We start from the raw sequence: 117,470 nt of genomic DNA on the forward strand, positions 1-117,470 counted from the left end.
ATATACATAATATTGCAGACGTTTTAATAAATCATCCTGAGTTGTACACAAGTTCAACAAACCTTTGAATATATATATAGTTGGAAATTTCCAATACAATTCGGGCAAATAAACTTTACGTAGTTCAATATAATGTTTTCAGATGATCACGAAATGATATTCATCTTCAACAGACATGTTGCAAACAGGACACATATGTGAACATGATTCAATAGACTGCCATCTTCCCTTGTTCTGTCGTAAAGGTAAAACATTACATCAAGTTGAAGAAAATATTACACCCTAGTACTTATAACTGTTAACTGTGGGCAGGGGGATGTCTTTGTACGTCCATTTCTCCTTGGCAGATAGGGTGCCTCCCCTTCTGAAAGCAACTACGTTTGATTTTTGTATGTTAACAGTTAGTCCCCATGTATCTGGAAAAAAACCCAAGGATGTTAAGCTGGGTCTGAAAACCCGCAATAGATTCAGAGACAAGGATGACGTCATCTGCAATTAAAAGTAACCAAATTTCATAAATATCTGGAAATGATTGTATGCCATGTTTACCATCAACTTTTGATAGTTCTCCTATAAAAAGAGAAATTAGCAAAGGGCTAAGTATGCAACTTTGGCGTACACCATTTGGGCAGTCAAAGAAATCGGTATATGAGGAAGTTTGTCTAACACAAGATTTAACAGAAGAGTAATGGCTGATAACATTTTTCCACCCAGGCCATTACATTGCAAACAGTACCATAGTTTATTTCTTTTTACATAGTCGAAGTCTTTCTTAAAGTCTATAAATGCAACATAACACTGTTCTATAATAGAGTGCAAACTAAAAATATGATCGGTGGTGTAATACCCAGATCCGAAACCTGCCTGCGGCTTTGGTATTTTGTCCTTTAGTTCTGCCCAAGCGGAAAGTCTGTTATTTAGAACACCCGTATATATATCTTACTTATAATACTTAATAATGAAATGCCCCTGTAGTTGTCTGGAATCGTCTTATCTCCCTTCTTATGTAGCGATACAATGATAGACTAGGTCCAAACTGAAGGAAAGTTATCAGAGTTGTAGATCTTATTAAATAGGCAAATAAAAATGGCATAAAACTGTCTGATGTACTTTTTAACATTTCAATCAAACTCTCATCTATACCCGCAGCATTTCCATTTTGTATATGATAAAGAGACTCATCAATTTCTTCCTCTGTAATGGGCGATTCTAGGATAATAGAATCAATTTCATCTAAAGGCGAGTCTTCAATATTAATCTGATTATCCTTTAGGTTTAAACTGTCGGAATGAAGAATCTCACTGAAATATGTAAACCAGATATTCTGAATGATAGTGTTAAAATGACTGGGCACTGTGGATATACCCCTAAGTACCCTCCAAAATCTAGCAGGGTTATTTGTTATTTATTTGAACGTATCTGCCTTTTTCATTTGATAAGCTTGTTTTGTCTGCCTACAAATGTGCTTATATTTATTTCAACACAATAAAGTCGCCTATTTTGAACAGATTTGCTTTTCCGAAAATGTCTTGAAGTCTCGCGAGTTCGATACTTTGCTCGCTGACAGTGACTATAAAAAAGCCACTAGAGGCTCCTGTACATTTACGCTTTCTCATACATTCGGCTGCTTTTAAAACAACCTGAACAAATGATTCGAGAGCGCAATCAATGCTTATATCCACGAGCTGTGTTGCTGCTAACAAAGATGATTGGGAGGCACAGTAGATATTTTCAATATAGACATTAGCTAGAGTTGGATTCCAGGTGTATTTGTAATTATCACTATACATATATCTGAATGTTGCGGATCATACATTTTCAGTGGCTTTTCTTGATGTATAGGAGAATTTCTAATGGCATAGGATCCGATTCAGCCATGTCGTTTACATGCAATGACTCCACTAGCTGAAAATTCTAAACCAATTAATTTCAATTCCAGTTAAATATTTTTCACATGCCAATATCTTTTATAGTTTGACTTGTGTCACTGGGTAATGGAAGTTTATTGTGCCGCACTTGCTATGTACATCTAGTATACTATAGTCTCTGTTTAAATTCAATAACAAATCCACAAAGATTCGAACCATTTTGTTCAATCCACATGTTACTTACTTACTTATTACTTTGGAGATGGACGTGCGCTTTCCGACTGATGCGTATTTCGCACACGGGCCCGGCCAGGCCATTTGGTGTGTTTCCGAAAGGGGCGAATGTGGTGTGAGCAACCTAAGAGGGGGCTTTAGGGGTTGCTTATATAGAATTTGGGAATTTTGAGATTTGGAATAGATGCCGATGGGGTTGGGGAGGAGAACTAAGGGAGCTGGGTATGGTGGATGTTTGTTTGTTTATGTGATTTTGATTTGGTAGATTATTGTGTTTTTAGATGCGTTTTATTAGTTCCATTTTTATTAAGAATACGCCTAAGGCCTTGAAGTTTTCTAGTTTATTTTATGGGATTAGTATTGCTTCTAGAGTGAGAGCCTTGTTTAGATTGAGGGTGGTTTGTAATGCGGTTCGATGTGTTAGGTAGTGTGTGCAGTGGATGAGTGCGTGTTCTGGGGTTTCTAGTTGTTCGCAGTGCGGGCAGTTACCTGTTGTGTGTTTTTTTAAATATTTTTAGGTGGTTATTTAGGTTGGTGTGTCCTGTTTGGAGTTTAGTGATTACTCTGTCGATTTTTTTTGATGGATGGAGAATTTGTGGTTTGGTAAGCGGTTTCCTGAGTACTTTTTTGATTTGGTTATTTGAGTTTAGGTATAGGTTATGCCATTTTTTCGTGATGTTTTGCTTGTTTACACGTTTAATTTCTGATTTTGAGATGGGTAAGTTTAAGCTTATTTCTGGGATTTTGAGGGATAGTTTAGCTGCTTTATCGGCGTTTTCATTACCGTATATTCATACGTGGGCGGGGATCCATAAGAATGTTATTTGTTTGCCTGCATTAGGATATTTTTTGTGGTTTTTGGATTTTTGATTTTGGAGGGCTGAGGCAATGCCCATTAGTTCTGCCGTGAATATTGATTAGTTGTTTGGGAGTCGGAAGGATTGTGTGGTTTTAGCTGGTTGTGTGGTATGGACTGCGAAACCTGTGTGTTTGGAGATTGGATCTGAAGATCCGTCCGTGTGAATGTGACACGAATTTGGCCAATTTTCGTGTATGTATGCTAGTGTGGTGGTTTTAGCTATGTTTGGGTCGGTTTGCTTATTTATTTGGCTAGCTAGTGTTGTGTCTATTTTGGGTATTTTAAGTTTAGGGATGAAGATATTTGATTGTTTGCAGTTTTTTAATTTGGTGTTCATTGAGGTAGTTTGTTATTCTTTGGGGTATTGGGTAAGTAAGGCGTGTTTACGAGCTAGAGCATGGTTATTGGGGCTGATGTTTTGGTTTATTAAGTTTTGGATGAGAGGGTTTGATTGGGGCGCGGCCTAGAAATTTAAGCTTAGCTGTTCCCTGCGTAGACTTAGTGGCATTTCTCCTGTTAAGGCCTGAAGTGAAGTGTAGGAGGTGGCATGTTGGGTGCGTGTTATTAGTTTGAGAGCCTTACATTGTATTGAGTCAAGTTTTTTAGATAGAGAGTTGTTTAGGGTGTTGTATATGGCGCAGCCGTAGTCTAGTTTTGATCTAATAAGTGATATGTAGAGAGAGGAGGGTATCTTTGGAGGCTCCCCAGTTAGAGCCAGTTAGGCATCCTCGGGTGTTTAGGTCTTTACTGCATTTAGTTGTTAGGTTTTGGATGTGGGCATCCCAGGAGAGATGTTCATCGAAAATAAGTCCTAAGAATTTGGTTTGTTTTTTAAATTTGATTGTTTGGTTGTTTAGCTGGAGGATTGGGGAGGCGGGTTTCATGTTTCTATGTTTGAATACTATTCCTGTTGTTTTTTCTGAGTTAAGGGAGAAGCCCCATTTGTCAGCCCATTGTTGTATTTTATTTAGAGATTTTTGGAGTAAATTTTGGGCCATTTTAATGCATTTAGTGCGGATCCAGAGGGCTCCATCATCCGCGAATTTTAATGTGAATTTTAGTTTAGGGGATAGGCCCTCGAATAGATCATTTATCATTATAATTATTGAAGAGGGTGGGGCTGAGGATACTGCCCTGGGGAGTGCCATTTTCTAGGGGACACTGGTCCGATAGCGTTTGGTCTATACCCACGGTTATTTAACGATTGTTTAGGAAGTCCTGGACGTAGTTTATTATCTGACCTTTGAGTCCTATTTTTTAAAGTTTTTGAATTAGCCCGTCGGGCCATACCATGTCGAAAGCTTTAGAGAAGTCTAAGAAGATGCCTGTGGTATATTGTTTATTTAGTTGTCCTGTCTTAATATCTTGCTCTAGTCGGGCGAGGTTATCTAGGGTTGAGCGGCCAAGAGTGAAACCGCTTTGATCTGGGTTTATGATGTTATTTTGGGTTAGGTAGTGTTGTAATCTATTTTTAGCCATTGATTCCATTACTTTGCATAAGTTTGAAGTTAGGGATATTGGTCTATATGAGTTAGCTTGATTAGCTGGTTTATTAGCTTTAGGGATTGGTATGACTAGGGCCTGTTTCCAGGGAGTAGGAACCTGTCCGTTTAGGTAGATGACATTGTATAGTTTGAGTAGTGCCTGGAGTAGTTTGGGGGGGAGTTTTATAATTATTTGGTAAGAAGTTAGGTCTAATCCTGGGGCTGTGCCCTTTTTCCTGTTTTAGATTACGTAGAGGCGCTCCTCCATTGTGTAGAGTTGGTTTATTTCTACTTGTTATTGTTTGGTTCTTTTGTGGGTTTTTTTCTGTTTTAAGTTTATCTTGGAATTTTGGGCTGAAGTTGTTGTTACTGCTAACGGCCGAAAAGTGGTTGGCGAGATTATTTGCTTTTTGGGCGGGGTTGGTTGAGTGGTTAATGTTAGGGGGTTTTTTTTATGTCGTTTTAAGCCTCTAATGGCGTGGATTTTGTGCCAGACCGTTCTGGCATCTGTACGTTATTTATACCTTCGCAGAATTTTTTCCAGTCTCTACTTTTTGCTATTTGGACTACTTTTTGAACCTGGTGGTTTAGTTCGTGGGCTATGTTTAGATTTGCTTTATTGAAGGCTGATTTACGTTTTCGTCTAGTCTGTTCTCTTTCCTCATTTCACCATGGTACCGTGGGTTTGCCTGTTTTAGATGTTTTGAAAGGGATGGAGGTTTTGGCTGCGTTTATTACATAGTCTGTTAGGTTTTTACAATAGGTTTCTGGATCATTATGTTCTATTTCGTTTAAGTTAGCTTCGTTGCAGATATCTTGGAATTGGTCCCAGTTAGCTTTATTGTAATGGAATTTTGGTTCTTGGTTTTCTGTTTGGATTGGTACGTTTGTATTTCCTATGGTTATGTTTATGGGGAAGTGGTCACTACCTAGTGGGACATCGTACACTTCCCATTGAGTACTTTGGGCTAGATCTGCGGTGCATATGATTAGGTCGATAGCCGACATATTTTGGTTTATCTTATCGTACCTCGTGGGTTGGTTGTTATTTAGGAGTACTAGGTCGTTTGTTCCTATCCATTCGGAAATTAATTTGCCATGACTATCTATTTTATCATCCATGCTTCATCGATGATGGTGAGCGTTAAAGTCTCCTAGGAATATAGTAGATTTATCGCTTATTTGGAGTAGTTTGTTCAGATCCTCAGGATGGACTTTTTTTTTCCGCCAAGTGGTATATATTTATGATGTTTATTTTTCGGTTATTTAATGTGGTTTTAATGCCGTTGGTTTCTAGGTTTGGCGTGTCTATTTTTATTTCTTCGTAATTTATATCTTCCCTGATAAATATAATTGGTCCTCCTGCGGCTCTTCTTGTTTTTGGTTTAGCTCTGTCAGTTCTAACTGAGTTGTAGTTAGATAGTGTGAATTTGGATTTTTTTGAGAATTTGGTTTCCTGAATACAAGCAATGTGAGGGCCTTTATTTAGTTTAAATTTAGTTTTTAGTTCATGGCCGTGGGAGGTGAGTCCGTTGGCGTTCCACCGAAAAAATATAAGAGGAAGAAGGGAAGATTGGTTAATTTTAGATTGAAAGCAACTGTGTGGAAAGATTTCATGCTAACTTTTGGTGAGTTTTGACTATTCATGCATGCTAGGAGTAAGGTGAGGTTATTTAGGTTTTGGGTGTTGGCTGGTTGGGGAGTTTTGCGGTTTAGTTTTTTCTTTCCTTTTTAGAGGTGAGAGGGAAGTTTGGTTTGTTTTAGCTGGAGTAATGTCTATTGTTTCCTAAGCAGTGGAGAAAGCTTCGGCATCGGTTAGATTAGGTTTAGCTGTTTGAGTTTCCACAAGGGAGGCATGTGATGTGGAGGGTTGTGTAGTTTGCATGTATCCACATATATCCAAATCCATATTTATAGAACACATCTCTCTATAGAGTTAGTTACCCAGGGTTCTCTGCGAGCCGATAACTTCCATCTTTTATCGTCTTTTCGCATGACGCGACCAGCAGACCGTGGTTTCTGGTGTCAAACTTTGGAACTGGTCTACTGGAGGTACAGCAAGATGAATTTGGTATCGTTGGCAAGCTTGGAATCTTTTTGAGGGTAAATGATAATTAGGACTCGTGACCTTTTTGGCGTTCCCATGGTTACCATGCATTTTCAATTGCAGCAAAGAAATGCAGTATATCTTCTCATTCTTTAACTAATTATTGTTTTTCAAAGATGGTTATGAGTCTTCATGTTATCCTGCACTCTACGTCATCAATCTGTGTGGATAAATATATTCAAGGTCCAAGGTCAAGGTCATATTCATCGATTTTGTAGCTAATCTGGACTAAAGTTTAATATGTTCTCATTTATTGTGGTGTATCAACAAACAGATGGGTTCAGATCGTTATCAAATCCAATGTTGCAAAGATGACAAGTGTCGGACAAAATGAGTTTGGGAGGTGTTTCCATGGTAACCAGGACTTCAACTAACTTTCCAATAAGTTAATAGATCGAAGATTGCGCTAAAAAAATTACTTTATTTATACGTTTTTGTGGTTGATTGCATGACATATGCTCTCATCAATATCACAGTTTTATGACGGCAGTCTGTAAATAATCGAGTATGGACCAAACAATAATGTGACTGACACCATAAGCATCGATCAGCACGGTGACATGTATCAAGCAAGTCGGCCATCCTGACCACCCGATCCCGTTAAGCGCCTCTTACAGCAGGCGTGGGCTGCTGAATACCTTTTCTAACCTGAATGTTCACGGGGAGGATGGTTTGTATACCACAGTAAATGGCTTCGTGAGAATTGTGAAAGAAATGTGTGTCTATGACGTAGGGACACCGACACTGTTCTCCATGATCTCACCATTCATTTGGCTGTAGAAAGATAACAACTTGTGCAACCGGGTTGGAAACCGCTTTTTTACAACTGGCTGTTAATTCTGGGATTGTCCTTGTTTCCTTGCCTTTTCCTCACCAGGATGATCGCCCAACAATGGTTTCTACAAAGGATTCGTTTGTGCAGAGATCTGTCTGTGATGTGGCTATGGGCAATATAGAAGGTTTACGTTTTGGAGGATAAATCATCTTAGAAGCGCGTTCCTATTCATATATCTAACCCATCATATCAGTATCAGTCTTACATTCCCCGTGCAGTCACGACCCTTAATGATTCCCGTACCATATGTTGTAGGTACAGGAGTATACGATGAAGACAGTTCACACTGGTCAGTGTAATCAAAGACGTATATAGATCTATATTCATATTTGGTGTATTGAAAGACTTGGATAATGAAATCGTGAGGTCATCTTTGCCATCAGGAAGCAGTCATACCATAATGCCTTGTTTCAGAAGGCACTGTGACGCAATGCATGAGAGGGAACCCTTGTGTTATAGGTGTCACTCAAACGAGTACTTGGATTCACTGGCTTCAATCATGGACCCAAGGTGTATTACAAGGTATAATTACACAAAGGCAATGTCTCAATTTCACACGTGATGCTAATCATGCAGAGAGCTAGACAAGAAATGATCAACAGTGGATGGTCGAGCCTAGTTTGAGATGCCTGAACTATGATGCATCACCTACAGTGTTTCCAGTAAGGCTGAAAATCCCTGCTGGCAGGACGTAAAGTAAAGTGTTACCTTGATATTTATTGTCACCGAGGACAGTTGTCTCTGTATGAAACAAAATACTTAAATTGAAAGGCGAGGGGAGTATATATATCAGATATATTATATACATCACTCAGAATGAAAGGACAGGGAATATATATTTCGGGCATTTTATATACATCACTTTAATTGAAAGGCGAGGGAGTATGTATGTCGGACATATTACATACATCACTCAATAGGAAAGGCGGTACGATGCTGCACTTAGACATTCTTGTCAAAGTCAGGTACGATGCTGGACAAGCATTGCCAGGTCATAGTCCGAGTACGATGCTGCACTAACACAGCTACACTAAGACAGACAGGTCCTACTTCCGGTGTGATGCTGCACTAAGACAGCCAGGTCATAGTCCGAGTACGATGCTGCACTAACACAGCTACACCAAGAAAGACAGGCCCTACTTTGGGTACGATGCTGCACTAACAAAGCTACACCAAGACAGACAGGCCCTACTTTGGGTAAGATGCTACACTAACACAGCTACACCAAGACAAACAGGTCCTACTTTGGGTACGATGCTGCACTAAGACAGACAGGTCATAGTCTGAGTACGATGCTGCACTAACACAGCTACACCAAGACAGACAGGTCCTACTTTGGGTACGATGCTGCACTAACACAGACAGGTCATAGTCTGAGTACGATGCTGCACTAACAAAGCTACACCAAGAAAGACAGGTCCTACTTTGGGTACGATGCTGCACTAACACAGCTACACCAAGAAAGACAGGTCCTACTTTGGGTACGATGCTGCACTAACACAGCTACACCAAGAAAGACAGGCCCTACTTTGGGTACGATGCTGCACTAACAAAGCTACACCAAGACAGACAGGCCCTACTTTGGGTAAGATGCTACACTAACACAGCTACACCAAGACAAACAGGTCCTACTTTGGGTACGATGCTGCACTAAGACAGACAGGTCATAGTCTGAGTACGATGCTGCACTAACACAGCTACACCAAGACAGACAGGTCCTACTTTGGGTACGATGCTGCACTAACACAGACAGGTCATAGTCTGAGTACGATGCTGCACTAACAAAGCTACACCAAGACAGACAGGTCCTACTTTGGGTACGATGCTGCACTAACACAGCTACACCAAGACAAACAGGTCCTACTTTGGGTACGATGCTGCACTAAGACAGACAGGTCATAGTCTGAGTACGATGCTGCACTAACACAGCTACACCAAGACAGACAGGTCCTACTTTGGGTACGATGCTGCACTAACACAGACAGGTCATAGTCTGAGTGCGATGCTGCACTAACACAGCTACACTAAGACAGACAGGTCCTACTTCGGGTACGATGCTGCACTAACACAGCTACACTAAGACAGACAGGTCCTACTTTGGGTACGATGCTGCACTAACATAGCTACACTAAGACAGACAGGCCCTACTTTGGGTGCGATGCTACACTAACATAGCTACACTAAGACAGACAGGCCCTACTTCGGGTACGATGCTGCACTAACACAGCTACACTAAGACAGACTGGTCCTACTTTGGGTACGATGCTGCACTAACACAGCTACACTAAGACAGACAGGTCCTACTTCGGGTACGATGCTGCACTAACACAGCTACACTAAGACAGACAGGTCCTACTTCGGGTACGATGCTGCACTAACACAGCTACACTAAGACAGGCAGGTCCTACTTCGGGTACGATGCTGCACTAACAAAGCTACACCAAGACAGACAGGTCCTACTTTGGGTACGATGCTGCACTAACAAAGCTACACTAAGACAGACAGGTCATAGTCCGAGTACGATGCTGCACTAACACAGCTACACTAAGACAGGCAGGTCCTACTTCGGGTACGATGCTGCACTAACAAAGCTACACCAAGACAGACAGGTCCTACTTTGGGTACGATGCTGCACTAACACAGCTACACTAAGACAGACAGGTCATAGTCCGAGTACGATGCTGCACTAACATAGCTACACCAAGAAAGACAGGTCCTACTTTGGGTACGATGCTGCACTAACACAGCTACACCAAGAAAGACAGGCCCTACTTCGGGTACGATGCTGCACTAAGACAGACAGGTCATAGTCTGAGTACGATGCTGCACTAACACAGCTACACCAAGAAAGACAGGTCCTACTTTGGGTACGATGCTGCACTAACACAGCTACACCAAGAAAGACAGGCCCTACTTCGGGTACGATGCTGCACTAACACAGCTACACCAAGACAGACAGGTCCTACTTTGGGTACGATGCTGCACTAACACAGCTACACCAAGAAAGACAGGTCCTACTTTGGGTACGATGCTGCACTAACAAAGCTACACCAAGACAGACAGGTCCTACTTTGGGTACGATGCTGCACTAACAAAGCTACACCAAGACAGACAGGTCCTACTTTGGGTACGACGTGCACTAACAAAGCTACACCAAGACAGACAGGTCCTACTTTGGGTACGATGCTGCACTAACAAAGCTACACCAAGACAGACAGGTCCTACTTTGGGTACGATGCTGCACTAACACAGCTACACCAAGAAAGACAGGCCCTACTTTGGGTACGATGCTGCACTAACAAAGCTACACCAAGACAGACAGGTCCTACTTCGGGTACGATGCTGCACTAACATAGCTACACTAAGACAGACAGGTCCTACTTTGGGTACGATGCTGCACTAAGACAGACAGGTCATAGTCTGAGTGCGATGCTGCACTAACACAGCTACACTAAGACAGACAGGTCCTACTTCAGGTACGATGCTGCACTAACACAGCTACACTAAGACAGCCAGGTCATAGTCCGAGTATGATGCTTCACGTACACTGCTACACTAAGACAGACAGGTCTTACTTTGGGTACGATGCTACACTAAGACAGACAGATTATTTCCCAGTACAATGTGATACCTGTGCAGTTAGGACATGGTTTGAGTACATGGGCACACTCAGGCAAAGCTTCCGGTACAATGCTGCATTGAGACAGCTTGACAACGGTTTGGGTACGGAGATACACTAAGACAGACAGGCATGGTTCAGGACAATGCTTCAATAACATAACCAGCCCATGCTTCCGATACGTTGCCACACAATTCCATTCAGGACATGGTTTAAGTACAGTGCTACACTAAGACAGGCTGGTTCGGTACGTTGTTCAGGGACGGGGCAAGGTTCTGGAATGATGCTTCTCTAGATTAGGAGAGCCTGGTCAAAGTCCGGGTACGATGCTGCACTAAGACAGCCAGGTTAGGTACGATGTTCAGGGAAAGAGCAAGGTTCTGGAATGATGCTTCTCTAGATAAGGACTTCCTGGTCAAAGTCTGGGTATGATGCTACACTAACACAGTCAACCTTAGTTACACTGAGACTATCAGGTTATGGGTCTGGCTCGATGCTAAACTAAGACAGTCAGGTCACGGGTTTGGTGTGATGTTACAGGTAATTCAATAATTTGTGTTGAAATAGGTGATTACTAATCACTTTGATGTATTGTTAATCTCTTGGTATACCATCAGAAGGGATGCTACACTGAATGTAGTTTTGGAAAGCCAAGACAGGTGATGGCACAAATGAACTAATGTCGCAGTCAAGGGAGCCGTTTCCTGAATGTTAACAAACGCACATGTACATTTGAATCTATCAGCCAACATGGCCCTAGAAGTAACATCATCAATTAATATAACACAATTCTCTTCTTCGTATACACTACAGTGTCAAACAGACAGTCTATATTTTTCACATTTTATAAGCAAAAGCGTATTCCCAAAATTAATTTGAATCCTCAGGATTATATTGATCGAAGTACCCAAATCCTGACGTGCTTTCTCATTGGCTTGCACCGTTTTGACACATGGCGGACGAGCCTTGTTGTAGGTAACAGCAACATGCGAGTGATGACGAATGCTGCGGGTTGAGCATTCTGGAATGCTCACAGTGCTGTTTGCCTCGTCTGTTCTGGACTTCGCAGTGAATGTCATGAGTCGAGTCTGTCCTGGAATCCCCACAGTGCTGTTTGCCTCATCTGTTCTGGACTTCACAGTGAATGTCATGAGCCGATTCTGTCCTGGAATCCCCACAGTGCTGTTTGCCTCATCTATTCTGGACTTCACAGTGAATGTCATGAGCCGATTCTGTCCTGGAATCCCCACAGTGCTGTTTGCCTCATCTATTCTGGACTTCACAGTGAATGTCATGAGCCGATTCTGTCCTGGAATCCCCACAGTGCTGTTTGCCTCGTCTGTTCTGGACTTCACAGTGAATGTCATGAGCCGATTCTGTCCTGGAATCCCCACAGTGCTGTTTGCCTCATCTGTTCTGGACTTCACAGTGAATGTCATGAGCCGATTCTGTTCTGGAATGCTCACAGTGCTGTTTGCCTCGTCTGTTCTGGACTTCGCAGTGCATGTCATGAGTCGAGTCTGTCCTGGAATCCCCACAGTGCTGTTTGCCTCGTCTGTTCTGGACTTCACAGTGAATGTCATGAGCCGATTCTGTTCTGGAATGCTCACAGTGCTGTTTGCCTCGTCTGTTCTGGACTTCGCAGTGCATGTCATGAGCCGATTCTGTCCTGGAATCCCCACAGTGCTGTTTGCCTCATCTGTTCTGGACTTCACAGTGAATGTCATGAGCCGATTCTGTTCTGGAATCCCCACAGTGCTGTTTGCCTCGTCTGTTCTGGACTTCGCAGTGCATGTCATGAGTCGAGTCTGTCCTGGAATCCCCACAGTGCTGTTTGCCTCGTCTGTTCTGGACTTCACAGTGAATGCCATGAGCCGAGTCTGTCCTGGAATCCCCACAGTGCTGTTTGCCTCGTCTGTTCTGGACTTCACAGTGAATGTCATGAGCCGAGTCTGTCCTGGAATCTCCACAGTGCTGTTTGCCTCGTCTGTTCTGGACTTCGCAGTGTATGTCATGAGCCGAGTCTGTCCTGGAATCCCCTCAGTGCTGTTTGCCTCATCTGTTCTGAATTCGCAGTGAATGTCATGAGCCGACTCTGTCCTGGAATCCCCACAGTGCTGTTTGCCTCGTCTGTTCTGGAATTCACAGTGAATGTCATGAGCCGAGTCTGTCCTGGAATCCCCACAGTGCTGTTTGCCTCATCTGTTCTGGACTTCACAGTGAATGTCATGAGCCGATTCTGTCCTGGAATCCCCACAGTGCTGTTTGCCTCGTCTGTTCTGGACTTCACAGTGAATGTCATGAGCCGATTCTGTCCTGGAATCCCCACAGTGCTGTTTGCCTCGTCTGTTCTGGACTTCACAGTGAATGTCATGAGCCGATTCTGTCCTGGAATGCTCACAGTGCTGTTTGCCTCGTCTGTTCTGGAATTCACAGTGAATGTCATGAGCCGAGTCTGTCCTGGAATGCTCACAGTGCTGTTTGCCTCGTCTGTTCTGGAATTCACAGTGAATGTCATGAGCCGAGTCTGTCCTGGAATCCCCACAGTGCTGTTTGCCTCATCTGTTCTGGACTTCACAGTGAATGTCATGAGCCGAGTCTGTCCTGGAATCCCCACAGTGCTGTTTGCCTCGTCTGTTCTGGACTTCACAGTGAATGTCATGAGCCGAGTCTGTCCTGGAATCCCCACAGTGCTGTTTGCCTCGTCTGTTCTGGACTTCGCAGTGAATGTCATGAGCCGATTTTGTCCTGGAATCCCCACAGTGCTGTTTGCCTCGTCTGTTCTGGACTTCACAGTGAATGTCATGAGCTGAGTCTGTCCTGGAATCCCCACTGAGTGCTGATTGTGTCATGTTCCCATGTGTTAGGTCATTGATCTGATTTCTTAAAACAAACACAACTACAAGTAATTTGATGTCGCTTTTTATTTACATCAAAGTAAACAAATTCACTGATGTTAACAGTTCACACGGTTGTAAATTATGTTTGAGAATAAACTCATCAGATTAAACTACCATAGAAAATGCTATGACTAGTTAAAATATAGGGTATACTGGCAGAAAATGGATATATGTGTTCGGTGAATAAATTACATTTGTGAAATGAAAAGAATCAACATTCAATGGGACAGTTAACACTAATAATGATCAAACATGGTGATAACCACACAATACATCAAAAGTTGTTCAGAGAATCGGACATGAATGACAGTCAGAGGTAGAAGAGAATTCAACGAAGGAACAAGATAGGATCTTATAAATATTACTAATTGTTTTAGTTTATAACATAAGTAAAGGTTAATTAAAATGCAATGAAATGTGTTTGAGTTAACTGTACCATGTACAAATATTGGGCTGAAGGACTAGAGAAACATATGCTGCCGGTAGGGCTGCAACGATACAGGAAGGTCACGATACGATACGCATCTCGATATTCTGGTCACGATACGATACGTATCTCGATACGCAATGATAAATAAAACAAGACTTAAAGCATGTCAAGATTGAACCTTTCATGATTTTGGAACAGTCAAAATTATTTTATAATAACAAGACTACTGAAGTTGGAACTTTCTCTAACTTTCCTTAAAAACAATTCAAAGTTCAAACACCAGAAAATAATTAATGTACTCCACCGGTGATACAACTTCAAAGAATTTTATCAGGAATAATATATTCCAATATCGTGTTACCTTAGTTGCAGCTTTTACTATATATATATATATATATATATATATATATATATATATATATATATATATATATATATTTCAAATTATAAGAACCACAAGTGTAGCATTTTGGTACTGGTGATTGCTGTTGCAGGATATTTTTACGTATGGAACAATTTGATCAGTCACCCTAGGGAATTCCCGTGCTACATGTATTTCGATTGCGAAAACCTTATGTTGACATATATTCGCCAAATTGCCACACACATGACTTTTAAGGAGTCAAAGTATGGCATTTTTAATATATGTATCCATTCTCTAGCAACTAAAGTTCGTTTCAATACGTCAAAAGCGGTAATCTGACCGTGGTTGCAGTATCTCTTCACACACGATTTCACGTAACTTAATGAAAAAAATATTAAATGAAATTTTGAATAAAATTAATAAAATATATTACAAACACAAGTCCAGATATATAATGAACACGTTTTAATAACAAGATAGTAATGGTATTTAATTGCGTACTTCAGTTCGGATTTGCTGACAGGTATTTCCGGTGTTATGTGCTTGCGGGGATCAGCTGATAATGTTTTTTGAGATGGGGAAAAACATGTCGGTGTAAAACCTGAGCTTATTAAAAATGTAAGTACGTTTTGGGGAGCCATGCGTTACCGCGCGCTATAACAAATTTAGCGGTTTATTGAAAGGCACAATAGCGAGGAAACGCTTTACTTGAGATTTGCGTTCCGTATCGTGGCGTATCGATAAATGGGCCCACGTGTATCCTATATCGTATCGTGGGTCAAGTATCGCGATGCATCGGAATATCGGTGTATCGTTTCACCCTTAGCTGCCGGCCAAAAGGAAGTATATCCTTGAAAACAGAATTTGACCAAACAATTACAAACATTATCAAAACATAACTGGGCTGAAAACAGTCCAAAACACAACTATGACAGCTGTTTCAAATACACCACCATCAAAAACATTTTTTGTTAGTTTTATTTTTACCCACCATCAAAAATGGGTTTATTTTCAGGATTTTTGGGTCCAGGATTCTAAAATAGGGTTTGTTCCACTTGGGCCATTTGTAACTTGGGGTGGGTGGGGTGTGAGTTGAAACGGAAAGTCCACCCAGAAGCCTACCCAAAACATCACACACGCTGTATGTAAACCATTATTAGTTTTAATTTAACAACCACATGAGCATGTTATCATGGTGGACAATGCGCACACTAAATGTCATCGGTTGTGAACAGGGGGAGATAGCCACCCCAAGAACACCCTGGATCCACCACGGACACTTTCTTTTGCCTGGTAGTTTGGTGTAATAAGTGAATTGCTCTTAAGGATCCTAAACAACTAGATTATTTCCATGTTGTTTTCACGATAAGGTCAAAGCATGGTGTGTCCTTAGAAAGGCTTTGCTGGCTCGTACATTATTTGTATCGAATGTCCAATTGCTTGCGCGTAATCATCATCATCTTTTACAGGAAGATAGTTTAAACAGACATGCACTTATCAGAAACAACTAAAATTGGTCTCCATACATGAAGAAACAAGAAAAAAGAAATATATGCAAGATATGTAGGACTCCGTTCAATGACAGGTCTCTAATCACTCACAGATTGTCTACATCACGACAGAAATGTAAATGTATATCTGAACACATTGATCCCTTTAATATCTGATCCAATAAAATCCTTTAATATCTGAACCAATAGAATCCTTTACTATCTGATCCAACAGAATCCTTTACTATGAGAACTATTGGAAACCTTCACTGTCTGAAGCTACAGAACCCTCTACTATCATTGAGATCAGATTAACAGGATTCAGAGCATGTTCTTATGTGAAAGCTATTTTCTTCAGTACAGTGGAATCTGTCCAATTTGGACTCAGCTGGGACCAGTAAAAAAGTCTGGTTTAAGGCAAGGTCCAGATTACACAGAATACAAAAGTTGGACTGAAGAGACAATCTGCCTACTGATGCCAGACTTACAAACATAATGACAAGCTGTGTTTAACGTTATTTATTGACACGCTCATGACACTGAAGTAGTCTAATTAAACTGAGTTTCTCATTAACAAGTGAGTAAATTCTAATTCACCAAGCGGACAAAAAAGTGTTCAGATCAGTAGGACTACTTGCCGAATTAGCAATGTTGTTTCAGCTGACAATGACTGAGCTTACTTCAAAGTGAGAGAACATGCAGTCTGGTCTGGTCTGGTCTTGTCTGGTCCAGTCCGATTTAGACAGCTTCTTTTCAATAGTAAATTGGTTGTTGGGGGCTTAATTCTAGTCCAAAGTATAAAAAGTCTGAATTAGAGAGTTGTAGGTCAGTTTGAGTAATGATAATTAATTTAAGAACTGAGGGGACCGGAGAAAAAGTCTGGTTTTCACCGAAGTCCGATTTGGACAGACTCCACTGCAATTATGTGTCTATACATATGTGCCTTATGAAGATCCCCCAGATGTCTCTACATAGATTCCAACATTGTATTAAGTAACACACACAAGGCAACACATAACAAATTCATCACAGTGCAATAATCAACATTAAAGATGGGCAAAACAAAAACAGCAAATTTGGATACAAACTCTTCAATATTCAATATATATTTGTTATGAACTTTTTCCTCTGTCATTTTGGAGTAAATGTCTCCCTGTGACACTATATAAATGTTTGCTACCTGTACAGGATAATATATGCAACAGATACAATATACCTAACAAACTGTATAACACATTAAATACACATATAAATTATATGAATAGGAAAAAAGCATGTAACAAATCAGCATAAAACTTTCTGATGACAGATTGGAACTTGTATAAAATATTTCAAACCCCAACTTAAGACTTATCAAAGTTATTGATCTAAAAGGATTTCAAATCAGACATGACTTTTTCTTATTGCATTTGGTCACAGTGCATTAGTGAGTGAGTATGGTTTTACACCGCTTTTAGCAATATTCCAGCATTAATACCACTGAGAGACTTGTGGGAGGGAAGCCTGTTGTAGCCTGCACATGTTTAACACAGTGGAATTACGTAGAATGAGTATGAGAGTATGACCAAGGATGACCCTCAGGTCGAATCTGGGACTGGACCAGCAGATCCTGGCAGTTAAGGGATGTAACTCTGTACAGTGGCTTTCAGTGACCAAGGCAACTTGGCCACTTACACTATCATGCAAACACAGACACAGCTGTTTCCAAATGTGTGGTGCACTTGAAATAACAAAACAACATATATCAATATATTCAAACAATCTTTGTTTCTTAGCCCCAAGTTATTCAGTTGTCTTTCCTTATGAAGACATGCCATCAAATCGTTTAATTCAAAATCTGTGTATGCTCCTACACTCTGGGCGTTACCAATATACAACTTGTGTCTGAAACCCATGTATACAGAATGTCTTATTCTACATCATATCGTGGGGAATAGATCGACCCCATCTATAAAGCACAAAAAATATATATGATGTATGATATAAAGAATAAATAAGGAATTACATCATGACCAAGAAGCATGATTATACACACATCATTTCTATGTTCAGAGTACATGATCAGTTGCACATCTTTGAATCTGCATTCCATTGTTCACAGATCAGCATTACATACAACTAAAGGCCAACAAGAACCTTTGTCTAATTGTCACTGGCTCAAGGTGTACATAGGAACATTTCTGCAAAGTATTAGGAGAACTTACCAAAGCATAAGATATCAAGACTGAATTACCTTTTAAAATGATATGATTAGCATGGTCATAAAATAAAAACATAACTTTAAAAAATTATTTTTGAAGTATGGTCAAAATGACAAATCAAAGAATTCTAGTGAAGGAAGCTTGCTGTATGGAGTGTTGCATTCTATCAGTCTACACTTACATTTGGTTGTATATCATTAACCATTTTAACAGACCTTTATGTGTAAGTTGGTGGATCCATAAACTCAGAATCATAAACTCACCTTCTGAACTGTTCCATGTGCTCATATACTGTCATGGCATTAAGAAGTACAGTGGCGGATTCCCTTTTTTAACATCTGATGACATTTTCTATGCCCATTGCCTACCATGATAACATGTTGATTTGGTTGTTAAAACATAATTATTATTGGTTTACATATAGTGGGTGGCACACACATGCACGCCCCACAGAAGTTACAAACAGCCTAAGTGGAACATCTCCGTTTAACATCCTGGATCCGCCTCTCAAGTAACAATATACTCCAAAAGAAGAAGAAATTTTACCTTCATATAAGGAACAATTATCTGGAGTGTCAAAGGCTCTTACACAGATTGTCGTCCATTCTGTTGTGGAAAGTACCAAGTGAAAAAAAACAACAAATCTTACAGATAGGTGAAAGCCTGCTTGGTTCTCCAGCATTATTCAGTACAGGTGAGGTGTGGTTCAGCTGACACAAGATTCACCATCATTCAACATACAGCGGCCAGATGGCAGCTGGCCCTCAGGACATCAGCATCTATTGTAGTGGCTGTATCAGTCAGGCCCTATTTTTCACCACCGACACCACTCTTAGCATGACTGTTTGATTCAATTATACGACTTACACCAGTCTTTTGTATTTTAGATAAGATCTTTTTGACTATTGTTTTTTGTACCTATAAGAAACATTTTGTTCAGAACACTCTATGCAAACTGCACTTAATACATCAAAACATTAGTCAAATCGAAAAAAGTGAGCTGTTAAAAAAGACAAATACCTTGTACCTCCAAACTTGTTCCAAACTTTTGATACATTTCACACCCATAGCATCGAATGTGTTCACATGATTACAACTGTACCGTCTGGATGCTGCCCGCGCCAGGACATAAATACACACTACCACAACAGTTGCATTACAGAAATCACTAACATCATACATGTCATTAATAACATAAAATAAACATTTAACAATTTATCCTGCAGACCTTTTGAATTATTAATGTGTGTTTTGTAAAAGGGATTTGACTCTTATACAGTCACCTGCTACAGTGAAAAGTATATTGCTTCATAACGAAGAGCTGAAAAGAAACATTTCTTTATAATTTTATTCGAAGACGAATCAAACAATATTCCCAGTTAGTGGAGTCAATCCTAAAGGATTGAATTTGTTGTGCTCTCACGGTGTCACAGGAAGCACACTTTCAATATTACTACAAACTCTTAAACTCTTAAACTAAAATTTCCCGTACACAGTGAGTTATACTTACACACATGTACTCAACATGTAGAGATGTGTCCAGTCACAACTCTGGAGAAACAACTCATCTCCACATGTGCTGGCCATTTCAACCAACTACAAACCTGACAATGTCTGCAGTGTAGCCCTGTGCTTCAATATACAATATATATTTGGGATGGAAGTGAATTGTCAGTCTCAAAATGTCCCAATTTCTAAGTAACGGGTAGTGTAATGTTCTGGTTGCCTATGACGATTGGTGATGATGATGATGATGATGATGATGATGATGATGATGATGATTGATGATGATGTTGATGATGATGTTGATGATGGTATTCGTGATGATGGAGCTTGTTACGAAACAAAGAAAACACAACATTTGATATGATCATTGTGCATATTATGAAGAAATTCCAACACAGCACTATGAACCATTTGGTTACAACACTGCAAACAGTGATACAAATATTAACATGAAGAAGATGAACTACAATTTTCATGAAAATGTTATATAAAATTGAAAATAGGGCCATAAGGCTCTGAAGCTCACCTGTAATCTTCTGGAATATTATATTAGATCAGAAAAGTTTTCAGGGGTGAAGAAGAATAAGTTAAAGAAATAAATATTTCTACACAACAGACATCCTCAAAGCATCGTCTCTGAATCAGTTTACACATTAACACATGCACGTAACATGTTAGTGTGGATAGTACATACATGTTTCATGCAGAAAAGGCTCATAAATGGACTAAAAGGAAATGTTCGATATGGCTGTTATGACCTGTAGCTGAATCAAATATCAAAATACCCATAGCTAATCATGTATCAAATTTTATAATCCAGACAATATCACTCGTAGAAATTGGAAAAAGTAAAATTCTGAATATGGCTGCTATGGTGGCCATGTTTGAAAATCAGATATGAAATTTGTGCTTGTTGTTCAACACTGACCTTAGCTACAGTATGATGCCAAATGCAGTCCGGGCCAGACAAACTACTGATCAATGTGAAGTTTCAGCCTTGCAGTTTCCAAGGTGATGTAGCCAAGTAAAGGAGATATGAATGAACAATATGCCACGACATAAGCTCACTTGACTTTCCACATGTTCAGTCAGGTGAACTAAAAACATAATATATTGCCCAAAATACATTTTCAAACAATTTTTCACATGACTTGCCATGGAAGCAGCTGGATGTCATCCCTGGGTCCTGATGATGCATATTACAAAAATAGTTATCTTTCTTCCCCCCACTATTTCAGTATCTGTATCTCTGTTTGATCTAAGACGTATAGGTGTTCAGCAGTATGCAATCATTACTTGGAGGCAGCAGCAGCCCCCTCTGGTGCCGTTCTGTCCATGTGCCGACTGAGTGGCACAGGGATCTGTGCTGCCTGGAGGAAGAGTCCTGTCTGGTAGCCAACCGGTGGCTTCCTCTCTGAAGGTAGTCCTGCTGCAAACAGTATATTCCTCCATGTGGAGGACAGTCTGCTCATGGACAGTTTCTCCTTCACATACCAAGACCCGACCCTCTCATACTGGTTGTTGATGGCGAGGTAGAATGGGTCATCTGGCTGAAGGGCTATTGCAGGACGATGGCTTAGGTATTGCTTGAAAAAGTGAACACAGCATCGGGACTGATTATGAGGGAGTGAATACACTCGGAGACAATGGATTGGCTGCCCGGAAGTTCCAGATCCGGCATATTCCAGGAACTGTCTTCCTTCTTTGTCAGTGTTAAGAATGATGTCTCCCCATCGAAGAGAGAAATGTTCGCTGCCTTTGATTCCGAAACACATGACATTCATCAACCACAGAGTGTTGAGCAGAACATCAGGAGTGGCTGCTCCTAGCTGCCCTTTTTCAAACAGGAGGTCTATGTCCGAAGAAGTAATGTTACGTTTGTTGATAGGTGAAGACTTCTGTTTGACTCGCAACTCTTCGCATCTTTTCCGTAATGCTTGACGTGAGTTCTTGAATACCACCGCCCTTGACCCTGACAAGATGAAGTTCTCAAACAGATGAGACTCCAGGTAGTATTGGATACTTCTAAGGGAACTGACAGTGAAGTCCTCTCCATTTCCTTTCTTAGATGTTGCATAGAAGTCACTAAGCATAACGTCGAGTTGTTCCTGAGGGATGGTGTCCAAGGAAGACATAGAACCTGATTTACTTTGGTGAAATTCACAGAACAGCCTCAAAGCGTATCTCTGGCAGTTCAGCTGAGCGTTCCTCTTTCTTTGAATATCTGTCACCTGAACTGAAGATGTCATATACTCAGACAAAACACTCTGGTCAATCCCCGACAATGTGAGACTTGCATTGACATCAGCAATAGAGCTATCAGTATGGTCAGTGTCCATATCATCGATGTCCAGGTCTATGACATCTTCAGGACAGTCCCCTAGTGAGGCCTCTAGTTTGTGCTGCCTGTCTGCTGCCTGCACCATCTGTACCGAGTGTCTGCTGCTGGACTGACCATAGCCTTGAGGCAACATCTGCATGAACACCTCCTGCTGACTACGACTGGCGGCGAGGGATGGCCCGCGACTCCTCCCTGACGAGATGTCTGTTGGGATTTGTGAGTGGACAGCAGGAGAGTGGCTTGCTTGAGAGACTGAGACACTGGGGCGCGAGAATCTGTCTTCAGAACTGTGGGCGGGTTGAGCTATTGCTGATCTTGATGCTTGAAATTAGAAATATAACCAATTAAGCAAATACATAAGAGATGATGAGACATTGTGACAGACTATATACAAATGGTAAGGCCAGACCAAGTTCTGTCTTCTTCATCATGTTTACAGAGTCTAAAAAAGCAATTTGCAGGAGAGAAAAATGATGATGCTAAAGGTAACAATGCAATAAAGAAATATTGGAAATTTTAGTATAAATTGTATATTTATATACTTATCCTATCTCACACTTTGCATTTCTCCCTTTTTCTTCGATCCTATGTGGGAACATGCTTGAATCATGTTTCCAGCTTCTGAAAATAAAAATAGCCACCCAAGCCCCCCTGCATCTCCATGGTTACGTCCAAAAGGTAGGTGAATTATGTACCTGTCGTGCACGCAGTGCCTGTCTGAACTGACCACGTCTTTCGCAGAGCTTTATACGGCTAGAGTATTGAGATGCGGGGATGGTCAGGTGGGCCTATCGCGTGTGAGATAGGATAAGTATATAAATATACAATTTATACAAAAATTATATCACACTTTGCATTTTATCCCATGGTTGGATGGTGGGCTGCAGATACCCAAGCCTGTATAGACTACAACCGTGAGATATGCACGAGGAAGCTGGGTCTAGACAGTGTAATTTTGAATTTGTTTTAGAATTTTGAAAACTGTCTAGAATCTAAAAGACATGAACTCGTGAGCGGGAAAAAAACACACGATCAACCGGTGTTAACGATCCCGATACGTTACTCAAACGAAACAGCATGAGATCGGGTATACTTGCCAAATGTTTTTTCCTGTATGTCATCATACATATAGAACGACCGCGTAGCTGTAAAACAGCAGACGTCTTCAAACAAAACACAGCAACTATCTCCCACGGACCATAGAGTGCGCAAGGTTTGGTAACTCTTTTATTGCTTTGTCATGGTTATAAAACACATTCAAGTGTATGAAGCAATCCAAAACGAGAAGAGGAACGATCGACAATATTCCATAGCAATGGACCTTCAAATCAAAACCCTACATCACAGATACCTGAGGCAGAGGTGAGCGGAATAAAGGTTCGGGACACCAATCTTTTGTAGTTGTTATTTTTGTTTTGTTTTTGATTGGCTGCACCGAATGTTGACTTCGTAAATTGTGACTAAAATGTCTCTACAGATGAGCTAATCCACCCTCTAAAAGGGACTCAATCTGGGAAACTCGAACAATAAAAAAACATGTAACACCACATAAATGATTACGCAAGGATTACGCAGTATAACAGTTTATGTTCTGTGTGAACTGGGGCAAGACAGACTTGTTGAGTCCAAACCAAACTTGTTGAGCCCTTGTACGATTGTGACTGAATGTATATGATCGGCCGCACTGATTGGTCACTTCGTAAGTTTAGACTAATAGGTCTCCAAAGACAAGCTAATCCACAATCAGGGCCTTGATCTGGGAAAAAATCGAACCAAAAAAAAGTGTAACACCATGTAAATGTTCAATGATTTATGTTGTACATGTATATAGGATTACAATGTATAGCAGTTTTTGATCTACGGGAACTGGGGTGAGACAGTTGTTGTGCCAACACTAACAGACCAAACTTGTGGAGCCCTTGTACATCATCTTCCCGAGGCAAGAGCGTTAACTGACTTTAAAAGTCCAGTTTCCACCCTTGCCGAACTAAACTGGAACTCCTGGGCTCGATCGTAGCGCCACCAGTGGCTATTATGAGTTCATTCTATGCCCCTCTCATATGGACAAATCAGATTCCACCCCTCAATCACATGCATTTGCTTCAAACAAAATGGTGGCACCCAGTCAAGACGATCTGATCGACCATCAACATCTATTTTGTGATAAAAAAGTACATCAAATTAAATGAGCACCTTGATTAAAAACATAAAAAGATTTGGAAAATATCTGTTGACAATGAGTTTGCGATGCACATGCTTTGCAAATCCTGCAATCGACCGAACTCTGCAGGACAGTTTACGAACCGGATTTTGATTTCGGTTTGCGATTTTGATTGGACTATGCATAGACTCGTTAGTCTAGCCAAAATGTAACTCCATAATCCCAGCCTAGTTCAGCAAGGGTGGAAACTGGAACTTTATAGTCAGTTAACTCCCTTGCTTTGGGAAGATGTTGTACATCTGTGACTGAAATGTCGCGAAGGTAGTGAGGCACGAAAACAGTGTCGGACATCCAAAAGCACCCTTCCATGAAGGTTGAAAGGGCACAGTCACTGTGGAGGGCCATGGTAGAAACAACCGCACGAGTCTCGTGAGGATTTGACGCTGTAGGTGGAGGCAGCCCGGCGAAAGTATATGCTCCCAGAATGATGGAGCGGAGCCAGAAGGATAGCGTCGAACGAGAAATTTACAATGTAGAGGCGGTTGACAAAGGGAAGAAGAGTCTTTTCTGGGAACGTCTATGTAGGCGAAACGCATCGTGGTATATTCGAAGCGCCCAAACTGAGCACAAAGACATGTCTTCATGGTTGTTCGATCCCAAAATAACCGAGAGAGGGGGAATCGTAAATAGCCTGTCCGGTTGTCCGGGATGTTGGTTCTTTGCCACGAAATGCCAACGAAGCCCCAGGAATGCTTTGCCACTTCAAATTGGACCCTTGTGACATCCAAAGCATGAATTTTGCTAACCCGGGCAGTGGTGGAAAAAGTCAACAAAAAAACGGTCTTCAGCATTACTGTCTCGAAATCCTACTCCGTCGGTGGTTTGTAATCGCTGGAAACCAGGTTGGCGTGGGCCAATAGGGTGCGACCAAAATCAGAGACAGGTGATTTGTGGCTGCTACCTTCTGTAGGACCCAGGGAAGGAGCCCTGTGGGGGGAAAGATGTAGGCATTGAGACCTTCCCACGAGATTGCCAACGTGTCATGCTCCTAAGCCTGAGGGTCGGGGATGGGAGATACGAATTGGGATTGTTGAGCATTGAAGTGGGTGACGAAGAGGTCTACTTCCGGGGCCCAATAAAGTTGGCAAATCCATTGGAACGATTGTGGATGAAGAGACCACTCGGTTGGTGATGGTCTGTCTGGTCGGGACATAGAGTCTGCTATGACGTTCGATATGAGATGATGAGATGAAAGAACTTGAGAGCAAGTGCGAGTAGGGACATCGACTTTGTTGATCCCATCCTGTTAATGAACCACACTACCGCCGCGTTGTTGGACTTGATCATGAGGGAGGAGGACCGGAGGACGTTCGACAAATGTAAAATCACGAGAATTGCTGCCTTGAACTTGAGATTGTTGATGTGAAGGCAATGTTCTACGTCAGACCACTGCCCTGCTACTTGCCGATCTTAGAAAATGTGCTCCCCAACTGATGGTTGAAGCGTCGACGAACAGATGGAGGGATGGGACGAATGGCTTCAAGGAGACCACGTCGCAAATGTTCAACGCGAACAGCCACCATTGAAGTGTGGATCAATGTAGGTAGCTGCCTGGCCGGGTATATCCTCTGATGGGGATGGAACGTCGTAGGTGGCAGTGCGATCATCAGTAATCGATACCCTTGTTGAAGCAGCCGTGTCACGAAGGGGTCTGCGAGCATGGTCCAATTGCTTGCAAAGATCTTGTGTCTTCCGCCTACGTGTGTGGCTGTAAAGGGAACGGCTGGGGGGGGGAAGTTCCCAGTCGTGCCGATTTGAAAAGGAGTCAAGTTCCTGCCGAACCTCCCCCTTGGGAAAGTTCGCCAGTGCCCTTGGTCCGGTAAAGGAGACCAATCGACCCGGGGAGGGCTTCGAGCCCCTTTGACCTCTTCGACCTCTGCTGCGCCCCCGAAAGGAATTAGGCCGGGAAGAAATAAGCTCACGTAAATGGACTGGGCAGGAACAAACTGGGGATATTGGCAATCCCTTTTTCTGTTGATCCTCCAATTGTCTTTTTATTAATCCCCGAGTAAAGGCCTCTTCTTGGGAATGAGTGGAGAGAGAGACGGAGAGTGCGTCCATGGCTGACAAAATAGTAGACACAAGTGGGAGGGTACGGGGACTGTGGTATCCAAGTGGGTTTAGGTTCTGACCTTCAACCACATTAGATGAGGTTGAGCGCTTCTGAGACAAAGTAGAAACGTCACTGTCAATCTCGGGGGAGGCGACCGTAGTAGACATGCCATGAGTGCCTGTGTCTTCAAGGATGAAGTGAAGCGGGGAATATGGAGACGATCCCATAATTAACGAAAGGACGCAAAGACCGTATCTAGGTTAAAGTTAATGTCCAGTAAGACCAGTCTGGGAGGGAGCGTGATCTTGGACGAACTGGCCGATGGAACTGTGAATCCGGAGAACCTATCCGCAGCTGAAGTCGTCAGCTATCCAATGCATGACCGATTCTGGGTCCGCTTGTTCAAAACTCCCAACCGAGGAAGGCGTTGACGAGGGATCGTCAAGAACGCCTGACGGATGTGAACTGTCAGTTGGTTAACCCTGCATACCATGATCGCCCGAAGTAGAAGCTGAACCACCCGATCCGGGAGGGGTCGAGCGGGAGGCAACCGAAACAGGATCAGTAGGTTGAGGAGTCGATGAAGGATCCGAACGGTAAAGGAGGACATTGGATATTGCTTTCACAAGAGAGTCGACGATGGTTCCGAAGTCTGTTGTTGATCCCTGTGATCCCAACTCGTGGGTAGGATAGGTGGACATAGGTCGGGAGGAGCTGACCTAGAGGGACAACGATCGGGCAATCTGTGCGCCGAACGGGAACGGCTCCGAGAATGACTTCACCAATCATGTTCTTTAAACGATGACGAAGGCCGATCCTGTTAACTGTGAGTGGTAGACAGGTCGTGAGTGGGCAAATCGTCTGTAAGGAAGCTGTCTGAGAGGGTTTCGTCTCTGACAGAACTTACATGTTCGACAGGATTGTCTTTAAGGCGTGATGAGCTGGTACTAGCTGCGGAATCCCCTGCATTGGAACGTCGATCGGCAATACGACGATGACAAAGTTGCAGGTAAACTGTAAAAGCCAAGTTGGTTGGGGAATGACATTCCGCACATCGGGAACCCAGGATGCACTGTAACTGACAGGCGCAACATAATGAGTGGAGAATAGGTACGTCTGCATTCTTTACAAGCAGGACGTTGATTGTCCTTCTTTCCCATATTATTTAGGATACTCAAACAACTTGGCAAGGGACAACAATTCTGTGATGTTTCAAACATGTCGCCACACAGTGGCAATAAGAAAGAGAATGAATTAGTAGAGGCGCAAAAGTGGTCAGCTCAAGCAGGCACTGCATGCACGACAGGCACATAATTGACTTACTTTTGGAACTTAACCATGGAGATGCAGGGCGTCTTGGGTGGCTATTTTTATTTTCAGAAGCTGGAAACATGATTCAAGCATGTTCCCACATAGGATCAAAGAAGAAGGGAGAAATGCAAAGTGTGAGATCGGATAAGTTTAAAAATTTGAAAACTTTATTTGATAACACATGAAATAAGGGAATAAGAAATATTTTGAAAATGTACTGATTATGAGCTTAACATGCTCAATGACAAAACCCACATGATCATGATGACTAAAGTACTAATTCGTAACAATTACTATTAATTGAACAACTCATATGATTAATATGTTTCCACAATATTGCAAACTCTAAAATATAATAGGGTTAGAACTAAACTCCAAATTTTACTAGCCAGGGTAAAAATAAAATACTATTGTTAGGGGGAATTAGGACATTTGTACTAGCCCACAGGAATTTGTACTAGCCCAAGGTTAGCAGGCTACATTTAACTTCGAACTCTGACTTTAAAATGTCTATTAATAAACATATTTTCTCAGAAATTCATACCTGCAAATGCCTCCACCATATGACCGAGATTGGAGAGATTAGCATGGATGCCAACTGGCACCACTCCACCAAATCCCTCCCCATGTTCTATGGGGCTTGAGGGCTGGTGTTTGGCCTGAACACAGGACTGTCTGGTGCCGGAGCCCTCTACCTTGACGGACTCTAGATCTAGAACAGTCTCTGAGGGACTGGCCAGGCTGGTACTGCTGCTGCTCCGGCCTCGATTGGATATGTGAGCAAAACTAGGGAGGCTGTCTCGTCTCTGTACCTGATGCCAACTACGACTTGACTCTGAACATGTCCTTGACTGGATCTCCTGAGACAGCCTCTGAGCAGCATCCCAGGACATCCGAATGCTGTTTTCTTTGTCCTGGTCAAAAGATGTCCGTTTTGATCTCTGCCCTGAACTGACTCGTAGATTTTCTGCTCCATCTGAGCTATAGTTGGAAACAGAACCATTTTCTGATTCTCGGATGTCTGTTAAACTTTCAATGGATTTATTGCTAGAGATGCTGCCTCTTCGTTCCTGAGATACCTTGTGCCTGGGTTTGTCTGCAGGTGTATTCACTGACCAGGAATCCTGATCAATCTGTGATACTGATTTCTGACTTGTTGGTGCTAATGGTGGCAAAGTGCGGAAAACCTTTGTGCAGTAACTCTCACTTACAACACTGCCACAGTTTTGGACAAGTTCACTTAGCACATAACGCTCTTTCTTAGAATTGTCTATTTCAACACAAACATAGCCACTAACTTCAATATTTCTATCAAACTTAATATAGGCTTGGCAAAGTTTCTGAAGATTTGCAATAAAAGTTGAGAAGAACTGAACAGAATAATCTTTCTCCATTGCTTGAGTGTTCAACATTCCTCAGAAGATATGTAAAACTTATTATCTCAATGGCTGAAGCACATTTTCTGGAAAAAAAAGAATCACAATTAGAATGATGTACAACTAAATGATACTAATTCATATCAATATCTACTGGTAGATAACTTTGTCAGTGCATCTTACCAAACTCAAAACTGTATTGATCTGATACAAACAGTCTACTTCTGATACATCAGTTGGGTCTGCGTTCCCCTCACTTAGAGTAAACATGGTAAAGGGCATTATAAAGATGACTTTAGAAAACTAAGTTACTTATATCTAAGCTGATGTGTATTTTATCACACAGTGTGGGGATTTAGACTAATTGGTTGTTTCAGTGTTGAGTGATAAACATTATGAAATATATTCATTAAAACATTGTCACATAATCGGGCTAGACCATCCAGATTGGTTACGTTATTTGTGTTGGTTCTTTCAGAACGTACACAAGGAGCAACATGTGCATATTGTGTTAAGATTCTATGGATGAATTTAAAATTCTTGCAATAATAGTTCATATAAACCCATGCGTCATGTAAGTAATGTTGTGATGTGTTTTAAATTGTAAATAATTGTAATCAGTAAAATTTATCTAACCAGTCGTGTTCCCAAATTCTAGTTGTTTAACAAATACAATATATACTTAGGGTTAAGGACTGTCATGCACAAACATGGTATTCTGAATTGTCTGGATGCTCGAAATTAGAACTGTATTCATTATTTAAGACATCATTATCACTTGAACCGTATCTATTAAATGTAGTATCAAAAGAAAAGCGACGTATGCTTACCCTTTTACGTATTGGAGAACTGGGAATTATGCATAATACAGGAAGGAGGGATGGCACCGATAAGACACTCCGGTTTTGTCCATTGTGCAAGTTAAGGGCAGTTGAAAATGAAATTCATTTCATTCTTGTTTGCCCTATTTATGAAGATATTCGTTCAAAATATTTCCCATATTTAGACTTCATTACTATTAATAATCGTAAAGACACACTGGTTAGAATGTTAAACTCTTCTGATGTAAACCGCCTTGAGAACTTAAAACTTAAAAATGCTATCTGTCTTCGTTCTTCTTACCTGTCAATATTATTTCATGCAGCACTTGATGTGAAACTAATTTGTATATACATGTACGTGGGCCTGAGGCCTTATTACCAAATAAACTGATTGATACAATATATACAGTTATTTCATTGACAAAATCAAAGAACTTGTTTGCTATTATCAAATTTGTTGATGAACAATTTGTTAGTTGTGTTAATGTACTGATTAATACGTCGACTAATACTAGTAATAAGGATATAACAAATATTTTGAGGATAGAGCTTGTGATTATTTGGGTTGTTTAATCGTAATTTGCCAGTCAGAATCAATGTAACTTTCTCAGATATATTCAGAGATGAAGATGATCCATGGATCACGACTATATGTTGCCACTGATTTTGTCATTAAAGTTCAATGCGGATTTGATTGAATACTTAATTCTCTATTGAAATTAGGCTTTCGAGTTTCGCAATACTTCTAATATCACTGCATCCTCAACCTACACAAATAGGTCTAGCATAATAAGCACTGAAATTATGTCAGAGTTGCTGTCAGTGTCAGGCAGAACGGTCGACTATCGTGTAGGGGTGATGGTGCTTGTCCAAATAAAATCATACTGTTTATACTTACATGCTTTTCTTATGCAAAGTGATTTGTAGTTTGGTGCACAGTGACCCCTGTAGGCATGGTCATTAAGGCCAATAATGTACTAAAAGAATGCATTAATCTAAATTATTACTGCAATCATAAGCCTTCTTTATGTACCGGAAACAGCCCCCTGTTTCAAGGGACATAACTCCCAATGACAAAGTATTCCCGGAAAAACTTATTGTGTTTATTTAGCTGAAAAGGCGTCTGTTGTTACATTTATCATTGTGTACTGTTAATATTATGCAAGACTGAACTTGACTGGCCGTAATAGTCTGCACCTTTGCTCATTCACGAAGAATTTGAATAAGACTCGGAAGACTGAATGTCAAAATGGATTGTAATAATTATGAAATTTGACTCGTTTAGGATATAAGGTGGATTATGAAACAACAAAATATCGTACTTCAGGTTAAAATATGTATGCCATTGTCAAACCATAACACATAATGAGGAGAACATTTGAAATATGGTAGAATATTTGACCTTTTGATCCTGATATGAAATCAGGCCGTCCGTTAGTGGGCGTGGCTTATGTTTTTTCACGGATTATGGAAACAAGAATGCCAAAAATAATTGCTTCAAGTGCCACAGAATTATTTTTTGTGCGTGATCTTAAAAAATATTTTTGAAGTAGTAATATTTTGGAATATTCAAATGTTTTTCATTTTAATTTCTTTGAAGTTATACAGAAATTGGCATATACACTTACGGATTGGCACGAAGAAAGAATAACACGAAACATATGCTACAAAAAACAACAAGAAAATGAAATAAATTACCGAGATGTCTGTAGTTTTTATTGGCCTCATTGGAAAGAAACGTAACACAGAACTTGGTGATCAATGTAATAAAAACGTCTGCCTCTGCATTATAACGACAGCAGCTAAAACACACAATTGTTGTAAAAATATGTTAATCATGCCAATATATATGTATAACAAAGATTTTGATGACCGATCATGTTACAATCTGGGTTGATTTATCATAACGTGCCTGTCAGCATCACTCTAACTTTCACGCCAAGACAAATGTTTCTGAAGTGCAGTTTTAATTGGCTATGGCTTTCAACTCGTACCACGCACGAGACTCATCAAGCCATATCTGATAAACGGACGTTTGTTATATTGTGGCTGAGGGTTTGTGCTGTGCTTTTTCTCTCTGTATATGGCCTAGTATATATAACTTAATAATTACCTCAAACATAACCGCATTGTTATATTTTAAAATTCATCAGAATCTTCGATGAACTCTTACCTGTCGTAAATTATGTGTCAGCTTTTGGAGATAAAGGGGTTTCCAGTTAGAGCTGGCTTGGTAGCTGAAGAAGTAACGGCACTAAATAAGATTTGGAACAGAGCGATAAGTAATGTTTGTCTTTGGGTAGTTGTGTTTCAGATTTACAGTATCTGTGTTCATGAGGAAATATTTGACAATAACAAACCGTGAACCTATCAGCAGCTTTACTGGAGGTGACACCTTGTGTGCATTATTATTTAAACTCGATATGGTGCTCTACGTGGTAAATGACATTGTTCGTGCCTGACTACACACAGGCAACACAGTTGGATTACGGATCCTATAATAGAACATGGAGTCACCTCCTAGCCCAAACCTATATAAGTGTTTAATAGCTCTCTTCTGATTTTATTGAGTAGAGGTGTTTAATTTACCTTTCAGAGTATTGGCTGTTGAGCTAGCTGGTTTTGTAGATAGTTGACACATGACTCAGGGTTGTAGCTGTATGACAGACAATGTTTCAGTCCTGGTGAGATGCAATCAGTTTCCCGATACATGTACATGTGTATAGCTCACGTGTCTCACTGTCTCAACTATTTGTATAATACGAACATATCATTATTATCTACAGTGGTTGAAGAAATATACTTAGAAAGAAACGATACTAAATGAAATAGTTCTGCCATTCTATCTCGATTTTTAATGGCCTCTTATACATAGACATGTTGCAATCGGAATGCTACTTTGTGTATCGCGTATGATATTATGGAACGTTCACGTATGATAACAATTTATCCACTGAGTTGGCACCGTGCAATCACCAGCAGCAGATTTCCTGGTTGTAACCAAGGAGACATGTTCACCAGGGACTGACTATTTGTTGTAGATCATACATACGGCAACACCATGTCAAAGGGTGCAGTAGCAGTTATCGACAAGAAGGATATGACGTCATTAAAATCCCTAAACAAACCGCTTCAGCTGGTTAAAGAGCTCCTGACAGTGACACTCCTGCTCCTGGGCTACCCTGAGAAGGAGGCTGAGGTAGGGTAAGGCCCAAAACGTAACACAGTGATGGGGGATGGGAGGTGTGTGTGTGTGCGTGCTTGCGTTCGTGCATGCGTGCGCGTGTGTGTGTGTGTTTGGGGGGGGGGGGGGGGGGGATAAGGTATTCTGACATTAGAGACAGAGAGCTGTTTCAGTTTCACCCAGGTGCTTTGGTGGTAAAATATGAAATACCTGCATACCAAATACCCTTACTTATTATAAGCATATTATAATACCTGCAAACAAAATACCCTTACTTATTATAAGCATATTATAAGCATTCCATACCTTGCACACACCGATTACGTCCATGTGATCTATCAAAAAAAAGTGGGTCAATGGTTTCAATAGCCAGATGTCTTAAGAAATACAATATGACCAAAATATTATGACATAAACTGCATTTAACCTTTTGGCAATTTAGATTTGGGCGGTTTTGATTCACTGTAATGACTGATAAGATTTTGGCGCTGTCTGGTAGTCTAGTGGTTAAAGACACCAGTTCGATTTCCCATATTGGCAGAATGGGTAGAAGCCAATTTCTGGTGTCCCCCGCCGTGATATTCCTGCAATTTTGAACTTGATACACAGCCTAACACTGGGCATAAATGTGTGCTTTAAATGATATTTGTCCCTCTAATTAATGTTGTAAACGGGAATTGTTGCAGAATCACTTCAACAAACTTCAACATATCTTAACTTGACGGGGATTGTTCTGAGCCATGATTGGCCGTTTCCCATGTCATTATAATTATGATTTATGTATTATTGGTTTTACACCAGAACTATTACATATGCCGTCGTGTCTTGGCTGCCCCGGGGAAGGATGGTCTGCAACAGCAGATGATGAACAAGGACGCCAGCTCCATCCCTCCTGACACAGTGGCTAAAGTCAGGGCTAAGCTGCAAGAGCACTCAGTGGAGAGGACTAAAAATGCGTCCTTAGAATCAGTCGGGCTATACACTTGGGTAAGTGACCAGTTGGCTATACACGTGGGTAAGTGACCAGTTGGCTATGCACTTGGGTAAGTGACCAGCTGGCTATACACTTGGGTAAGTGACCAGCTGGCTATACACTTGGGTAAGTGACCAGCTGGCTATACACTTGGGTAAGTGACCAGCTGGCTATACACTTGGGTAAGTGACCAGCTGGCTATACACTTGGGTAAGTGACCAGCTGGCTATACACTTGGGTAAGTGACTAGTTGGCTGTACACTTGTGTAAGTGACCAGTTGGCTATACACTTGGGTAAGTGACCAGTTGGCTATACACGTGGGTAAGTGACCAGTTGGATATACACGTGGGTAAGTGACCAGTTGGCTATACATGTGGGTAAGTGACCAGTTGGCTATACACGTGGGTAAGTGACCAGGAAAATGCATCGGTTATCGTTTTTGTCACAGATGCATCAAATATCGAAATGACCTTAACATGTCTACCATAAATCTTCACTTCACAAAGCTTTACTGAGGCCTTAAATGTTGTAACCTTCATCAAACAACATTAGCGTAAGACCCTCTTTGAAATCATCATAGAAAGAGCAAGCTCGGTTGTACCTCAAAGTTATGAAATGTAAACACAAAAGCCTGGAGCTGCTGGAAAATTGCTCGACATTAAGGAAAAGTTGACCATTGGAAAGTTGAAGTCATCTTTCTTGTCATACAGTCTTGTGGGGTGTTTTAGGCGTCCAACAAGTCAGACTAAGTGATATTTCACAGTAATGGCAGAGCTTATGAGGTTTGCGTACGATACTCTGACAATTGTAATCCTGACAATCCATATATAACATTTCTAATAATTGTTCACATGATGATGAAGTATTTTGCATCATGTTTTTACTTTTTATTGCAGGCAAGCAAAATGACAGCCTAAGTTATAAATGACTGGACATTAGCACACGGAATTCGACGAGAACCTGAAGCAAAGACCAAACAGCTTACGAGCATCGGATACACAGAACCAATCAGCCGACCACCATCTGATACACAGCTCCAATAAGTTTACCACCATCTGATACACAGCTCCAATCAGCCTACCACCATCTGATACACAGAACTTATCAACCTACCACCATCTGATAAACACAACCAATCAGCCGACCACCATCTGATACACAGAACCAATCAGCCTACCACCATCTGATACACTGAACCAATCAGCCTACCACCATCTGATACACAGATCCAATCAGCCGACCGCCATCTGATACACAGATCCAATCAGCCTACCGCCATCTGATACACAGAACCAATCAGCCGACCACCATCTGATACACAAAACCAATCAGCCGACCACCATTTGATACACAGAACTTATCAACCTACCACCATCTGATACACAGATCCAATCAGCCGACCGCCATCTGATACACAGAACCAATCAGCCGACCACCATCTGATACACAAAACCAATCAGCCGACCACCATCTGATACACAGAACTTATCAACCTACCACCATCTGATACACAGAGTCAGCCTTCTAACCAAAAGGATTGTAATACATTAATGTAAGCCCCAGCACTGGGTTTGCCAACAGTTTACTTGTTGGACAAAGTAGGAACGAATGCTCTGAATGTTTCTGTTTGTTTACAATATAAGGAAGACCAAATTAAATAAAACAACTCGTGCTTGTGTCCATTTGTTCGTATGTTTCCCCTTCAGCTGAAGGCCCCCGTATGAAAAGGTCCGTGATACGGGTCATACAGAGCGTGGCCTAATGCTTCTACAACAAGGAACAAGTTGGCCAATCAAGTGTTCAATCAAGGGCTCAATGAAGTAAGCACAGTCCACCTGTTAAGTTTGTTCACTGTCTACTTCAGAAGATGATCAAATATGGAAGGATCTCAGTTTATTAAAAGAACATTTCTACATTTCCAATCATACGGCGATAGCTGAGTTAAAAGAATCGTGCAATCGTCTACATCAGCTAAACATAATAATTAAATAACAAGAATGTGACAACCTTCTTTGGCTTTATAAATTATTTATTTTATTCAGAGACACGAGGTATAACAAGGACAATAAAACCTTTCAAAAAAGGAAGAAACAACAACATTCTCGTAAAACTACAGCCGTAAAAGACACCATGCTTCGGATAAAATAAATAAAATTTGACCTATTTAAATTGGGGTTGTCTATGAAGTCGTGCATGCCTGGACAGGTGGATATCATATGCTGAATTGTTGAGAAGACAGTCACGGAAGGGGTGTTCTTGACAAACAAAGTTCTTATGTCATAAAGCAAGCCTTAACGTACGTAATGGGTTTTCATGTGATGAAACCCTTGTGAAAACGTTCATTGAGCATTTAGTAGACAAACCTTGATGTTCCAATGATTTGAACACCCTAGTTCTCACATTAATCATCGTTTGCGTTTTTTGAAAACAGAAATATAATTTCATTGAAAGAATGATACAGTAACTCATTTTGAACATTCACATGTCAAATAGTTTCCCAGGACAAGGTTTTGTTTTAAAGTATGAATGCTTCACGTAGAGGTACTGCTGTGGTTTTGTCCTGAGGTCTGTATGTCTCACGCAAAGGTACTGCTGTGGTTTTGTCGAGATGCTTCACGTACTGTTTCGGTTTTGTCGTAAAGTCCTTATGCTTCACGTACAGGTACTGTTTCGGTTTTGTCGTAAAGTCAGTATGCTTCACGTACAGGTACTGCTGTGGTTTTGTCGTGAAGTCTATGCTTCACGTACAGGTACTGCTGTGGTTTTGTCGTGAAGTCTGTATGCTTCATGAACAGCAACTGCTGTGGTTTTGTCTGAAGTTTGTATGCTTCACGTGCAGGTACTGCTGTTGTTTTAGTTTCAACCAGAGAAATGCAGATCGTTCTATGACAACATGACATGTTCACAAACATGTAGCAATATCTGAAGCATACCATTTGAGCTAAGCAACATTTGCTCCTCAAATTAATTGAATAGTTGACATACGTATTATCATATTTATTTATTCAACAATTAGTTAAATATTGTCATAACAAAAACTACCAATACATTATGTTTGGTTATTTCAACAATGAAAGTAACTTACATTATTATGCTGTTTCGTATAAACAATATCATACAAATAAAATATAAAAAATATAGTGTATAAGTGTATGCATATATCTTGGTAGTAACAGCTTTGACACAAGGTAACAGTATTCAGTTACATTGTTACACATGTCAGTCTGTCATATTGCATACTTCATTTAAAATAATATCATACATCTTGCAAACAATGTTGTGTTGAACATTGTCTGTTGCTGAGCAAGGGGTTCCTGAAAGAGATAAATACAGTGTGGCAACATCAAGATCATCTTGGTAACAGTCATGTCTTCAACTCATGACTTATACGTAAGAGTGGAAATAGCGGTAAAAATAATATGAATGGGGCACTGAAAAGCAGCGATGAAAGTAACAAAAGAGGCATACATGTGTAAATGCAGTAACTTAATTTAAAAAATAGCAGCTACATTAAGAGTTAATACAACTTGTAACCCCATTTATACCATCCTCTTTGAACTTATGTCAAACATTACCAATTCAACAAAAGGAAAATAGAAGCCTTCTCTCGATTTAAAACCCGTTAAAGAACATATAAGTTTACAGTTTAACCATATTTCTCATGTGGTCTAAAAACATAAACTCATACGTACAACATTAGGACATGGTGATCGAGAATTAAAACAAGATTATTTAGAACAGGTTCAAACGAAGAGGTAAGTCTGTTGTTGAGGGCGGTCTAAGTAGTGATAACTTGTGCACAAAACGGTTCACATAAATAATTCAAACGAAGCACGTGTCTACATCCCACAAATGGGTAAAACGAATGATTTGTCAAAAGCAAACGCAACTGGAGAATGGGGGAACAGGTGAACGGGGGACAGGGACTTGTCGCCCATAAAGAAGTATTGGCCTATAACAATATCTAAACAGATCAACAGTCCCACTGAAGGTCCACAGCGTGTGCGTGTCGAGCACACAACTTTGTTTACGAATCTCTATAATTAGTAGTGTACGTGGTAAATGACATTATTCGTGCCTGACTACACCTGGCTGCCAATCTCGGATTAATTTGCATGGTTTCCAGAACTGCGACGTGCTCCTGCAATATAATATGACGTCATCGTCTTACTCGTGGCTATAGCAGTGTTGATTGTTCTAGAATGCCTTGACTGAGACTGAATGCAAGGCAGGACAGGTGAGAACACTCATGTGTACATTCTCCTTAACGATACTGTAATCAGCAGCCTTACTGGAGGTGACACCTTGTGTGTGTCGTGCACACGGCATCATTATTTAAACTCGATATGGTGCTCTACGTGGTAAATGACATTGTTCGTGCCTGACTACACACAGGCAACACAGTTGGATTACGGATCCTATAATAGAACATGGAGTCACCTCCTAGCCCAAGCCTATATAAGTGTTGAATGTTCTCGAGTGTTGGGTCAGTATATAAAGCAGGACAGCGGCGACTTAAACACATACATTTACATCACCAGGACAGGTGAGTACGCTAACATGTTCATTTTCTTTAACAATACTGTAATGCTTTAATAGCCATCTTCTGATTTTATTGAGTGGAGGTGTTTAATTTACCTTTCAGAGTATTGGCTGTTGAGCTAGCTGGTTTTGTAGATAGTTGACACATGACTCAGGGTTGTAGCTGTATGACAGACAATGTTTCAGTCCTGGTGAGATGCAATCAGTTTCCCGATACATGTACATGTGTATAGCTCACGTGTCTCACTGTCTCAACTATTTGTATAATACGAACATATCATTATTATCTACAGTGGTTGAAGAAATATTCTTGGAAAGAAACGATACTAAATGAAATAGTTCTGCCATTCTATCTCGTTTTTTAATGGACTCTTACGAATAGACATGTTGCAATCGGAATGCTACTTTGTGTATCGCGTATGATATTATGGAACGTTCAAGTTGTCTTATATGATAACAATTTATCCACTGAGTTGGCACCGTGCAATCACCAGCAGCAGATTTCATGGTAGTAACCAAGGAAACATGTTCACCACGGACTGACTATTTGTTGTAGATCATACAGAAAGCAACACCATGTCAAAGGGCGGAAATACAGTTATCGACAAGAATGATATCACGGTAATAAAATCCTTAAGTAACCCGCCTCAGCTGGTCAAAGAACTCCTGACAGTGACACTCCTGCTGCTGGGCTATCCGGAGAAGGAGGCTGAGGTATTTTCCGTCTCATCGGGGTGTCTTGTCATCCAAAAAAGTCTCGACAGCAATATGGCCTGTTGACTACAATTTGTCTACAGTCAAACCTCCTTGCGACGTGGTCATGCGTTGCTCCTTTGTGTATCAGACCAACAGCTTGTTCTTGCTGTTGAAGCGTTAATCTACCCATGCTCATGTCCTACAGTTTGAGTGTGAATGAACGGTACATCGTTCTTTGTATATCAATATCTGTGTTATTTTGGCATGCTGTTAGTGCAGCCAGAGTTTCACTTACAACTCACGTTCCCTTGATCTGGGTACCGTAGCACGTGCATTACTCAGCATATTGTTTTGGTTGTGTTTGGGAGATTGACTCTCAACCATTTTGTATCACTATTCTGGCTTTGGACCCGACGTGTCCAAATTTAAGTTTGGTAACGTTTCTACGTCAGTTTACATCAACAGTTATGCTATTTATGTCCATTATCCACAATCTTAGTAACTGAAATGTTCATTCCTCGATCAGTTGTGAATACATATCATGTCAAGTTGACCAGTTTACAAGATGTAAAGAATGCACTTATATTATACCAAAATTCTTTGAACCATGACCACGCCCCCCCCCCCCCCCCATGGCCGTTTCCCATATCATTATAATTATGATTTATATGTTATTGGTTTTACACCAGAACTATAACATATGCCGTCGTGTCTTGGCTGCCCCGGGGAAGGATGGTCTGCAACAGCAGATGATGAACAAGGACGCCAGCTCCATCCCTCCTGACACAGTGGCCAAAGTCAGGGCTAAGCTGCAAGAGTACTCAGTGGAAAAGGCAATGTGCGTGTGCTGTGCTTCAGTCGGGCTATACACGTGGGTAAGTGACCAGTTGGCTTTACACGTGGGTAAGTGACTAGTTGGCTATACACGTGGGTAAGTGACCAGTTGGCTATACATGTGGGTAAGTGACCAGCTGGCTATACACGTGGGTAAGTCACCAGTTGGCCATACACGTTAGTAAGTGACCAGCTGGCTATACACGTGGGTAAGTAACGAGTTGGTTGTACACGTGGGTAAGTGACCAGTTGGCCATACACGTTAGTAAGTGACCAGCTGGCTATACACGTGGGTAAGTGACGAGTTGATTGTACACATGGGAAAGTGACCAGCTGGCTATACACGTGGGTAAGTGACCAGTTGGCTATACACGTGGGTAAGTAACGAGTAGGTTGTACACATGGGAAAGTGACCAGTTGCCTATACACGTGGGTAAGTGACCAGTTGGCTATACATGTGGATAAGTGACCAGTTGGTTGTACACGTGGGTAAGTGACCAGCTGGCTGTACACGTGGGTAAGTGACGACTTGGTTGTACACGTGGGTAAGTGACCAGCTGGCTATACACATGGGTAAGTGACCAGGTGGCTATATAAGTGGGTAAATAACGAGTTGGTTGTACACGTGGGTAAGTGACCAGTTGGCTATACACGTGGGTAATTGACCAGCTGGCTGTACACATGGGAAAGTGACCAGTTGGCTATACACGTGGGTAAGTGACCAGTTGGCTATACACGTGGGTAAGTGACCAGTTGGCTATACATGTGGATAAGTGACCAGTTGGTTGTACACGTGGGTAAGTGACCAGCTGGCTATACACATGGGTAAGTGACGACTTGGTTGTACACGTGGGTAAGTGACCAGCTGGCTATACACGTGGGTAAGTGACGACTTGGTTGTACACGTGGGTAAGTGACCAGATGGCTATACACATGGGTAAGTGACCAGGTGGCTATATAAGTGGGTAAATAACGAGTTGGTTGTACACGTGGGTAAGTGACCAGTTGGCTATACACGTGGGTAATTGACTAGCTGGCTGTACACATGGGAAAGTGACCAGTTGGCTATACACGTGGGTAAGTGACCAGTTGGCTATACACGTGGGTAAGTGACCAGTTGGCTATACACGTGGGTAAGTGACCAGCTGGCTATACACGTGGGTAAGTGACCAGTTGGCTATACACGTTAGTAAGTGAGCAGTTGGCTATACAACTGGGTAAGTGACCAGTTGGCTATACAAGTGGGTAAGTAACGAGTTGGTTGTACACGTGGGTAAGTGACCAGTTGGCTATACACGTGGGTAATTGACCAGCTGGCTATACACGTGGGTAAGTGACCAGTTGGTTGTACACGTGGGTAAGTGACCAGCTGGCTATACACGTGGGTAAGTGACCAGTTGGCTATACACGTGGGTAAGTGACCAGTTGGCTATACACGTGGGTAAGTGACCAGCTGGCTATACATGTGGGTAAGTGACCAGTTGGTTGTACACGTGGGTAATTGACCAGTTGGCTATACACGTAGGTAAGTGACCAGTTGGTTGTACACGTGGGTAATTGACCAGTTGGCTATACACTTGGGTAAGTGACCAGCTGGCTATACACGTGGGTAAGTAACGAGTTGGTTGTACACGTGGGTAAGTGACCAGCTGGCTGTACACGTGGGTAAGTGACGACTTGGTTGTACACGTGGGTAAGTGACCAGTTAAAGCTGTGTTGACAAACAATGTATAGGCTGAAGTTTACATAGGTATTGAAAATAAATAAAAGCTACAAAAAACACTTTTGATATTCATAAGAAATATCGGCTAAAAGCAGGGTAGATTGTGCGATTCTGACTATATCATAAGCATGTATTTATGAAGCACTTATCAAATAGTGATGATAGCAGGTGTCCGTGAAAGGTTGAGTGTATCATGCCCCACCGGTGGCGTCCGTCACAAACACATACAAAGGCAAGTCAACTGTTCACCTAAAAAGACGAGAACATATGGTACGTGTTAAAATAGGAAATTGCATCCGTCATCGTTTTTGTCACAGATGTGTCAAATTTGGAAATGACCTCAACATGTCTACCATAAATCTTCACTTCACAAAGCTTTACTGAGGCCTTAAATGTTGTAACCTTCATCAAACAACATTAGCGTAAGACCCTCTTTGAAATCATCATAGAAAGAGCAAGCTCGGTTGTACCTCAAAGTTATGAAATGTAAACACAAAAGCCTGGAGCTGCTGGAATATTCCTCGAAATAAAGGAAAAGTTGACCGTTGGAAAGTTGAAGTCATCTTTCTTGTCATACAGTCTTGTGGGGTGTTTTGGGCGTCCAACAAGTCAGACTAAGTGATATTTCTAAGTAATGACAGAGCTAATGACGTTTGCTTACGACACACTGACAATTGTAATCATAACAATCCATATATAACATTAGTTAATATCTGTTCACATGATGATGAAGTATTTTGCATCATGTTTATACTTTTTATTGCAGGCAAGCAAAATGACAGCCTAAGTTATAAATGACTGGACATTAGCACACGGAATTCTACGAGAACCTGAAGCAAAGACCAAACAGCTTACGAGCATCTGATACACAGAACCAATCAGCCGACCACCATCTGATACACAGCTCCAAGCAGCCTACCGCCATCTGATACACAGCACCAATCAGCCTACCGCCATCTGACACACAGAACCAATCAGCCTACCACCATCTGAAACACAGAACCAGTCAGCCTACCACCATCTGATACACAGAACCAATCAGCCTACCACCATCTGATACACAGCTCCAAGCAGCCTACCGCCATCTGATACACAGCACCAAGCAGCCTACCGCCATCTGACACACAGAACCAATCAGCCTACCGCCATCTGAAACACAGAACCAATCAGCCTACCACCATCTGATACACAGATCCAATATGCCTACCACCATCTGATACACAGAACCATACACAGAACCAATCAGCCTACCGCCATCTGATACACAGAACCAATCAGCCGACCACCATCTGATACACAGATCCAATCAGCCGACCACCATCTGATACACAGATCCAATATGCCTACCACCATCTGATACACAGAGTCAGCCTTCCAAAAGGATTGTAATACATTAATGTAAGCCCCAGCACTGGGTTTGCCAACAGTTTACTTGTTGGACAAAGTAGGAACGAATGCTCTGAATGTTTCTGTTTGTTTACAATATAAGGAAGACCAAATTAAATAAAACAACTCGTGCTTGTGTCCATTTGTTCGTATGTTTCCCCTTCAGCTGAAGGCCCCCGTATGAAAAGGTCCGTGATACGGGTCATACAGAGCGTGGCCTAATGCTTCTACAACAAGGAACAAGTTGGCCAATCAAGTGTTCAATCAAGGGCTCAATGAAGTAAGCACAGTCCACCTGTTAAGTTTGTTCACTGTCTACTTCAGAAGATGATCAAATATGGAAGGATCTCAGTTTATTAAAAGAACATTTCTACATTTCCAATCATACGGCGATAGCTGAGTTAAAAGAATCGTGCAATCGTCTACATCAGCTAAACATAATAATTAAATAACAAGAATGTGACAACCTTCTTTGGCTTTATAAATTATTTATTTTATTCAGAGATACGAGGGAAAACAAGGACTATTAAACCCTTCAAAAAGGAAGAAACAACAACATTCTCGTAAAACTACAGCCGTAAAAGACACCATGCTTCGGATAAAATAAATAAAATTTGACCTATTTAAATTGGGGTTGTCTATGAAGTCGTGCATGCCTGGACAGGTGGATATCATATGCTGAATTGTTGAGAAGACAGTCACGAAAGGGGTGTTCTTGACAAACAAAGTTCTTATGTCATCAAGGAAGCCTAAACGTACGTAATGGGTATTCAGGGGATGAAACCCATGTGAAAACGTTCTTTGATTATTTAGTATAAAAACCTTGATGTTGATGATTTTGAACACCCCAGTTCTCATATAAAAGATCGTTTGCATTTTAGAGGTACTTCTGTGGTCTCGTCGATAAGTCTGTATGCTTCACGTAGAGGTACTTCTGTGGTCTCGTCGATAAGTCTGTATGCTTCACGTAGAGGTACTTCTGTGGTCTCGTCGATAAGTCTGTATGCTTCACGTAGAGGTACTTCTGTGGTTTCGTCGATAAGTCTGTATGCATCACGTAGAGGTACTGCTGTGGTTTTGTTTTGAAGTTTGTATGCTTCACGTAGATGTACTGCTATGGTTTTGTCATGAAGTCTGTATGCTTCACGTACAGGTACTGCTGTGGTTTTGTCGTGAAGTCTTTATGCTTCACGTAGAGGTACTGCTGTGGTTGTGTCGTGAAGTTTGTATGCTTCACGTACAGGTACTGCTGTGGTTTTGTCTGAAGTTTGTATGCTTCACATAGAGGTACTGCTGTGGTTTTGTCGTGGAGTCTGTATGCTTCACGTACAGGTACTGCTGTGGTTTTGTCGCGAAGTTTGTATGCTTCACGTACAGGTACTGCTGTGGTTTTGTCGTGGAGTCTGTATGCTTCACGTACAGGTACTGCTGTGGTAACTTACATTATTATGCTGTTTCGTATAAACAATATCATACAAATAAAAAATAAAAAATATAGTGTATTAGTATATACATATATCTTGGTAGTAACAGCTTTGACACAAGGTAACAGTATTCAGTTACATTGTTACACATGTCAGTCTGTCATATTGCATACTTCACTTAAAATAATATCATACATCTTGCAAACAATGTTGTGTTGAACATTGTCTGTTACTGAGCAAGGGGTTCCTGAAAGAGATAAATACAGTGTGGCAACATCAAGATCATCTTGGTAACAGTCATGTCTTCAACTCATGACTTATACGTGAGAGTTGAAATAGCGGTAAAATAATATGAATGGGGCACTGAAAATCAGCGATGAAAGTAACAAAAGAGGCATACATGTGTAAATGCAGTAACTTAATTTAAAAAATAGCAGCTACATTAAGAGTTAATACAACTTGTAACCCCATTTATACCATCCTCTTTGAACTTATGTCAAACATTACCAATTCAACAAAAGGAAAATAGAAGCCTTCTCTCGATTTAAAACCCGTTAAAGAACATATAAGTTTACAGTTTAACCATATTTCTCATGTGGTCTAAAAAACATAAACTCATACGTACAACATTAGGACATGGTGATCGAGAAATAAAACAAGATTATTTAGAACAGGTTCAAACGAAGAGGTAAGTCTGTTGTTGAGGGCGGTCTAAGTAGTGATAACTTGTGCACAAAACGGTTCACATAAATATTTCAAACGAAGCACGTGTCTACATCCCACAAATGGGTAAAACGAATGATTTGTCAAAAGCAAACGCAACTGGAGAATGGGGGAACAGGTGAACGGGGGACAGGGACTTGTCGCCCATAAAGAAGTATTGGCCTATAACAATATCTAAACAGATCAACAGTCCCACTGAAGGTCCACAGCGTGTGCGTGTCGAGCACACAACTTTGTTTACGAATCTCTATAATTAGTAGTGTACGTGGTAAATGACATTATTCGTGCCTGACTACACCTGGCTGCCAATCTCGGATTAATTTGCATGGTTTCCAGAACTGCGACGTGCTCCTGCAATATAACATGACGTCATCGTCTTACTCGTGGCTATAGCAGTGTTGATTGTTCTAGAATGCCTTGACTGAGACTGAATGCAAGGCAGGACAGGTGAGAACACTCATGTGTACATTCTCCTTAACGATACTGTAATCAGCAGCCTTACTGGAGGTGACACCTTGTGTGTGTCGTGCACACGGCATTATTATTTAAACTCGATATGGTGCTCTACGTGGTAAATGACATTGTTCGTGCCTGACTACACACAGGCAACACAGTTGGATTACGGATCCTATAATAGAACATGGAGTCACCTCCTAGCCCAAGCCTATATAAGTGTTGAATGTTCTCGAGTGTTGGGTCAGTATATAAAGCAGGACAGCGGCGACTTAAACACATCCATTTACATCACCAGGACAGGTGAGTACGCTAACATGTTCATTTTCTTTAACAATACTGTAATGCTTTAATAGCCATCTTCTGATTTTATTGAGTAGAGGTGTTTAATTTACCTTTCAGAGTATTGGCTGTTGAGCTAGCTGGTTTTGTAGATAGTTGACACATGACTCAGGGTTGTAGCTGTATGACAGACAATGTTTCAGTCCTGGTGAGATGCAATCAGTTTCCCGATACATGTACATGTGTATAGCTCACGTGTCTCACTGTCTCAACTATTTGTATAATACGAACATATCATTATTATCTACAGTGATTGAAGAAATATATTTGGAAAGAAACGATACTAAATGAAATAGTTCTGCCATTCTATCTCGTTTTTTAATGGACTCTTACGAATAGACATGTTGCAATCGGAATGCTACTTTGTGTATCGCGTGTGATATTATGGAACGTTCACGTTGTCTTACATGATAACAATTTATCCACTGAGTTGGCACCGTGCAATCACCAATAGCAGATTTCATGGTTGTAACCAAGGAGACATGTACACCACGGACTGACTATTTGTTGTAGATCATACAGAAGGCAACACCATGTCAAAGGGCGGAAATACAGTTATCGACAAGAATGATATCACGGAAATAAAATCCCTAAGTAACCCGCCTCAGCTGGTCAAAGAACTCCTGACAGTGACACTCCTGCTGCTGGGCTACCCTGAGAAGGAGGCTGAGGTCAGTTCCGTAACACCATGGTGAGAGGGGAGGGGGGGGAGCGTTAGTAGTGAGGTAGTGAGGTCGGTCATACGCGAGGCAGAGATGCGGGTCGGCCGACTAATGGTGGGTGACTGCAGATGACAATCACATTGATTATATGGGGTGGACAGTTGGATTTCTGGCGGCTGGCGAAGTATGTGTGTGTATTTGGGAGAGGAGGGGGTAGGGGGTAGAATGTTCTTATAACTGCTTGAAAATAAATCTCATCATCTAAAGAAGTCTATCGTTCGTCAACAGCCAAACCTCCCTGGTCATCCGTTGCTCCTTGATGTCTGTATCAGAGCAACAGCTTGTTCTTGCTGTTAAAGCGTAATCTTCCCATGCCCCTGTCCAACCGTTTGATTGTAAATGAACAGTACATCTTTATTTTTATATCCATATCTATGTAGGTTGGCATGCTGTTAGTGCAGCCAAGTTTCACTTAAAACTCACGTTCCCTTGATCTGGGTACCGTAGCACGTGCATTACTCAGCAAATTGTTTGGGCCATTGACTCTCAACCATTTTGTATCACTATTCTGGCTTTGGACCCGACGTGTCCAAATTTCAGTTTGGTAACGTTTCTTCATCAGTTTACATCAAAAGTTATGCTATTTATGTCCATTATCCACAATCTTAGTAATTGAAAAGTTCATTCCTCGATCAGTGTTGAATACATATCATGTCAAGTTGACCAGTTTTCTGTCATTCTGAAGAAGACTGAACACTGGGTGCTTGCCATACAAGGTGTAAACAATGGTCTTTTATTATTTCAAAATGCTTTAGTATGCTGCTATTTTAAATGTTCTGTTATAAAACCACCTACTTATATATCGCCTAAATATCACATCAACCGCCCCAGAGATGGGTATCAGTGAACGAACAGATTATACGACTCTTCAAATGGGAAAATGGACGTCACATTATTTGAAGACATCTACATTTGGAAATGATGAAGGGTTGGGCGAAAAGCAATGATGGTAGATCCCTGCATTCAGGAAGACTGGTAGATTGAACTTTCTTGAAATAGTACATATTAAAGATTCAAGTTAGTACAGCTAAACACCATTGATAATGGCTGATGTTAATACTGATGCAAGTGCATTTACCCAAACACGATGGATACTAGAGTGTATCCTTTCTAAACAAAATAAGGGGTACACCACAAAGGCAATATTTTCAAGAGAAGAATTGTAAAAGATGTCATAATGCAGGCTGCAGGAAACTGCACATATTCATCTTCGTGGCGACTCCCCATGATTGGCCGTTGCCCATGTCATTATTATTATGATTTCTGTATTATTGGTTTTACACCAGAACTATAACACGTGCCGTCGTGTCGTGGCTGACACAGGGAAGGATGGTCTGCAGCAGCAGATGATGAACAAGGACGCCAGCTCCATCCCTCCTGACACAGTGGCCAAAGTCAGGGCTAAGCTGCAAGAGCACTCGGTGGAAAGGGCTAAGAAAGTGTCCTTAGCTTCAGCCGGACTATACACGTGGGTAAGTGACTATTTGGCTATACATGTGGGTAAGTGACCAGTTGGCTATACACTTGGGTAAGTGACCAGTTGGCTATGCACATGGGTAAGTGACTAGTTGTCTATGCACGTGGGTAAGTGACCAGTTGGCTATACACGTGGGTAAGTGACCAGTTGGCTATACACGTGGGTAAGTGACTAGTTGGCTATGCACGTGGGTAAGTGACCAGTTGGCTATACACTTGGGTAAGTGACCAGTTGGCTATACACGTCGGTAAGTGACCAGTTGGCTATACATGTGGGTAAGTGACCAGTTGGCTATACACGTGGGTAAGTGACTAGTTGGCTATACACGTGGGTAAGTGACCAGTTGGCTATACACGTGGGTAAGTGACCAGTTGGCTATACACGTGGGTAAGTGACCAGTTGGCTATACATGTGGGTAAGTGACTAGTTGGCTATACACGTGGGTAAGTGACTAGTTGGCTATACACGTGGGTAAGTGACCAGTTGGCTATACACGTGGGTAAGTTACCAGTTGGTTCAACAGTATGGTCTGTGTGGTGCTATACTTGTGGGTAAGTGACTGGTTCAACAGTATGATCTGTGTGGTGGAATACTTGTGGGTAAGTGACTGGTTCAACAGTGTGGTCTGTGTGGTGCTATACTTGTGGGTAAGTGACTGGTTCAACAGTGTGGTCTGTGTGGTGTATTACTTGTGGGTAGGTGACTAGTTCAACAGTGTGGTCAGGGTGGTGCAATACTTGTGGGTAAGTGGCCGGTTCAACAGTGTGGTCTGTGTGGTGCAAAACTTGTTGGTATGTGACTGGTTCAACAGTGCTGTTTGGGCGGTGCAATACTTGTGTGTGACCTGTTCAACAGTGTGGTCAGGGTGGTGCAATGCTTGTGGGTAGGTGACTGGTTCAACAGTGTTGTCGGGGTGGTGCAATGCTTGTGGGTAGGTGACTGGTTCAACAGTGTTGTCGGGGTGGTGCAATGCTTGTTGGTAAGTGACTGGGTCAACAGTGTGGTCTGTGTGGTGCAATACTTGTGGGTAAGTGACCGGTTCAACAGTGTTGTCGGGGTGGTGCAATGCTTGTTGGTAAGTGACTGGGTCAACAGTGTGGTCAGGGTGGTGCAATACTTGTGGGTAAGTGACCGGTTCAAAAGTGTTGTCGGGGTGGTGCAATGCTTGTGGGTAAGTGACCGGTTCAACAGTGTGGTCTGTGTGGTGCAATACTTGTGGGTGGGTGACTGGTTCAACAGTGTGGTCTGTGTGGTGCAATACTTGTGGGTAGGTGACTAGTTCAAATGTGGTAAGGGTGGTGCTATACTTGTTGATATGTTACATGAGTGCGAGACACATGAATATGGAATATTAGTGTTTTAAGTGATAGCTTACGTTTGTGTAGAGAATGTTAATATTTTCAACATACAGTAATCTACGTTGCATTATTTTATTTATTATAACCATTGGTCATTATAAGCACATATACAGCATACAGACAGGACCAAAACACAGTTCATTATATCCGCCAATTCATTATAACCGTGTTCAATATAAACATAGTTTACTGTACATTGTATAACTGTTAGTGTATTGGGCATTGATGACTGGGTATCTGGAAAGGTCTTAGTTTGAAGTATAGCCAAGTGTACAGGTTTTCAACCAATCTAAAGGGTTAAAGGGTAATGTTTCTAATATAAACGTTGTACATCACATGTGTGTTTTATTGCAGGCAGCCAAGATGACAGCGTAATCTGGACACGCAGCCTTCAGCAATGGGTGGCTGTGTCTGTAATGCCATCATGTACAATACCCTCTAAAGGACAAGTATATATGTATATGGGTTTTGCGATCTTGTCAAGCGTTTGCATTTTGGACAAAACATAAAGAGATGAGGCTGGGTCTGAAAGAAAATGGATTGTATTTGTCTTAGTTTTACCAGGAACAACAAAAGAATGATGTTAGCTGTTTAATGTTCATTATATTGTTATTGCGGAGTTATTGTTGTGTTAACCTTCCATTTTCAGGGTCCCAAGGTTATTTGTACTAAATAAGGGGGGCAAAACACATTTAGAACAAAGGATAGGAGGCTTTGAGCAATCAAGTGTACTGTGTAGTAGTTCAATTACATACCGTAGCTGTGAGGGCACATTATTTAGCCTTGTCTATCAGTTACAAATGATGGTGTCAAGATGAGGTGATAGGTGGTTTAATACATCAGAGACCTTTCAGAGTGTCAGCATATGTTTTACGTACATGTATTTAGTATTATTATCATTATTATTATTATTATTATTATTATTAAATATGGTATCCAGGTACTTATTTCAGCTTAAATGGCGCGGTTTTATTTTTTACCCAACCAGTGAATCAGTTTGCATTCCAGTTATCATTCTCATCTCCCTGGGGAGTATACAACCCATGCTGCCTATGGGCGTTAGAGGGTTTTTACATCCACCTCACATATGTGTTCACCAACAAAAGAAACGCAAATACCATAAATGTTGGTTTATGTACGAAGAATTACTCATATTTGAGTGATATTAGATTGGTTTGATGCACAAACCAACTAACTCGTGTCTTGTGTGAACCCATGCTCATGAACGCATCACATGTGACATCATAGACCCATGACTTGAGATGCGCCATTTGTCTCATGCAGGATTAGTGTGTCAAGTTTTGAAATCATGTGCAGCATATTGTGATAAGAATAAAGACACTCTGTGGTAACTCTTGACTGATTGTCCTTTAAGTGGTACACATTGGAAACATGTCTTCTTAATGTATGTACTTCTCTGGTTCTCTTGGCAGTGAGTATTTAAATGATAATGACATATAAATACTAATAAAGCCCATGGGGCGATTCCAGATTATGATTGGTTACAAATAAGGTATGCTTGTCGCCAGGGGCTAAATTGATCAGGGTTGTTGAGCTTGTTAGTTGGGTGGCATCCTAATCCAGCGTGAGACGTTGCTCACAATATCAGTCAATGGTTTGTGTTGAAGACTTGATTAGTTCCACACAACTGGGATACATTAGAGCAAAATAAATTAAATGACTTGTCAAGGACAATAAAATTCATTTATTAACAAAGCATGGATTCATTTCAAATTTTATTATTTGAATAAACAATTCTACAGTTCAAGTCGGACAATAAGCTCACAAAACAATTATCATGCATTCATCTTTATCAAATATTAATAACAAATAAATGAAAAAATCTATGGCAATCATTCTTTCTTTGGTTTCTTTAATTATTTATTATATTCAGACATACATGTATGTCAAAACAAGAGAATCACAGGAAGACGAGCGTCATGAACAATAAACTGTTCATATTAGCAAACAAACACACCAAGCATACTGGTTATGACAAGACAATGTTTTGAGTATTATAAATAACATTTACTTCAAACATTGAAAACTGTAATTACACTGTTTACAAGTTCATTCAAAATGAAGCCAGCACTAAAGACATGTAGAAACATATTTAAAAAACAAAAAAACTTTCTTCATGTTAAAAGTTATCTAAAATATATCAAATATTCCATGTTCGACATAAATCACATGAAATCACTTCAAACAATTGTAAATTTTCTCAAAATGCATCTGTTTATATAGCTGTCAGTGATGTAAATGATTCAGCTTTACGCAAACATTTATTTCTGATATGACGCAATGACAGATTCATCTTGAAGTTCACAATCGATAAACCAGTCTAAAAGAGCCACTAGATAGCAGTCTATGGAGATCTGTGAATGTCAGAAAGTAGTTTAGAACTGGCTCCATGTCTTTCAACAGCTGCACCAATACTCAGCCTAGTTCTTCAAAACCACAAGATTGGGTGTCACCACATATACACATACCTGATTACAGGGATTATGGATGAACTTTCCTGGTTGTTGAATGAATGAGACAGTGAGTGAGTGAGTTTAATGCCGCCTTAAACAGTATTCCGGTTATATCACTGCATCAGCTTAATGTATGAGAAAAGCCCCAAAAGTGATGCAGGTCTCAGACGTTTATCACTTTGGTGAAACCCACGAGCATTGGTATGGTGGTGACAAACCAAGAAACAGGATTCGAACCCAGGATCATTGGTTTCAGGCATGCCCAAGGGAGGCAACTCTGCACAGTGAATTGTGGCACCTAAGATGACTGCTGGCCCCAGTGCTCCTTTTTGAATGGTGTTTAGTTCTCAGCCATAAATTAAAGCCTTTGGCAAGTATTTCACAAGCATTTGGCGAGATTCTGTTCAACATTCCCTCATGAGCGAGAGAGACAGATAAGCTATTACCGTACGTTTCTACACACAGCAGCAATATGACATCATGAACAATAAGAATGTTCAACTGACCAATCAAAACAAAGATTACATTACGGTAACATATTAAAAAGTTATTACCCAGTAGATTTAATTCATATATGAAACAATCTGTATACTTGAATTTTTTGTAAAAATACAGAAACAAATTCTGGTAAAACCACTTTTTAATGGAAGATTCTGTGAAGATACTTGGCATATTGTGTTGACTTAAAAAACATCATTACACTGAGAAACCACGAAAACATCAAGGGAACAAAAAAAATCTTACAGTAAAAAGTACAAACCAGATTTTTCGTTGAAATAAATAAGATAGAGATTTTGATTTCAAAGCTCACTACAAAGTTATGATAGTCCATATGAGGTATTGTACCTTCAGATAAAAAAGCCATCAGCTTATGCTATGACAACTTCAGTCACACTCTCATATATAATTGACACAACATTAACAAGTACCGTCCACATGAATACTTACATGACACGTACAGGGCAACAACATGCCCTCTGTTGTCACCAGAATACTATTTCTGTCCTATAATGGATAGTAATATCGACTTAATTAACCAATATCAAAACTTGATATCATGATCTAGTAAATATGCAAATGAGCTCACCTATTAGGAACAACTTTTAAGTTCCATAACTTGATGTAAAGTGTGTTTGATTGACGTTCCCAGAATGTTGTGACAGGGGTTTCCCCATGTGTTGGTGTTTCAGAAGAAAAACATGGCTGAAAATCATTGGTACTATATGATAAATGCAACTAGGCATGAAGCCCACACAGAGACTGGCCGTGCTGTTTCCCACCCCAAGGTAACAATGATGAAAGTCACTGGGCATGACACATTACACATAATGATGTGAGGGTAACAATGTGGATCATCGGGACATGTTCTTTCACTGCACGACCAGCCTCCATCCAGACATATATATTATGAGATATATATTAAACAATGTGTAAACATCATCATACTGTATTCTACCTAATAAACCCCCTTCTCTGTATAAGAAATCCCAATCTCAAGTGTAGTGACGGGCACCCCACCCTGGCTCGATAGAGTTAAACAATTGCCCCAAAACATATTTTACACAGTGCAAAAATATATTGACTCTTCACTTGCCCACAATAAAATTCATTTGCCCAAGTTTAATGATTTTAAGACTTCTCTGGTCGGCCACAACCAGGAACTAAACCATTCTGCATTCTGTGTAGTGTTACAAAGTGTCCTGGACATTAGGTGAGGTGCAATGGGGTTTAACGTCGCGTCCAAGACTATTGCACTTATATAGCGATGTGCACGCGTGTGTTTATGTGTGTGTGTATGGCTGCTTCCTAGTCCGGGGTGATGATGGTTTTTATTGGTAGCACACTGAGACACCATGCCGCAGTTTAAGATGAGTACCCCACTCAGACACAATATACTGAGTCCGAGCTGATCAATCCTTGTTTTAGCCCCTTAATGACAAGTCTTTTGGTATGACACGGCCAGGAATCAAACCTCGGACCTTCTTCTCTTGGGGCGGACGCTCTACCACTAGACCACAAAGGCGGTCTCTCCTGGACATTAACACCTGAGATAGGGAGTAACTGAAAACATCATAAAAATGAATGTTCTATGTTAAACTCTTATCTCATTAAATAACTATGAAAAGTAGGATTTATTTACTGTTTCTGTTAACATATTCAGATGCCTGGATCAATCAATCAGTGAGGATGGATGTACAACATGTAGTCTGACCTGTACACAATACTGTACACGTGGTCTGGCGAAGGTAATTTTACATAAATACATACCGCCAAAATATGCTATTGCTGCACTTAAAACAAAAGAATGCTTAGACAAAGAACTGATGGTAACAATATCAGAACTCCCTCGCCAGTGGTATCCATATTAATGCCTGATTTGACTTGTAACTAACCTTGCCAGTGGTATCCATATTAATGCCTGATTTGACTTGTAACTAACCTCGCCAGTGGTATCCATATTAATGCCTGATTTGACTTGTAACTAACCTCGCCAGTGGTATCCATATTAATGCCTGATTTGACTTGTAACTAACCTCGCCAGTGGTATCCATATTAATGCCTGATTTGACTTGTAACTAACCTCGCCAGTGGTATCCATATTAATGCCTGATTTGACTTGTAACTAACCTTGCCAGTGGTATCCATATTAATGCCTGATTTGACTTGTAACTAACCTCGCCAGTGGTATCCATATTAATGCCTGATTTGACTTGTAACAAACCTAATTGTATGGGATTGTTATTGGGTTGAATGTGGTATTCAAACTAAGGCCATCTGTAATATTGTTGATGTTGGAAGGAAAAATAAAGAAGGGAAGTAACTCTGCCTATACTCTGTTCCTTTCAGCTGTCAACACTGTGCGGAAACCATTACACAACACATAAATAGTGGTACCCCAAAACTGGTGCTGTGAGTTATTGAGTACATGTGCATTTAGAAAATATTCAAACTTCACAGCCAGTTGTATCTCTTGTGGTCAATACTTCAAATTGGGATACTATTTCTCAAATTTCTTACAAAATAGGCAATACATCAATTGTATTGTAAACCAAAGGCAGGTCTTTTTCTGTTTTTGGTTTTTCTTCCTATCAACCTCTCACTCTGAAGAAAAAATAGGAAACACAAAAATAATACAGATAGCCCATGAGTGTTTGCCACTAATTGAGAAGATACATGTACATCCATTAGAATGGATGATGGGTGTCAAGTTTCTCCACAACTTTAGTACTGGAAGAGTTACAATCTGTTGATAATAACACGGCACCCATGACAACTTCCACTCGGGTGTCCGAGGGAACTCATGCCATCAGGACCCTCAGACCCACACAAACTGCAGGTCCTCACTAAACCATTCAGGCTTTCACTTAAAAGAATGCTGCTTATTGTGACACAAAAACTGACACATACATTTACTGCAGGCTATTAGGAACACTACAACAAGGATACAACGGGCCCTACATGATATCTACCTGCCACGAGCCAACATATTTCGAACATTGCACCCCGGGGCAGTTTATAATGAAGCATGGCCTCTGCTACACCATACAACCATTCTTCCCATTTCACCAGTGGCAGTGGCCATTGCACTTTTTGTAGGTGATCAAGTACAACATTTGGTTTAAGTACAAAAATGAAATCATTGTCGCCATGGTAACTGTTCAGACTAAATGAATATACATATATCGTACTGAAGGATGGATGATGTGTTGATATTATTAACAATTAGATGCCAATTTAGATGAGATTGCTATTTCCTATCAGATGACCATTTTATCATAAGATAAACCAACTCGGACATATTTTCATCACAGGATGTCATAGGTCAGTATCTTCTTGTCGGACTTTATGAAAGCCTGAATGAGCATGGTTCTCAGGATACTGCTCAACATCTGGAAACTCATCTTTTCTTTCTTTAAGCAGTCCATTTCTCTGTCCACCATCAAATAAAATGGGGATTTCTTTGCCAGCATAGACGGTGGTCGCATTCTTTGGTACTTCATAAACATCGAAACAAAGCAACGATCTGGATGCGCATTATTGGGATACACTTTGTCATTCGCATTTTCCCAACTGGAGCTATTGGAAGACACCAGTTGTAAATATTCGTTCTTATATTCATCCACTTTTATAACAATGTCTCCCCACTTGAGGGAGGTATGAGAGCTGGTCTGGTTCAGTTTGAACATCACAGAGTTCATGAACCACACCGAGTTGGTCAGTGACTCCGCCGAACTACCGCCTAACTGCCCTGTCCGGAACAACTTATCAACATCTCGTCTTGTCAGTGGGCTGATGGTCAGTGCAGGGTCAGGGTCAGGCTGTTGAAGCTGACGTAGTTGTTGAATTTTGGTCTGCAGCAGCGAACGACAGTTTAGGAACTCTGTATCCCTTGTGATGGACACAGGATAGCCATTTTCCCTCAAATACAATTCTAGATACGACTGGATACTTTTCAGTGTACTTACACCAAACTCTTGTCCACGTAGATTACGAACAGTAACATAAAATTCAGCCAGGAGTGGATCTAACTTGTCAGGAGGAATCCTAAACATTGGATCATTAACACCCTTCTCCTTGATGAAACTCTGAAATCGTTTTACTGCAAATCTGACATAATCTTTGAATGAGTCCAGCTTCCTTATCTCTGTGCTGGAGAAAGGGTCAGCATCCCCGCCAGGCACAAAGTCCTCTTCGTCTTCGTCCTCAGAATCAAGGTCGATGATGATCGGACTGTCCATGTTATCATCAATGTTGTCCTCCTGATTGTTGGTGTCCTCCGAGACTTGGGAATGAGCAGAGTCCACATCGTCTATTGACGTCACTGCGGAGATGCTGCCGACCTCCAGCATCAGGGAGGAGGAAACTGTGCAGGGCACTTCAACACCTGCAACAAATAACGCTAAAAACTACTACTCCTGCACAGACTCTAATGTCATACTATAAGTACCACCACTACTTACATAGAAACTGTTTTTTCCAAGATTATCAATAATCTATTCACTATGAAGACAGTTAATCTTTTTTAACCATCTAAATCGAGCATGTTACATATATAAAAAAAATCAAATGTTTCATGGAACTGCTGTGAAGGTTTTGAATAAGGTTAACTTCCTCAAATATAACTCTGGAAATCAGAGTTCTGACAAAAATACAAACAGCACATTGCTCAAAATAAAGATATTTTCAATGAAACACAATATTGTTAATATTTCTTTTTACTTTGTAAAATATGAGACAGGCTGATCGGTAAAAGAAACATATGGTTTGTCCAGACTGACTGCCAGACTGACCATTGAAAGACCTCACCTGAGTAGGAGGTGGAGGGTTCACTGTGGTCCGTGCTGGTGGAGTGTTGGATTCCTGTGTTGCCATGGTCGTTGGTGTGAATCTGTAGGCCAGCTGTCCCTTCATCTCCATCCTCCTCCTCCTTGGCTTCATCCAGCAGCTCTATGTAGGGCTGGCCAGGTGGGATGTCCATCTCCGTCCCCGCCTTGCGGTGCTGCAGTAGGGCCTGGTCTTCATTTGACTTGGAAACAAGATGACGCAGGCTTGAGACGTTCATCCTCTCTGGCTGTTCCAGGGATGGTGGGGGTGAAGAATCTGATGATGTCTTTGGTGATTTCTTAGAAGACAGGCCCAATGTCTTTGACTTCATGTAGAGGCCTGTTAGAGACAAAGATGGCTCCAGAGTTGATGGAGACAAAGTTGAGGCCAGACTTGACTGAATATCTACAACAGGCTGCCCTGTCACAGAAGAAGACTTCGATGAGGCAGATCTTGAGATTTTCTTTGGGACAAGAGAAAGATCCGGAAATGTGTCCTCACTGTCTTCCCCGCCATAGCTGTTCTCATTTGAACTACCAGATGGCGGACTCTTGGTGGGTGAACCAAGTGACTCCACTACACTGCTGACGAAGTCATGAAAGGTTTCCTTGTCTGGAGAATGTGGTGTGCTGGATGAATGTAACTTGGCTGCCGACTCAAGGAATGAGCTACTTCTGGACTCAATTCCTATACCACCAGAGTCTCTTTGTGTATAGTCTTCTGTCATAGTTGCAACCCTTCCAAGAATGCACCTATTGGCTGAATCTTCCATTTTTTTATTGATACTTTTAGCTTGACTTTTTCCCGTATTAGTAACTGCAATAGAGGATTTGGCTGATTTTGGTACAGTGGTTGAATTTGACTTCCTTCTTTTCGGCTGCGGTGGGGTATCTAGCGCTATAATAACTTCGTCGTCCGAGTCTCTCATTGGTTGACATTGTGTCCTGTTCTCCTTATCCTCTATTATATCTGACTTAGTTTTTTCAGAAGAGCTGACCTTTTCCTTTCCTCTCACAGATATGGGCAAGTTCTTGTAAGCTTTTGTACAGTAGCTCTCGCTAATGACATTACCGCATTGCTGCAGCAGTTCACTGAGAACATAACGTTCCTTCTTGGCATTGTCAATCTCCACACACACATAGCCACTTACTTCCACAATCTGGTCAAAGTTTAAGTGTTCTTGGCACAAATTCTGCAGACTTTCTAGGAAGGATGAAAAGAATTTAACTGAGTAATGCTTCTCCATGCTGTCTTGCGGTTACTATGGTTACTATGGTTTGCTATGTCAGATGTATCATCTGAAAAGAATAACAATTAAGCATTAATGCATCACTGAAAACATAAATTCTGACACAATAATGAAATTCTGTTGACACCTTTTCCGCATACCAATCAGTGAACTGTTGTTTGTTCAATTATTTTATTGCCTCTGAACTTCATAGTAAACATATAAACTGTGTGTTGTTTTTATGTAAGTGCTCTACTCAGTGCTGATAAACGGTGCTATTTGCTGTTTGATTGAATTAAGGTAAGGATATGTATCATTCCACTGGGGATAGGGTGGGGGGAGTCGCATTGATATTGAGTCGCATTTATGGCTAGGGGTCAGCAGTCGTATTGTGGATCCTCTAACCCGTGTTCAAAACGCACAGGATTCAGCATCCATATCAACAAACCCCAAAAAGAAACAAAATCCTATAGGCTCCCAAATAATCAATCAATCGTCACAGCCGAATTAATTGGGATAGTAACAGCCCTGCACAGCGCTCAAATAAATAGACACCAAAAAACCCTAATCCTTTCAGACTCATTAAGTGGGCTCCAGGCGATAAACACAAAAACACACCCAAAACTAATACTACAGATACTTAAAAACTCAAACAATCTACGTAAACTAGGTAAAGACATAGAAATAGTTTGGATACCCGCTCATATTGGAGTGTTTGGCAATGAACAAACAGACAAAGCAACCAAATCAGCACTAAAATAAGAAGAAGTAAGCATGAACCTACCAATATGAAAAAACGAAATTAAAAGTATCACAAAGGAGAAAATCTTCCAAAAGTGACAAAATAACTATCAGAAATCGGACTGCAAACTAAAACACCTGCTACAAAAGCCAGTCAAAAAAAACAAAAATCCATCATAAAACAAAAACAATTGACAGAGTAATAACCAAACTACAAACAGGCCACACTGAGTTAAACTCCCACCTAGACCAATTTAAAAAACACAAAACCGGTAAATGCCCCCAGTGCAACTAAAAAGAAACTCCTGAACACGTTATACTATATTGCACACATTACCAGCAACACAGAACAACACTCCAATCCACACTAAACTGCAACAATCAAATGACAATAGCAACGCTACTAAACCCCCTAAATGACTTACAAACTTATAAATCACTCAGCATCTATCTAATCAAAACAGGCCTCCTCGGCCACATCTAAAAAACTACAAGAAACAAGCTGTCAATAAACCTATAAAAACACACAGCCACACAACCTCACAAAAACTCCATTTAGTCCCTCGATCCCCCCATTGGAAATATGGGTGCCTTCACAAACCAGCTGGGTACCTGCCTCTATACCCGACACATACCTAGGATACCCCCCATGTAGTAGGCTACCCGTCCTTCCCATCAGGCTGTCCACAATACTGTCCTTTCTCAGCAAGAAATGACACTGTATTACAAATGATTGTTTCTGTAAGTTGGTTCAGTTACAAACCTCACATTGATTGTCGCCATAGTTTTAACAATGGGTACAAACTGGCAGAATAGTGACCATATAACAAAGCTGAAACTTACTCAGATGGTTTGTATTTTAGTTCCATTTTGTCAAATCGGTCCTCCTGACTGCCAAAGAAATTATTTTTGTTTCGATCCTGTAAGAAATGCAGAGATATGTATGACGACTTCCATATCTTAACTAAACTTGTGAACTAGGCTAGCACCACCATTAGTCCTCACTGCAGTATAAGACGAAAAATTTCAAACAGGTGCTGTCTTAAACACTGTGATCATGTCCCAAAAGAAGCTGTCATCAATACCATTGCTTATCATCATAAACAGCAAAACATGTCTCAGGCACAAAGAAAGATCCCAATGAGAACTTACTTCTCAACCGGACTTCATGCATCACAGTAGTGTATTAGATGGCCACTTAGACCACTATCTTACTTGTCTAGATCAGTCCCATGGCCCTAATCAAATTCAATAATATTAAATTATAACAAGTGTTCCAAACCTGCATATTTATTTTTGAAAAGAAACCTTTTCAGTAAATTGAATATTGTAATATCAACGAATGACATGTATAAGTATTTCTTCGAGATAATTGATTACCTGATTCAAAAGTATTTGCGGTAGTGGCTTTGACAGCTATAATCTCATTGTACACGAAAGTGTTAGAAGCGCACGTAAACTGTCGAAATTTACTGTTACCGTACTGGTGACATTTACAAGCAACTATTTTACGATGTGCAAGTTAATTCGAAATATATTGTGCAACAGTGTATGCAAATACCTGCAGTACAACTATCTTTTATCAGCATATTCCCTTGGTTGTCGCCTCACGTGAAACTGACAACCTCGGAATGCTCATTAGCATATTCGTGACCTCCGCGTGACCCGGAAATAACAAAAGCATGCGGACACAGCACCCGGGTAGAACCAAACAAATAAGATGAGCACCATAAACTTGTATGACTTCGATGGTGCTCAAGATAATGATCAATTTTGATATGAAGTATATGAAAACTTTAACAAGTGTTATGAAAGATAGAAAGGTAGATATATCAGTTATTTTTTAAGATTTCTTACACAAATGCGTTTTGGAAGATTTGTTTGTTTTGGGTTGTTGTTTTTTTTTTATTACAAAACCGACAACACCGTGTATGACAGCTTTCATTTTTTCAAGTAGGCTATATCAGGGAGTCTAGAACTAGTATGTGCATTCCAGGGATGATGCGATATTTTGAACAGGTTTGTTTGGGGTTGCAGTAAAATATAAACAATAGGCGTTTTTGTTTTTTAATTTTAAAGTCGTTGAGTCAGAATGTATTAGCACAGTTCAGATAAGATATAGATTCTTGAAACATGTTCACATTTATACATTATCTGAGGTTTGTTTAATAGAGGAAATTCAACATAATGGCGGCACACAACACAAGACAACACATGCGCGCGCGCACACACACACACACACACACACACACACACAGTATGAAGACTTTGATAGGCATTTGGAAGTTGGGAGAATATGAATTCATGCCACTTTTTCATGGGTAGCAACTTCTTATATTCTTATATTCTTTATACAATGTTTCGATCGGAGCTACTTCTTGTATCTTTATCAGGTGAATGCTTAGTAAATGCATGAGAAACTATATATATATATATATATGTATATTTATAAGTGTGTGTGTGTGTTTATATGTATTTATTTACACAACACAAGGCGGGATAAATGTACAAAGATAACAATATAATGACGAAGCCATTGAGATTAACATTAGAGTATTAATTAAGTACACTGGAGGTGTAGTGGTGACAAGGATCTGGTTATTGTGACACAAGGAATTAGGTAATCACGATGTTCATTGTGGTAGATGATGTGGTCATAGCACACTGGAGTACACACTGGGTAGGTAGATACCCTGGTCTCTGTTACTGGCTGGCTTCTTTCTTTGGATTTCGATGCTTTCTTGAAGTTTCCTCTTTTCACATGATTGATATTGAATATCTTGGTTTGTGGCCAGGAAATGTGGTCAGGATTATTTAAGAGATGTTCCGAAAGGGCATGTCAGATTTGTCTTGTATTTTTTTATTCTGGTGGTGAAGACTCTAGCTCCGATGTACTTGTGTCCACAGTTGCATGATATCTCATACACACATCCTCCGGGGCTGGGGTGGACAGAATGGGATCTTTACCGTTGGCGTGTGGTGACGTGGTCACATACAAGCTCCGCCCAAACATGAATATTGTAGACTTAAGCGTGATTGAGTTGGGTTTAACAGTATTCCAGCTATATCACGGCGTGTCAGCTTAATATGGGAAGAAAGCCCGAAGTGATGCAGGTCTCGAACCGTGATTCGAACCCACAATCAAAGGTTTCTGGCGTGCCCAAGGGAAGCAACTCTGCACAGCGAATCGCGGCGCCTCTGAAGACTGGGCCACCCGTGCCCCTTCACGGGGAGAGACCATTGTAGGTTTAAGGACACAACAGGCGTGTAACAAAACAGCCAACATAGACGTGACTTCACTTCCGACAGGACACCGAAAAACATCTTACACGCCAACGGTGAAGGTCCCACCCAGGCCACCCCAAACCCCGTCAGACTTCCCGATTTGAAAATGATGTCCCTGTTTGCTGGTAGGCTGCCTCTGTTCAGATTCATTACTTATTGCCAGTATGACGCGCTGACATCCCATATAGTGAACGTCCATTTGTTCCTAACACCCATTAGATCTGCTTCATTTAGCAGTAGTTAGAGAGTTATTAGTTCACAATTTGGTTTAATTTGCTGGATTCTCATTTAACCACTTAGTGATGATATCCATATGTTCTTAAATTATTACGTTTGGGCCAGTGTTCTCAAACAAGAGGGGTAGCCTAGTGGTAGCGTTCGCTCGTCACGCCGAGTGCCCGTGTTTGATTGCCCACATGGGTACAATGTATGAAGCCCATTTCTGGTGTCCCCCGTTGGAATATTGCTAAAAGCGGTGTAAAACTCACCCATTCACTAACAAACAAGAGATGACCTCCTCCTTGGTGTAGTGGATGGAGCGTCTGCCCAGGCAGCGGAAGATCCGTGGTACGATCGCCTGGCTGCTAAACTGTAGCATGGTATCTCAGTGATTTAACACTATGAAACCGACAAAAGTCCGGACTAGAAAAAGCAACCACACACACACACACACATACACACACACACACGTGTAACACAACTCTTGTATCGCTGAAGATTAACAGAAGTCACGTGAATTGATCAAACAACTTGTTGACAACCTGACTTGCGGGAGTTTTTTTCTCTTAAGTTTGTGTAAATAAAAAACTAAGCCTCCATCTCCTTGAAAAAGGATAACTCTGCCTCAATAAGGACCAGGTTATTGACCCACAGAATATGACTGAAACAGTTGGTGACTGCGATGTGAAATGACCATTAAGCATCATTTACCTTTACTTGGAAAAAAACAACATAAACAAATATATAAATATAAATAGTTTATTGCAATAACCTAAACTGACAAGCAAAAGAAACGTTACCAACCAACATTGTTTGTTTCTAAAATCAGAACAGGATCAATGGCAAGGAAGATACTTGTATTGTCAAAAGACATGAGTTAACAAATACCATTACAAGTTATGCCATGAGAATCAAGTTGGCCCCAAATGTACCCTATCGCAGTTTGAGATACATCAGTTGTGAGGATGAAGGGTTTGTTTTGGTCGGGATATGCAAGGTTTGGGGCTGTTGTGAGGGCAATTCGAAAGACGCGTCTGGTTTCAGAAGGTTGTATAGAGGGGAGGCGATGCCAGAAACAGTCTGCTACAAAACTGCGATAATACAAGGAAAAACCATGTCATGGACGTTTTTAGTAGGTGGGGTCTGTGTTCCTGAATCTATTTTTGAAGGATCGACATAGATGCCATCTTTGCTGAAGATATGCCTTACGTATGTGACTTCTTTTGTCGCAAATTTACATTCGCTTGGTTTTAGAGTGAGTCTCGATTCTTTGATCTTTTGGAATACTGCCTTAGGTGTTCAAATGTAGGCTTGGTAACTGCATTGAGGCGTCTTTAATCTACGGCAAAGCGGTAAGAGCTATCCCGTTGTTAAACCATAACACGGAAGAGTGCCATTCAGAAGAACTGGGCCAAGTGATGTTGGCTTCCATAAGCATTTCTTGCACCTGTCTGAAACATTACTTCCTAATGCCTGCGTTTTGCTTATTAAAAGGGAGTCTAACAGGCCTGATGTCACCTGTTTCTAGTTTGTGGTGATGTAAGTGAGTATGTCCTAATCATGACCAGTCTGAGGCCCAAACTGATCTTTGTGATTGGAGAAATGCATTTAACTTTTTCTGTTTAATGTATCCAGCAAACATTCTGCGTATCCCCTCTAATCATAAGCCCATTCCCGGCGAGACCCTTAATCTCATGCGCTATCTATAAATGTCAGTTAACACCTCCTAACGTGGCGGGATCTTACGTATGGTCTTTTATTATATAAAAATGTTTTATTTACACTGCTATTTTCATTGTCCTGTTTCAAAATCACATACATTTGTACAGTTGTTATATTTTAGTGAACAGTGAGAAAATTTTATCACTTTTTCCATAGGTTGAATTTGAAATGTGCCATTAACAAATTCTCAGCTCAGAGCATATTCCCAGGCCACGTAACATACACGTGGAATTAATGCCGTTTCGTCAGAAATCCCAGTAGCAGTATTCACCAGGCGAAGGTAGTGCCGTGTGTGTCTTAATACATAGAGGTTATCACGCTTGTGTGTTTGGGGATGGTAAACATCCTGTGTTAGGATATTAACAATCCCCAAACACACAAGCGTGATAACCTCTTTATCATATCATGTCATTCTTCAATTCTGTGCTTGAAAATCGCTTCCCCTCACTCACAAACATTACCTAAACATTGCAAGATTTCCTGGAATGCGCGCAATTATATTTATTTCGTCACAGGGTAAGTAATGTGTCAGTCGGACAGTGACAGTAGCCAATATAGTTCCAAGTGAAATCTGTTTCTTATACAGTGGCGAAGCAACATTTACGCAAAACAACAATTGTTTTTACTTGTCTTTCGCGGCAATCCACCAGTCTGTCCGCTAGAGTAACTGCCCTTTGTCAAAGGGAAGCTACTCTAACCCTAGTCTATGAGACGTCATGGCCACGTTCAGACGTTGTTGAAAGTCGGCCTGGCCTGTCAAAACGTTAAGAGGTGAGGTGAAATGGGGTTTAACGTCGCGTCCAAGATTATTGCTCTTATATAGCGATGTGCATGCACGTGTGTGTGTGTGTGTGTGTGTGTGTCTTCTTGCACTAGACCGGACTGATACCGATTTATAGTGCTAGCCCACTGAGATACCATGCCGCAGTTACCCCACGAATACCCCACTCAGACAGTGTACTGACTCCGAGCCGACCAGTCCTTGTTTTAGCCCCTTAATGCCGAGCGCGAGACAGGGTAACATCAAGAACCATCTTTTAACGCCTTTTGGTATGACGCGGTCAGGGATCGAACCCCGGACCTTCCGCTCTCCGGGCGGACGCTCTACCACTTGACCCCGGTGGCGGTCCAAACCGTTAAGAAGTGCAATCAGATGTACACACAGCGACAAAACGAAACAAGGTAACAATTCAAACATATTTCGGCCAAATCCAACTATTTTAATTTGTGGAAAAGGTTTCAAGCCGCAGAGGTCTCTACAAGCACAGATGTGGCTACTGATCCAGCTTGGCTAGGCCTAGTGCCCTCGCAAACTTCTTTCGAAATTTATATCTCCAAAGTTGCTAAAACTTATAAAATGCCTTAGCGACGTCACAGTTAGACACTTATTTTAAGTATATTAGACTGTTTGATAATGATAACAATCATCACTGTAGTTTATCCAGATTCCCGATGGTTAATTCTGACTCGATTGCCGAATGACAAGGACGACACCATGTTTGTTTATAAACACTGAAACACTACTTGACCTTTGATATTTGCATCTCTATCCGCATGTGACCCCAACGGATATCGTTTTTATCTGTTGGCTTTATCCTGCCGAGAAATCTACCCATTATATGATAAAACGCTGAGTACCAATCATGGTATGACAGGCAGTTATTTTACAAACAGTGACATATTAACCAGATATCACTGTCGAGAATCCTTTTCTGCTACCCCCAGTATGTCAACATGTGTTTCTTCTGAGTATTAAAATAGTTCTCACATACGTCTTTGTGGGTCGTTGAACCATATATCACAATTAAAATCACTTCACCAGTCCAACAGGTTGAAGAATGGGTAACCGGAAGGACGTAACGTGAGGTTGATAGACACATTTATACATGGAGTGAATTGAAAACTATGCTGCACTAAACACGATATTAACAGTCGTCTTCTCAATGTTTAATCTGTGGTTGATCCATAGTGGCGATACGACACACATGGCAGTGAGATGGTAACCTAATCCACGCGGTTTCCTTAGTGCTTGGAAGTCACCTACGACATCAACAGGGGTTCATTGATAAACCACGAAAGAAAAGTAGTTGTAAAGAATATTCTTCCTTGGGGAAGTGCCCTTCAAAGCGAAAGAGTATTTCCGGTATAAATAAGTGGGTCATGCATTTCTCATAAGCAAAACAACTATATCGAATTCGTCCACAAATGAAAAGTTTCATTTGTATGAATATGGTAAAAAATGTTATTTACTCCTTACGCTATAGAACAAATGTATTATCGAATCGTCATTGTGGATTCGTGTTGTCAAACTGTTATTGCAATTAACTAAAGTCGACAACTGACGAGGCTGTCAGTAATCATACCACTTGTCCGATCGCTTTGTCTTCAATGCCGTGCTCATCAACATACAGTTTCACAACATGCTTCCTCACAGGTGAATGTGTCAACCTTGATCAGTTCCACCCGAACAAACAAATATTGCCAGCGTAATCTACGGTGGAAACATTTTCCTCGTAAAAACTGTTCCATGGAAATATATCCAAGAATAAACAAAGATACCGTGTATGCATGGTTTCATTATTTATTAAGTATCTAAGGGAGTCAAGAACTTGTCTTATATTTACTCTGGGGATGATCCGGATATTTTGATCAGGTACAATTGTGTACAGTAAAATATAGACAATGAGTGTTTATTTTTGTTCTAAATTTTGTTGTATCATAATTTATTAGCAAAGACCAGATAAGATATATATATTCTAAAAGATGTTCATTTTTACTCACTATCTGACATTTATTACATGCATGAAATTCAAAATAATGGCAGTTAGAGGGAGACACACTCACACAAAGTAATTCCCCTTGAGAAATATAGTACAATGGAACAACATTACTACAGGTAGAGATACTCTGTGGTAAACATGGTAAATGCATCAACAGTCTATTCAGTCAGCAACTTATAATTATTTCACTAAATCAATAAAATCATGTTTGCTTTTATGTTTTATCACTTCCTTGATATTTTTTTGTTTTATCATTTAAATTTTTCCATATGAATCTAGGTAGCTGTGGTAACTGTAATCGATTTGTATTTTGAATTGTCGCTACACAGAGTTACGGGCTGATCTATAGTGTTTTCCTAATACTCATATGACTATGTTCAATACACTAGCAGTGTTACTAAAATTGCTACTTTAAAATGTGTTTCTGGCTTGACAGCTGCACTGTTAAGTAACATTACAATATTACAAAGATATCATCAAAAATATTTAGACCGTTCCGTTGTCAAGCCAAACAAACATCAAATCTGAGACAACATCCGTTGATGAATCCTGAATGAAGACCAACTTCTTATTTTCTGTACATGCATAGGTTGAGAATCCTTGAGATACTTCATTCTGGATACATACAATTCAACTGTCAAATCACACTTGAAGCAGGAGTTGTGTCCCTTAGCTATTGCAGGATCTTATGGTCTTAGTTTTGAATATCAGATTACTCTAATCATCATCATCATCATCATCATCATCATCCATCTGTAATAACCATTAACAGGGTTAGAAACTAACAGTTTTTTTCCACTAGTCCATATAATGATAACATATAGCAAAACCCATAAAATGGGCCAATTTCTACTAGTCCTTAGGATACCTTTACTATTGGCAAGTTTGGTAAGGACTACAGGACTAGTGCCAATTTCTAACGCTGCATTAATGTGCTTGTGGATTTTATCATGATAAAAGTCTGTGACCTTTGTCACTTTTTGCTTTCCTCCAAAATTGAGCTAATATGCTTGATATGACTAACCACAAGCAAAATACTGTATTTCGTCTATTAGACACCAGGCCTCCAATGACGTCGGTTCGTATGCTCTGTCCAAAACATGAGAAGCCAGGTCTCTATTTGATGCCGGGTAATTAATAATGACCGTATTACTAGATCTTTGGATTCTAGTTATACGCTTGCGCAAATTTAATAGACACCAAGGCTAATAGAGGAGATATGGTATGTGTGAGACAAGCTTGCCCTCCAAACCCATGCAATAAAGGCAGGGTAGGTGAAAATAGTGTCTGAGACAATTCCTGAGGAATAATTAGAAAAACAATTGCACAAATCTATCGGTGTTTCCCATGGCTTTTGACACTGCCTGTCCCAGTGGACTGGCAACTCTAAAAGTCTCAACTTTGAACAAATATATAAATGTATGAAAACTGCCTTGTTTTGATTCTTTCAACATCATGTTCAATGTGGTGTGTGTTCATGGCAGACACATTCAATGGTGTCATCTCTGAAGTAACTTAGATGTACACATCATTCACACAAAGTTCAATTATATTTTCTCTGCTTTTCTTTGTCACTTTGGTTCAAGACTAAGTCACTACCAATCTCATTAAAATCAGATCTTAGTTCTCGCTATCGCTAAACGAAGATCTGAAGACATCTCATTTCTTGTCACGTCAGAACGACCTTTCATCCGACCAATCAAAGCGTAGCTTACCAGAAAAACGTTAACACGGGGTATTCCAAATGACCGTTACAGCCCGTACAGCTGATTCCGTCACAATTATCGTCTATCTCTCGCCTCCGTGGGATAAACATTTTAACAGAGGAGGCGTTGAACAGTACGTGGGAAGCACTGCCATACAATCTCAATCATATTAGACATTCCGGAATGTTCGTTTTTTCAGTTTTCCAAATGTTAATCGAGAACTGTGTCCACTTATTTTTCAAGCGATGTCTAAAATGGAAGTCGCCAGCTTGAAACGAGTGCTGTAAAACTAGTGAAAGCTGCTTTCTAATTGGCTGATGTCAACTTCTTGTTCGTCATTTCAGTGGTCGGTCAAAGTTTGTGAAAGGTCGTTCTGACGTGACCCTTAATGAGGTGTCCTCAGATCTTTGCTTAGCGGCAGCGAGAACTAAGATCTGATTTTAATGAGATTGAGTCACTACAAAGAGATCTTTATCCTTGAGACACAGCAAAAGGTTATTTCCTTGAACAACGGGAAACCCTGATGTTTACTGAAACCTACGTTATCAACTCACCACAAAATAATAGTTATAACCTTTATTCCCGCAAAACAACGTCACCAGAAAGTCTATAAACTATACATTATATAATCAAAAGAAATAGAGGAAAATGCACCAACAGGAACAACGGGAAACCCAGACAAGCTGACTTTGTTCGAAAAATATAGTTTATTGATTATCACCAATGTTTTGGTTAACAACAATTATGTATAAGGTACCGGTACTATATTTGCCGTTCCACAAGGACTGGCAGCCACATGATTTACTGTCCAAAGCCTAACACTACTGGTAAAAAAACCTTGTAAATACCGGTAAACGGGAACGCTGTGTATGTACAATATTGAAAGTGTTTATAGAATGCATTCTTACCCATATTATAAATATGCGAGGTAAAGATGCAGAAATAAAATTTGATTTCTAATTGCAGTAACAATAAGTGCTTCCTCTGCTGAACAATTTTCAAGATGGAGAAACAGTATTCAGTTGAGTTCTTTATGAACTTTGTGGAAAACATTCAGAATCTATGTCACAACTTTCTTGAGTTCAATCAGAATGTGGAGGTGAGCGGCTATGTCTGTGTGGACATCGACAACATGAAGAAGGAGAGGTATGTTCTCAGTGAGATAGTCCAAATGGGAGGCAACTCCATCAGCGAGAGCTACTGTACTAAAGTCTTCAAAACCACTCCCACAGGCACTGTGCAGAGGAGTGGATTCCGGGACATCACAAACGCTCGAGTCCCCAGTACAGCAACAAGTTCGGGGGAAGTGAATGTGCCAGGACATTCGTATTCATCACAAAGGATGAGGACTGGTCATCAGAGGAAAAGTGAAAGCTCCCACACATTATCTTTGAACATGGCTGTTTCACCAAGGTCACAAACAAAGACAGCTATTGACCAAACTTGTAGTGTCTTTCAAGGTCATAATGCCAGTTCAAACAGTAATAGTAGTTTTCTTAACCCCAGTGTGACAGGCATTCAAGGACGTGAGTCTGGCTCAGGGGATTCCCAAAATCGGACGAAGTCAAGACAGTTGACTCCAAAAGTATGTAGACCAGCAACAGTGCCTAACAGTTCTGTGCTTAAAAGACGGTGTGAACCTTCCCCCCTGTCAGACAGCGGTGATGATGCGGATGTGATAGTTGTGAAGCAAGAGCCGTGTGACGAGGAGCGGGAGGAGCACGGCGATCAGCCTCCTGTCAAGCGCCGGAGCGAGACGTTCCGTCTACCTTCATCACTAACAGGAGGAGGTATGTAGTTATTTCATCAGTCATCGTCATGCTGTTTTTATGTTCTCTTAGTAATATTTGAATGTTGAATGCTATGCAATGCTCAGATTTAATGATATGGCTATACACTATCTCTGCAACAGTAAACCTGCTCACATGAAAATGTTTTGTCATTGCTATACATTTACGTTTTTACAAGACAGTACTCACCACAAGTAGGTCTGGGGAGCAATCCTTCTAAATCTGTAAATAGGTAATGCTTCTGCAATAATGTTTCCAAAATGGTTGCAGCATTAGAAATTGGCACGAGTCCTGTAGTCCTGTCCAAGAAATTTGCGGTTTTAAGGGGTTTGCTATATGTTATCATTATAAGGACTAGTGGGCTAAAACTGTTAGTTTCTACTGCTGGTTTGCCTGAAGAATTGTTAGAAATTTACAGGGCTCCCAGGCTCCCATAGGTCTTTTGACTATGATTCAATCTGAGGACCATCAACCATTATTCTTGAAATGTTTTTCGCATGATCCCTTTGACTTTAATCCTTTGTAAGGATTAGGAACACTATTGGCTTTAATCCTTTGTGGGGAACACTGTTGGCATTAATCCTTTGTAAGGACCACTTGATTCAAGCCTTGGAACATGTGGTAGGGAACACTTTGACTTTAATCCTTGATAGGGAACACTTTGACTTTAATCCTTGTAGGGAGCACTTTGACTTTAATCCTTGTAGGGAGCAGTTTGATTTTAATCCTTTGTAAGGAACACTTGATTTCAATCCTTGTGGGGAAGAACTTGACTTCAATCCTTTGTAAGGAGCACTTTGACTTTAATCCTTTGTAGGGAACACTTTGACTTTATTCCTTTGTAAGGTGCACTTTGACTCTTAATCCTTGTAGGGAACATTTTGACTTTAATCCTTGTAGAGAACAATGGACTTCAATCCTTTGTAGGGGACACTGGACTTCAATCCTTTGTAGGGAACACTTTGACTTTAATCCTTTGTAAGGAGCACTTTGACTTTAATCCTTTGTAAGGAACACTTTGACTTTAATCCTTTGTAGGGAACACTTTTACTTTAATCCTTCGTAGGGGGCACTTTGACTTTAATCCTTTGTAGAGAACTCTTTGACTTTAATCCTTTGTAGGGAACACTTTGACTTTAATCCTTTGTAAGGAGCACTTTGACTTTAATCCTTTGTAAGGAACACTTTGACTTTAATCCTTTGTAAGGAGTACTTTGACTTTAATCCTTTGTAAGGAGCACTTTGACTTTAATCCTTGTAAGGAACACTTTGACTTTAATCCTTTGTAAGGAACACTTTGACTTAAATCCTTTGTTAGGAGCACTTTGACTTTAATCCTTGTAAGGAACACTTTGACTTTAATCCTTTGTAAGGAACACTTTGACTTTAATCCTTTGTTAGGAGCACTTTGACTCTAATCCTTTCTAAGGAACACTTTGACTTTAATCCTTTGTTAGGAGCTCTTTGACTTTAATCCTTTCTAAGGAGCACTTTGACTTTCATCCTTTGTAAGGAACACTTTGACTTTAATCCTTTGTAAGGAGCACTTTGACTTTAATCCTTTGTAAGGAACACTTTGACTTTAATCCTTTATAAGGAACACTTTGACTTTAATCCTTTGCAAGGAACACTTTGACTTTAATCCTTTGCAAGGAACACTGTTGATGACCAATTGCTTTATTCATCCTTACACAAGCCAGAGCTAAACATGTTTATAAAGTTATTTGAGTTGTGGGAAAAGATTTTCCTTTGGGAAATTGATTCTAGTGTCTCCATCTGATACATAGTGCACATTACAAGAGCTATGTTGATGTCTTTAGAGGCTTGGTCATGTTGATCATAAAGCTGTATTTCTCAAGACAACAGGAATTCCAGGAAACTTCCTGATGCTTGTGATCATTGGTTCATATATTGTGAATCACACCCCGGACATCAATGGCATCATTGTAATTTCACAAAGGTCAGATGATGGTGATCATGTTGATGATTATAATACTTACTTACTTGTATGTATTTGTTTCTCAGAGGGACCTTTACTACTTGTGTTTGAAGATGTCTGCATGATAAGATACAAATATGTTTGTGGAGCCACAGCAAGCCAGGCATCAATAGTGGTAATCTAATCATGGTTGCTAATAACAACGCTGAGTATGTGTGATTTGCCAATCAGAATGATCAATCTTCTGGCTATGTCGCTGAAATTAGTAAATAGATTTATAACATAAAGCCAGATATTCAGTGAACACCAGATAAGGTAATTACAGGACTAATTTGTGTACTTCAGTTCAAATTTGACATGCTCCTGTCGGTGTTACTGGCACCAGGTAGTGTAGGTTGCTGCTGTATATGGATATGGATGTAGGTGCTCCTGGCCACAATGTTCAAGGTACATCTGTTGAAGAGGATGTCTTGCTTTCATCTGCAGGCTCAGGCTGGGCTCCTGACGACGACGATGATGCCTCAGACTCCATGTTCTACACTGAAACCTCTTCCGACCTGGCAGACTCGGGAACAGAAGTGCATCAATTTGCAACAACTGTGGATGCGTCTTCAGAGCATGGAGCCAAGCCTAGCATAGCCAGTGTTGTCAGTAATATGCGCCCAGCTCCACTTGTTACAGAGACTGCCGGTGGTAAGAAGATGACTTGTCAGCTGTGTGGCAACTCGGCCTGGTCCGACATGGGCTTCATGATGCATATGAACAACCACCCATCGTGTAAAGAGTGTGGGGTCTACATGGCCACCCACATGGATCTGCGGGGCCACATTGAGATGGAGCATGGCCGGATGAACATGCACATGTGCAGATTCTGTGACAAGGTGTTCTTGACGAAGAGCGGAGTGACAGAACATCAGCGCCTCAAGCATGAGAAGACTGCCCCCAAGTTTGTGTGTATGATTTGCGGCCATGTTTGTGTCCGGAAACGCCATCTTGAAGATCATGTGGAAAATGTTCACAACAGAAGGAACAAATTGACTCCATAGTGCTTGTGTGTGTGTTTGTGTGTCAACAAGGAAAGGGCTTAGATAATATTATTATATCTTCATATTAGAATGATCAGGTCTGATTGGTTCATGTGATCTTGATAAAATACTATGTATCCCACCAGGGAGGGAAATAAATTTCTGATTGTGAAAATAAATCCCTTATAGTTATACCCCACCTTGAAGAAAACAGACTGCACATGGATTTCTGAGCAGGAGATAAATCACTTATACCCCCCTTCATAGCAAAAGGCCGCACACTTTTTCCGAGTCAATGATGCATCATGACATAGCACAAATTAACCTCAGCTCAATCGAACAGCTGTTTTCTATCAATTTTGAATTATGTTTTAATACTCTTGCAATGGCAAATTATAACATGTCAGGAAGATAAATTTGTTGTAGCAATATCACTAGGAGTACATGTGGTTTTATGCGTCCCTTGTTAGGTTTTATACCACGAGTCGGATGAAACCTAACACGTGAAACATCATGTACCCCTTGTGATACTGCTACAACTTATATTAATTTGAACCAACAATTCCTGTTGGTTGTCCATCCAGAATATTTTTCAATTTGAATAACTTCACATCAGTAAGAATATCTGTATGGTATAAGCAGGATATAAGGTAGAATATAATTAAGTGGAAATTAGGGCTGAATTGTAATCAGAAAATACAAAATGTTCTACCTCTGAATTACGCGTCATATGTCATCTTCCCGAGGCAAGGGATTATAAAATTGCAGTTTCCAACCTTGCCAAACTAGGCTGGAATTTCGTGGTTCGATCGTTGTGCCACCAGTGACTATAACGAGTTATGTCCCTTCTATGTCTGTCCTATTGGCCAAACAGATTCAACCTTTCACGTCACTTGCATATGCTTCAAACAAAATGGTATTGCTCTATTACATGATCTGATCAATTTAATCGAAAGAAGTTTCCCATTCCCTGCCAGACAGACACCTGGTGCCAATCAGTCAAGTCTTTGCAGGATGGAAAAGACATTTTCTTTTCAACAAAGAGATGTAATAGGAAAACCCTATCGTGTGATGTGTGCCAGTTTTGTATGAAATCTTATACTCGCACCTATGCATTCGGCCAAAATCTGCACGCTATCGCCATGTTGTTTACCGCCATGTGGATATCGTTACACCATTTTATATTGGACTATGCAAAGACTCGTCATGCCAGCTAACATATAACTCAGACGTTCCAGCCTAGTTTGGACTTTCCTAGTCAGTTAACTCCCTTGCCTTGGGAAGATGGTCGTATATTGCTGTCTCACTACAAAACAACTCACCTCATTGTATTGAGCAATTTTATGTCACTTGTGGTGGAGTACTGTGGGGTGAACTGTTTGCTTCAAAACATGTCAATACAACAAGATTTCTGAATGTATTTTGGTGGGGAAAGTTTGAGTATGTCTTCAAGAGCAAACAAACATAAGTAAAAATAATACATGATATTGCATATTAAGTAAGATAAAAACATGTGTGACACTAAGCTTCTTTATTTGAATTAATATTGTTACATTAAATAATTGACACTTCTCTGGGACCCCCATATTTTAACCTGGAGCTCCAAAGGTTGCGAGTCCCTTGGACCCCCAAACAGATAATCCAGGTAAATGCCTGACAGTGTACTTATCCTAATGTATGTAGAGTAGAGGTACACCACAGGAAAACTTTACAGCTTGTTTTGAGAAATATTGAAGGGACGTGTGAATACATTTGCTTTCAACTTTCCATTCTGTGTTGGCCCGGACCAACAAGATGCACAATGTCTTTGTTATCTTATATCACTGTTTGTGAAAGGCATTACAAAAATGGTTTTGCATTTCGTACAAAGGTGTCAAAACATTGCATTAAAACTGCTCCCAGTTATGAAATAGTCTTTAGTTGATTCTAGTGCTATGAAGGAGTATTATTTGAAGCCAGATGTAGCAGTGTTTGTGAAAAAGCCTGCACTACCAAAATACTTGTAGTATGTGTAGAATGTGTATGTGAACTCTTGATACTGCCCATACAAGTGATAATAAACATGGACTTAGTAAATGAAATGATGTTTGCTTATCCTTAACGTTGATGGAAGGTTTTACTTACATTAATACATAGTCAACACCCGTTACTATTGACATAATTATCATGATCAATTCAACACACGTTACAATTTACATAATTAACATGATCAATTCGTCACATGTTACTATTGACATAATTATCATGATCAATTCAACACACGTTACAATTTACATAATTAACATGATCAATTCGTCACACGTTACTATTTACATGATTAACATGATCAATTCATCACGCGTTACTATTTACATAATTAACATGATCAATTCGTCACATGTTACTATTTACATAATTAACGTGATCAATTCATCACACGTTACTATTTACATAATTAACATGATCAATTCGTCACACGTTACTATTTACATGATTAACATGATCAATTTATCACACGTTACTTCATATATTTACATAATTAACATCATCAATTCGTCACATGTTACTACTTGTATTTAAATAATCAACATGATCAATTTGTCACACGTTACTATTTACATAATTAACATGATCAATTCGTCACACGTTACTACATGTATTTAAATGATTAACATGATCAATTCGTCACACGTTACTATTTACATAATTAACATGATCAATTAGTCACACACTGCTACATGTATTAAATAATTAACATGATCAATTCAACACACGTTACTATTTACATAATTAACATGATCAATTCGTCACAGGTTACTATTTACATAATTAACATGATCAATTCGTCACACGTTACTATTTACATAATTAACATGATCAATTCGTCACGCGTTACTATTTACATAATTAACATGATCAATTCGTCACATGTTACTATTTACATAATTAACGTGATCAATTCATCACACGTTACTATTTACATAATTAACATGATCAATTCGTCACATGTTACTATTTACATGATTAACATGATCAATTTATCACACGTTACTTCATATATTTACATAATTAACATCATCAATTCGTCACATGTTACTACTTGTATTTAAATAATCAACATGATCAATTCATCACATGTTACTATTTACATAATTAACATGATCAATTAGTCACACACTGCTACATGTATTAAATAATTAACATGATCAATTCAACACACGTTACTATTTACATAATTAACATGATCAATTCATCACACGTTACTCTTTACATAATTAACATGATCAATTCGTCACAGGTTACTATTTACATAATTAACATGATCAATTCGTCACACGTTACTATTTACATAATTACCATTATCAATTTGTCACACGTTACTATTTACATAATTTTACATAATCAATTGGTCACACGTTACTATTTACATAATTAACATGATCAATTCATCACACATTACTATTTACATAATTAACATGATCAATTCGTCACACTTTACTATTTACATAATTAACATGATCAATTCATCACACGTTACTCTTTACATAATTAACATGATCAATTCATCACACGTTAGTACATATATTTACATAATTAACATGATCAATTCATCACACCTTACTATTTACATGATTAACATGATCAATTCATCACACATTACTACATATATTTACATAATTAACATAATCAATTTGTCACACGTTACTATTTTCATAATGAACATGATCAATTTGTCACACATATTAATGTAATTAGTAATTTATTATCCCCTGCCCAACGAAGTTGGCGGGGAATATAGAAACGGTCTCCGTCCCTCTGTCTGTCCATCCATCACGTTTCGTTTCCGGAGCATAACTCAAACCGTTAAATATTTTTTCATGAAACTTTGCATGTCTGTCAGGTACATGCTGAACTGGTGCCTTTTGATATTTAGAAATTTTAGAAAAATTTATTTTTTACGTTTCCATGGCACAACATAAAATGTGTGTGGCACTCGTGGCAGCCTACTTTCTCGCAGTGAGTGCCGGTAACATGACACTAATGTTTTTTCTTTCTCCCACGCTAATGAATTCAGCAGTAAATGTAGTAACTGGTTTTGTCAGTTTGCACTTACATCATGTTTTTTGTGGAGAAGGTTTCATTTTTTTTCCTGAACTTCATAGAAATTGTGTTTTGCTGCTTTTTATTTTGTTTCTTCAGGATATTTTACATCAAGTAGATGCTCCCCTGCTGCCTATTACACCTTACAAAGTTTTGAATATTTTCAAATGTATGTGTTTGTGTGATCAAATTTCACTATTGTTGACATAATATACACTTCATTTGCTGGGCAGGAGACTTGGCCACGTTAGGCAAACTCTTCTTTTTTTACAATTTCCATGACAACAAGTTCAACCTCGGTTAAAAAAGGTTAGGGTTTGTTTAGATTTAATTATGTCATAAATTCTGCAACAGGGGCGGGGGATATAGCCACGTTAGTGGCAAACTCTTGTTTTAGTTGATAATTTATTGGATGAGCAAAATAACAGAACCCAAGTACAGTTTCCACTAATATACAATTCCAAGACTAGTGCTATGACTTGTACATATTATGATGATTAGTTAATAAAAGATAATTTCAAATGCTTTTGGTGACCTACAATATTGACTTGACTTCTTGATTTCACCACTGGCTACCTGGAGAAAAACTTTAACTTGGAAGCCTGATTACTATTTACTTTACTTTGTTACTAAATCACAAAGGTGGCCGCTCTCCTACACAGCACAGACAGGTAGAAACATTGCCAGTCTTCTCTCACCAGGATGGTGTAAGTTGAACTCATATCCTGTGTGTCATGCAGTCCTTCCATCAGAACTAGATCCAGGGTAGAATAGGTCTTCAGCAACCCACCCTTGCCATAAAAGGCAACTATGCTTGTAGTAAGAGGCGACAAATAAGATCGGGTGGTCAGGCTTGCTGACTTGGTCGATGCATGTCATAGATCCCAATTGCGGAATGTTGCTCATGATATTAATCACTGGACTGTCTGGTTCAGACTCGATTATTTATAGACCACCGTCATACACCTGTTATGTTGCTGAGTGCGGCGTTAAACAACAAACCAACCAACCAACCAACCATCAAAACTAGTTTAATTTTATTTGGAAATCTTAAAGGAACATCAATATCATGTCCCCCCCAGCTCATCAGTATCCTATCCACACATCCTCTCATCATATCCACACATCAATATCATGTCCCCCCCAGCTCATCAGTATCGTATCCACACCTCCTCTCATCGTATCCACACATCAATATCATGTCCCCCCCAGCTCATCAGTATCATATCCACACATCCTCTCATCGTATCCACACATCAATATCATGTCCCCCCCAGCTCATCAGTATCGTATCCACACCTCCTCTCATCGTATCCACACATCAATATCATGTCCCCCCCAGCTCATCAGTATCGTATCCACACCTCCTCTCATCGTATCCACACATCAATATCATGTCCCCCCCAGCTCATCAGTATCCTATCCACACATCCTCTCATCGTATCCACACATCAATATCTTGTCCCCCCAGCTCATCAGTATCGTATCCACACCTCCTCTCATCGTATCCACACATCAATATCTTGTCCCCCCAGCTCATCAGTATCCTATCCACACATCCTCTCATCGTATCCACATCAATATCATGTCACCCCAGCTCATCAGTATCCTATCCACACATCCTCTCATCGTATCCACACATCAATATCTTGTCCCCCCAGCTCATCAGTATCCTATCCACACATCCTCTCATCGTATCCACACATCAATATCTTGTCCCCCCAGCTCATCAGTATCCTATCCACACATCCTCTCATCGTATCCACACATCAATATCATGTCACCCCAGCTCATCAGTATCCTATCCACACATCCTCTCATCGTATCCACACATCAATATCATGTCACCCCAGCTCATCAGTATCCTATCCACACATCCTCTCATCGTATCCACACATCAATATCTTGTCCCCCCAGCTCATCAGTATCGTATCCACACCTCCTCTCATCGTATCCACACATCAATATCTTGTCCCCCCAGCTCATCAGTATCCTATCCACACATCCTCTCATCGTATCCACATCAATATCATGTCCCCCCCAGCTCATCAGTATCCTATCCACACATCCTCTCATCGTATCCACATCAATATCATGTCCCCCCCAGCTCATCAGTATCCTATCCACACATCCTCTCATCGTATCCACATCAATATCTTGTCCCCCCAGCTCATCAGTATCATATCCACACATCCTCTCATCGTATCCACATCAATATCATGTCACCCCAGCTCATCAGTATCATATCCACACAGCCTCTCATCGTATCCACACATCAATATCATACCCTCACATCTGAAGGATCCTTGTGTTCTGAAGACATGTTCTGAAGACATGTTCGTTCATTAAAAGTGTGCTCCATAACGCACCCGGAGCCTATAGATCGCGCTTCACGTGCACTCGTGTTAGTTTTAAAAAGGAATCTGTTCTCCAAAACACACCCGATGCATAACGATCGCATCGCCTGAACACACCAACGTATGGCTGTGACTGCACGTGAAATGTGAGGATGTAAGCAAATATAAGGCGGTAGCGCGCATCAGTTAGTTAGTTGGTCATAGTTCGCTAGAGAGCTGGTTAGAGTTCGCTAGATGGTTAGTTAGATGGTTAGACAGTTGACCAGAGTTCGTTAGAGAGTTCGTTGGTTAGACATGGCGTTAGACAGTGTTAGACAGTGTTAAGACTCCCTTAGGAGTAACTGTTAGAATTAGCATTTAGTTTCTTTCATTTGAGGTTGATTCATCTTTCCTTCATATAATAACAGGTAATCACGTTTAGTTCCTTATAGGTCTTCATAGTTTTATAACAGGTTATCACGTTTAGTTCCTGGATACCACAAAAAAGGTAAGTCATACAAATTTTACATTAGTTTTCATTTAAGTTAAACCACGCTCAAATATTCAGTTCCACTGCGCAACATTTGGTAGCAGAGCGTGGTTTCTCTGGTTAGAATATTTTAGTTTTGTATTAGGCTTTCGTTAGTTTAGCATTAGGTATAGCTGATTGTTACATGCAAGCAGTATGTCGCAGTTAGGGTCTGCGAGTAAGGCGGAAATAGAAAAGGATACTTCTTCAGACGTAGCGCTGAAACGGTACACTTCTTCAGACGTTGGACTAAAACAGAACACTTCTGAGCTTGAGCTAAAAATAGCTAAACTTAAGCATCAGAAAACTATTACAAAGTCAGCTTTGACAAAATCAAAAAACAAATTGTTGAATTTAGTTGAACTTGAGTCACCAGATCGTAAGACAATTAGGAGTCTAATTGATCAGGTAAGTTTTCTGCAAAGCAAGGCTATAGGTCTCATAGTTGAGTTACTAGAAGCTTACAACTGGGCTGGTGACCTAGAGAAAGTTCAGAAAACTAGTAAAGAGATAGAAACTGTTGAAGATGAAAATGAACTTGCCCTTGATAAGGCTGAATCATTTCTTAAAAATAGATCACATGTTAGTTCGGACGCAAAAGGCATTCAGTCAGAAATGTCAAGATCTCGTCAATTCGATGCGGATCGGTCGCATGACTTGGACAGTGGTGGCACTGGACAAATCAGTAACCAAGGTTACAAACATGCTGCGTTCAATTTAGGCCATTTTCAACAAAGGTCAAATATGGATATGAAACGGACACCAGTCCCTGATAACACAAAAGGGTGTTATACAACTTCAGGTAAGTCATCTAGGCAACACAATTTAGGTGAAGACATGTGGAAACAATTGAGGAGAGTTTCCATTCCAGTATTTTCTGGCGATGTCAGAGAATATGAAGGCTGGAAGTCTGCTTTTATGGCATGTGTTGATAAAGCTCCAGCCACCAATGAATATAAACTTCTGCAATTGAAGCAGTACCTTTCTGGAGAAGCAGCACACATAGTTGCAAGGCTAGGTCACAGTGCTTCGGTCTATGATGTAGCCTTGGAGAGATTGGACAGAAAATATGGCGGCAAGAGACGCCAGGTAGCATTACAATTGGACGAAATATACAATTTCAAGCCAATACGATTAGGGAATGCTAAGGATATGGACAGATTTGCGGACATGCTTGATGTAGCTGTAGTCAGTCTGAGGGAATCTGATAAAATAGAGGAACTTGGTAGTGGATGCTTGTATTCACTACTGGTTAAGAAAATGAATGAGCCTATGATAACTCAGTTCCACAGATGGTTATTTGAGCACCAAAGACAAGAGTCTGTTGAGACGCTTAGGGAATGGATTCTGCAAGAAGCAGAGTTCCAAACGATAGCTTCAGAGGTAAAACATGGAATAGCTGATAGGTCAAAGACAACAGACAAGAGAGATAGTTCTAAGAAAGGAACATATGCAACCACACACAATAAAACTAGGGCAAGGCAATGTCATGTGTGTCATGAAGCAGATCATGACACTTCAGATTGCACAGAGTTTAAATCTATGGGCTTGCCTAAACGCTGGGAAAGGGCAAAACAGTTAGGTTTATGCTTTCGTTGCCTTGATATCGGTCATCTGGGAAGATCGTGTAGCAGAGTTTTGAAGTGTGGGATTGATGGTTGTAAAGCAAATCATAACAGGTTACTTCATGATCAAACCAAAGTTACAAGCAGTGCTAGGGCCGACAGTGGTAATGTAGAGATGAAACATACCACAACAACACCACAAGCAGGTAGGTCAGAAACAATCACCATGGCAACTTCTAAGCAGGAAGGTCATTACCTTTCACTTAGGACAGTTCCTGTTATCCTTAAGAGTGGTCAGCACAGAATGATGGTTAATGCCTTGCTGGATGATGCCAGCACGCATACTTACATCAACGAGGATGTAGCAGCAGAACTTGGTGTTCAAGGTCAGACACAGCAAGTGTCAGTCAATGTCCTCAATGACAAACAGGAAATATTTGATAGTATGCTGATTGATATTGGCTTAGAAAGTACTGATGGTTCTGTTGACATGAACATCACAGCTTTGACAACTACCAAAGTAACAGGTAGAATGGAAGTCATTGATTGGCGAAAACATGCAAAGGAATGGCCACATTTGATGAAAATAAAATTTCCAAAGGTAAGTTCTCGTCCAAGAGTTGACATACTGTTAGGTATGGATTATTTAGAGCTGCATTCCTCTCTTAAAGAGGTCCGTGGAGCTCAAGGAGATCCTGTGGCTCGGTTGACACCCTTAGGTTGGACCTGTGTTGGTGCTGTATCAGGTTCAGACAAAACACATGTAGCAGGTTCCTTCTTCATCAGAAATACAGAAATAGAAGCAATCGCAGATACAGATATTGAATCTTTGATTCACTCATTTTGGGAGTCTGAAAGCATTTCTGGTTTGACATCGATTAGAAGCATTGATGAGAATGATGCAGTTAAGGCTGTAGAACAGTCCCTTGTTTACAAAGCAGACAAATATCAGGTTGGCATTCCATGGAAGGAGGGTCATGAGAATCTGAAAAACAACTATGACATGGCATACAATCGTCTTCTTAATTTAGAAAGGAAGTTGTCAAAGGATCAAACGATTTCGGGAGCCTACAATGAAGTCATAGAACAATACCTGAAAAAAGGTTACATCAGAAAGGTACCTGAAACAGAAATAGATCAAAGTAAATGGTACTTACCACATTTTCCAGTCATTAAACCAGACAGAAGTACAACAAAGGTAAGAATCGTATTTGACGCATCTGCAAAGAATAAAGGCATATCTTTAAATGATGTCATTCATCAAGGACCAAAACTCCAGAATGATCTATTTGAGATCTTGCTTCGTTTTCGCAAACATCCTGTTGCAATCATTTGCGATATTGCTGAAATGTACCTTCAAATTGAAGTCGCTCAGGATGACCGTCCATATTTAAGGTTTCTTTGGAGGTCTATGGATCTGAACAAAAAGCCAGATGTGTTTGAGTTCTCAAAGGTTGTGTTTGGACTAAATTGTTCCCCCTTTTTAGCTCAGTATATCACTCAAGAACATGCTAAGTCCATGGAGAAAGAACTTCCATTGGCTGCAGCAACCGTGGAAAAGTCAACATATATGGATGACAATATGGATTCCGTTGACACAAATAGCAAAGCTATAGAGCTTTACAAACAGCTGCAACAGCTGTGGAGTACAGCAGGTATGCACGCTCGTAAGTGGGTTTCCAATTCCGTGCAAGTCCTCCAAGAAATACCAGAAGAGGATAGATTGAAAGAGATTAATATTCAAATGAGTGAATTGCCATCTGTAAAAGCACTTGGCTTACTATGGAATGCAGAATCAGATGAGTTTAGATTTTCTTTCATGTCCTTAAAGCAGGATATCAAGATGACTAAGAGGAACTTCTTGAAAGAAACTGCTAAGCTGTTTGATCCTCTTGGGTTCTTAGGTCCATTCATCATTAGGGCAAGGGTTCTTCTGCAAGAAATGTGGATATCCGGTGTTAACTGGGATGAAACCCTCAGTCCAGATCTGGAACAAAAAGCATGGTCTTGGTACCTTGAAATTGAAAAGTTGTGTTCTGTTAAAATTCCAAGGGGGCTTGAGGTTAGCTTAGATACTTCAAAGATGAAGTTGCACACATTTGTAGATGCTTCAGAGGCAGCATTTGGAGCTGTGGTATATTTAGTAACCACTCGTGAAGATGACACAAAGTCGAGTTATCTAGTTGCTTCCAAGTGCCATGTTGCTCCCCTCAAGGCAGTTAGTATGCCTCGATTGGAGCTGCTTGCGGCAGTTCTGGGTGTACGACTGTTACTGGCTATAACAAAGGCATTAGAATTACCTTTGCAGCGTGCAACGCTATGGTCAGACAGCCAGAACGTACTGTGGTGGATCAAAAGACAGAGTCGATGTTTTAAGCCATTTGTAGCAAATAGGATTGGATATATACAGGAGCATACAAACATCAGTCAGTGGAAATACGTACCATCCAAACTGAATGCTGCAGACATTCTTAGTAGAGGTGTTGACGCTGAAGCACTTTTGACAGAGAAATGGCTGAATGGACCTGAATTTATGACACATGATGAAACTGAATGGCCGAAGCAGACCACTGACATGGACAATACTGAGACATCAGAACTGAAGAAGCCTTCTCAAGTAAACATCGCCATGTTTACTAAGTCTGATCCAATCTCTTGGAGATTAGCGCCAGCTAGATTTTCTAGTTGGAAGAGATTGTGTAGAGTGTCGGCATGGATCTTTAGATTTCTGAACAACGCTAGGGTTCCATATTCACTTAGGAAAAAGGGTGAACTTGATCCTGAAGAAATTGAGGACGCCGAAACTACAATTATGGTCAGGACTCAAAGAGAAGAATTTTCTGATGACTACTCGTCACTGATGAGGAAATCAAACTTGCCTTCAAACAGCAAGTTGTTTGGCTTACAGCCTTACGTTGATAAAAATGGGTTGATGAGGACAGGAGGGAGACTCAGATTTGCTGACGTATTGTCATTCAGTGCCAGATTTCCAATTATACTCCCTAGACATAGTTGGGTCACCAAACTGATTGTCAAGTTTTACCATGAGCAGGTCAATCACACAGGTACGAACAGTACGTTATCAGCAGTTTCATCTAGGTTTTGGATTATTTCAGCTAGAGAGGAAATTCGTCAGTGGGAAAGAGAATGTTCTTGGTGTAGACGACAAAAAGCCAAACCAGCGCATCAGATAATGGCAGACCTACCGAAGATCAGAGTGAGGTGTACAATGAAAGCATTTGTGACAACAGGTGTGGACTATGCAGGTCCCTTTTTCACGGTACAGGGTCGAGGCAAGAGTCGACAGAAACGTTATCTCTGCCTTTTCACATGTTTGTCAACCCGAGCGGTTCATTTAGAAATGGCATTCGGTTTAGACACGGATTCCTTTCTGAATGCCCTGTTTCGTATGGCCCACAGACGAGGTATGCCAAAGGAGGTAATCTCGGATAATGGAACCAACTTTGTTGGTGCTGCAAAGGAGCTGAAGCAGCTCATTTCTGGACTAAACTCGGATGTGATTAAGTCAACCTTGGCAAACAAAAGTGTGAAGTGGTTGTTTAATCCTCCACACGCACCATATTTTGGAGGTGTTTTCGAGTCTTTAGTGAAGTCAGCAAAACGGGCTATCTATGCTATACTGAGTTCAGGTGACGTCAGTGATGAAGAGCTGATGACAGCCTTTACAGGAGCTGAAGCTCTTCTGAATTCTAGGCCTTTAACCTATCAAAGTGCACATCCACAGGATGATGTGCCTCTTACGCCCAACCATTTCCTACATGGTCAGGTGGGTGGAGATTTCGCACCAGAGTTAGACTCTACCTCATTCAGCCCAAAGAAGCGATGGAGGAGAGTTCAAGAACTCATCAGACATGTGTGGAAACGATGGATGAGGGAGTGGCTCCCGACTCTCAACATTAGAAAGAAATGGTTTACACCATCCAGAGACATACAGGTTGATGACGTTGTCATTGTGGTATCTCCAGATACTCCTCGTGGAGTTTGGCCTCTTGGCAGAGTTCTCAAAACGTATCCTGGAAAGGATGATCACGTGCGCGTCCTTGATGTTCAAGTTGGCAAAACAGTCTTGAAAAGACCTATCACGAAGGTCTGCCCTCTTGAATGGAGTTGAGTTCTGAAATTGTCAAATTGGATAACAGCAACAAATGTACATACTCATAGATTCAGTTTCCTTTCAGTTTAGTCGGTTTTCATGATAGACATGGATCTATCATGGAGGGGGGCATGTTCTGAAGACATGTTCTGAAGACATGTTCGTTCATTAAAAGTGTGCTCCATAACGCACCCGGAGCCTATAGATCGCGCTTCACGTGCACTCGTGTTAGTTTTAAAAAGGAATCTGTTCTCCAAAACACACCCGATGCATAACGATCGCATCGCCTGAACACACCAACGTATGGCTGTGACTGCACGTGAAATGTGAGGATGTAAGCAAATATAAGGCGGTAGCGCGCATCAGTTAGTTAGTTGGTCATAGTTCGCTAGAGAGCTGGTTAGAGTTCGCTAGATGGTTAGTTAGATGGTTAGACAGTTGACCAGAGTTCGTTAGAGAGTTCGTTGGTTAGACATGGCGTTAGACAGTGTTAGACAGTGTTAAGACTCCCTTAGGAGTAACTGTTAGAATTAGCATTTAGTTTCTTTCATTTGAGGTTGATTCATCTTTCCTTCATATAATAACAGGTAATCACGTTTAGTTCCTTATAGGTCTTCATAGTTTTATAACAGGTTATCACGTTTAGTTCCTGGATACCACAAAAAAGGTAAGTCATACAAATTTTACATTAGTTTTCATTTAAGTTAAACCACGCTCAAATATTCAGTTCCACTGCGCAACACCTTGTGTTATCTAGTTAGCAGCTCTAAGTTTGGATGTGTGTACAAATCAGTCCCTATTCAGACAGGATACTTCAGGTGGTCACTGGTGAACTGGGCTTGTGCACATTGGCAGCCCAAGTAACTTTGATTTAAATCTTTGAAACACTACTTTGTTTATGCTTTCTCAATTAAAACCTTTCTGATGATATATTAGTAAAGGGACACACGTCTGTAACTATGACTTGGTAATCAGTCAATCAGAGGGTCCCGCTTAAAATGGTAGCATATTGCAAGTTGGAGTAGCACTATATGTCATTCTACGCCATCATTTACATGCCGGTAGACACAATGTCTTCACACAAGACACTAATTTCAGTGTCAAGATCTCAACTGGAAACGGCATGGAACAGTTGAGCATAATCCGTCGTTAGTTTAATGCTAAATAATCAAACCAAGGTGAGCTTCTGTTACACAGCCGTCAGTAAAGCTAATGTTCAAATAATTGTTCAGTTTCAGTCGACCCTGCATTTGTTCCTAGTCCCGTCATTAAGGGTGTAAAGATAAACTGATACGATACACGATACACGTTGGACTATATATTGATACGCCACAATACGTAATGCAACCCTAAGTACAGTGTTCCTTCGCCGTTGCACCCTTCAATATAGCATAGCACTAACTCAGTTATAGCGTGCGCGGTAACTTATGGCTCCCAAAACTTACTTACATTATTAATAAGCTCATGTTTTACTCTGACATCATGTTTTTCCCCATCTCAAAAAACATTATCAGCTGATCACCATGAGCAGGTAACACCGGAACTCCGAACTGAAGTATGCAATTAAATCCCATTAGTATACTATCTGGTGATGAAAATGTGTTCATTGTATATCTGGACTTATGTATGTAATATATTTTATTGATCTTATTCATAATTTCATTCAATATTGTTTACATTACTTTAGGCGAAATCGTGTGTAAAGTGATCAGTCAGATTACTGCTTCTGACGTCTTGAAACAAACTTTAGTTGCCAGAGAATGCATACATATGTTATAAATGCCATACTTTGACGTGTTTAAAGTCATCTTTGTGGCAATTTTACTACTATATGTCAACATAACATTTTCGCAATTGAAATACAAATAGTGCAGGAAGTTCCGGGTGACTGGTCAAATTGTTCCATAGGTAAAAATATCCTGCAATAGCAAACACCTGTACCAAAGTGCTGCGCTTATGGTTCTTATAATATTAAATATATATAGTAAAAGCTCCAACTTAAGTAACACAATATTGGAATATGTTAATCCTGATGAAACAATAATTTCAGATACAATTTCTTCCAACCACTGCATCAAATATTTTTGAAGTTGTATCATTGGTACTTTTTAATTGAATCATCAGTAGATTGGGAGAAAATGCGTTTAGAGCTGATTGCTTTTTCCATCTTAGTTTACGAGAAAATGCACATGGTAATCCTAAATCTCTGCATATAAAACAATGCCTGTGAGAGCAGGAAATTCAATTTTTATGGTAAATCATTGTGTCTAGTGTGTCATATTTTTATTGACCAAGTTTGTTGTACTTGTTTGTTCATCTGAATTCGCTGAAGGGTTACGATGTGGGTTTTTTAAAGCACTTAACACTTCATAAATATTTTTGGACACTATGAATCATAAACAACTACTATCCTAATCTTTTTTCAAGTCTGAAATGCTCATCATAGATCCTGTTAGGTAGGCAGAGCATGTAGTCCACGACTCCACCCCCGGTAACACTCAACAGCAGGAGACACTGTCAGTACCTAGAGGACATCACTATCCCCCCGACAATGTTGACATTTTAATTTTCAGACCATGAAGTACATCAATTATTTTCTCATGTTTGAACTTTGAAGTTTTCTGCTGTTTTGAAATTTGAAGTGTTTTGAAGGAAAAGTAGAGAAAATTCCACTTTGCAGCTTAACAACTTCAGAAGTTGTCATTTTAAAAGAATTGTGACTGTTCGAAAATCATGAAAGGTCCAATCCTAACATGCTTGAAGTCTTGAAACTTAATAAATGCTAGAGTACCGGAGTAATGTTATCTGGGTTTTTTTTATCGTTGCATATCGAGATACGTATTGTATAATGACCAGACTTTCGAGATACATATCATATCGTGACCTTCCTGTATCGTTGCAGCCCTACCAATCATCCAACATCCTCATCCAGCCCCTAGCTCAAGCAACACCAGAGGTGAGAATAAGAGTTATCTCTCTTCATCCAGCAAGGAAACAAGCAATTCAACACATCATGATGATAAGAAACCAGACTTGTCCGTGGAAGAGATTCAGAACTTGGAGGACTATGAAGTAGAACTTGTTCCGTCAGATGCGGAAGAGGAGAGCCTGGACCTGACTTTCCAAGTGGCACATCCAGGAGGAGCTGTACAGTAAGTGGGGGAACATGGGGTTGTCACCTGTCCCTGAAACCAAGAATGGCTACTCACTTCACAACTAGCCCTGAGATGACACTAGAAGTAACCTTCCGTTGCTAAACTTAGAATGATGTGGGTCTGAAAACTTATCACAGGGAGCTTCAAATCTGATCAGGAATGGAAGTAACTCCTCCATTCTGCCATTTTAAGAGAAGTGAAGGCTTTTATTTGTCAAACGAAATCATGTTGATACTTTGTGAATTAGAATGAAAGAAATCGCCCCTGACTCCTTAGTTTGAGACACAACATGTGATTTCTGAAGGATATTTGCAAGCGGAATTGACAAACAAATATTAAAAATTGTGTCAAGTTTCAGTTCTTGGTCAGTTTACAAGAGAATACACATGGTCATCTTAATCTCTGCCTATGAGAGAAGAAAATTCAATTTTAATGGTAAATCATTGTGTCTAGAGATGCTGATTGTGTCAGTTCATGTTTAGTGATCAAAGGTTACCTGTAGTGTTATTCCAGAGGTTCACGTAAAGCGAGTCATTCAACGAATACACCTTGTTTTGATACCAAGTTTATTGGATTGGTTCATAACACTATCCATTACATGATAATCAATATTCCACTTTCATATGGTTCAGGTGTATGTGTCTGCGAAATAAGTCATTATCACCAGCTGAGTTGTGTACAGTCTTAATTTAATGAGAACTTTGATTGTGTTTCAGATCCAGTGTTATTGGAGCACAAGATTCAGGTAATTCTCCTTCTACTCACATTAATCACGCACACACAATTATCTCTGATAAAAACCTCCACCCGACACCTGAACAGGGCATGCTGCATGATAACCGGGCCTGTCATATTGATGGGTACCAGGCAGGGGTTGAAGCCTGGCAGTGTTCTCAAACCCAGCCTGGTGGAATAGTCTACAGTTGTGAACAGTGCTTCCAGACATTCACCAGCATCTGCGATCTAAAGACTCATGCGCTAAAACTTCATCACAATACATATGTTTGTGATTGGTGTGGAAAGCAGCTGAAATCTTCCCATGGCTATAAACTTCACTGTAACTCTCATGCTGGTGATTATAGATACATATGTCCTATTTGTGACAAACGTTTTCAACAGTCTTCTCATTTGGAAGGGCACATCAACACACACAATTCTGTCCGTCCTTTCAAATGTCCAACATGTTTTAAAGGCTTTTCATACAGATTTAGCATGACCAAGCATGCAAAAACATGCCGGAATGGAATTAGTCAGAGTGGTTTAGACTGAAAATAAAATTCTGTATGTTGGTTATTTGTCAGTGAAAAAAACAAAAATGGATGCCAATGTGGATGTCACCCATGTGTTTAAAATTTGTGTTGTGCATTTATTTGTCGAAAACAATATGCTTGTTGGAAAAGCTTCTCAGCAACTTGTTGCCAGGTTGAAATTTAATGGTGTTACAAATAATGTCATTGGAAAATGGCAATGGCAGTTGCACTGGAAGTATCAGACGTGATGGTGTTGAAGTGATGCAGGGCCACCAACTGTTGGGACCAGGAACGTAAGCAATGTTGAACCAAGCTCACTCACTAACTCACTGACACAGATGGATTCTGTGTAGGAGAGGAGTAACTCCTCCAGACATCTGGCCAGTATGGATTGAGTAGGAAAGAGTGAGGATCAGTTGGACACAATGGGTACAAGCTGTTGGTAGTGCTTGAAAGGGTGACATTTGAAGACTTACATACATTGCATCTGTCCGAGGCAAGGTAGTTAACTGACAGTAAAAGTCCAGTTTCCACCCTTGCCAAACTAGGCTGGAATTTCTGGACTCGATCGTAGTGCCACCAGTGGCTATTACAAATTACGTCCCTTCTATGCCTCTCCTTTTGACCAATCAGATTCCACCTCTCAGGTCACTTGCATTTGCATCAAACAAAATGGTGGCGCCCAGTCAAGACTATCCGATAGGTGAGCAAGATATATGTTGTAATAAAACGAGTCTTACATTAAATACATGAAATAATTTGGAAAATATCTGCTGACACCCACTTGACGGTACACATCCTTTACCATTCCTGCAGTTGACAAAAATCTGCTTGTTGAAATCCATGTTGTTTACGAACCCGAATGTTGAATTCGATATGCTATTTGATTAGACTCGTAAGTCCAGTCAAAATATAACTCCATAATTCCAGCCTCGAAACTGGACTTTTACAGTTGGTAAACTCCTTTGCCTTAGGTAATATGCAGACATTGTGAATTGGCTCAGGTTGTTGTTGTCTGACCAAATGGAGAAAACCCTGATGAATTGATCACCGCTCCATTTTACCTCTATGTTTTATCCACTGTTTCATGTCGTGGTGTACTGAGGTGTTCTTGTAGCTACTGCGTAGGTTCCAGTTTACAGGGAAAGTGACAGCACATGCTCCCCAGTAATGATAACATGTAGTTCACTGATGGATGATTTATTATACTGATATAGAAGATAAACATACTTTGTTCTCAATGTAGTGCTAGGTTACCTGTAGATTTAACCATGTTAAATTGAATTTAAAACATACAGCAAAAAATGTATTGTTGTGTATACTTGAATACTGTAGTAACCTCAACAGCCTGCGAGCTATTATTGGACATAACATTAGTTCAAAATGCCTAGCAACACTGATTGAGAGAGAAGCACTTTTCTATTGATAATGGCTTCTATGAGCATCAAATCTGTAAGAGGAGGTTGTTGTGGTTTGACATTTTGATTGACTCGTCAGAACTGAGGATTTTCCAAATTTAAGGTAGAATAATTGTTTTCCTGTACTTATCCAATGATCTATTGTCCCTATCCATAATCAATTACATTGTATATAGAAAATGTTTGTAATGGGACATTTTATGTTAACTATTCATACATTCATTGAATCTACACACAATATGACATGAACACATTATTATTTAAAACATATACCATATTTGCCACATGAAGCACCCAGCCCCAATAAGCACTAAGTGATCAACTTTTAGACCAATCCCTATAAGCACCAAGTACTAATCCAGAAAGTTTTACATGAAACAGCTCTTAGGAATGTAGCATATTTTGCTGAATACCCTGACCAAATTGTATGTACATTATAGTTGTCGTAAATTTCAAATTTCCCCATGTATTATTCTTTTTGCAGATATCGATGAAATGTTAAAGGTCAAAGTCACATACACTTTCTCAAAAAGTATTAATGCATGTATCATTTGCTTTTACTTGGATTTACCTTCTCTAAAACTAAGGTCAAGGTCATTGTTCAATTCACAGATTGACATATGTTTATTTTAAAAGAAATGGCTGTCATGTTTGTTGTGTTGTTACAAGTTTATAAGCTTTACAGAAATAATAATTCAATGATTGTTTAAAAAATATTCTAATGGAAAAATATATCTGTGCTTCATATTATGTTCAATCAAAATAATTTTTTTCTGAAAAACATAATTCGACTTTCAATACATATTCTTGAAGACATCTCCTCGACCTTAAGGGAATGATCTTAAGGTTCATGTTTATGCACAGCGCAAAACTTGGATGTTTGGGTTTCTGTTGGGAACATGATACTCACACAAATGATTTTCTATTGTGAACCTCACACAATAACTGTTTATCTATCAGGTGCTCATATAAACACTTTTGTTTAACTGTAAATAATGCTTATGCAATGCCACAGTTTGCTGAAATCAACATTTCCGTGACATGGCAATGCTGAAAAACAGGAATGGTGCAAAACAAAGTTGTTCATCGAAACACAGTATCAGTATCTTTGGCGACGTTATCTACAGAAGGGCAACACTCATGACTTGCCGCAGGCCAGTCGTCCACTTGTGACATAACGTCAACAAGACAACCATATTCGGTTGGTGCATCTATGGAATTGATACCTAACTGCCACATTAACAGCTTGGACAATTCCTGGTTTCAGACCAATTAGTGTGAGAACCAAATGCACCCGGTGGAGGGAACACTACATCCGGATCAGATGTCCACCGATACGCCCAATTTTGCTGCCACATCACAATCAGGCATGCCCAGCTTGGTGTAGACATCATCTTAGGTTTAGAAGACAAGACTGACACAGCATACTGTTCACAGATGAGACCAGGTTTCATATGGGCAGTTCTGATTGTCGTGCAAATGTAGTCGTATAATGCTCCCCAGCCCAAGGAGATGTCATGTTTACCCAAAGTTTTTCCTGAAGCCAAATAAAGACAATATTAGTGGAGATGTAAAACATTTAATGTTTTCAACAGAATGGAGTAACATCAACTGCGCATGCATCAAGCGCACATGGCAACATTTCTTACACACTTGTACAGTGAAGTAACAGTGCTTTCATATACAATCTGTAATCATAAATCTTATATATATATATGATACATGAAACTTGGAATAAAACTTGGAATACTTCTTATATCTTCAATCTTACATCTTGACTTAAGGGTATCTTTAACCTTGCATTCTTAGTACTTAAGCTTAACCCTTAACTTAGACTTGACATTCACAATCTTCTTCACTGTTATGACAAAGGAAGAATATCATGTATAGGCTTATTGTCTTGAACAACTATCACTTGCCTAACATTCAAATATTGACCAGAGTTCTAACCCATTATGCAACTTCATAAACATTGACAAACTTTCATTAAACATATGAACATGAACTGGAAATAACTTGAAATACAACCTTGAAACTATTGACAGAATTTATATCCAACTTACTAAAAGTACATACTGGAGATATGAATTTACACTCTCAAGTTGTCCTGGCAACACCCTTAAAACTAGATAAAGAAATACTGTACATTCTATCATGGACAATATTCCAAACAGTAATAACACTTGAAACTTGTAGCATATAACTTGGACTCAGTCATCTGAAACATCACCCATTGATAAGATAACAAAGAGATTCATTCTAGATTATCGCCCTTGAATTACTAAATCACCTTCATGGAAACATTCAGATGCTAATATCAAAGGCATACATTCATCAAATCTACTGACAATATAAACAACATATACATCACTTGAAATTAGTACATAAAACTTCACCATGTTTGCCAGTGAAAAGAATAATGAAGAAATTCAACTTTTGCATTATCTCCCTTGGATTACTAAATAATTGACATGAAAATATTTAGCATAGAAAGAGATAAACAATACTTAATAACTCCTGATGAAATATTAATAAAGATATTTATGAGTTATTGATGAAAAACGATGTTATAAACAAAGTTTATACATACTTCTGATTAAACTGATAACTAATTGACAAACCTATCTACATGATCTAGTAATACTTTGACAACATACTCAAGGAAATCAACCTTTCAATACATCATACGTCATAAACTGTAGAATAGAGTCACATTGCAGCAACATATTCCGATGGAGAATACGCTTTGGCCCTCCCTTCTCTGGTTGTATATCGTACACTGGAGAGTCTTTCATTTGTTGATTTACAACATAGATCTTTGGCTCCCAATGAGACCGTAACTTTCCTGGTCCACCTCTTTTAACTGTATTCCTGACCAAGACTCTATCTCCTGACATGAGCAAACAGCTTTGAATTTTCTTGTCGTAAACAGTTTATTCTGTTCTCTTTTCTTTTGACTGGTCACTCGTACAGCGTCATATGCACTTTCCATGCCTTGTTTCCAGTTCTTTACATAGTCTGGTACAGATTTCTCAACTGGATCAATCCCGAACATTATGTCAACCGGTAACCTTGGACTTCTCCCGAAGAGTAAGTAGAACGGAGAATATCCTGTCATCTCACTTTTGGTGCAATTGTAAGCATGGACAACCTTGTTTAAATGCTCCTTCCAATTACTTTTCTGTTCTCGTGATAGCGTCTTCAACATGCTGATTAGGGTCCGATTGAATCGTTTCACCTTCCCATTGCCTTGGGGGTGGTACGGTGTTGTTCTTGAGGCTTTTATGTTGGACAACTTTTGTAGATGAGTGAAGATTCGATTCTGAAATTCTCCTCCTTGATCATGATGCAGAGTCTGTGGAAATCCAAACCTGGGTATGAACTCATTGAAAATCTTCTCAGCGGCGGTTTTTGCCGACTTATTTCGGGTTGCATAGGCCTGTGCATACCTTGTGAAGTGGTCTACCAGGACTAACACATATTCATAACCCCTCTTGCTTTTCTCAAGATGCAAAAAGTCAATACCCACTAGTTGGAAAGGTGACTAAGTTTCAATTGACTGCATCAGAGCTCTAGTCTTTCTCTGTGGTGCTTAATCGATGATACAGCTGCATTCTTTAGAGACATATCGTTCAACCTCTTCAGCCATTTTGGGCCAGTAGAATCGCTCTCGTATCAATGCTATCACTCTGTCAACACCAAGATGTCCCATTTCGTTGTGAAGCTTGTAGATTACCTCTTTTCTATACTTCTTTGGTAACACAATCTGTTTCCGTGGCTGTCCATGAACCTGTGTGTGTCTATGGAGTACACCATCATTCCCAATCTTGAGGTTCTTCCATTCCCTAATGAGTAGATTCCCTGTGTGTTTATCTTTCCATGATGGGCTTCTATCACTTGAGATCAAGTTGATGATATACTGTATTTCAGGATCCTTTTCCTAAATTCTTTCTCAACTCCTCCTTTGATACTTGTGCAACATCTTCAGTTTCTTGTAAATCAGAATTCATATTACTTTGAGTCCTTGACTTTACCTTTCTTTTGTTCTGTGCTACTGCTCTTTCCCTGTTTTCTGATTTCTTTTCTTTCATATTGATCCTTCACTTCAGTTGAGTCTTGGTTACCGTCATCACCACTATCCAGAATCTTTCTGTCGAAAGTCTTTCCAGCTGCATTATTGTCCAGAACTTTGTCTACACACAACTTGTTGACTGTGGCTGTCATTCCCATACCTTGTCCTATACCAACGGCTTCGTCAGTGAAAGCTTTCACCTCAGTAGGAGTGATTTTCTCAGTACAATCATGGATGTAGTCTTCTATCTGAATAGGCATGTGGGAAAGACCATCGGCATCACCATTAGGTTTTCCGGGCTTGTAGTAGATGTTGAAAGTAAAATCAGAAAGGCCTGTCAACCATCGGTGGCGGGTTCCATCTAGACGAGCAGTGGATAGGATATATGTAAGGGATTGTTGTCTGTGTATACATCCAGACCTTGAGAGTATTACAGATGAACCTGAAACCTGTCAGTGATCGCCCACTTTAGCGCTAGAAATTCGAGCTTACCCGAGTGATAGTTCTTTTCAGCAGGGGTGAGGGTCCTTGAACCATAGTCAATCACACCGAGGGTACCATCTTCCTTGCGCTGATACAAAACAGCTCCCAAACCATCTGTGTCAGTGTGCAGGATGAATGGTTTCTTGTAATCTGGATAGATCATTATTGGTCTTTCACAGAGTTCTTTGATCAGTTCTGTCAAGGTCACTTGGTGTTCTTCAGTCCACTTGACTACTTGACCTGATGGTGCCTGTCCTATCTTTCTTCCTGACTTAGTTCTTTTCTGTTTTCTCTGTCTGGAAGTATCCTTTGTTCTTAGCATGTTGAACAGTGGTTTGGCTCTTCTTGAGAAGTTCTTGATGTATTTTCTGAAGTATCCAATAAAGCCAAGCATTTTTCTCATGTCTCCAACTGTCTCTATTTTCTTTTCAGCTAATGACTTGACTGCTTCGACATCCGCTGGATCCATTCTGTAACCCTCTGAAGACACCAGGTGACCTAGGAACTTTACTTCATGACGAAAGAGTTCACATTTTGCTGGTTTTAACTTTATTCCCTTTTCTCTCAGCTTTTGAACAACTTTACGGAGATGATTGTTGAGATGATCTTCAAAACAGCCACTATATACGAGAATGTCGTCAAGATATGGAATACAGCAATAGTCTCGTAACTCTTCCAGGGTTGATTCCATGAAAGCCTGAAATGCTCCCGGTGCTCCAGTCAAGCCGAAGGGAATGCGCACCCACTTGTAGAGACCCCATGGTGTGGTAAAAGCCATGAGATGTACACATTCTTCTTTCATGAAACCTTGATGATATGCCTTTCCTTGGTCGAGCGTTGAGAACCATTTCTTGCCTCCGAGTGGGTTGAGCGTCTCCTGTATTCTTGGGATCGGTATTCTTGATGGTACGGTCTTCTTGTTCAGCTCGCGATAATCTATACATAGACGTAAGATTCTATCTCGTTTGCGAATACAAACCTCTGGACTTGAATATGAAGAATCACTCTTTCGTACAAATCCTCTTTTGATTAAGTCAGCTAAGTAGTCTTTTACTTCAGAATAGAGAGGTGGCATTACTGAAATATAGTTCTTTTGAACAGGTACCTGATCTGTTAACTTCATATCCATTTCGAGATCCTTAGCTGTACCTACTTCACCATCCTTTGCGAACGCATCACACTCCTCCTGTAACATTGTTTTGACTAACCCCTTCTGTTCTCCTGTAAGATTAGTCTCTTCGAGATTAATGTGTGGGTCCCATGAATCTGTTTCTTTTGAATTACTGCTATCTTTTGTTTCGGTGGAAACTATCATTTCTTGTAATATCCAGTGGAATGGGGATGACTGATTTCACTGATTCAAGATTGCCCATTGTGGTCTTTCTAGGTAGCGTCATGTCATGGTCACCATGATTTTCAACTATGACATCTAGCTTACATATTGATCCTTTCTTGAGGAGAACCAAGGCGCCCCTGACAACCAAGTCCTCTGGCCATTTCTTCTCCACATCTGGTACAAATAGAGCATGTTGTTGATCTGCCGAACCAGCCTGTGTGACACAATGGACAGTCACCCGCTCCCCTTTCTGAATGTTGACCGGTCTTCCCAAACTGTTTACTGTTCCAAGTTCAGTTTCTTTTGCCCCAATCAAGTTCACCACTGCCTTAACTTTCTTCGACGAAACTCTCATATTTTTCTTTAGAACTTGCTCAGTTATCAATGGCCCCAACTCAGTCTGGAAATGTTCGATGACATTATATCCTATCAACGGAACAAGAAATTCCTCATCATCAACAACCAGGAAAGGCACTGCAATTTGGTGTCCCTTAGATTCCTCACATGATTGCATCTTAAAATCTAGCTCAACACATCCTTCATATGGAATCTCACCCAGGGCACAATTTACCGATAAACGATAATCAAGCAGATCGCTCAAGGGTCGTATCGACTTCTTTGGCAAGTGTTCGTCTAACCAGTCCTTATGAATGAGGGACACTTGGGCACCTGTATCCCACAGAACATTTGTTGGCACCCCATCAAGGAGACTATTTACTTGGCACTTCTTCCCCACTAGCTTGGTGAGTTTTTTCATCCTACTGGAGGAGATTGGAGGAACTTCACTCGACAGTGTACTAACATTTACTTTTGTGGATTTTTCTGAATCTTCTCCTGGCCTCATGGTCGGTTGATTAACACTTGGGTCTCTTTGCTTATATACGCGACACCCTGCCTTGAAATGTTCATCACTTCCGCATCGCCAGCAATGATGGCACAGCCTTCCAACACCGGATACTTGGCAATTTGGACAGCCTGGCAGAAACTGTTGTTGTCTGTTCCCAGCAGTGGGTAGCTGTCTGTCTTGAACCTGTTGAACTTTGTCCTTTTCTGTAAGTTTCTTTTGCAGTTCCGACAGTTGTTGCCTTAATTGACTAATCTCATCCCTTCCAGCGGCCATCGCGTTTACTCTTGGTTTCCTCTTGACCTTTGTTGTCGGTTCATTGTCTTCCACCATTACCTTATTCATCAACAAAATCAAGTCTTCATCCTTTCAGACTTTTCCTAACCAGATTAGGCTTTATTTCTGATCTGATGAGGTCACTTGTTAATCCTGTCGCCAGGCTATGCTTAAACATCTCTTCTATAAGTGCCTCACTGTAGGTGAGTTGACCTTTTTCTTTCGACATGAACAACAAATTTTGTTTCAGTTCTAACGCTCTCATTAGAAACTCATTTGCGTCTTCCTTGGAACCTTGGACTAAATTGCAGAGTTCTGTATATAATTCCGTTGGTGTCTTCTGCTTGTAAAAAGACTGAAGAATGCTTTTGAGAATTGAGAGTGATAAGTCGCTTCTGCTTTCCAAATACCCTCGTAGTTTGCTATTTGGTGTTATCGATCTTATTACCCCGTCAACAATTTCGCCCTCAGTGAAACCCTTCTCAATTCCTGCTTCTATTTGTCGTACTAGACTCCCGTAGGATATACATCCTTTACCTTCTCCAGTTTGGCTGGATATCTTGAAATCTTTACGGAAAACTGAACATTTTTCTGTGAAGCTGATGTCAAGTTTCTTCTTGACAGTTTCTGAAGGACCCGTAGTGATAACCTTTTCTTGTTCTTCTAACTCATCTGATGAGGTTGAATCGGACGTTACTGACTTGAACTTATCTTTTAACTGTAATAAAGTTGAGATGCCTTCGTCTTCCTTTTGGCTCTCATTCTCTATTTCTGTTTGAATCTTCCTTATCAAGTCTAGTCTACTTAAGTTCGTAAACTCTGCCCCTGGTTCAAGTTCCACCACTATCTCTTTTAACTTATCGATTGATGATATCAAAACTTGGCCTATAACATGAAGCTTGAACTCTTCATTTGACAACCTTGTAATGTACATCTTGCTTTACTCTGTCTTCATCACTTGAGTCTTTTCTTGAACTTTGGTGGAGTTGACATCTTCATACCCTTGGTGATGTTGAGGAAGCATCCCGGACGAGCCCCCAAAATATGTAGTCGGTATAATGCTCCACTGCCCAAGGAGGTGTCATGTTTACCCAAAGTTTTTCCTGAAGCCAAATAAAGACAATATTAGTGGAGATGTAAAACATTTAATGTTTTCAACAGAATGGAGTAACATCAACTGCGCATGCATCAAGCGCACATGGCAACATTTCTTACACACTTGTACAGTGAAATAACAGTGCTTTCATATACAATCTGTAATCATAAATCTTATATATATATATATGATACATGAAACTTGGAATAAAACTTGGAATACTTCTTATATCTTCAATCTTACATCTTGACTTAAGGGTATCTTTAACCTTGCATTCTTAGTACTTAAGCTTAACCCTTAACTTAGACTTGACATTCACAATCTTCTTCACTGTTATGACAAAGGAAGAATATCATGTATAGGCTTATTGTCTTGAACAACTATCACTTGCCTAACATTCAAATATTGACCAGAGTTCTGACCCATTATGCAACTTCATAAACATTGACAAACTTTCATTAAACATATGAACATGAACTGGAAATAACTTGAAATACAACCTTGAAACTATTGACAGAATTTATATCCAACTTACTAAAAGTACATACTGGAGATATGAATTTACACTCTCAAGTTGTCCTGGCAACACCCTTAAAACTAGATAAAGAAATACTGTACATTCTATCATGGACAATATTCCAAACAGTAATAACACTTGAAACTTGTAGCATATAACTTGGACTCAGTCATCTGAAACATCACCCATTGATAAGATAACAAAGAGATTCATTCTAGATTATCGCCCTTGAATTACTAAATCACCTTCATGGAAACATTCAGATGCTTATATCAAAGGCATATATTCATCAAATCTACTGACAATATAAACAACATATACATCACTTGAAATTAGTACATAAAACTTCACCATGTTTGCCAGTGAAAAGAATAATGAAGAAATTCAACTTTTGCATTATCTCCCTTGGATTACTAAATAATTGACATGAAAATATTTAGCATAGAAAGAGATAAACAATACTTAATAACTCCTGATGAAATATTAATAAAGATATTTATGAATTATTGATGAAAAAAGATGTTATAAACAAAGTTTATACATACTTCTGATTAAACTGATAACTAATTGACAAACCTATCTACATGATCTAGTAATACTTTGACAACATACTCAAGGAAATCAACCTTTCAATACATCATACGTCATAACCACTTCTGAGTCCAGACACTATTGAACGATAACTTCAGACTGACACAATTCAATAACAATATTTATCTTGAGAGACAATCACAAAGCATAAGGATATAATGGAAACTTACTCTATTTTGCAAACACATGACTTGCTAAACACTTGTCTCAAGATACAACAAACTTTGAACGAAAACATTTTCACGCTACAGATTTGTTTACTTCCGCTCAGCAGCAAAGGGAAATAACTCTCTCACACATACAGGCAATACCGCTAAGAAATTTGACTTGACGAAATGACATAAATTCTCATCAATTTAAACTTATTCCTATCTAAACTTATCTGAACTACAGAAATATTCATTTCCATACATTTCTACCACAAGCTAATGGACAACTTCAATATATCTATGCTATTTATGCAATAACAACTTTTCTGACCATGCCGTTCGAGCAGATGAAAAACTTCTATGCATTGGGCCGACAATAATCATGAAATACAAACTATTTAATAGTGTTAATTAACATGATATTGCTAACAATTAAATGTTTATTTGCTTATGAGATGGAAGGTGTGTATTTTGTGCATTGACAACTCACCTGAAGCCAAATAAAGACAATATTAGTGGAGATGTAAAACATTAAATTTTTTCAACAGAATGGAGTAACATCAACTGCGCATGTGTCAAGCGCACATGGCACCGAAGATGATATTTACGTCCAAACCACTAATATATATGAATTGAAATGGACTTCAGGCGAATTACAATATTGATAAAATATGTGACAATTGTACTTCTTTACACATAGGTCTACAGGTGTCCAGGAGAACGTTTTAGCAACACTTTCATTACTCAACTTTGTCTGTTTGGGAGTGGAAGTGAAATCGTATTGGGTGGAATCACAACTCATTGGAGAACCCAATTTATTATTGTTAATGGCAATTTAAATGGCATACGCTACCGGGAGGACATCCTTTGAGATCACGTTCTACCCCTTGAGCAAATGCAGGGATTGAAGTCACGTTGCAGCAGGATAATTCCCACCCACATGTTTCATGTGTTGTAACAGACATTTTGAGGCAGCATGACATTACTGTACTGCCATGGCTGGCTGTTTCTCCAGACCTCTGCCCCACAGAACATGTCTGGGATGCAATGGAACGCCACCTACGACAGGACCAAACCGGCCGGTAACGCTAGCTCTGTTGGGCCAAGCTTTGGCTGACATTTGGAACAACATCATCCAGGCTGTTTTCAATCACCTGGTGTCTTAATGTGCCACTGCTGCCTTGTCTGTCACACACCATATTGACAATGTTAATCGTCACACCACCCTTCTTTTAGGGCATGTCACTCTGTCTCCTGTTACCTGGCATGGGCTTTGTCAATGAATTTGTTATGCTAAAACCTTGATCAGACGAATATTATGTTGTTATTTCCAATAACATCACATTTACACTACTTTCTATGAAGCACAGTTACTTTTATACATGACAAAGAATTAAAACAAATCACAATAAAGGCCCATTGTATTTTTAGAAATGTGTTTTATTTTTCAGAAATATGTATATGACATGGGTTTTATCTTGCTCAAAATGTAGAAGTGAAATAAATGCATGAAATCAGCTTTTGGTTTGTTTTCTGTGAACACTCAATGAGCAACCAGTCTGTGTTGACACTAACAACACGTTGAAGTTCCATGCTGTGTAACGTTGGTTTGGAGAATTTGTAATTTTGGTCTGGAATGTCAGTAAGGAATGGTAATATATCAAAGAAAAACAAGGGGTATCACGTCATTTTCCAACATTCTTTTACTGTTTGCTGAATCTACAAACAGCGCATAACATTCAGTGAGGAATTGAGACAGAAACCTGTTACTTGAAAGGGTTGGATCCAGGATTTAATAAAAAGTGGGGAGTTTAAAATTGTAACTTCAGGGGGCTTCATCCAAAAGCGCACCCAAGGAATTACAACACACTATCATTATTAGTTATACTTCGACAAACAAATCAACATGTAAGAACTTGTCACGATAGGCTATGCACATACAAAATATCATCAGATGTAAAACGCCCCCCTCCTCTACCTGTTATGTGAAAATTATTATATATTTTTTAAAATGCAGATTATTTTGTTTTGTTTTGTCATCCACGACAAATAGGCTGCTTTAAGAAAAAAAGAAATATGTTAATACTCAAAATTGTCTTAATTTGTTTATTTAACAAGGATGGAAAGTTAATAATACTGGGTACTTGTTTTTTTCAAAATATGTTTTGGTGCAATATGCTGTCAGCTTTTCAATACTTATTGGCAGGAAAAAAGTGGGCAAATTCAGTATTTTAGTTTTTTACAAAATTCAGTTGGAGGATCTACTAAAGCAAGTTAAAAAAGAAATGTGGCCTTAGTGTGTCATGTATTTTGTAGTTAGGAGATGTCCTATTTTATTAATTATCATGTCTGTTTTTGTCATGACAAAATTAGATGCAAACTGGTTGGTTTTAGTTGTGGCTAGTGACTGATTTGTGGAGGCTAATGATTGGTTGAGATTTTAAGCTGATTATGAGAGTATTGTTGATTTAATGCTTTTCGACTCATTCAACAAAGAGATCATAGCTCTACGACTATCACAAGTCCATAGAGGTTATCACGCGAGTGTGTTTGGGGATGCTACATATCCTGCATGAGGAATAAACATTGTATTTAGCGAACCTTGGCGAACTATACATACAGTGTTTATTCCTAATACAGGATATTTACCATCCCTAAACACACAAGCGTGATAACCTCTTTATCATATCATGTCATTCTTCAATTCTGTGCTTGAAAATCGCTTCCCCTCACTCACAAACATTACCTAAACATTGCAAGATTTCCTGGAATGCGCGCATTAATTTTTATTACGTCACAGGGTAAGTGATGTGTCAGTCGGACAGTGACAGTAGCCAAATATAGTTCCATCTGAAATCTGTTTCTTATACAGTGGCGAAGCAACATATACGCAAAACAACAATTTTTTTACTTGCCTTTCGCGGCAATCCATCAGACTAGAGTAACTGCCCTTTGTCAAAGGGAAGCTATTCTAACCCTAGTCTATGAGATGTCACGGCCACGTTCAGACGTTGTTGACAGTTGGCCTGTTCTGTCATACCGTTAAGAAGTTCAGTCAGATGTACACGCAGCGCCAAAATGAAACAAGGTAACAATTCATACATATTTCGCCTAAATCCAACTATTTTTATTTGTGGAAAAGGTTTCAAGCTGCAGAGGTCTACAAGCACAGATATGGCTACTGATCCTGCTAGGCCTAGTGCCCTCACAAAATTGTTTCGAAATGTATGTCTCCAAAGTTGCCAAAACTTATAAAATGCCTTAGTTACTTCGCAGTTCGACACAGATTTTCAGTATATAAGACTGTTGTTTTTTTATAATTTAAGCAATTATCCCTGTAGTTTATCCAGATTCACGATGTTTAATTCTGACTCGATCGCCGAATGACAAGGGCGATGCCATGTTTGTTTATAAACAGTGAAAGTAGTCCCTACTTCACCTTTGATATTTGCATCTCTATCCGCATATGACCCCAACGGATATAGTTTTTATCCGTTGGCTTTATCCTGCCGAGAAACCTACCCATTATATGATAAATGGTGTTACCTGGATGAAGAAGGCTATTGATGTCTTGTTAGTCAAGTCATCTCAGTTCCAACAAGCTGCAAGTCATGCTTCCAACATCACTGGATGGTGCAGCTCTCCTGTTGGGAACAACACAGGGCAGCATGGTGTACCTGGGGGAGGGTCTCATGGCTAGGCAATATGAGGTCTCAACATGGTGGACAACCAGCTGCATGGTGTACCTGGGGGAAGGTCTCATGGCTAGGCAATATGAGGTCTCAACATGGTGGACAACCAACAGCATGGTGTACCTGGGGGAAGGTCTCTTGGCTAGGCAATGTGAGGTCTCAACATGGTGGACAACCAGCTGCATGGTGTACCTGGGGGAAGGTCTCATGGCTAGGCAATGTGAGGTCTCAACATGGTGGACAACCAACAGCATGGTGTACCTGGGGGAGGGTCTCATGGCTAGGCAATGTGAGGTCTCAACATGGTGGACAACCAGCTGCATGGTGTACCTGGGGGAAGGTCTCATGGCTAGGCAATGTGAGGTCTCAACATGGTGGACAACCAACAGCATGGTGTACCTGGGGGAAGGTCTCATGGCTAGGCAATGTGAGGTCTCAACATGGTGGACAACCAACAGCATGGTGTACCTGGGGGAAGGTCTCATGGCTAGGCAATGTGAGGTCTCAACATGCTTAGCACCATTGGCATCAAGGAATTATACTATCTCCTCAGTTTGTTTTAGATACAAATGGTTTCGGAATGTTTGAAATAATGTTCATGAATATAGTAATCAGCTGTGTAAATAAAGGTGAAAATCATTACTGGTTAGGTTGCTGTCTTTGATAGGCATTTAGAAGCTGGAAGAACATGAATAACAACTTCCTTTTTTCTTTATATCGACTGTTTGGAGCTACTTCTTGCCCCAGCATCAGGATAATGCTGAGTAAGCTGATAGTCTTAATTTATATATTCGTGATCATATGTTTACACAAGGTTGGATCAATATACAAAGATACAATACAACTGATTAATAGATGGAATAGGCATGTGAAGTATTACTGGGCATAGGCAGCTGACTATTGTGCACACTGGTTTACCTGGTTTCACTGGTGAGGATCAGCAGTCTCCAGGTGTCGCCCAGGTTGGAAAATGTGTAACTTCTGGATGAGGATGGAAGCAGATTGAAGCCAATCACAACCAGCTTTCATCACAACTCAGCTTTGAAAAGTTTTTCATTTCAAGTACTGGGGTTTTGTCCCAAGATATTATGTTACACAAAACAGCTATTAACTTCACAGAACTTAATAACATCGCATCTGTTACCATAACACAATAATAAGATCTGTTATGGCATCACAATAACCTCATCAATGGATCTAAAAGATCCTCAATTATCCATTGGCCCATTTCTGGTGTCCCCTGCCGTGATATTGCTGGAATATTGCTAAAAGGGGCGTAAAACCATACTCACTCAATTATCCATAGTATACTGAACAACAAAAGTTCCTGTGACATTGAATAAGAGTTAATGCAAAGTTATGTTTTTTACCAAATCTGAAACAATTTCAGTTTGCAACAGATGAAAGACTCCTGCAAGTGTTCAGATGGTTTAATTTGCCATTCTGACTTCAGAAAATTTATTTTTTCATAAAAAAACATGAACATGCCAAAATGTCAATTTACAAATCATTAGCGTGTGTGTCCACTTCTGGTTGCGATGCAAGCAACACATCTTCGTCTCATGGAATGGACCAGGCGTCACACAAAGTCCTGTGGGATATCTGTCCATATCTGCTGGAGCATGTTTCGAAGTTCCTGGAGTGTCTGTGGAACACGTGGTTGATGTCGAAGGCGCCGATCCATCTCATCCCACATGTGCTCGATTGGTGAGAGATCAGGGGAGCGAGCTGGCCAGGGGATGACATTCACCTTGTTTTGTTGAAGAGAATCCTGAACAAGTTGAGCAATATGAGGCCAGGCGTTGTCATGTTGAAAGGTAATGCCTGGGCCATGACAGTACCGCATAAACGGTAGAACAACAGGGCTGATGATCTCGTCGCCGTAGCGCTGTCCATTGAGATTTCCCTCTACCACTATCAAACGGGTCCTCTGTCTTGCTGTAATCCAACCCAATACCATAACGCTGCCTTCCCAGAACCGATCTTCTTCCATGACACAATGATTGACGTAACGTTCACCTTGACGTCGGTACACTTGAATCCGTCCATCGCTGTGGCTGAGGTGAAAACGAGACTCGTCAGTGAATAGAACTTGTCCCCACTGCACCACTGTAGACGTGCTTGACAGTGAATTCCTGTCAAAATGGGACCCATTCGTCTGTTGCCATAAACACCAAATGGTGTTTCTGTCGACGTTACATTGTCTTGCAACATCATGTTGACTCGATCCTGCTTCAAGCATACCAATGGCTTGCAGACGCTCATTTTCGGACAGGCGTGGCATTTCGTAATGTTGAATAATTGCGTAATTTTGTTGTTTTTCTGAATGGTTGTTGTTAGCACAATGCTAAACAATGCATACTGAATCCTGTTAATGCACATGTTTTTATACCCATTCTTGAAATGCATGGGGCTTGCATTAAGGTCAACTTCTGCATGGAATGCATGCTTTTCTGTAGCAGTTGCATTTTTGTGACTTGATTCCATACATGTACTACAATATTGAAAACCAAACTTTTAGTTGTTTGAAAAATAACACTAAAATATTGGTGTCACAGGAACTTTTGTTGTTGAGTATATTATATCTACTTCCTATTATAATATATCCCTGGACCCATATATCAATCATCTAAAGCATAACACAATAATATAGTATCTGTTACTTCACCATAACACAATGTAGTATCAATGGCTTAATGCAGTAATGTATTTCTTACTATTGCATAGCACAATAATGCATCTGTTACTGTAACATTTCACAGTAATGCATCTGTTACTATAACAACACAATAATGTAGTATCTGTTACTATTACATAACACAATAATGTAGTATATGTTACAATAACATAACAATAATACATCTGTTACTGTAACAAGTTACAGTAACCCATTGTTACTATAGCAACACAGTAATGAGGTATCTGTTACTATTACGTAACACTATGTAAAATCTGTTATGTTACCTTAACACAATAATGTATCTCTTACTATTGCATAACACAATAATGTATCTGTTACTTTTGCATAAGACAATAATGCATGTGTTACTATAACATAGAAATACTGCAGTATCTGTTACTATAGCATACACAATGTAGTATCTGTTACTAAAACATAGAAATACTGCATTATCTGTTACTATAGCATACACAATGTAGTATCTGTTACTAAAACATAGAAATAAGGATGTATATGTTACTATATCATAACACAATGTTGTATCTGTTACTTTTGCATAACACAATGCATATATTACTGTAACAACACAATAATGTATCTGTTACTATAGCATAACAATAATGTATTTTCTGTTACTACAGCATGACAATAGAGCTGTTAAAATAACATAACACAATAATGTCGTATCTGTTTCTATAGAATAACAATGTAGTATATGTTACTTCACACAACACAATACCATGGCAGTACACAATGTATGTGGTATCTGTCCCAGCATACAATGACTGGATCTGACAGCACCATGATGATCCAGTGTAGTATGTCTCCATTCTGTTCTGATAAGTACAGTGGCCCGTCACCATCACAGCTTCATTTGGAGTCAGGTTCAAATAACACAAACTCTAAAAATAGTCATCCAATCACATTTTGTCATGGAAACAAGCACCGATATCAGCAGTATTCAACGTGCCTTCTCAAATACAACTGTGGACTTCCCTCCCCTGCCTTAATACTCAGAAAATAATATCTTTACCTGCAGAGAATGAATACATACGTTTTCTCTTTCAGTCAAAGAAACTGTAGTCTGTGATTTCGAATGAGTATCTTTTGCCAAACTCACGTCTCTGGAAGAAAAGCATCAATTGATTCACTTTCCTGCTGTGTTATATGCCAAGTTATATGTTCAGGACAGAATTAGAAGTATTGATTTTGTAGTCATCATAGAGAACATTGTTTGACGGGGTGGATGGGTAGCCTTGTGCTAAACACATGGGCTGCTGATTATGCTGTGAGTCCTGGGTTTGATTCCCCACATGGTTACATGACACCTGATGATGTCTTTGTCCCAACCAAGATAATAGTGGTCAAGTCGTTACCATGGAATCACTGTTACATCCAGTCTGTCACATGTCCAAGCACAGTTATGTTAGATATATTACTATTTGACCGTTAGCTAGAAATGTATATGACTCTGACTTGACCAGCCATGACCTTGCCCTTGCAGGTACTGATGCAGTCGTCCTCCATGGTCGGCCTGGCATCTACACACCGCAACAGGCACAGGCCCTGCAGGTATGTGGAGCAGCAGGTCACAGTCTGTTCCTTCTGGCTGCTGTGTACAGGAAGACGATTTACCATAGGCCAATATCAGTCTTAATATTTGCCATCAGTAGCCTGGTTTCAGTGGAGGTTCTGAAATAAATTGATTGTTATGTTTTGATGCTTATGTCATATCAGAGAATCAGCTGGAAAAGAATTGTTGATATACCTCTGATGTTTCAGTTGGTAGAGAAATGTTGCTACATGTATGTGTGATGTTTCAGTTGGTAGAGAAATGTTGCTACATGTATGTGTGATGTTTCAGTTGGTAGAGAAATGTTGCTACATGTATGTGTGATGTTTCAGTTGGTAGAGAAATGTTGCTACATGTATGTGTGATGTTTCAGTTGGTAGAGAAATGTTGATACATGAACATGTGATGTTTCAGCTGATAGAGCTGACTCCAGGCTCGAATGTCTATGTTAGTCACGTCCAGATGACAATAGCAGAAAGGAAGGTGAAGGTTGAGGTCCGGTATGGTCAGCCTTTCCGTAACGCCTGTCCGTCTGCACGCTACCTGCTGGGCTTGTTCTACACCCGGCAAGAGTTGGCCAACAGCTCCCTGTCCGACACTCAGTACAGTAAATTCCGCGGGCTGGATAAAACAGTGATTGATGCCATCACAGGTGGGGATTTTCACTGCTGGTTAAGCTTTGATGTTCTGCTGCACGTGTCTGTTACTTCTGAAGGATTGGATTGTAAACAAGCAGATATATGATAAGGACAACATTTTCATTTTTACAAATGAGTCACCCTTAATTTACAAAGATAAAGAAAACAGAGAAAAGAATTGCTATATTTGATTAAAATATTCTTCTCAACATCTTTTAGTTTTATAACAAATCAATCCTGACAGCAGCATTTTTTTCATCCTGCTTCTCAGCATAGTGACGAAAAAAATCTAGCTAGAAATTAGATTAAGTCGTCCCTAGATTCAACACTCTCACCCACATTTATATTCTTGTTTTGTTGGCTCACAACTTTCACACACTCTCTAATTAGATGTGTGATAATGATTACAATGAATGACCCAATTCTATCTTGTTCTTTTCTAATATTGCTTTGATATTGTCAAATTGTGGTGTCTCCAAGTGACTGGTTGAAATGTGCCTCTGTTCATCCAGCAATGAATGGGTATGCGGTAGGATGAGATGGTAATCTGGCTGGTCCCCTTCCAGCACCTGACAGGCAGCTTGGGTTGTGTACTCCCCATGTTAATGGCGTGCAAACTGATCCCTTGACCGGGATAAAAATGGAGAGCTTTGTGAATGCTTTATGGTATTGATTTGGTGCATTATAAATATGCACATTTCTTTCTGTGACATTTCACATAGCATCTCTTCTGTGAGGTCACCTACATTTAATTATTAAATTGTATCCATGGCAAGTTCATGATTTGTAATTATGTTATTATGTCTGAAGGAAGGTTCTTCTTTGTTGCAGGCTTTTGTTTAAGTAGAAGTGAATGTCCCAAGGCTGAAATACGTGGAGTTTTAACACGGTCAATAACTAGTGCTCGATGTCAACTCAAACAAAAAATGATTGCAAGTTTGAAGAAGGACTCTTCTGTAGAGGCGGCCTGGACATTCTGAAGGTATTTTGGTACATGCATTGGTACATACACTTAGATTGGTAATTATATGGGTACACCTACTGGTACATGCAATGGTACACACACTGGTACTTAGATTGTTAATTATATGAGTTCATCTACTGGTACATGCATTGGTACACACACTGGTACTTAGATTGTCAATTATGTGGGTACACCCACTGGTACATGCATTGGTACATACACTGGTCCATGCATGGTATACACACTGGTACACCCACTGGTACATTCATGGTATACACACTGGTACTTAGATTGGTAATTATGTGGGTACACCCACTGGTACATACATGGTATACACACTGGTACTTAGATTGGTAATGATACGGGTACACCCACTGGTACATACATGGTACACTCACTGGTGCTTAGATTGGTAATTATGTGGGTACACCTACTGATACATGGATGGTATACACACTGGTACTTAGATTGGTAAGATACGGGTACATCCACTGGTAGATACATGGTACACTCACTGGTACTTAGATTGGTAATTATGTGGGTACACCCACTGGTGCATGCATGGTATACACACTGGTACTTAGATTGGTAATTATGTGGGTACACCTACTGGTACATACATGGTACACACACTGGTACTTAGATTGGTAATTATATGGGTACACCCACTGGTACATACATGGTACACACACTGGTACTTAGATTGGTAATTATGTGGGTACACCCACTGGTACATACATGGTATACACACTGGTACTTATATTGGTAATTATATGGGTACACCCACTGGTACATACATGGTACACACACTGGTACTTAGATTGGTAATTATGTGGGTACACCCACTGGTACATACATGGTACACACACTGGTACTTAGATTGGTAATTATATGGGTACACCCACTGGTTCAAGCATGGTACATACACTGGTACATGCATGGTACACACACTGTTATAAAATTGGTACATATATAGGTACATACATGGTACACCCACTGGTACATGCGTGGTACACACACTGTTATAAAATTGGTACATATATAGGTACATACATGGGTACACACTCTGGTCCATACATGAAGGCACATGTGTTAATGTACAAACCTGGGGAAATACATGAAGGCACATGCGTTATTGTACAAACCTGGGGAAATACATGAAGGCACATGCGTTATTGTACAAACCTGGGGAAATACATGAAGGCACATGCGTTATTGTACAAACCTGGGGAAATACATGAAGGCACATGCGTTAATGTACAAACCTGGGAAAATACATGAAGGCACATGCGTTAATGTACAAACCTGGGGAAATACATGAAGGCACATGCGTTATTGTACAAACCTGGGGAAATACATGAAGGCACATGTGTTAATGTACAAACCTGGGGAAATACATGAAGGCACATGCGTTAATGTACAAACCTGGGGAAATACATGAAGGCACATGCGTTATTGTACAAACCTGGGGAAATACATGAAGGCACATGCGTTAATGTACAAACCTGGGGAAATACATGAAGGCACATGCGTTATTGTACAAACCTGGGGAAATACATGAAGGCACATGCGTTAATGTACAAACCTGGGGAAATACATGAAGGCACATGCGTTAATGTACAAACCTGGGGAAATACATGAAGGCACATGCGTTAATGTACAAACCTGGGGAAATACATGAAAGCACATGCGTTAATGTACAAACCTGGGGAAATACATGAAGGCACATGCGTTATTGTACAAACCTGGGGAAATACATGAAGGCACATGCGTTAATGTACAAACCTGGGGAAATACATGAAGGCACATGCGTTAATGTACAAACCTGGGGAAATACATGAAGGTTCATCATGTGAAGGTTCCTGGTTAAAATTGATCTTCAGCAACCGATGTTTGTTGTAAGTGGTGACTATGCTTTTCGTAAAAGGCAGTTAAAGGGATCGGGTGGTCAGACTCGCTAAGTAGGATGATGAATGTCATTGTATCCCAATTGTGTAGATTGATGCTCATTATGTCAATCACTGGATTGTCTGCTCCAGACATGAATATATACAGACCGCCGTCTTAAGCTGAAATATTTCTGAGTGCGGCGTTAAACAACAAACAAACAAACGTGAAGGTACATACTTGGTTACAAACATGAGTGAGTGAGTGAGTATGGTTTTACGCCGCTTTTAGCAATATTCCAGCAATATCACAGCGGGGGACACCAGAAATGGGCTTCACACATTGTACCTATGTCAGGAATCGAACCTGGGTCTTCTGCGTGACGAGCAAACGCTTTAACCACTAGGCCACCCGACCGCCCCAGTTACAAACATGAGGGTATATTAGGTTTGGAATATGTGTAAATATTTATGTGTATATAAGTCATATTTTTTGTGTTAATTGATATAAATGTACTGACTGATTTCAGATTGCATGTCAATAAATAAGATAAAATGAAATAACAAACATCTTTATTTTATTCATTTATTAATTCATTTATATCAGTATGGGATGATTTGGACATCAAGACGAGATGCCTGGGAACCGAATCCCACATAAACAGTCAGGCTACCTTACCCTACCCCAGCAGACCCACTGCAAGTACCATTCAGGATAGAGAACTAGTACAATTCCAGAATTGCAACTTTGTTCTTACTTCATTTCCATGTGTTTTGAGGTTTTCGTTACTGAAGCAAGCTCTAGATGACTGTTACTAAGTTGGAAGCATGTTTGGTAATAATGTTTTTCTATGAAAGTTTGTCACCATGTCTGTGACACCGACTTCAACTGACAATGTTTCTGTTTCAGGATTCTGTCTCATGTTAAGGCACCAGTCACTGGAGGATGTGAAGAATGCCTTGCGATCGTCCATTACATCATCTTTGCATTCAATCAGAGGAAGAGGAATGGATTTGTTCCTTCGTGGACCATCACAGCAAAACAATGTACTTCATCGTGGACCATCACAGAAAAACAATGTACTTCATCATTGACCATCACAGCAAACACTGTACTTCATCATTGACCATTACAGCAAAACAATGTACTTCATCATGGACCATCACAGCAAACACTGTACTTCATCATTGACCATCACAGCAAAACAATGTACTTCATCATGGACCATCACAGCAAAACACTGTACTTCATCATTGACCATCACAGAAAAACAATGTGCCCCACGATGGACTATCACAGCAAAACAATGTACTTCATCGTGGACCATCACAGCAGAACGATGTGTCCCACTGTGGACTATAAAAGAAAACATTGTATTTTATTGTGGACCATCACAGCAAAACACTGTACTTCATCATTGACCATCACAGAAAAACAATGTGCCCCACGATGGACTATCACAGCAAAACAATGTACTTCATCGTGGACCATCACAGCAGAACGATGTGTCCCACTGTGGACTATAAAAGAAAACATTGTATTTTATTGTGGACCATCAAAGCAGAACATTGTATTTTATTGTGGTCCATCAGAGCAGAACAGTGTGCCCCACTGTGGACCATCACAGCAGAATAATGTGCCCCTCTGTGGACCATAACAGCTGAACATTGTATTTTATTGTGGTCCGTCACAGTAGAACAATGTGCCCCACTCTGGACCATCACAGCTGACCATTGTATTTTATTGTGGTCCATCACAGCAGAATAATGTGCCCCATCGTGGACTATCACAGCTGAACATTGTATTTTATTGTGGTCCATCACAGCAGAACAATGTGCCCCACTGTGGACCATCACAGCAGAACAATGTGCCCCACTGTGGACCATCACAGCAGAACAATGTGCCCCACTGTGGACCATCACAGCAGAACAATGTGCCCCACTGTGGACCATCACAGCAGAACAATGTGCCCCACTGTGGACCATCACAGCAAAACAGTGTGCCCCATTGTGGACCATCACAGCAAAACAATGTGCCCCACTGTGGACCATCACAGCAGAACAATGTACCCCACTGTGGACCATCACAGCAGAACAATGTGCACCACTGTGGACCATCACAGCAGAACAATGTGCACCACTGTGGACCATCACAGCAGAACAATGTGCACCACTGTGGACCATCACAGCAGAACAATGTGCACCACTGTGGACCATCACAGCAGAACAATGTGCACCACTGTGGACCATCACAGCAGAACATTGTGCACCACTGTGGACCATCACAGCAGAACAATGTGCCCCACTGTGGACCATCACAGCAGAACAGTGTGCACCACTGTGGACCATCACAGCAGAACAATGTGCCCCACTGTGGACCATCACAGCAGAACAGTGTGCCCCACTGTGGACCATCACAGCAGAACAATGTGCCCTACTGTGGACCATCACAGCAGAAAAATGTGCCCCACTGTGGACCATCACAGCAGAACAATGTGCCCCACTGTGGACCATCACAGCAGAACAATGTGCCCAAATGTGGACCATCACAGCAGAACAATGTGCCCCACTGTGGACCATCACAGCAAAACAGTGTGCCCCACTGTGGACCATCACAGCAGAACAGTGTGCCCCATTGTGGACCATCCTGTATAACTCCAGGGCTTGCATTTCAATAAACCTATGCTAATTCCTGTTTGCTAACTCTATCGTAATCAATGTGAGTGGCCGCCATGTTGTTGATATCGCCAACCCAACATTGAGGCTGGTTTGTAACTCGCATTCTGATTGGTGCATTAGACTGAGTAGCGTAGCAAATCAAATTGGATCCAGGGGTTAGTGTAGGTTTACCTAAATGCCAGCCCAGGAGGTACAGAGGATGGGACTGTCACAGCACAACAAACAATGTGCCCTTACAGGTGGACCATGGCAAATGACCTTGGAACTGAGGTCAAATATATTATCATATTTGGCCATCCTTTCTTTGTTATATAGTTTACTCATGTATAACAGATGCGGGTCAGCATATTAATGGAGACAAAATTAATTGCAAACTGTCTTGAAGGATAAGATGTTTATTTTCAGTATGAAAAAAGATTTTGCTTCTGTCAGAACAGTAGATCATTTCTTTTATGTGTTATGATTCAAAACTAGAATTGATCTGTTGATATTTAAATGTTTGAGCACTGATATATTGATGTATTTTATATCTTTCCTATTTTGATCAACACAAGATATCGGTAACGGTTGATCCGTACAGTGTCACATGTAGACTGTTAATCAAGTGAAAATATTTCAGAAGAATAAAGCACACCATGTGTTTATGTCAGCTGAATCCAATGTCTGTCATCCAGCATCCACAGCCACTGACAATCTTCCACATGGTGTCCCTGCCTGGTGTCCATCAAAGGGGAATTCCCATCTGACTGAAACATTGCTGCTACCTGGCATTTCATCCTGCCCACAGTTAGTCGTCTTTGGATTTTGAAAGTTGTATCACTTTCATAAATTGATTTGTTAATATCTGTTTCTAGATGCCAGATTATTAAGAATTATGTAAAGGTTTAGGTGTGCATGTCGCATGCAACACTACCAAGGATGATGTCAATACACATGGCACATGGGCCGTGTTGTCCTGAAGACGTGCATGGTGGAAACACTACCAGGGATGATGTCAATACACATGGCCGATATCGTGTTACGATTGGAAATGTGTTGCCACCTGTTGTTGCCTCATTCCCGCTCGGATCATTCCAATGGCTTCATGACGCTGTGCAGCTGTCAATCTTTGCATGATTTGCTTGTGACATGCTTGTGTCTGCGCCTGAGAAGTTTTGAATTTTTGAATGACCACAGATCATGCTTTCCAAAGTGACAGCGAATTTTGAGTTGCACATGCTGTGTACAGCTGCACAGGATGCACGTGCAGTAACACATTGCACGTCCATAGGCCCCATCAATGACGTCATATCGCATGGCACGTGCATGAGCGTTTGAATGTTATTGTGACCTGATCGGCAGCGCCTCCCCTGTCTGAATACATTATCTCCTCGTTATAGAGCCCTGAAGGCAACACCTCCCCTGTCGTATGAGCCATGAAGACAACACCTCCCAGATAATAGAGCCCTGAAGACA

At 40.2% G+C, this 117,470-nt stretch overlaps 5 protein-coding genes across 6 annotated transcripts; 3 read left to right on the forward strand and 2 right to left on the reverse strand.

Moving 5' to 3' along the window:
• Nucleotides 1–17,484: 17,484 nt before the first annotated feature.
• On the reverse strand, nt 17,485–31,054 carry LOC139452395 (uncharacterized). The gene is made up of 3 exons (XM_071233865.1): nt 30,919–31,054; nt 28,368–29,285; nt 17,485–22,559 (listed from the first exon to the last, which is right to left on the reverse strand). The coding sequence occupies exons 2-3, from the start codon at nt 29,233–29,235 to the stop codon at nt 21,190–21,192; spliced, it is 2,238 nt and encodes a 745-aa protein (XP_071089966.1). The 5' UTR covers nt 29,236–29,285; nt 30,919–31,054; the 3' UTR covers nt 17,485–21,189.
• Nucleotides 31,055–38,399: 7,345 nt separating this feature from the next.
• Nucleotides 38,400–43,406, forward strand: LOC139453219 (uncharacterized). The gene is made up of 4 exons (XM_071234848.1): nt 38,400–38,415; nt 39,277–39,434; nt 40,106–40,291; nt 42,740–43,406. Exons 1-4 carry the CDS (start codon nt 38,400–38,402, stop codon nt 42,758–42,760), a joined length of 381 nt encoding a protein of 126 aa, XP_071090949.1. The 3' UTR covers nt 42,761–43,406.
• Nucleotides 43,407–46,182: 2,776 nt separating this feature from the next.
• LOC139453195 (cytoplasmic dynein 2 heavy chain 1-like) lies at nt 46,183–50,684 on the forward strand. Its single transcript, XM_071234825.1, has 4 exons — nt 46,183–46,262; nt 46,815–46,972; nt 48,310–48,495; nt 50,213–50,684. The coding sequence occupies exons 2-4, from the start codon at nt 46,835–46,837 to the stop codon at nt 50,231–50,233; spliced, it is 345 nt and encodes a 114-aa protein (XP_071090926.1). The 5' UTR covers nt 46,183–46,262; nt 46,815–46,834; the 3' UTR covers nt 50,234–50,684.
• A 5,454-nt stretch (nt 50,685–56,138) lies between these two features.
• Nucleotides 56,139–61,244, reverse strand: LOC139453096 (uncharacterized). The gene is made up of 3 exons (XM_071234721.1): nt 61,188–61,244; nt 57,640–58,955; nt 56,139–57,217 (listed from the first exon to the last, which is right to left on the reverse strand). The coding sequence occupies exons 2-3, from the start codon at nt 58,901–58,903 to the stop codon at nt 56,139–56,141; spliced, it is 2,343 nt and encodes a 780-aa protein (XP_071090822.1). The 5' UTR covers nt 58,904–58,955; nt 61,188–61,244.
• A 5,758-nt stretch (nt 61,245–67,002) lies between these two features.
• On the forward strand, nt 67,003–115,335 carry LOC139452669 (uncharacterized). Of its 2 annotated transcripts, XM_071234212.1 has the most exons (8): nt 67,003–67,084; nt 70,305–71,128; nt 89,619–89,868; nt 90,588–90,616; nt 109,780–109,847; nt 110,263–110,500; nt 111,318–111,468; nt 114,247–115,335. In XM_071234212.1, the coding sequence occupies exons 2-7, from the start codon at nt 70,342–70,344 to the stop codon at nt 111,464–111,466; spliced, it is 1,521 nt and encodes a 506-aa protein (XP_071090313.1). In that variant the 5' UTR covers nt 67,003–67,084; nt 70,305–70,341; the 3' UTR covers nt 111,467–111,468; nt 114,247–115,335. The 2 variants fall into 2 exon arrangements, with proteins under 2 accessions (XP_071090313.1, XP_071090312.1); XM_071234211.1 differs by lacking the exons at nt 109,780–109,847; nt 110,263–110,500; nt 111,318–111,468; nt 114,247–115,335 and having other exon boundaries at nt 90,588–91,165.
• Nucleotides 115,336–117,470: the final 2,135 nt, after the last annotated feature.

The sequence above is a fragment of the Haliotis cracherodii genome, unplaced genomic scaffold (assembly GCF_022045235.1).
Source record: "Haliotis cracherodii isolate W230 unplaced genomic scaffold, xgHalCrac1.p SCAF_9, whole genome shotgun sequence".
Classification (NCBI taxonomy): domain Eukaryota; kingdom Metazoa; phylum Mollusca; class Gastropoda; order Lepetellida; family Haliotidae; genus Haliotis; species Haliotis cracherodii.

Excerpts from the sequence above, each read along its gene's own strand:
- LOC139452669 (XM_071234211.1), top strand. The coding sequence starts at position 70,342 with ATGGAGAAACAGTATTCAGTTGAGTTCTTTATGAACTTTGTGGAAAAC. Across the intron at positions 71,129-89,618 it reads TTCATCACTAACAGGAGGAG|CCCTACCAATCATCCAACAT; the intron begins GTATGTAGTTAT and ends GTATCGTTGCAG. Across the intron at positions 89,869-90,587 it reads CATCCAGGAGGAGCTGTACA|ATCCAGTGTTATTGGAGCAC; the intron begins GTAAGTGGGGGA and ends ATTGTGTTTCAG.
- LOC139453219 (XM_071234848.1), top strand. Across the intron at positions 39,435-40,105 it reads ATCCGGAGAAGGAGGCTGAG|AACTATAACATATGCCGTCG; the intron begins GTATTTTCCGTC and ends GTTTTACACCAG. Across the intron at positions 40,292-42,739 it reads CAGTCGGGCTATACACGTGG|GCAAGCAAAATGACAGCCTA; the intron begins GTAAGTGACCAG and ends TTTTTATTGCAG.
- LOC139453096 (XM_071234721.1), bottom strand. The coding sequence starts at position 58,903 with ATGGAGAAGCATTACTCAGTTAAATTCTTTTCATCCTTCCTAGAAAGT. Across the intron at positions 57,218-57,639 it reads ACCCTCCACCTCCTACTCAG|GTGTTGAAGTGCCCTGCACA; the intron begins GTGAGGTCTTTC and ends TATTTGTTGCAG.
- LOC139453195 (XM_071234825.1), top strand. The coding sequence starts at position 46,835 with ATGTCAAAGGGCGGAAATACAGTTATCGACAAGAATGATATCACGGAA. Across the intron at positions 46,973-48,309 it reads ACCCTGAGAAGGAGGCTGAG|AACTATAACACGTGCCGTCG; the intron begins GTCAGTTCCGTA and ends GTTTTACACCAG. Across the intron at positions 48,496-50,212 it reads CAGCCGGACTATACACGTGG|GCAGCCAAGATGACAGCGTA; the intron begins GTAAGTGACTAT and ends GTTTTATTGCAG.
- LOC139452395 (XM_071233865.1), bottom strand. The coding sequence starts at position 29,235 with ATGTTGAACACTCAAGCAATGGAGAAAGATTATTCTGTTCAGTTCTTC. Across the intron at positions 22,560-28,367 it reads TATGGTGGAGGCATTTGCAG|CATCAAGATCAGCAATAGCT; the intron begins GTATGAATTTCT and ends TCTAATTTCAAG.